Source organism: Plecotus auritus (genome assembly GCF_963455305.1).
Source record: "Plecotus auritus genome assembly, chromosome: 1".
Lineage (NCBI taxonomy): Eukaryota > Metazoa > Chordata > Mammalia > Chiroptera > Vespertilionidae > Plecotus > Plecotus auritus.
In genome coordinates this window covers 26,190,455-26,312,183 of record NC_137770.1, presented here as the reverse complement: position 1 = coordinate 26,312,183, position 121,729 = coordinate 26,190,455, and the positions used below count along the sequence as shown (strand labels likewise).

General features: G+C 43.3%; 3 protein-coding genes across 6 annotated transcripts; 2 read left to right on the top strand and 1 right to left on the bottom strand.

Moving 5' to 3' along the window:
* Positions 1-41,758: 41,758 nt before the first annotated feature.
* On the bottom strand, positions 41,759-89,087 carry AREL1 (apoptosis resistant E3 ubiquitin protein ligase 1). Of its 2 annotated transcripts, none has more exons than XM_080678040.1 (20): positions 88,953-89,087; positions 74,173-74,489; positions 65,637-65,697; positions 64,244-64,470; positions 63,100-63,337; positions 55,953-56,122; positions 55,515-55,695; positions 55,094-55,341; positions 53,533-53,610; positions 52,735-52,876; positions 52,502-52,623; positions 51,479-51,554; positions 50,850-50,959; positions 49,987-50,166; positions 49,689-49,814; positions 48,436-48,565; positions 48,291-48,349; positions 45,394-45,483; positions 44,464-44,639; positions 41,759-44,364 (listed from the first exon to the last, which is right to left on the bottom strand). In XM_080678040.1, exons 3-20 carry the CDS (start codon positions 65,650-65,652, stop codon positions 44,262-44,264), a joined length of 2,472 nt encoding a protein of 823 aa, XP_080534166.1. In that variant the 5' UTR covers positions 65,653-65,697; positions 74,173-74,489; positions 88,953-89,087; the 3' UTR covers positions 41,759-44,261. The 2 variants fall into 2 exon arrangements, with proteins under 2 accessions (XP_080534166.1, XP_080534167.1); XM_080678041.1 differs by having other exon boundaries at positions 64,274-64,470.
* LOC308258223 (single-stranded DNA-binding protein, mitochondrial-like) lies at positions 68,052-68,532 on the top strand (the record flags this gene model as incomplete). The annotated part of the gene is made up of 1 exon (XM_080688532.1): positions 68,052-68,532. The coding sequence occupies exon 1, from the start codon at positions 68,086-68,088 to the stop codon at positions 68,530-68,532; it is 447 nt and encodes a 148-aa protein (XP_080544658.1). The 5' UTR covers positions 68,052-68,085.
* On the top strand, positions 89,082-115,170 carry FCF1 (FCF1 rRNA-processing protein). 3 transcript variants are annotated; one of them, XM_080678053.1, is made up of 8 exons: positions 89,082-89,219; positions 89,517-89,584; positions 90,979-91,050; positions 91,651-91,799; positions 98,686-98,758; positions 107,324-107,411; positions 113,894-113,988; positions 114,874-115,170. In XM_080678053.1, exons 1-8 carry the CDS (start codon positions 89,217-89,219, stop codon positions 114,920-114,922), a joined length of 597 nt encoding a protein of 198 aa, XP_080534179.1. In that variant the 5' UTR covers positions 89,082-89,216; the 3' UTR covers positions 114,923-115,170. The 3 variants fall into 3 exon arrangements, with proteins under 3 accessions (XP_080534179.1, XP_080534180.1, XP_080534181.1); XM_080678054.1 differs by having other exon boundaries at positions 89,206-89,300; XM_080678055.1 differs by lacking the exon at positions 89,082-89,219 and having other exon boundaries at positions 89,444-89,584.
* The last annotated feature ends 6,559 nt before the right edge of the window (positions 115,171-121,729 follow it).

Genomic DNA, 121,729 nt, shown 5'->3' with positions numbered 1-121,729 from the left:
ATACATCGACACTCAACCACTGAGCCAAACCAGCCAGGCTCTATGTCAACACCTTTTTCAATCCCTTTCATTCATAGACTGAGGGATATGGCTTGATAGTTGTTGAACTTGTTCTGCTGTTACTAAAATGTGTAGGATTTCTCTTTGGAATGTGAGGATATTTAGTCCTTATTATTCTACCCTTGTGGCTTCAGCAAAAATTCAAGACCACAGGAAAAAGCCTGCTCAACAACTGAAAAAAATCATTATTGCCTGACTTCCCAAGCCACAATGGTAGCTCTAAAGGAATTTAGATATCTTGTCTCCTCAACTCAGCACTGTTTCCCCAGAACCTAGAACAGTGCTTGACTTTAATAAACAGCCAAGAAATATGGATTCAATGGATGGCTAACTGAATGAATGACAGAATAATCCCATGAAGTAAGGAGGGCTGGTATCATTAGACCCACTTTAAGAGGAAAAACTGAGTTCCTGGCAGTATTACTGGTCCAAGTTCATGTGCTTACTGCCTTGAGGTATGGCCTTATCTGCTTAAATTCTGTGTCTTGTGTTTTGGGATGAATGCCATCTTGATTTCCAGAATGCTCAGTTCTCTCCGGAAGACATTTCTCCTTCCCTATTAACCACCCAACTCTTTAGTTCCTGACTCCTTTCCTCCCCCCACTACCTGCCAGTTCCTTCAGGAGCTCTCCTCTTCATCCCTCAGTGCTCACCTCAGATCCCCATGAGCCTCCCAAGGCCAGAAACCTTGGCGTCATCTTCGTCCCTGAGTTATTTTTTCCTCCCGTGTGTCCAAGTCATTATTACTGCTCCGTCTCCTCCGTCTGCACTTCTGGAAGTCTGCCGCCCATTCAGCCTCTCACCGCTTGGCCCCAGCCAAAACCCTCAGGCAGACACACTTCCCACTCCGCTAGGCGCCCCTCCTACTCCTTGGTGAGTACAAATGGTCCTTGGAAATTCCCACCCTATTCTCCTAGGAGCCCACAACCTGGCTAATCTCCCCTAAAGACTGGCATCTCCTACTCCTCCCATCCCAGTGCCACCCTCCTGTCCTGTCTCCCACTTACTGCCCATCACTCCCTTCCCCTGTAACTATTGGGATCTGTTGATGCAACTCTTCAAAATCTCCAATCCCATACATGCTTGAGGTTTTTCTTCCTTTTTTTAAGCTGCCAAAATTTATAGTCTACTAGGGTTCAAGCACTGCATTAAGCATGCTACATAAATTTACCCGTTTAGCCAGATAAAGGAGGCATCGTGATTTCTGCCTATACAAAGGAGGAAACTGAGGCTAGAAATAGCTACTGTTTTACACAGCTGGTAAGTAGCCGACGCAGCAGTGCAAGCTTTTAAGATTGCACCATCTTGCCTCCCCCGTAGGCTTGTGACTCTGTAACCCTCCTCACATTGGAGTGGTATCTTCCCCAGCCGCCTCTGCCTAAGTACCTCCACCGCACATCCCTCCAATGCCCTCTTCCCTGCCTGCTCAAGTCCCTGGGGACGTGGAGTTATAAGAACTTTCTGTCCCCCTCTACCCGCCCTGCCCAGTAAAGGAAGAGGGGCTAAATGTTTCCAGCATGGCCCCTGGCTCACCATGTGTCACTTCCTTACCCCTGATCCCAGCTTCCCCCCAATGAGGCGCCAAATGCTGCTAACCCTACTCACCCATCTCTTGGGTCTGGGGAGGGAAATCACCTCTGGAAAGCCCTGCAGAGAGTCCCAAGGGCTTGATAAGAAGGTTCCAGTGGGGAAAGGGTTGCCAGGACATGTACACCACGAGTGAGGATGCTGGACACCCAGGGCAACCTAATTGCTTTCCCATGTCTTGCTGGAATAATGCTGGCAGCCAGAAAGCTACCAGAACCTGAACTAATTTGGTAAACAAGGACCAAAAGCAAGGACCACATTTCTGCTCCCTTTGCTGAGACCCAGACTCCCAACAGAATTCCAGGGATTTTTTCCTCCTTGGAAGTGACTGGACCTCCAGCCCTGAATTCCTCTCCCCAGGAGAGCTTGTTACCCTGCTCAGAACAAATAACACATTTCCTAGTTAATCAGTGGGCAGAACAGCTGAAAAGGAAGGTTGATTGGGCCCCAGCTTTCCAGATGGGAGCAGCTCAGGGGCTGGGATGCCCTTGTCCAGATACTGGGCAGCTGGGACCCCTGCCCTGTGCAGCCTCTCCTCCAGTTTGGAAGACACAGGCTGTGTGAAGAGGCCCCAGCTCCCTCCTGCACGAGGTTTTCAAGGCCCACAGAGGCTGCCAAGACCACTCCACCTCAGACACCGTGGCCTGGCATCGCCCCCACAACTCACAGCCACCCTGCCCTGGACCGCCTGGGCTGTCTCCTCCCATGAGCACGAATGTTTCTGTCTTCTGCAAACTGAGCTCAGTTCTCAGCTACGCTTGGCTTCTATTTTCTTATCTGAAGATAGAGATAATGATGCTCTTCTTGCCACACCACCTTCAGGGCAAAGTAGATAACCAGCCCCATCTACACTGTGATGGGAGGGGATCAATTACTGCTACTCCATTTGCCAGTGGATATTTCTCGAGTGCTTAAAATGTACCAGGCACTGTGCTTAGTGTTTTGTAGACATTTTCTCTTTTAGTCTTATGGAGGAAGTAGCCGATGAGGAAGTGATTGCTCACAATTGCAAAGCTAGTAAGTGGCTACACTCGGATTCCCCCCGGGTTTGTCTGGTTCCAGACACGAAGCCGATGCCAGGGTCTAGAGGAGCCTTTCTGTGGAAATGCAGCTCCAGCTGCCTTTCTCTGAAATAGAAGCATTCACAGCTGTTCGTGGTGTGGTCAGGGGTCCTGGTGGCCACATAGAACTGCTGTCACGAGTTGGCCCCCCTCGCACCTATTTACAACTAGCAGTCCACTTTGGGTCAAGGGCAGACCAAAGTCATCATGGTGCGTTTCCGTGAATCTGACTCCCACTCACCAAGGAGAAGGAAAGAAATCAAGTTTGCCCCACATCAAATCGTTTTCAGTTGCTGAGAAAGGCTCATCTTAACCCTCAGCCGTTCTCTTTGGATGAGAGAAGTGGCATGAACAAACATGTGGCCCTGTGTGGTGGGCATTGTAATCCCCATTTCACAAACGCAGAAGGGTGAAGGCTCTCACTCAAGGTCGTACAGCTAGGAGTCGAGCCAGTGTTCAACGAAAAAGTCCGACCAGCTCCAAGGTCCGTGCTGTTTTCACTACAGTGCACTGTACTCGCTCCAGGATGTCCTGCAGGGATGTGAAGTGGGCAGCCCTTCAAATAGCTGATTTTACTTGTTTCCCTTCATTTCCAGTCCCTGATACAGGGCTGGGCTGATCTGAAAGTTCTGTGCATTTAGCTCAAAGCTCAAACAACATTTTCTACTTACCTGCATGAATTCCTTCAGCCTCTGGCTGAAGTGGAATCTTCTAGAGCTCCTGGGGGCTGTAGCATTACTTCTCCCCAAGTAGAGACCTGAAGGCCTAAGCAGGAAGACAATGTGAGCCAGCAGGCCAGAGGCCTCCTTCTCTTAATTCCCCCCAGTAAGACCAGAGGTTCTCAACTGGGCTAGGGGCCGCATAAATGGGATGGGGTCACACACTGTATTATCCTTTCAGAATCTCCAGGGAGAAAGTCCTATGGGCTGAAGGGCTGTGCAGATCTACCCCGGATTCTGGGATGACAGGCAGGAATTTCAGGACAAGGGGAGCAGGAAGCAACTTCCCTTGGCTGTCATTGGGGTCTCCCAGCCTTTCCCCACCTTGGTTTCCAGCCAGGACACAGTGACAGCCCAATTAATAGAGGTTGTGGGGACAGCGATAGGGGCTGCTATGGGGTTGTTCCTAAATTAAGCTCTTCCACAGAGGCCTGTAAGCAACTTCCTGCTCTTCATTATCAAGGCAAAAAAAGAGGATGACACCTTCTGCCACCATCTCCTGACCTCCATTTTCCCTGGGATTAAACACTGAGATGAGGACACTCAATGAGGTTTGCCCTGCTGCCTCCCACTACTCTCTAGGACCCCAAACCCTTAGGAATAGGCCCAGGCCCTAAAACTGCCCACAACAGGACACAGACACCAGGCTGGTGGGGGCGGGGGTAGGTGCAGCCCGGTCCCAGCCGGTCTGCCATGACTCATTCCTTGTTTCCGTCCACTCTGGTCTGAGCGCCTTGGCCCAGGGGCCTCTGGGAGGCTGTAACACAGGCTGGCCCCTTGCCCATCAGGGCTCAGCAGACAAAAATTAAAGATCTCACTTCTCAGGAACTCACACAGACAGCAGAGGCATGCTCTGTGCTCTGCCTCACCAGACCAGACCTCAGGCCGGAGGAGGATGGAGGCCAAGGGAGGAAGGAAAGGCGTCTCCGCTCCTCCCCCTACCCTGTTCCCCCGACATCCAGTCATGAAGCCCTGCCCCCTACCCACTCCTCCTCGGGTCCTTGCCTGAAGATGGTACTGCTCCCAGCACCTCGTCAGTACCACTTCACTCCTCCCTGCCTCTGCCTGAAGACAGCCATGACGGAAATAGACTTGAAAGCAACTATCATGCATTTTCTGGCAGCATTTAGGACAGATCGTGGCAGGGACCACAGACCCTGGTTGTAGGCCACATGTGTCCCAGGGCCTCCCTCCCTGATCATGCCCCTTCCCCTCTCAGGACCTCAGTTTCCTCATCCATAGGGAGGATTTTACTAGATGAACTCACATTTGTGTCAACACTAAGATTCTGATTTGAGGAGCAGACAAGGCAAGGGGTGGGTATGGATCCAAAAACTGCAGGAGGGACCTCTTGAGAGATCAGCCAGCCCATTCCTTCAATTTATGGTGAAGGAAACTGAGGCCCAAAGGGCTTGTCCAAGGTCACATGATTGGTTATTGGCAGCACTTGAACCAGAATCTCCTGACTCCCAGGCCTCTCAACTCTTTCTCTTTCAACTCCCCCAGGAAGCTGGGAGCTATCTGACCCTCTTGGCCAGGGAAGCCACGAGTGGCTGTGCGTGTCAGCAGCAGAGCCTCAGAGCCTGGGAACATCTCTGATGGGGTAGGTGCAAGTGCCAAAGCCGCTGGTGGAGAGGGATGGGGTTGGGGGCCAGGGAGGGTGTATCAGAGATAAGCTGTCAGCATCTCCCTTCTTCCAGTTGGCAAGAAGAAATAGAGAAGTGTCCATGATGATTGAGGGGAAACAGTTCCATTTCTGATTAAGCCATTGTTCCATGAATTATTGATATCTGTTTGTCTATTTCTCTCTCTCTCTCTCTCTCTCTCTCTCTCTCTCTCTCTCTCTCTCCCTGTCTCAGACACGCACAGTCACACACACACACACACACACTGTTCATGTCTAACTGATGAAACCTGCCACCTACAGCCTTGGTCTCGAGATGTGTATTGATATTCTCAGGTGCACTACTTGGTGGGGCCTGGAATTCCTGAGATGCTTCTAAGCACCTGCCTACCTTCTAACGTTCAGCCTGCTTGGCTGGGAACATGATGCCCTTCATTCCACAAACATTTCTTGAGCACCTAGTATGTGCCAGGCACTGAGGATGGGCAGGATAGCCTCACTGCCTGTGTGACGGTAAGTGCTTCAATGGAAGGACTAACGCAGTCTTCCGGGCTCACTGAAGAACTGCCAACCATGGAGGGCGGAGTTTGGCTAGGGAGCATTTCTCAGAGAGTCCTGACTGGCACTTAAACATTGAAGGCTAAGGGAGAGTTCACTCTGTGTGTATGGTGGGAGGGTGGGGAGGAAGACAAGGGGTGGACGTGCCAAGGAGCAGCACTGCATATGCAAAGGCATCAGTGTAAGACAAAGTTGGGTCTATTGGGGGAATAACAAGCAGCCTACAGAGCTGGAGTTTACATAGGAGCTGGGGTTATGTAAAGGGATAAGGCTGGAAGTGAAGGTTGGGATCATTTTATGGGGGGGAGGGGCTTAGCTCTAGTCAGCTTATTTTCTCAGAAGGATGGACCTATTCCCTGCTATCCACATCATCAGTTGGACTTGGAGGGGACAGATTATTTACCCGGAATTCTAAAACTCATGTCCTCCGGTCAATAGCAAGGAGATATTGTGGGGAGGGGGTGGGTTGAGTGCCATCAACCCATCCAAAGCCACTGCAAATAAACACTAATCAATATAAAGCCAGTGAGCTGCCTTGCTTAAAAGCAATCCCCAAACCCTGCTTCCAACCAGTCTGTTCCTCCCCACATGGCTCCCTTTTTATAGAACTTATTAGAGACCTGATGTACAAAATTTGTGCAAGGGGCTCAGCCCTCGCAGCCCCGCCTGCCTCAGCTGGCCCTTGCAGCCCCGGCTTCGTCCGGAAGGTCGTCCGGATGGTTGTTCTGCTGTTCGGTCTAATTAGCATATTAGCTCTTTATTATATAGGATGGAGCTGCCGATGTGGCAGGTCTGGCCAAGTCTCTGGCCTCCTGCTGCCGTGACCTACCAACCTGACTGTCCCTTCTTTCCCAACCCTTCCCAGGTATCTCCACTGTCTGAATTCCCCACGTGTTCTGGACCAGGTTCCCCTGGAGACTCACCCCCCCCCCCGCCCCCAGTTTGGCTTCTGTCTCCAGTCTCGCTCAAACTTGGCCTCAGGTTCCTCTCCAATCCCACAAGCACATGTTGAAGTGTCATAATATGCATCTTCAAGCCCACCCACTCTGCTGCCTCCCTCAGAGCTTGGCCCATACATAGATAAGCCATATGTATTTGACATCAAACAGAGAGCCATCATTTATTGAGCACCTCTTTGTCAGGCCATCAGTGTTGCCAAGAAGAATAAGGATTAGTTGCTATCCTCAAGGAACTTCCAGTGTAGTAGGAAAGGCAGCAACACCTATCGTAGTAAGTGCTGTGATGGAGATAAGCCCAGGGTACAAGGTGAATACAAGGACAGAGCACTCCAGGATGGGAATATGAGACACCTAATCAAGGAAGATCCTAAAGAAGAGGCTATCTGAGTGGGGTCTGGAAGGTAGGGCCAGTCTCAGCCTGGAGAAGGTGGAAAAGATGGCGAGGAGGAGATACAGCAATGATTACTAGAGCCAAGTTTGCAAAAATTAAACCACACCAGGGTCTACCCCATTTCCCTTTTCACTGGAGTCTGGTAAAAGAAATTTTACCAGATATCTGAATGATAGTCATATGAAATTAAAATGATATTCAACATGGCCCAGCCAGCGTGGCTCAATGGTTGAGTGTCGACCTATGAACCAGGACACTGCAGTTCAATTTCAAATCAGGCCACATGCCCAGGTTGTGGGCTTGATCCCCATTAGGGTGCATGCAGGAGGCAGCCAATCTATGACTCTCATCATTGAGGTTTCTATCTCTCAAAGTGGATAGGCTGAGAAAATGTAGAATACACAGTAATACAGTTAGATATATGTATAGATGTTTAAACAACAATTCCCCGCATTGAAGACTTGGATGGAGGTCACTGAGACCTCCATCATGAGACAGGGCTGGGATCTGTATAAGACTTCTCACAACTTGGATGAAGTCAGAGCATTTTTATCAAATTTTTGCATGACATGGAACTGGAGAAATAAATGATAAATCTGGATGATAGAAGCAAGATATAAACTGATCTATATAAGTTGAGATTTAATAAAAATAAGTGAAAAAGTCTTGCATGTTGGTCCAAAAAAAAGCAATAATTAATAACTGAGGGATACTTGCTTTGATAGTAGTTCATGTGAAATGACCTTATGTGGATGGTAGGGGGGAGGTGAAGTGAGTTGAAAAAGTAGATCCTAGTTAACCACTAGTTTGAAATAAACTAACAATGTAAACTGCTAAAAGGTCTAGTGCCATCTTGGATAAAATCCACTGCTCAGAACTTGGAGGATAACAGTGTACTCCAAGTTGTTGAGATGCAATGGCAGTTTTGTGCTTGATTCTGCTACCATGTTATAAATGGCTTATTAGAATCTTTAAGCATGTTTATGAGAAGGTGATCTGATGGAGATAAATACAACCCAGGAGGAGCAATTGAGATACTGGAGAAGAGAAATCTTGGGTGAGGAGAGTCTGGCAATCTTCAACTATTTGCAGGATTATCAGGTAAGAGAGGGGTTCGGTTGTTCTGTGTTTTCATTAGTCATAACAGATTAACTGTAGTAACACGCACACAGTAAATTTATGTTTGCTCACACCAAGCAGAGCTCTGATCCACATGGTCATGCAGGGCCCAGGATCCTTTAGTCATTGAGCTCCAATATAGAGATTCTTCTGCCTTTGCATTCAGCCAGTAGATAAATAGAGAAGGGTAAATGTGGAGGAATGCACACGCTTCTTAAAGGCAATGTCTGAATAAGAAGGAGGCAAACATCACTCTGTCCACATTCCGTTGACCAGAACTTAGTCACATGACTATACCTTACACAACAAGGGAGCTGGAAATGTAATCTGTGTGCCCAAGAGAAAAAGGCTGTGTGTGTGTGTGGGCGGGGGGGGGGGGGGGGAGCGGGGGGGTGGGGCGGGGAGGGGGGGGCCTTTAGCATTCTGGACTTGGAAGAGACTGTCTTAGGAGTGAGAAGAGTTCAGGGTTTAATATATCCACCTAACAACTTGCACACAAATAATGTAGGCTTAGTAGCATTATTCATAAAAACCAAAGGTTAGTTATTGGCTAAATGCCCATTGACTGGTGAATGGATCAATAAAATCTGATATATCCATACAATGAAATACAATTAAGCAGTAAAAAGGAGTGAACTACCAATACATGCTACCACATGAATGAACCTCAACATTATACTAGTATACAGTGAAAGAAGCCAGTCACGACATCACACATTCATTTATACGAAATATAAAAAGGGCAAAGCTATAGAGATAGCAAATAGATTCAAGGGACAGGGGTAGGAGTGCGGTGGTTAACAGTAAATGAGCACAGGAAATCTTATTGGAGTAATAAAAATGTTCTAAAACTAATTTATGGTAATGATTACACACTTGGTAAATTTATTTAAAAATAAATGAATTGTGGCCCGAACCAGTTTGGCTCAGTGGATAGAGCATCGGCCTGCAGACTGAAGGGTCCTGGGTTCGATTCTGGTCAAGGGCACATGCCCAGGTTGCGGGCTGAATCCCCAGTGGGGGTGGAGGGGGGTGGGAGGCAGCCGATCAATGATTCTCTGTCATCATTAATGTTTCTCTCTCTCTCCCTCTCCCTTCCTCTCTGAAATAAATAAAAACATATTAAAAAATAAATAAATGAATTGTGCCTGGCCGGTATGGTTCAGTGGTTGAGTGTTGACCCATGAACCAGGAGATCATGGTTTGATTCCTGGTCAGGGCACATGCTCAGGTTGCTGGCTCAATCCCCAATAAGGGGTGTGCAGGAGAAAAACCATTTGATAGTTCTCTCTCATTAATGTTTCTATCTCTCCTTTTCCCTTCCTCTCTCTGAAATCAATAAAATCATATTAAAAAGTAAATTAATTATACATTTGAAAATGGCAAATTGTATGATATACAAAATATGACTCAATAACATTTTTTGTTAGGTGTTAGGGTGCCCCTCATTCAGGTGTCATAATGCCGGGGTTCTTTTCCCAGCCTTACAAAGGGTTCAGCATTCTGGAGAAAGGGGATTGCGTAGATGATTAAAGAGTCCGGAGATGAAAGATAATTTTGAAAGGCAATGGGGTCAGAGGATCTTCAGCTGAAGGAGCTAAAGACTCTCCTCCTTCACTCAGGACCCTGCTTTCATTAACACGATTTAGCCTAAGACAAGGTGGAGATAATACACTTCAAAGGGTAAGGTAACAGAAGAATTGTCAGTTTGGGGAATAGCCTACAGCTGTTCAGGTGTTTGGCCAACAGGAGGCAATAAAATGCCCTGAGCTGTCTGGCAGTTAACAATCCTTTTCAGGTTTGGGGGAAGTGCCATTTAGCCATTTCCAACAGGTAAACTACATATGTGGCTCACCCTTGTTGAGCCGCCCAAGTCCCATCAACCTTTTGATGGAATTCTTGTAATTATTACATGCTGGAATTGGTTCCCGGCATTAAGGTTTTAGTACTTTGAGGTTGGGGAAAGGAGAATAATCCTGCAAAGGGAATGAGAAAGGAATATCCAAGTGGAAGGAGGAAGTGGCACAGAATCCAAGGAGAAATTAGATTTAAGGAAGGAAAGTAGAGCCAACTCTAGTCAAAGTTACCGAGCTGTCACATGAGATGGAAAGCTGATGGTATTGTCTCTGCCACAGTAGAGTTCACAATTTTGTTCCAGAGCCTGGGTCAGGAACAAGAAAAAACATGGGAACACAGATTTCCACTTACAGTAAGTGCAACATTGGGGTTGTCCAACAGCAGGACAGATTCCATTTCTGAGTCATGAGCCCTCTGATAGTGGAAGTGTTCAAAGAGAAGCTGGATGGGCAGTGTAGAAAGGATTTCTACATGGGAGAAAGACCTCACCTCTAAGGAGTGTCTGAATCTATGAGCAGTTTGCACCAAGGTCATTACAAAGAATTGAGTAATCATGGAAGATCGAGGGAAGATAGGCAGAAGGACTAGAGCAGGGGTCCTCAAACTTTTTAAACAGGGGGCCAGTTCACTGTCCCTCAGACCACTGGAGGGCCGGACTATAGTTTAAAAAACAAAACTATGAACAAATTCCTATGCGCACTGCGGGCCTGGGACGAGTCAGCTGCTAAGCAGGACAGGCAGCGGCACCCGGCGGGCCGGATAAATGTCCTCTGCGGGCCGCATGTGGCCCGTGGGCTGTAGTTTGAGGACGCCTGGACTAGAGAGATGGCATGAGAGAACCAGTGCTCATTTTTAAATATGTGCATAAAAGCCAATCCTACGGCTGCCTTTGTGTCACTGCCTCACATTTGACTCACAACCCGCTAGAGGTAAGACATGAAAAGGAGAGGCTGCAAGATGAAGTTCATGGTAACCATGTGAAGGGTTCCTGAGATAAGTAGAGAAGATGAATCCACAATATAAGGAACACCCATATATCAACCTTCCCTCTTAAAAATATGCTATTATTTCAACTCTGGGTGGTGGGCACATGGTACAATATACAGATCTTATAACATAGAAACCCACACCTAAAACTATATTTTCATGTTGACCAATGTCACCCCAATAAATTTAATTTAAAAATATAAATATACTATTATTTCATCTTTGAAAAAAAGAACATATCTGCACATCTCCTGAGAGGCAAAGGGAGCTGGGGATCCATCATGTGAGTGGGTTCAAGAAGATTTTAACCAACTTTCTTAATTAGGGCTTTGTTTGTTTGATGCCCTGTCTTAGTCACCCACCAGGAATGGCAATCATGGTGTAGAAATATAAAATATTATCAAGAAGTTGGGAGAATCATATTTTCTAGGACTTGGAAAGCTGTGTGGAGCTTCTGGACAGCCCAAGTTGCCAATGGCCATGACTCTAGCTGCTGGCATTGCTCCAGCATGAGCTCTGATTCCATGGCAAAGGAGATGGAATCCTTAACAGACTCCAAAGTAGATTCCAAAAGCTATAGTGCTGCCTGGTCACAAAAAAACACTCCAGAAGCGATTCATTCGTTCAGCAAACATTTGTTGGGTGTCTTCTTTATACAGGGCCCCCTCAGAGCATGCAGTCATTCATTCTGAGGTAGGAGGGCAATTACCCCAAAGTTCCAAGGAATATGACAACCCACATGGGTAACAGAGCTAGGTACATGCTTCTGAACCTGCCTCATGAGGTCAAACTCAACAGTCTTTCTTTCTTTTCTCTGGACAAGAACCACAGCTGGCCCTGGCTGGTTTGGCTCAGTGGATAAATCATTGGCCTGTGGACTGAAGGGTCCCGGGTTCGATTCTGGTCAAGGGCACATGCCCGGGTTGTGGGCTTGATCCCCAGTTGAGGGTGTGCAGGAGGCAACCAATCAATGATTCTCTCTCATCATTGATGTTTCTATCTCTTTCTCCCTCTCCCTTCCTCTCTGAAATCAAAAATATATTAAAAAAAAGAAGAACCACAGCTGGAGGAGTGAGGAGGAAGAAGGGAGAGACAACAACAGTTTGTGCTTCTCCTTGTATTCCTATATAATAAAAGGTTAATATGCAAATCAACTGAACAGTGGAACGACCGGTTGCTATGATGTGCACTGACCACCAGGGGGCAGACGCTCAACACAGGAGCAGCCCCCTGGTGGCCAGTGCGCTCCCACAGTGCCGCTCCCACAATGCCGCTCAGCCAGAAGCCAGGCTGACAGCTGGCCAGCACAGCAGCAGTGGGGGAAAGCCTCTCCAGCCGCTACAGCAGAGCTAAGGATGTCAGTCGGACATCCTCCAAGGGCTCCCGGACTGCAAAAGGGACACCCCCCCGAGTGCATGAATGTCATGCACCAGGCCTCTAGTAAATGATAGTATTGATATCTGGATTGCTGCATGTCCAGCTACAACAGACATCCCATGTGACAAGTAACCAGAACAACCATTCCTAATACCTTATCTTGGAGTGCCAAGAATGAGAACCAAGGGAGCTGAATCCTCCTTCCAGCATGTGGGAGGAGTAAAGGAAGAGTGTAACTGTGTACAGTGCAAAGGTGGAGCCTCAGCAGAATCTCAGAGTCAAAGGGACCTCAGGGGGCATCTAACCTCCTACCCATCCACTCCCCCTCCAGGCCCCCAACAATCATCAACATGGCTCCCACAGATTCCATTAGATAGAGTGTTCCAGGTTTCCCCTTCTCTGGTCTCTCCCAGGGCTCAGCAAGCTCATATATGGCATGTCCTCCACTTCCACAGCACAAGTCAGCTGGGAGCAGTGGCTTTAAAACTTTGAAACCACAGCTCACAATAAAAAATACATCTTACAACACAATCCACTACCCAAGGGCATACATCTATAACTGGAACAACTTACCCTTACATGCAATGTGTTCTCATGTTTCCTATTACCTCTCTTCTAATTTTTTAAAATGCTGGTTGTGACTCACATATTAATTTCACAACCCATAAATGTATTTCAATGCTCACCTGGGCTAGAGGTACAGGCTCTGCCACTGGAGTTCTGAAGAGGCAGGTAACTCAAGAGGGCAAGTCATGAAAAAGCGACAAGGATGGTCAATGTATCTGCCCCTAGAAGAAAGGTCTTGAAACCCTTCAGCCCAGAGAAAAAGGAAGTAAAGAAATATCTCACCAGTTCTTCATATATGCTAAGATGTTTGCTTTGTTTGTTTAAGGTAGAAGACAGTGAGCATTTATTCCTTTTTTTTTTTTTTTTTGCAGTTATTCTTCACGCTTGCAATGTGAAGCATTGTTGACTAAGACTGCAGTGGAAATTATTTCAGTTCAACATGAGATTTGTAGGTGACTATTTGCAAGACGAAAGAACAGCAAGAAATTTTACACATTAAAAAGGTTCATGTGACATTTCCTTCTGTTAAAGGCAAAGAAGGGGAAAGGCAGTTATCTTTAAAAACTGGTTAAATTTTTTTGGATCTGGGATGGTTTTAATGTTTTTTCCAGAAGACAGGGGATATCTTGAGGAAGTCCTATCTAACCCTAGGGGTCGTTATCTCTTCAGATCACCCCAACAAAACCTGCCTATGGGTTTTCATGCTGGCTCAGTGCTGGCTGAGGAGCTTGGGCTAGATCCATGGGTTCCTCAAGTAGAATAGCCTCCCCATTTCCAGACCCTGGAAAGAGAGTCAAGCCAGAGAGAGAGAGAGGCAAAGAGGCAGAGAGAGAGGTGGGGGGGGGGGGGAGACTCACAGGGAAGGCAAGGGGATGAGGGCTGCTCACTCCATGCCAAGTGCTCTAGACTGGTTGGGGAACCCACGGTGCTGGGGCAGGCGTGTGGAGAAGGTTCCATCGAGCAGGGCCTTGAGCTCAGTGTTGGGCAGAAGACACGTTGTACCTGCACTAATAAGCTGGAAGCAAGAAGAAATGGCCCAGAATGAGAAGGCCAGCAATGGAAGGCCCTCCCCATGCCAACTGGACAGGAGAGGACCAAACAGGGTGGAAAGAGGGCCCATCCTGTGTCCACACCCTGGATTCACAAGCGGGAGGCTGGACCTTCCAGGAGAAGGGACTTGGGCACTGAGGGCAGATCAGCTGAGGCTAAAACGAAACCTCCTGGGGGAAAAGGGATTAGAAAGATGCCAAGGGACTGCAGAGGCACCCTGCCAACCCTGGGGAGGGAAAAGGTCCCAGGGGGTCGTCAGCTGTAATCCCAGGCCCTGAGGAGAGAATCTGAACAGAAGCAAAGGCTGGAAGTCTACTGAATTAAAACGGGGCAAACAGAATGGATGAGTCCTTCCAGCCCTGCAGGACGGCAGAAATGACTGCAAGGATTCACAAGCTGTAAACACCAAGAGAGACAGAGCTTGTCTGGGTCTGCAGGAACCTGGCTAGGCCTGCCAGGGGTGGGGCAGGGCCAACCCGGAGGCCTGAGCCTGGCCTTCTCTGCAGTGGACCGTCCTCAGGTCCTAGAGGAAGGGTTACTCTAAAAGCCCCACTAGAGCCAGGAGCTGGACACAGCCCCAGACAGCTCTTTCCCACAGGGATCCAGGATCCTGGCATTTCTGTTTGGACCCTGGGCATGGCGCTAGAAGTGTGGGGGAGCCAACTTTGCCTCCGGGCTCCACGGTGCAGCCAGAGCAGCTGACAAATATTTATGGAGCATTTACATTAACCTCTTATGTGCAGGTCCTAAGATCCCTCCCAGTGGCTACCATAGAAACCCTCACGCTCACTCTTTTTCTGGTACAGACACTTTCTACCAGAAGCAAAAGCCTGTGGGTCCAGTCTAACCTTCTTATTCACCCATGGCTGTAGGTTAGAACCTAGTCGGTGACCAGGGACAAGTCATCTCCCATTTTGGGGCCTCAGTTTACCCACCTGTATCATGAGGATACTAAACCTACTCTGTCTGCAGTGATTTTTCCTTGGTTACAGTCCTCTGCTCAGCCTGTGATTGCCATGCAAACAGCCTAAGTCAAAGGTGATCCAGCAGGCAGGGATGTCACCCTCTAGCCTATGACTAAGGTGGGCTTTGTCATTTTGTCTGCCTAGTGTCCCTCCTCTCTCTCTCTCTTTTTTAAAAAAAATATATTTTATTGATTGTTTACAGAGAGGAAAGACGAGGGATAGAGAGTTAAAAACATCGATCAGCTGCCTCCTGTACACCCCCTACTGGGGATGTGCCCACAACCAAGGTACATGCCCTTGACCTGAATCGAACCTGGGACCCTTCAGACCACAGGCCGATGCTCTATCCTCACTGAGCCAAACCGATTAGGGCCCTCCTCTCATTCTTGTAACAGCATCCCTTTTCCTTTAGGGAATTGTCCTTCCTTTTTCTAGATCATTCTGATGGAGCATCCAATTGCAATACCTGCCATGTGGCACATGACCCAAACTAGCCAATCAGATACTCTCCCATGATTTGAACCCCCACAAAGTTATGATAGAACCATCCAATGGCAACTCTCCAAAATGACATACTCCGAGGAGCTCCTGGAGCTGACAGCCCCGTTGCTGCCTAGGTTTCTGACCTTCTTGATACCTATCTATCTGTTCAGTTCTTATTTCTATTATGTTTGTCCCTAAAAATCTTTCTAGTAACCCCACTCTTTTTTCATGTACAAATTAGTCCAAGTCCTTGTTGTTGTTTGCAACCAAAGAACCCTAATTTATACACAACTGAGAGAGAGAAGCCAGGTGGATTGGAAGCGGGGCCCTTCCTCTCTGCAGCCCTCCCTCCTTTGTGGCCCTAGGGCAAATTGGCTCAGCTTTCCAATAGCACTCAGCTCATGCAGGAGACAATTTGGGGTAGAGTCTGTTCAACAAGACTGCAACCATCAAAACAAGCACATATTATCCCAGATACAAGAGGCTCCGGACCTTTCACACTGTAGGTGCTCAGTTGCACTGAGTCAAGATCTTACAGTTGAAAGCAAGTAACTCCAGTGGGGACAAAAGTTAACGAGTATCAGGGGAGGGCAGATATAAACAGCTACTGAACAGACCAGTGCTGGGACAAGGCAAATCCCAACGCATGCAAGTGATGAGTGCTGAAGAGAAGTGGTCAGGGCTCATTTCAGGGTGTTTGGGGAAAGCCCACTCTGTCCCCAAAGCCTTCCACCTCTTCATGAATACTTCTAATTCCTGAAACAAGAGGCCAAAGCACTCCGTTCACACTTAGATATAGGGCTGGAAATGCACCTATCTCGAGGAGAGCCCGGCAATGCTTTCATTCCCTCTCAAGTGTCAATGACGAGTGCAGACCTTCTCCTGACAGTAGATCTGCATAGGAGAAAGAGGGTTGGGAGCAGGAAGGTTTTTGGAGGCCCAGGAAGCCAGGGACCAGGGCAGCTCTGGGAGTCTGGGTGGCAGGAACCCATGGACTGGCTGGCTTTGGATGATTCAAGCCAACCACCTGCTGTGATCAGTAGCAACTCCACCTCAGAAACAAATTCCCCATGAGAGACTTTGGTGGCAGTCCTTGGGGTCCTGTGCCCATCCTTTGCGGGTGGAGGGGTGGGAGAAGCCCCAGGGCTGACAGCCCCCGCAAGAATGCCTGAAATAGGAGAGGCGGAGTTCCCCAACGGAAAATTGAGTTTCTGTTACTCAAGAAGAGAAAGGAGCACTGGTCATATGCATACAGCAGATGTTCACTACACATGGCATACAGTTTAGAGAGGAGGGACACCATGGGGGTGGGTCTGGGAATTTCCAGGACACTGCAGAATCTGCCCTGGGGGCCAAGGCTCTTGCTCCAGCCCTGGATTGCGTCTCCATTTTCCCCTATAAAAGCAAGCTCAGGGAAAGAAGGCTGTTTTTTCTGCTCTTGACAGCTCAATAGAATCGTCTTCTCAGCTTCCAGTCACGCTTGGCTCCTGCTAGAGTAATTACCACCCACCTGTTCTCCATGCAAGAATTCACAGCCAGTGGACACACATCTGGCCTGCAAAAGACATGCTTGGAAGACTCCCAGGCTGCTTGGAACAGGCTGGGGACAGCACGGGGTCAGCCACCAATTCAAAGGCTAGGAAACAGCTGGCCTGAGAGCCGTGGTCACTGGGGCCTGAGCGACTGCCCACCCCTCACCTCCCAGGCAGCTTGATGGAAATGGCACCGGTGTATCCTGAGTAGAACAAAACCCCTGGGACTCAAAACTGGTCCCTGCTCTCTTCCTCCAGCACATTGCTGTCCTCCGCACCCCTACCTGGGACGCCAGTGGTGGGGGAGGGGCCATTGTCCTGCTTTTCTTGGGATTCCTTTCTTTTTCTCCCCATTGCTGTCCACATCACTCCCTTCTGCAGCACCCTGGAGCTGCTCTGGTTGAGAAGGGACCCAACCAGACTTCCCCAATCCCTATTCACACACACACACATCCCTTGCCTTGTAGCCTCTGAGGCATCTGAGGAACCACAGGGCTTATTAGAACATAGCTTAAAAACCACTAATTAGGCCCCACTTGCCATTTTCAGATGAGAAGAGTGAGACTTGACAGCCATCCACCCCCAAGGCCCTCTCTATTAACTCTGGGCACCTAACCCAGCCTCCCTGGAGAGAAAACTGGCAGGGTGTGATCTGGAGGGTGCAGCCACAAGAGCCAGCCCTGTATCTGGCATGGGGAATGGGCCTCTAGGATAGGATTTTACCCCTTGACTGCCCTGTGCTCTCAGTCTCCCCCCACCCCTCCCACCAAGCTGGGAGAGTCCCCGACCCGACTTGGCCCCTCTCCATCACTCATCCTGAGGCAGAGGAAGGCCGCCTGCCAGGATAGCAGATCCCACACAAGCTCCAGCCTCAACATTCCTCTCCACCCCGGGGGTGAGGGTCAAGTGTGGGGTATTTTCCCAAGCCCTGGGGAATAGCTACAGCTACTGCCCCTGGCTAGAAGGGCAGCTACCAGGGAAGGCAGGCTGCAGTGGAGCCAGTCAGCTGGCTCTGGAAGCAGGGCTGCAAAGGGAAGGGGCCCAGAAAGGAGGGCCTGAAACAGATCAGCTTCAGCCCCGGGAAGGAGAAATAGAAGCTGGTGATGGGAAGAGGAGGCGCATGGCAAAAGTCAGAGCTGAGGCTGAGATTTTCCTGCCCCAACCCAGTTGGTCCTCATCCAACTCACCCCTCTGAGTTAGCTGGGGTCTGGCCTCTCTGGAGACCCTCACTGGCCTGTCTGGAGCTCCTGGGGCAGAAGCCAAAAGCAGCCACCAGCCTGGAGACAGCAGATGGGCCAAGAGCCCCCTTTGCAGTCCTGCAAGAGGACAAAGGCTAAGAAGGTTGGGCTGGTGGGAAGGTTCTGAGGAGGAAGGAGGGGGCACTTGCCTCTGGGCCAGATGAGGAGTAGCTGCTGAAAGAAAAGTCTCTTGGGTCCGGGAAGGTGGTTTCATCAGCCAAAGCTGGCTAAACTGTGCCACAACAGCCTCCTTCCTTCTCATTTCTCCCTCCTGCCACCCATCTGGCTCACTGCTCTGAGCATCAGGCAATGACGCAGGTGCCAGACACCTGAATTCAAGTTCTAGCCACTCCCCATTGCAGCTGTGTGACCTTCAGCAAAGATGGCAAGCTCTCTGAGACTCCGCATCTCCTTCTGTAAAAATGGGATGAGTCAGATCTACCTTGTAAGACTGTCTAAATGAATGAATGAGAAAATGAAGGTAAAGCTCTTGTTAGCTCTTAATTAGTCAGTTGTGGATACTTCCAATGGGACAGGGAGAGAGGCAGGGGGGATGGGGAAGTATTGGGGACCTTTGAATTTTCAAGATGGGGTGCTTGATGAGTGGGGAGCTTCCAAATTTTAAGCTCTATTTCCAAACTAGAGGCTGGGCTGGATAGTGGTTGGCGTGGATCAGATTCAGGGAAAGTTATTCTGTATTAAAAAGAGGAAAGAAGGAAGTCAGATCTCACGTCAGCCCAGAGCCCCAGGCAGACAGCGTCTCCATTGGAGGAAGGGCTGGTGTTTTGCTCTGTTGCCCTCTGGCAGCCACTTAGCTCCTGTTTTCTCCATTAAGCATAGCTGTAACCTGGCCCCCTTTACACAGCTGATACAAGGTCCAGAAACAACTAAGAGTCCCTAAATAGAGAGCATCAGCTGCTTTCAACATCATCTCCCGATTGGGTCAACGAGGTGGGGCCTAACTGCAGGGACTCAGGGCAGACGAAGAGCATCATGTCCGGCCTGGAAGCCAGGACCCAGGGTCCTCACTGTGTGCCCAGTAATGCTAACCACCATGACACCATAAAATAGAAAAGCTAATATTGGTTGAGCACACACTATTTGCCAGGCCTTCTGTTAACGTGATTAGATTGAGGTTATCCATTTTTGGTAAGAACACCACAGAAGTGATGCTGTATCCTTCTGATTTCATTATGACGGGGTACATGATGTGGGTATGTCTTCTTACTGGTGATGTTAACCTTGATCACATGGTTACACTTACGTCTGCCAGGTTTCTCCACTGTTTCTCTACTGCAAAATGCCTCCTACCCTTCCCTTTGGAATCAGTAAATATCTTAGTGTGGAGAGACCTTTTGAGATTATGCAAATAGCCTGATTCTCCTCCAACTTTCTCCCACTGCTGGATCTTGCCTATAACAATTATTACTGTTGTGCCGACCTAATGGTGATTTTGTATTTCTCTCCTTATCACTATATTTATTTATTGGAATTCTTTTGTAAAGAAGAGCTGTACTGTCTTTCCCCCTTTTTTAGCATTTTTTTTTTTTACTGCAGTTGGGACTCACGGCTATTTATTTTATTCTATGAGTTATAGCTCAACATTATAATTATTTGACTTTGTTGTTCAAATTTCTTCATCCATTGGGAGCTCCCACAGTTGGCTCCTGTGTCTTTTTGACATGCCCACCCTTTTCTGAGCACTTCCTTGTTTTCTGGTACCACGAGATATTCCAGTATCACCTTGTTCGGTCAATATTTTTATATGACTGAATGGCGGAATAAAAAAGATGGTGCTTAGCCCCTCTGTTGCTCCCCAACCAGCAAGGTTTATCCAACTCAACTGTCAGCTGTGAAGAGGAGCAGGAAATGTTCTGATGCCCCACAGAATTCTCATTTCCACTTCCCTATGAGAGTCAAGAAAAGACAAAAGAAATAGCACCTGTGGGATTTGTAGGCTGGGAAATTGATTTTCCCTGAGATTCCAAATCATGGACTTTCCACATCTACCAAGCAACATGTTGGAGGGTTTCAGAGTATAGATGCTGGAGCCAGGAGCCTGGGTCTGAACCATAGTTCTGTTACCTGCTGTGTAACCTCCCTGTGCCTCAGTTTCCCTATCAGTAAAATGCAGGTGATAATAGCAGCACCTGCCATGGAACTGAGTAATGACTAAATTAGTTTAAATGGCTTAGAACAGTTTGTGGTACTCGTAAACATTCAAGGGATGAGAACAACTCTGCTGCTGCCACCTATCATGGGATTCAGGTCTCAGCCAATCAATGCATTGCATTGCCCTAGCCACAGTGACTGGTTTAGGCAAGGACACACGACCCAGTCAGCACCATCGAGACCTTTGCTCTGGGGCTATTGGTAAGAACCTGTGAGCTAAGAGCTGAGACCGGAGAGGCCTGGCCTGAGAATAAGCCTCCACCACTGAGGATGGAGTCAAGAGTGGAGAGGAAGCATTGCTCAAATCCCTGAGTCAAGAATGGGCCTGAAGTTTGTCCAGTTATGGACTTTTTTCAGTTACACAAGCCAATAAGTTCCCTTTAACTACTCATTACTGAAAGAGTCTTGAGCTTACTTCAATCCCTCAGAAAGCTGACATCTGAGCAGGAAGCTGGACCCTGTTCTGAGCCCCTGCTCTTGCTCTGAGCACTTCTTAGTTTCCTTTCTTGTCCCCAAGTGTAAACCATCACACACAAGCATGTCACTACTCCATCCTACTTCCCACCTCTGGCCCACCCACCCCAGCTTCTTTCCCAAGGAGAACCCTGCCCAAGGACAATAATGAGCCGCTCCCCCATTCTCCAGAGCTGGGGCCTCTCCCTCCAGCTCACCGGGCTCCCACCTACCCCCAAACTCTAATGCCCAAGCCTCTCCTTCCCAGGCAAGTCTGGCTGAATGCCCAGCCCTCCGTCTTGCCTTTGTTGCCCTGCTTCCCCTCTCCAGCAGGACTGAGGGGCGCTCCCCAGTCCCTGATGGCCAGCAGAAGCAAGCTCTTAAGTCACACTCAGGCTCACACCCTAGAAGGCCCCCCTTTAATCCCCCAATTTCCTGTCCCTGGGGTCTTTCTGTAACTCCAGGCCCGGCGATTTCAGGGCTGACTCAGGATGTTCGAGTTCTCCTACCTCTAAAGTCCTGGTAGAAACCATATCCTAAGGGCAGACCAGGGGAACCCAAACTTCCACTCCCTTTGAGAAGATTCTCATCTCCTTTATCATATTCTAGGGAATCTACTGTCTAAACTACTTCATCATACACTGACTTATGCCATTCCTTGTGTTGTCCTTTAACCTCTAACTCTCGTGCCAACTTTCATTGAGTGTAAGACTTGCCTCTTTGACTAACTGGTGTCTTAGCTCCAGCTGCCATAACAAAATACCAGACTGGGTGGCTGTTTCTCACGTCTGGAGGCTGGGAAGTCCAATATCAAGGGGCCAGCAGATTCAGTGTCTGGTGAGAGCCCTCTTCCTGGTTTAGGGATGGCCACCTTCCTGCTGTGTCCTCACATGGCAGAGAGAGAGAATACTCTGGTTTCTTCCTCTCCTATAAGGACACTAATCCCATCATGGGACCTTGACCTTTATGACCTTACCTAAACCTAATAACCTCTCAAATCCCACCTCCAAATGCCATCACGCTGGGGACTGGGGCTCCAACATACGGATTTGTGGGGACAAAAACATTAAGTCCATAGCAACTGGACTGTAAGCCTAGCACAGTATTCAATAAGCACTGAATGAAGAAATCAGTGGTTGAATAAATTAATTATTGGATGAATGGTGACATGAATGAGTGAATGAATTAATGAATAAATGAATAGACTAATGGGGAGAGGCAGTAATAGGCCTGGGGTGGAGTGGCAGAAGGGTCAAAAAGTCCAAGGGGGAGAGAAGTGGGCACAGGGAGGGGAGGAGCAGAGAAAGGTAACAGTCGAGAGGATGGGCAGCTACATCTCAGGATGACAGGAGGGAGGCCCATGCCATCAGATCTCTCAGCCTTGTGTTTACAGAAAAAAAATAAAACTGGGGCTTGGGTCTGGGCTCTTTTACAGAGCCCATTTATTAGCTTTTAAAAACCTTTTATATATATATATTCCATTTGTCAAGGACATTGTGCAGCTTGCTTGGCCGTGGCCAGTCTTAATGGCCGAAGGCTCTGTGCTGGTGTATCCCACCCCAGATGCAGGAAGGACAAACTGGCCATGTCACCAGCACACGAGGTACAGCCTCAGGGGAAGGGCCTGGGAGGTCAGTGGACTTGGGGTGCCTCCCAAAATCCCTTAGGCAAGGACTCCAAGGCCTCTCCAGGTCAGAGCCAGGGGGCCACTATCTCCCCCCTTCTCCACCCTCTGCCACCACCTATCTGTCCCTGGTGCCTGTGGGGCCCCACACAACCCAAGAGAACCACAGATGTCTGCATGGATTTGCAGCTAGGAATGAAAAGCCACAGTTTGTTTTGAATGGACTGTGGATCTGGAATGACTGTGGATCTGGAGAGAAAGCCTGGGGATACAAATCCGCACGAGTGGGATCCAGATGGGAAGCAGATGTGGGCTGTTGGAAGTCCCTGCTCCAGCACCCAAGGCCCACCTTGGAGAACCCCTCCCTTTCCCTGCAGAAGGCTGAAGGGCAAGGCTGCGTTCAGACTCGTGGGAGCCTCAGTTCAGGGCCCGGTCTGCTCAGCTGTCTCTCCCCTTCTTTTTTCTTTCCTTCGCTTTTCTCTTTCTCTTGCATTCCTGTAGGATACGTCTGTTCTCCTGGCCTCTCCTCTGTCTCTCTCTGCTCTATCTCTCTGTCCCCCAGTGTCTCTCCGTTTCTCTCACTATATCCCTGACTTTATGGCAATGCCCATCTCGCTCTGTCTCTTGCTCCCAGACAGTCTCTGACTCCATGTCTGTCCTCGGTCTCTGGCTTGCACTCCCGCCCTCTTCCTGGCTGCTGCCCAAGGCCAGTGTCCTACCCTCCATGCTTGGATAAGTCTGCCAATCAGCTTGAGCTCCTGGGGTGAGGAACAGGAAGAACGGGCTGAGGGCAGACAGCAGCCCCGGTTCCATGAAGGAAGGCGATTTGAAGCCAGAGAGGCCCGGCCAGGCCAAGGCCAAGAATTTCTCACTTAGCCAAAGGGCTGGATATTTAGTCTGAGTTGGGGAGGCAGGTGGCGCCCAGCCTGGAGCTCCCGAGCCTGCAGGAGCAGCTCTGCCACAGCCCCTCCCCAGCGTGGGGTCCCCTTCAGTGTGACATCTCTCTCCCTGTGTGTCCTGGCCTGGGCCCTGCCCACTCTGGCACCAGGAAGAGGCAGCACAGTTGGGCACCACAGTCACTGTTTCTCCCAAGGACACAAGCCCAGGCCAAGGGCAGGCAGGGCAGGATGGCGTGTTTTGTATCCCCCACTGCTCTCCCAAGAACTGGGAGCAGACCATCCTTTTAACCCCTGCCGGGCCTCAGACAGTCTCCAAAGGCAAACGTGCTCTTTGGCTGTGTACAGCTTAAATACTTTATCTGGTTGATATGGACTCCACGTCCAGTGGTCTTATTTTCTTTTTAAATTTCTTTTTATTGATTTTAGAGAAGAAGGAAGAGGGAGAGAGAGAAGCATCGATGATGAGAGAGAATCATTGATTGGCTGACTCCTGCACACCCCCCACTGGGGATCGGCCCGAAACCTGAACATGTGCCCTGACAGGGAAACGAACTGTGACCTCCTGGTTCATAGGGCGATGCTCAACCGCTGAGCCATGCCTGCCGAGCCAGTGGTCTTATTTTCCTTTAGGGTCTGTCTACAACCCTATGAGCTCTAGGGTGGACCTCAGGGCCATCTGTGGCACATCCCAGAGGCCACTAGTAATCAGGCACATTAACTTTAATCTCATGTACAGACTGTGAATGCTACATGACTTTGGGGGGAACTGGAGGGACACATTGAAACACATCCCAAAATAGGCTGCTGTCATTCCCAGGAGACTGGAATCGTGTAGAGGGCAATTTCACAGATGCATCTGCGGATGTGAATGAGGATGCTGTCAGAATACAGCTGGGGTCTGTCTCCCCCGGCACTCTCCAAGTCTGCTCGGGGCTGCCTTCTCCTACCAGCATGCATTTGTTCTAGGATCCAGGGGCATCCTGTAGTCCCTGGCACTGGAGGGGGCATGACTACAGTGCCACAGCGTGAAGCGTGGTCCTCGGAAATGTGGCATTTAGTGTGGTGAATGAGCCCTTGGTTCTGGAATCATGCATTGAACATCTATTAAATGCCAACATTGTGCCAGAGAGTGGGTGTGAGTGGTGAGCAAACCAGACAGGATGCCTTGGCTCATGAAGAAAGCAAACAGGGTGGTGAGACCTGGGGTGATAGTCAGGGAGGACCTGGGAGGGCACGTTGCAGGTGGAGCAGATCACAGCAGTTGTCTCTGAAATTCAGTTGCTTCATCCATGAAGTGGGGGCAATAACAGGGCTGTTCTGAGGACTCAGTGAGATAATCAAGAAACAAGTAGTGATAACAATGAATAAGGACATGCAGCTAAGCAGTTAGCAGCAGCACACAGGGCATGGGTGTAGCAGATGCTGTCAGTTCTCTACCCACCTGTCTTCAGGTTCCTGTATCATTTCAGGACACTCCTGCCAGCACCTGTCCCCAGCTGTTGGAACCTGCTTTGTCACCTGCATCGAGGTCAGGGAAGTATATAGAGAGTTACTACCCCCAGTCTCCACAGACAGCCCTAACCAATAGCTCTGTGTATCGGGTACAAACACCTCCATGTCCCAAGCTCCCTGCACCCTGAGCCACTTTCCCGTGTGACCTCTTGCTTGACATTGCATCCTTGCTTGGACTCTTTCTCCGCCAAATCCCCTCCCCCGCTCCTGGGAAGATTCCTAAGAATCATCATATTCACATCATCTTTGTTGCAGGGCCTGTTTCTGGGAAATGCCAAGTAAACATGAGGAAGAGTCTCTTAAACTGTCTTCCTGCCTCTGGCCACGGCAGGTCCTCTCAAGTTCCTAAGGAATCAGTCACAGTAGCCTTCTACCGCTGAGGAAATCTGTGCTCCCTGTATTTGAACATGGCAGTGGCTATTACCATGGGAAGCTGGCAGGGTGGCCCCTGGCTTGTAGCTCTCAGCCCTCAATTCAGGAAACCAAGCCACTGGCTTCAGGGACCTTCACAGAGTGCCAAAAGATAGCATAAAATTCATATTTAATTGTTATCGCCATCTTCCTCTATTCTTGGGAACCCCAAATGGTTATCCTGAAATGAATAATTTATTGTTCCTCTTCCCACATCCCATCAGAGGAGAAATGGAGACCTACACAGGCCAGAGACACACAGTAGCTGGCAGGGGTGGGTCCAGATACTGGTCTGGATTATTTTTCTGGACTTTGTGAGGGAAAGAGAGAGAGAGAGAGAGATCGATGGTTGCCTTCGGTATGATCCCTCATTGGGGATCAAACCTGCAACCCAGGTATGTGCCCTGATTGGGAATTGAACCGGTAACCTTTGGTGCCTGGGACAACGCTCAGCCAACTGAGCCACTCTGGCTGGGCATTTTTGCTAGCTCTTTAAAATTCTGTGACTTGTGAGGGGTTTTCTTATTCCAAATAAATATTCTCCTTCATAGCTAATTTTGTATTCTTTTTCTTAAAGTGCGCTCCCCAGATTTTAAAAGCTTCAGCCAACAGAAAACCTCAATAATGCTTTGACCAACGGATGAGTGGAAGAATTTTTCGCAGATCGGCTTCTGGCTCTGTACATCTCAGCCTTTGCCTCTGCACACTTCTGGTGCCAGATGTGATGAGGCTCTGGCCCTGCACCTGTCACCAAGTCAGGTGGGTACCCACAGTGCGTAGTGGTAATATTCCAGAAAGCCATTTTTAACTAGATCAGCTAGCAATCTATATTACATGACATAATGTATTGACTGTGTTTCCCAACAATACCAAATGAATGTATTCCCAACTCAAATTCCCGTAGTCACCTCCAAATGTCACGGAAGAGAAATTGGGTGGAGACAGTGGACTGAACCAACTACATAAAAAATCTTACTTTAGCAAGTATTATAAAATATATGGCCTTGAACAAGGATATGATCTTGGAAGAGGCTCATGCAAGTCAGAGGCCCTAAGTGTAAGACTCATGAGCTTCTCAGAACATCTGCCTCTGGTGGCTGAACCCACCGTGAGGCTCAGACACCATGTGTTAAGGTCTGCGGGCTTCAGCCACACCTTAGGTGTGTGTGAGGGAGGAGGGTGGCTCACTACTGTTCTGGGCTCTCCCTTTCTTTGGTGCTTCTCAACTCCAAATCCACCAGTCAAGGCTCAGGAGGGACAGCAAGCAAGGCCTGTGGCCAGAGCTCAATGAGTTTGGCCCCAAGATTGGACTTCCTAGCAGGAGACATCAGTATTCATAAACCAAATTGCTCCGCTTCTTGAGTGTGTTCTTGATTTAATGTACCCTATTAATTTTTTTAATATATATTTTTTTAATATATTTTATTGATATTTCACAGAGAAGAAGGGAGAGGAATAGAGAGCTAGAAACATCGATGAGAGAGAAACATCGATCAGCTGCCTCCTGCACACCTCCCACTGGGGATGTGCCCGCAACCAAGGTACATGCCCTTGACCGGAATCGAACCCGGAACCCTTCAGTCCGCAGGCCGACGCTCTATCCACTGAGCCAAACCGGTTTCGGCTTTAATATATTTTTTATTGATTTCAGGGAGGAAGGGAGAAGGAGAGATAGAAACATCAATGATAAGAGACAATCATTGATTGGCTGCCTCCTGCATGTCCCCCACTGGGGATCGAGTCTGAAACCTGGCATGTGCCCTGACTGGGAATCGAACCGTGACCTCCTGGTTCATAGGTCAAAGTTCAACCACTGAGCTAGGCCAACCGGGCTTACCCTATTAATTTTTAAACCAAAATTTCTTCAGAAAAATTTCCAGGCTTGTCTTTGCTGAATAGAAAAAGGCAAAGGGATTTAGCTACACCTAGGCCAGGCCAGTTGTAGGGATCGGATCACTCCAAGGGGTAAGCATGATGGGGCCAGAGCTTCACCAGTGCCAGAGTCCACCCCCCCCCCCGCCCCCCCGAGTGAGCTGGTGGAAAGGGAAAGAAGATGGTAGCATCTGTAGGAGGCTCTGTGATTTACAAAACGTATTTCACACCCATTATCTCATTTGAGCTTCACAGCCCCCTCTGTGGGGCACATTGTATAGGTGTTAGAATCAATCTTTTCTAGCTGAAAGAGATTAAGCAATTTACCCAAGGGTTTTCAACTAAGAAGTGACAAGGTAGGGATTTGAACCCAGGTCCTCCAAATTCAAATCCACAACAAAGCCAAAGATAGCTACATATGGGTTTACCATTATTACCAATAATGATAATACCTACTTTTTTTTTTTTTTTTTTTTTTTAGTCTTAGTATGTGTCAGACTGTGCTTTCCATGAATTCTCTTATTTAATCCTCACATCCTCTGACATGAGCTGGTTTGAAGGACAGGGAGGTTGAGCAGACCGAGATGGGCAGCTGTCCTCGTGGTGTGCACAACATAAGAAAAGGCTCAAAGGCAGGACCAGTGCGCTCGATCAACCACACTGGCCACACCTGCACAGCTGCTGTCTAGTCAGGTAGGCCTCATGGGGTCCCTCACCAGCACACTCTTCTCGCCTAGTGGAAAGGGGCTACTCCCCCCTAAAGTGGGCTCTGGCATAGCGCTGGTAGCAGCAGCTGAGAGACCCCCAGACTGTCATTATCCATATGGTTGCTGCTCTGTAAGGCCTGCCAGTGTGAGTTGATGTGTCACTGGGCCTCCCAACTTTCCAGCCAAGTGATGGACTTGGCTCCCAACCCTCAGCTTTGAAGTTTAATGGGGCTCCTGGCAGCCAGGGCCTTAGCTAGCTCTGCCCTTTAGCTCCTCTTCCATTCCCCACCAGGGGCCTGGAGTCCAGGCAACTCCCTCAGTTGCCTCCCCCAGCTGATTTGGGTCAGGAGGTGGAGGGGGAGGTAGAAAGCATAGGCTCTGCCCTGACAATGCAGCAGAAGCACATAATAGTGGGACTGGATGGAGAAGTGCCTGCCAGACTGGCTTCCTGTGGTCCCAGAAGTCAGAGGTCCACACAGTCTTTCTGTGGTTGGAGGATGAACAGAACCAATGTTCTCTGGATTTGACTGCCCTGCCCTCAACCTCTCCCTCCTTTGAGCTTGTGTGCCATAAAGTGTCAGGGCCATAGTGACACCTAGACCCATCACTGGATGCGTAATCTTGGGCAAGTTACTTTTCTGTGCCTCCATTTCCTCATCTGTAAAATGGGAATAGTCATTGTCTTTATCTTGTAGATTGATTGAAGAGTAGATGAGTTCACACAGGCAGGGCTTAGAGTATGGCGTGGCATGGTGGTAGGTGTTGGCTATTATTATTACAAGAGTTCTGAGATTATTCTCTTGGGCTCCTCAATGTTTTCCCTTGGGAAACTCCTGTCTCTTAAAAATGGAATGATATTTCAGGGCAAGCGTTAGAGAAACTTTAAAATTCCTCCTGGTGAGACCTTTTTTTAAAAAAAATTATTGACTTGAGAGACAGAGGAAGATCAATTTGTTGTTCCATTTATTTTTTAAATATATTTTTATTATTTCAGAGAGGAAGGGAGAGGGAGAGATAGAAACATCATTGATGAGAATCATTGATCTGCTGCCTCCTGCACGCCCCCTACTGGGGACTGAGCCCGCAATTTGGGCATGTACCTTGACTGGGAATCGAAATGTGACCTCCAAGTTCATAGGTCGACACTCAACCACTGAGCCACTCTGGCCAGGCTGTTGTTCCACTTATGTATGCATTCATTGGTTGCCTCTTGCATGTGCCCTGACCAGGTATTGAACCCACAACCTTGGCATATTGGGACAGTGCTCTAACCAACTGAGCTACCCGGCCAGGGCCTAGTGAGACATTTGAGGCTGTGACTAAAGGTTAGTGCTGGCTTGTTTCTTCCCTCCTGCCACTGCTAGTCCCAGGTTAGTTTCACCACTCTGGCTCAGGGTCTGTTTCAGTTTAGACACAGCTGCTAGCTGGAGAAGAGGTGTTTAATACCTCATTAGCACCTCCCCACTGCTTGTTGTGGGCACTAATCACTTTAGTTTGCTCCTTCTGGAGTGACTCTGAGCTGCCTTTGAAAAGCAGACCACGTGATGGCCAGAAGACTTCCCCAGCTGGTCCCAATTCTCTCCCTAGGTTGAGCCCTGTACCCAGAAAGTGAAACAATTTACTGGTTAGATTTGGGGGATACATATGCACATTTTTAAAAAATAGATCAGACCCTTAATCCTTCTGTAGCACCTGAATAAAATCATCAAGCAGCTTTTCCCAGGGCCTTCCTACTCCTTTTCTTCCTCATCCCACACCTGCAGACCTGCCCCCTTGCCCTTGCCACCCACAGTTTGGTGCAGGAATCAGAGAGAAGGCAAGGACCCAAATCTGAAGCAGATGTTTGGGACGATGAGTGAGTTTGGGGTGGAGACAATAGGAAGGATGTGGACCCTGCTAGAACTGCTTGTTGCTCTGACCTACTGCCAAGGCTGAGAAAAATAGAGTGACTGTTCCTGGTTAAATACCCAGCGTTTACTCGTGCCAAACTTTCCTGGGCCTCAATCCTCAGAGTCCCTGGCTCTGTTTCCAGAGTTCTCCGTATCCTTGTGCCAACCGCTATTTTGGCCCTTTTTCCCCATCACACCAAGCCCCTAAGCTCAGCCTGACCCCCAAAAGTCAGGACTAAAGTTTTGCTTTGCTTATTATTCTTTCATAGTTGATCCACAATGACATTTTTTGGAGCCCAAATTCAAGATAAGGTCTGACAAAAGAGTTTTGTGCTGCTTCCGAGTGTGACAGTCTGTAAGACATAGCTTGGATGCCCAAACAATAGACTTTTCAAGGTGTAGAAGAATCGTAAGTCAGAATTGTTGAAACCAAACCATTGTGAAACAAGCAGATGTGTGGCTGCTGTACCCACACCCACATCCACATCCAGATTTTTCCAGAGCTGCACACACAAGCCTGCCAGGATCCAACATGTCTGGGGAGAGCAAGGGTCAGATCTATAGGAAAACACCCAAGTTCAATTCTGTTGCTTTGACTTTTTGAGGAGACACAGGTTGGCACCATCATGAACAAGGTGTCAGAGAAGAGACTGGTTAGTGTGGTTCAGTGGTTGAGCATCAACCTATGAACCAGGACGTTACAGTTCGATTCCTAGTCATGGCATATGCCCGTGTTGCAGGCTTGATCCCCAGTCAGGGGTGTGCAGGAGGCAGCCAGTCAATGATTCTCTCTCACCATGGATGTTTCTATCTTGCTCTCCCTCTCCCTTCCTCTCTGAAATCAATAAATCCTATCTAATAAAAGAGTAATATGCAAATTAACCATTACTCTGCTACATCCACAAGCCACGCCCACCAGCCACTCAGGAGTGAATATGCAAATAAACCCAACCAAGATGGCTACAGCCACAGAGAGCAGGAGGGAGGCTTGAGTTTCCCTGGCAATGGAGGAAGCCAAGCTTTCCCCCTGCCCTTGCCAGCCTAGGCCTCCACTCAAGGCTACAAAGTTTCAATGATAGAAGATACATAAAAGCAAAGAGAAATGGCGGCAGCCACGGAGCTGGAAAGAGCAGGAGGCTAGGGTTGCCCCCAGTGATGGAGGAAGCCAACCTTTCCGCACACCCTGGCCGGCCCAGGCCTCCCCTTAAGGCTACAAAGTTTCAATTATAGAAGATACATAAATCCCAACAGAAATGGCTGCTGCCATGGAGCAAGCAGAAGGCTTGGCTCCGCTCCAGGCTACAAAGTTTCAATTGTAGAAGATAAATAAACCCCAGATACCAGGGCCTCCGCTTGGGTCGCCAGGGGGTGTGGCCGGCCTGCAAACCACCACAGGCCCTCCCAAGGGAACCCCCACCCTGATCCAGGACACCCTTCAGGGCAAACCAGCTGGCCCCCACCTGTGCACCAGGCCTCTATCTATCCTATCTAATAAAAGAGTAATATGCAGATTGACCATCACTCCAACACACAAGATGGCTGCCCCCATGTGGTCAAAGATCCTGCCCGCATGTGGACACAAGATGGCCACCACAAGATGGCCAGCAAGGGAGGGCAGTTGGGAGGGACCAGTCCTTCAAGGGAGGGCAGTTGTGGGCGATCAGGCCAGCAGGGGAGGACAGTTGGGAGGGACCAGGCCTGCAAGGGAGGGCAGTTGGGGGCGATCAAGCCTGCAGGGGAGGGCAGTTAGGGGTGACCAAGCTGGCAGAGGAGGGAAGTTGGGGGCGACCAAGCCTGCAGGGAAAGGCAGTTGGGAGGGACCCAGGCCTACAGGGGAGAGCAGTTGGGGCGGGGGGCGGGGGGGGACCAGGCCTGCAGGGAAAGGCAGTTGGGAGGGACCCAGGCCTACAGGGGAGAGCAGTTGGGGCGGGGGGGGGGGGGGGGACCAGGCCTGCAGGGAAAGGCAGTTGGGAGGGACCCAGGCCTGCAGGGGAGAGCAGTTGGGGGGGGATCAGGCCTGCAGGGGAGGGCAGTTAGGGGTGACCAGACCTACAGGGGAGGGCAGTTGGGGGGGACCCAGGCCTGCAAGGGAGAGCAGTTGGGGGGACCAGGCCTGCAGGGGAGGGCAGTTAGGGGTGACCAGGCCTGCAGGGGAGGGCAGTTAGGGGTGACCAGGCCTGTAGGGGAGGGCAGTTAGGGGAAAACAGGCTGGCAGGGGAGTGGTTAGGGGGTGATCAGGATGGCAGGCAGAAGCGGTTAGGGGCAATCAGGAAGGCAGGCAGGCAAGCAGTTGGGAGCCAGCAGTCCTGGATTGTGAGAGGGATGCCCGTTTAGGCCCGATCCCGGTGGGCAGTCGGACATCCCTCGAGGGGTCCCAGATTGGAGAGGGTGCAGGCTGGGCTGAGGGACACCCCCCCCCCGTGCACGAATTTTGTGCACCGGGCCTCTAATATATATATATATATATATATATATATATTAAAATATATATTAAAATATATATATTAAACGGTGTCAGAGAAGAAATCCCTCTGGGAAAGGAAGCCTGAAGGTTTTCCTAAAGGCAATGGACTGACCCAAGGCCCATCCAGCTGTGACCCAGCTCAGAAGCTTGGGGAATCAATGTTAAGGTCAGCCCCAACCCCAGAGAGGAATAGACAGCACACCATGCAGAGATGACCAAGGACTCCAATTTCCTGGGTTTGATTAACATCAGCAGAAATTGGAGTGAAGCTCAGTGTTTCTACCCACACTGGTATCAAACAACCAATTTCATGGCTGTTCATGAAGTGAATTTCCCTCTTCATGCCTCTGGTTCATTGGAAATGACATTACTTTGTCTTTCCTCTGCCACCCCCTGGTCATCTGACCATAGTACAAACCCTTCTGATTGTTGTTAGTGTTGGAGATACTTCCCTCTCCCCATCCACTCAAGATTTTAATTTCATTCACTGAGCGGCAGGCCGCTGGCCAGTCCCCACTGCCAAAGTCAACACCTCAGGGCTGCTTTGTCTGGGAGAGTAGGTAAAAGGGAGAGTGGGTCCTAAGACCATGGAGTTTCCTTTCCCAGGACCTGCTCAGGTGATGGCATATTTATGGCACAATGAGGGGCTTGCTCCCTGGGTCTCTTGGTTTAAAATTCATCTTTGCAAGGGTTCTTGCGTCTCTGAAAATCAATAGGGAGAGTAATTTCCTTCCCTTTGTACATGTGTTAGGAGCTAGACAAATTTCACTTGCAGCTGTTACTCTGTACCATGGAAAGTCTCCAAATGCATAAACAGACCCCCCCACACACACACCCCAATTAAAAAGGAATGAGAAAAACTATGGGAGTGGATGGCGATGGGTTTGGTACTCAAGCCTTGGGGGAAGAAAACCCTGAGGAAAATCGTGTTTATATATCTGTCTCCCTCAACAAGACTGTGAGCTGCTTGGGGGCAGGGATCACATTCTATGGGGTGTGTGTCTCTAAGCTCCCTGCGCAATGCCTGATACACAGGAAATGTTTGCTGAAATGGGGAGATGCAGAGAACTGAAGAGAAAAGGGAAGCCACAAACCCAGTGATAGATAAGAAACATCAAATTTTCCTTCTGTGTGTGTGTGTGTGTGGTGGGGCTGGGAAAAGTACATTATAAGACATGAAATGACAAATTGGAATAGGATTAGACCTACTAGCACAAAATGATGACACACACGAAATTTCCTCTTACACAATAACACAACATCTTGTTTTCAACAAACATAAAAGCCATCAAAGGCTCTCCAGCTGGCTTGCGAGTATTTGATATCCCTGACTCTGCTAATGGGCAAGCAGAGGAATGTCTTGGCAACTCCTTTGAGTGGGAGTTCTGAGGAGAGAGGGAACATTGTTGGTCTGTAGAAAGAGGATGGGAAGATTCAGAAAGATTCCTTCATGTGCAAGTCCATAATGCAGATAAAGTGGGGTTTGTAGAAATGGTGACCTCATCCTAGAGAGGTATAGACCCCTCCCCCTGGAGAGGCTATGCTCATACTTCTGATAGATTCACAGTCTTGTTTGAGGTGTATGTGTCTCCCTTTGACTGTGGCAATCTTGAAAATGTTTGCTTCCTCAGTGAGATATCCACCAGGACCGTGGTCGGCAAACTGCGCTCGTGAGCTACATGCGGCTCTTTGGACCCTTGAGTGTGGCTCTTCCACAAAATACCATGGCCTGGGCGAGTCTATTTTGAAGAAGTGGCGTTAGAAGAAGTTTAAGTTTAAAAAATTTGGCTCTCAAAAGAAATTTCAATCGTTGTACTGTTGGTATTTGGCTCTGTTGACTAATGAGTTTGCCGACCACTGCACCAGGACTTTGGCCTTCACCAAATGGTGCTGTGTTTTGTATAAGGGGAGTTTAGAGACAAAAGATTTATTTAAATGAGAACTTTTCTACAAACTTAGTTAACCAGGGGTGAGTATCGGTATCATGTAGTGTGTCTGACCTCATTGTAATTATTTGATTTGCATACAATGTATGGGTTTTCCTCCAAAGAGCGGGTATTAAAATTGCAGGATTCAAAGTGCAGAGGGCCCAGCAGCATCCAGGATGCAAGAACTCGAGTCTCCCACCTGCTCCTCGTTGTCTCCTCCGCTCCCGCAGGAGGCGGCGGCAGGAGCGCACGGTGGTGTACAGTGCAGAACAGTGGCAGGAGCTGGAGAAATTCTTTAATAGCCACCTTTACCTGACCTCCAGGAATGCGAGGCTGCCAGGCCGCCAGGCTGCACCTTTAGGAGCACCAAGTGCAGGTATGGCTCAAGAACTGCCAGGCCAAAAATGGTAGGTTGCTGGGCTTGCCCAGGCGGCAAGGCCCGAGAGCTGGTTGTGCCCCAGGCCCTGGAGTCTGCACCCCTGCGCCTGCGCCTTGCACCTGCTCCTTGCACCTGCGCCTTCCTCTACAGTCCCTGTGTTCCCCAAGGGCCCTGTGCTCCCCGCCGACCCTGTGTTCTCCGAGGGCCCAGGTTTCTGCAGCCCCTCTCTGCTCTGCCCCTTCCCAGTCTTCCCAGCAGCAGAACCCAGCGTCTCCAGCCACAGCCAGGCCTGGTGAGAGTCTGCGCAGGGCGCCCAGAATATGGTCCAGGCTGCACCAGCCCCAGCTCTAGCTGAGGCCCCAGTCTGGCCTCAGGGCCCCTAAGCCTCGAATTTCTTGTCAGATCCTATTGTGACCCCTGATTTCCCAGAGCTGTGCTCACCCTAAGACACCTTGGAGGGACCCTCCTCCTCCACTGGGGTACCAAGAAGGTACCCATGATTAGAAGGCCTCTGGCCCCTGGATGTTACTGCCTCTATAAGGGATTGTGTCCCCACAAAGTCCTGTAGATCCTGCGGTGCCAGAGGGGAGTTAAGGTATCTTTGACGAGCATGGTGCGCCCACGCGAGTGCGGGAAGCGGTGGCCACGGGTTACTCTTCTGCAGTGTGAACGCACTTCCATTTATCCAACTTGGGGAGGTGGCATTGCTGTGTTCACTGTGAGGCCACCGCCCGTCCTGCGGCTCTAATGTTCCCGCCGCATCATTTAGGGTGCACGTGACATTTCTGCGGGTTCTCAGGTCTAGGAGCAGAATTGCTGCAGGCGGTGAATGTTCTGCCTCCTGCCTCCTGCCTCCTGCATGACCAGGGCCAGGAGTCTGCAACCAAGGTACGTGCCCTTGACTGAAATCGAACCCAGGACCTTTCAGTTCACAGGCAGACGTTCAATCCATTGAGCCAAACCAGCTAGGGCCTAACATGGCCTTTGTAGTTTGTGAACGCCTGTGTAGCCAGGTTCAGCTGGCAAACCAGAGAGTTTTCTGAATGAGGAAGGTTTTAGATCTTTGTAGACATTGAACATGATTCATCAGATTCAGCATCAGGAATCTGAACTAGTCTCATGGGCAACGATGGTCTCAGAAAAATCTAAAACTAATTGTGAAGTATAGCAATTACTATGGAGAAATTGACCTTGCTTAGCATCTTAAGAGGCCACATGGGCTCTTTTTCACCCTCTCCCCAGGCTGTTTGGAAAGGGAATAGATAAAACAGTTATCATAAAAGTCGGGACAATAGAGGGGTGGGATGAGACCTGCTCTGCAGTTCTGCATTGTTGTTTTTTTCATTTTAATAAATCTTTATTGTTCAGATTATTACAATTGTTCCTCTTCCCCCCCCCCCCCCCCGCATAGCTCCCCTCCACCCGGTTCTCACCCCACCCTCTGCCCTTACCCCCCCACACACACACACTTTCCTCATCCATAGGTGCACGATTTTTGTCCAGTCTCTTCCCGCACCTCCCCCCACCCCGTTCCCCCCAAAAAATTGTCAGTCCATTCCCTTTCTATGCCCCTGATTCTATTATATTCACCAGTTTATTCTGTTCATCAGATTTTTTATTCACTTGATTTTTAGATTCACTTGTTGATAGATATGTATTTGTTGTTCATAATTTTTATCTTTACCTTTTTCTTCTTCTTCCTCTTCTTAAAGAATACCTTTCAGCATTTCATATAATACTGGTTTGGCGGTGATGAACTCCTTTAGCTTTTTCTTATCTGTGAAGCTCTTTATCTGCCCTTCAATTCTGAATGATAGCTTTGCTGGGTAGAATAATCTTGGTTGTAGGTTCTTGCTATTCATCACTTTGAATATTTCTTGCCACTTCCGTCTGGCCTGCATAGTTTCTATTGAGAAATCAGCTGACAATCGTATGGGTGCTCCCTTGTAGGTAACTAACTTTTTCTCTTGCTGCTTTTAATATTCTCTCTTTGTCTTTTGTTCTTGGCATTTTAATTATGATGTGTCTTGGTGTGGTCCTCTTTGGATTCCTTTTGTTTTGGGTTCTCTGCACTTCCTGGACTTGTAAGTCTATTTCTTTCACCAGGTGGGGGAAGTTTTCTGTCATTATTTCTTCAAATAGGTTTTCAGTATCTTGCTCTCTCTCTTCTTCTGGCACCCCCATAATTCGGATGTTGGTACGCTTGAAGTTGTCCCAGAGGCTCCTTACACTATCTTCATATTTTTGGATTCTTTTTTCTTTTTGCTTTTCTGGTTGGGTGTTTTTTGCTTCTTTGTATTTTCAATCTTTGACCTAATTCTTGCAATCCTCTAGTCTGCTGTTGGATCTCTGTATATTATTTTTTATTTCAGTTAGTGTATGCTTAATTTCTAGTTGATCCTTTTTCATATCCTTGATGGTCTCACTAAATTTATCAGTGGTTTCTAGAAGATTCTTGAAAAACCTTATAATCATGGTTTTGAACTCTATATCCTATAGTTTGCTTTCCTCCATTTCTTTCGTTTGTGATCTGTGTCTTTGTCTCTGCATTTTCACTGCTTCCCTGAGTTGATAGAGTGGCTTTGTGTGCTAGGTGTCCTATAGGGCCCAGTGGCTCAGCCTCCCCAGTTACCTGAGGTGGACACTCTTGGTGCACCCCTTTGTGGGCTGTGTGCACAGTCTTGTAGTTAAGCCTTGATTGTTGTTGGTATCACTGGGAGGACTTGACCTCCAGGCCAATTGGCTGTGAGGATCAGCTGTGTCTACGCTGTGAGAACTTCTGTGCTGGAGACATTCTTATGAGACAAGACTTGCTTCAGTGAGGCTTTGGTGCTCACTGAGTCTGCCCCCTGAGTGTGTCCCTTATGGATCTGAGGAGTTGTAATCTGGATGGTCCTACTCTGACCCCTGGGTACACTGGCTCTTGGATCTCCAAGGAGGTGCTAATTTAGCCTCTGCCTGAGGCCACCCAGCAGGAGCTACGGAGAGATCTGGAGAATCCTCTTCTTTGTTTGGGTTTTGGAGGTGCCCAGATGAGGCCCAGCTGTGAAGCAATGCAAGCTGCTGCGGGGCCTTGGGCCTTCTTTTGTATGTCCTGGGTCTCACTGACTCAGCTGCCATTTGTTAGGTAAGTTTAGAATTCAAAGGACCAGGCCATTCATATGTAAAAGCCTCTGCACTCAGCTTGGATGGGGCGGAGTCTCAGGGTGGAGCAAACAGCAATGGCTTCCCTTCAGCCCTGCCCTAAGAGGCCCCTTGGTCTCAGTGTCCCAGGGTAATCGCTGCAAGCACCTCTGAGAGAAAGCCGCCCCCGAGTTTCGCCAACTGGAGTTCAGAGCAGTCGGGAGATTTGAGAAAGACAGCCGCGTACTCAGTTGCCAGCCCTCTCTGCACGCGAGCCTCAGTACCTCTGCCTTTGCTTCCACAGCTCCTCTGAGTCTCAGTGTGCTTTTCTCTTTCCTTCCAGTTGTAGAATTTCCACTCACCCAGCCTTCCTGTGGTTCTGGATGATGTCCGTTTTGTCTTTTAGTTGTAGTTTTGAAATTGTTGTACGAGGCAGCAGTTCAGGTGTTTACCTATGCTGCCATCTTGGTTTCTCTCCTACTTTATTTCCCCATTCCATATTCTTAACCACTGTGCAATATTGCCACATTAGTATATAAAAAAGTGCTCATAAGTATCAAAAGGTAAGCAGCTGGAGCTACACTTTCCTAATGAAAAAGCTCAACTTTTGGGCAGTTTTGAGGCAAGAATGAAGGCTTATGGTTTGCAAATACCAGTGAAGGCCTAGGGGGTCCCAGCTGAGTCATCTTCTGAGGCTCTTCCCTCCCATTTGGGGTCAAAATGTCCAGGCCCAGTCCTGGCCAGTGTGGCTCAGTTGGCTGGAGTGTTGTGGGTTTCATTCCCAATCAGGGCATATACCCTGGTTGCAGATTAAATCCCCAGTTGAGCACATGTAGGAGACACCGTTTGATGTTTCACTCTCATATCAATGTCTCTCTCTCTTTTTCCGTCTTCCTTTCTCTCTCTCTAAAATCAATAAAAGCATGTCCCTGAGAGGGGATTAAAAAAAAAAAGTCCAGTCACAGAAGACAGAAGACAGTATCTCTCTGAGTGATATACAAACAGCCTTTCAGGTCTTGGACCAACCACTCCATGTCGGGAGGCTGAGGTCTGAAGAGAAGGGGAAGCCCCAGGCTCGCCAGCAGATCAGCAGCAGACCTAACCTGGGACCTGCTTCGGCCTCCCACAGAGTCCTGAGGGCTCCTGACCTGCTGCCTCCTTTGAATGCAATGACCACATGGTCTAATTAGAACCTGACAAAGCTGGGGAGCATCCTCTGACTTTGGGCTGGCCATGGTCTAATGACTTGAAAAACAACATTCTAACTGAGGACATGCCACCTCCACTTTGCCACCTTCAGTGACCTTCATTCTGCTCTACTGAAGCAGGCACTGTTGAGAATTCTGCCTTTCCAAAACAAGGCCCAGAATGACAATGCATACACACAGGGGCCCTCAAGGAACTTCACATAAATCAGAGATGAATGAATACACTGAACTATAGAACTGGGGGAGGCTAGCAGGGTGGCCCTGAGCTGTACACCGACAGCCACTCTCTGGTCCTTCACAGAAAGTGAGAGGAAGAGTACAACTGCATTCAGACAGACTTGGAATGAAATCTTGGCTCTGTAATAGCAGGCAAATCAACCGAATTTCTAGACTGTTTTCTCCGTTGCAAAATGGAGGCAAAAGGGCTGTTTTTAGGAAGAAATAAAACAGAATGTTTGTAAAGCACCACAGAATAGGTAAGTGTATGAGAAATATGAGTCTCCCTCTTTGCCATGTCTATAGCAGTTTGAGAAAATTAGTTATCTGTACTCTTCTAGTTGTGGAAATAATGTTCCAGAACAGAAGGGAAAAGCTACAGGCACAAAGAAGTTGACCAAGAGTACTATCTAGCAAAAAAACAGAAACAACATAAATGGAGATGATGAATAAACACTGCACTGCCCAGCCAGTGTGGCTCAGTGGTTGAGGTGGCCAGTTTGATCCCCAGTTGGGGGCATGCAGGAAGCAGCCCATCGATGTTTCTCTCTCATCGATGTTTCCATCTCTTTCTTCCCCTCTCTCTAAAATCAGTAAAATACGTATTAAAAAAAATTGTACTGGCAGTTAAAAAATAACAACTGTTTATGTAAAACATGAAGCAAAACACACAAACCTCATGAGTAAACATATGCAAAGGAGTAATAACTATAATTATGACTAAGAGAAAATGCACCTGAACAAGGGCTGAAAAAACATGGTATATTGAAAAATATGACCTGTCAGGGCAGTGGGACTGAGTGAATTTTCCCTTTTTTAAAATTTAGAATTTCAATAATAGTGCTAGGACACTTGAGGTGTTAAAAAAAAAAAAAAAAAAAAGGTGAAAACTCAAGTACATGAAGGGGCTGAGTAAACAGCAAGTGGGCTATGTTGTGTCTGGGCTGTTTTCTGGGGCCTGCCTGCTCATGGTCAGAGCGGGGGTGTACCTTCTGTGTTCACCACGATGATTCCCTGCACTCCCTTCTGGCTCTGAAGTCGCTTCAGTGTCTCCTCCACCTCTGCCATCTCGGAACAATCGGATAGCTCCGCATTGTTTTATTTCTTGACCCGGATGGTGGTCACATGTGCGCTTCATTTATAATTACTTATTAAATTGTATGTGCTTGCATACCTTTTTTTTTGTATATATGTTACATCTCAAAATAAGTTTTCTATTTTTAAGTAAAAGTATTACATGATACCTGGAGCTGGTCTCTCATACTTCAGGATGTAAGTGAAGCCGAAGTAGAGGTAAGGAGCCCTCTGTTCCCCTCTACTGTAGCCCTAAGAGTGTGGCTGAGAGCTCAATGTGCAGTGGCTCAGAAGTACCGGCACATGAGAAGCTGAAACTAGTATCTGTTTTTTTAAAATATATTTTTACTGACTTCAGAGAGGAACAGAGAGGGAGAATCATTCATCAGCTGCTTCCTGCACACCCCACTTTGGGGATCAAGCCCACAACCCAGGCATGTGCCCCGATCAGGAATCTAACTGTGACCTCCTCGTTCATAGTTTGACGCTCAACCACTGAGCCATGCCGGCTGAGCAATACCTTGTATTTTTTTAAAAATATATTTTATTGATTTTTTAGAGAGAGGAAGGGAGAGGGATAGAGAGTTAGAAACATCAATCAGCTGCCTCCTGCACACCCCCTACTGGGTATGTGCCTGCAACCAATGTACATGCCCTTGACTGGAATCAAACCTGGGACCCTTCAGTCCACAGGCTGACACTCTATCCACTGAGCCAAACGGGTTTCGGCTGAGCAGTATCTTTTAATTCAAGAATAATCTTACTAGCCTCTTGAATCTTAGTAACAACCTCAGAATGAGATGAAATCACTCACTGAGTGTTCATAGTCACTTATTCAAAGCCACAAGAGCAGCAAGTATAAAAGATGTAGGGCAGTTAACCTAAAAATGAGAATTTTGTTTCGTTTTGTGACATGGCATATCACTCAGGAGCTTGATGAAATAGGGTAAAAGCATTGTAAAAGAGTTTTCCAGTGAAGATTCCAATTCATTGGGTCTGGGAGGGGGGGCAAAAATCTGAATTTTAAAAAGAATTTTAAAAAAATAGGATTTTGTTTTGATTTTCCAGATTAGGAATTACTGTACAAGGCACCATGATTACTTCTCTTAGAAAGCCAGGGTCCCTAATACTTTTCTTTCTAGACATAAATCAGGCCTGGTTTTCTCTCTGCCAAGTTTATCTTTGTTTGGAAAAGAATTGGTACCACCTGCCAAATTTGAGGAGCTGTGTTTTTGTTTGCCACACCCAGAGCACTTGTGGAAGGGTTAGGGGTGCAGGGAGGGGGTGGGGAATAAATGTGATTATATGCAAAATCAGGATACATCAAAGTGTTTCTAGTGTTACCTCTGGATGGCAGGTGATTTATTTCCCTTGTTTTTTTTTTTCCATTTCCAAATTGTCTACACTGTGCTTCTTATGTAGTAAAACTGTTAACAAATTAATGTTTAAAAGATTGATGAGAACAGACACCCTCTGCTCTTGCCAAGCTGCACAAGCACTTGTCCTGACCACTGGCTATCTGTGTGAATGACAGTGCCCCCCCCCCCCCCCCGGCACCATGGACAGCAGTCAGGGAAGGGTGAAAGGGCAAGAGGCCTGGGACAGGCGGGCCTCCCAGTGTACATCCTACCCTGAGCCGCCTGCTTCTGAAGGAATTCTTGGGAAAATGCAAAAAAATATTTCTACTCCTTAGTCCTTTTAAACATTTATTTATTTACTGTACAAAATATTTACACAGTCACTGCAACTGTCTGGCCCTTTTGCCTGGCCTGACAAATTTGCAGCAGGGCTTGGTCTCCGCTGAAGTTCTAGAGCCATGCCGATGTTCTCCTTGGTGTTCACTTTGTACCTGGTCTCCTTCAAAGACACTGAAGGCCAGGAGGTTAGCTGACCCCCAAAGTACCTGGGCCACAAGGGCATAAATAAAAGAACTGGCCAAAATAAGAAATGTGAATAGAAAATTGCCCGAGAAGTAACACACACTACTTCTCTCTGACACACTGTACCTTTCCCCACACTGGCTAGTACCAAAGCAGGATTAGAAGGGAAAAAAAAAGGTAAAAGAAAGGCCCAAAAGAGCAAAGATACATTTGAACAGTTAGGAGAGAGGACAAATTGGAAGAATAGAAAAACCACAACAGTACCAAAGGGTTTTGTTAAACAAAGGTCCTGGAGCTCAGGACCCCCACAGGGATGCAGCTGCCCCAGCTGGGCAGTGGTGGTGCCCAGGATGCTTTGAAAAGTGCTATGACCAGAGCTTAAAATGACAGGTCTAGCCAAGAAAATCAAATCGAGCTCCAGCGTCAGTCTGTGGAGAGCTGCTGGAGGGGTGAAAGCAGAATCCAGAAGAGGAATAACTGCCAAAGACAGCAGAACCAGCCCACGGGCCCCCCACTGGAAACCCTTCTCTGGGCCGAGGGGCAGCATCATGTTTCCCAGGGTGATGACAAAGCTTGCCTGTACATATCTCATGGGAAACACTGGGGCAAGCAGCAGCACCTTGTCCTGGTCCCTGAGGAGAGCAGTGACCATGTGGCATGCAGGACCTTGTGGTGTAGAGGCCCTGACACTGGATCCTGGACCCCAAGAATGAGTGAGGTCAGCACCCACACCAAGAAGGACAAATGACGACTGCGAAGGAGTGAGGTCAGGCATTAACAGCAGCAGCTCAGAAGGGCTTGTTCCTTGTGATCCCTGGGAGCAGGAGGGCTCAGACTTGCTTCCAGGAGGCCAAGGCAATGCCACAGTCCTGCCTCCTCTCTGGACTCTGTGTACTTGCTGGTTTTGGCGATAAAGATGGCTTGTAATAGTCTCAGACTTGAATGCCCCATTGGGAATGGTAGATTGCAGCAAAGCCTTCTTAAAAACAGACGTGTGGGACAGTTGATGAGGTTTTGCGTCTTGCAAATGTTTTCATTCAAATTGTAATGAAGAAGGATGTTGCCATCATCCAAGAGACAGCAGCAGGTTCTCCTCAATCATCACTCAATAGTGAACCTAATATATCTTCCTCCCTTCTTAGTTGCCCTTGGTGGTAACCGAGGGAGTGAAGAGAAGTAATTGGGGCAGCTAGGTGTTTAACTGCCCCAGTTACTTCCCTTCACTACCTCAGTTACCTGACCCAAAAGACCTGTGAAAACACTTGAATTGCTGGTCCCCTTCCCATGCCCCAGTGCTGCCAGAGAACACCAAGCAAAGAGAGAAGCAGGGATCACTGGCATGCTATTCTTACGATCCCAGTTCCTTGCTCCAAAATTTTCTTCAGTAGAAAGCAAAAGAATCCCAGCTCTTGGCAGACGGCATAACTTGGGAGACAGGTGACCAGGCCCAGCCATACCTCAGCATAAAGAACAAACTTAGGGACAAGCATCAGTAGTCTTCAAGCCAGCCATATGCCTAGACATGCCCCAACCTTAAAGGAGAAGCAGATTCAGCACTGGAGGCCACAGCCCAGCTATCTTTCACATGCTTAGGTCTGCTTTTCTCACTGGCTCAACCTCAAGAAAAAGCTTAGAATTCTTTAGAGATTAATGACCATTTCCAGAAATGCCTGCAGGGAAAGCTCCTTTTCCAGTTTGGAACCACACAGAAAGATCCATTTGTGTTCTCAGTCCCCACTAGAGGTAGTCCAGGGCCAACGCCTATGCCTGCCATCGTGCAGAGGGACAAAACCAGGTTGCGCATGTGGGCCTCTTCCTATCTGTGCTTCTCCTGGCTCCTGCTGAGAAGAGGCAATAACTCTGCCCACAAGAAGGACTCACAGACCTCAGGTCAAGTAATGGGGGCCACAGAGGGACCCCGAAGGAGCATAAGCAGAGGAGGATAGCAAGGCGAGGGCACCAGCTCCCCAATGAGAGCTGAGCCCTTTGTGTAATCTCCTTCAGCTAATGAGGCAGCTCCCGCTACTGAGATCTAAGAACCAAGTGGAATTACAGCAGCACGGTCCTCTTCTCGTGACTGAACGAGTAGCTCAGAATACATACCATGCCAAAGTGGCCTGGGGGGAGAGGATGGACAGGAAGGGGGAGAGGGAAGGACAAGGCCTGTAGGTGACCAAATACTCCAGACACTGGGGAGCATGCAGCAGCTTCTGGTTGATGGTTATGTGTTCTGTTAGCATCAGTGGTTATGATGTCTGTTGTGCGCACCCAGATGCTCCAGAAAGCACAGGAGCCAAGAGGATGGCAGGAGAGTGGTCAGAGCATGCCAAAGCCCTCACAGCCCTCGCTGATGGCCAGCTGCAGCATCCTGTGCACCTCTTCATACGAGTCATACGTAGGGAGGCACAGCTGGTTAAAACTGGAAGGGCAAGGGGAAAAGTGATTAACTCAAAACCACTGACAAAGGCTGGAAAAATAATCCCTCACAAAAGCATGCATTGGGCAGTCAGATACCTACCATGTGTGTGCAGTTGGCAGCGTGCTGTGGGTCGGAGCAGCAATAATCTGGAACGAGGGACAGAGGGCCGCAAAGCCTCCGGGTGGTAGCTGAGAGGAGCCTGTCGTGAACTGAAGCAGTCGAGCCAACTCCTCCTGGGTCAAACTGGAAACCACGGTCCAAAACCACCTCATGACCTGGCAGGGAGAGCACAAGGTTGGGGTCACACCAGTATGCAGCCCAGGGTTTAACCTCAGGGCAAGGAAGCAACAGGACACCCCAAAGTGGGAGTGTGGCCCAGTTACCACTCTGTCAGGACAGGGATAGGAATGGTTAGAGCTGACAAACTCTCTAGGAGTTTGCATTGTCACACAGTCAGGAGAGAAGTCTCCGAATGCTTGGTTCTATTTCTTTGACTTTCCAATGCACTGTTCCCGTGGTAATCAGCACGATAGCCAATAGAGACCAGGGGTCCCTTTTGCCTTTCCCACACATATATCATTTTTTCCCCAGTTGATATGTCTGCTTTTCTGACTTCTCAACTTTTTTTTTTTTCAACCCTCACCCAAGGATATGTTTAGAGCAGGGGTGGGGAATGTCCAGCCCTCAAAATCATTTGGTCTGGCCCTGCCAAGGCATTGGGGGTGAGTTAGTTAAATATTTTACCAAATAGAGCAGGCTAATTTTTAAGCTGATAATTCTGTATGGCCCATGAATGATGTTATAAATATTCAAATGGCCCTTGACAGAAAAAAAGGCTTCCCACCCCTGGTTTATCAGTGTGAGCCTCCTGTATGTGCCCTGACCAGGGATTGAACCCACAATCTTTAGGTGTACGGGACAACACTCCAGCCAACTGAGCCATCCGGCCAGAGCTTCAACTTTTGTGTTCTGAAACTTTTTCTTTACAACATGGCACAAATCCAACTAAAAGAAATCTGGCCCACTTACCTTTTCTCTGAAATGCCATGAGCCACCAACGACCATTGCGTGGGCTTTGAAATCAGCCACACTGATGTCCCCAGTCCCACACATCAGTAGCTGGAGAAGATAGTCAGGTGTTACTAGGACACTGAGAGGAACCAAGACCCAACATAAGGTTGGTTACCTATGTTAATATGCAAAAATGTGGAATAAAGAAAACACCAGGCCGTAACTGGTTTGGCTCAGTGGGTAGAGCGTCGGCCTGCGGACTGAAGGGTCCCGGGTTCGATTCCGGTCAAGGGCATGTACCTTGGTTGCGGGCACATCCCCAGTGGGAGGTGTGCAGGAGGCAGCTGATCGATGTTTCTCTCTCATCGATGTTTCTAACTCTCTATCCCTTTCTCTTCCTCTCTGTAAAAAAGCAATAAAATATATTTTAAAAAAAAAAGAAAAGAAAACACCAGGAAAAAGACAAAAGGTGAGGTCACAATGCCAAAATACTGCTTTAGGAAAATCAATTATAATAGGCCAAAGTTTCCTAACCAATGTGCTAACAATCACACAGCCTTTTTAAAAAAAAAGTATGTTCTTGTTTTTCAAACTGATTTGAGAGAGAGAGGAAGGCAGAGGGAGAGAGAAAAAAAAACAACACAGATGTGAGAGAGACACATTGAGTGGTTACCTCCAGCAAGCACCACAACCGGGGATTGAACCTGCAACTTGGGTATGTGCCCTGACCAGGAATCAAACTGGCGACCTTTCAGTGCACAGAACGATGCCCAATCAACTGAGCTACACCAGCCAGGGAAAATCACACAGCTTTTAAAAAAATATATTGATGCCTGTGGTCTTACCCTAGACCTTTTGAATCAGAATCTCTAGGAGTAGGTTACAAACTTGTGTATTTTGAAAAAATCCCCCAAGCATTTCTGATGCACACACCTAATTAAGAACTGCTGCTGTGGATTATTTTGAATGGAAACAAAGGACAAAAAGGGAACTAAGTTTACTGACAGTCTGATCTGGACGTAGCCTAGAAGCACCAGGGAGAAAAGCAGGCCCTTTCCCTTTGATGAAGACCCCCAGGCCCATTGATAAATCTGTCAGATGGCCTTTCCTTTTCCCCAGGATCCATCCTTTTGTGGATTGAACTTTTACTACCTTCCTTCCCTTCAGCCCAGCCCCTACTTGATCAGATAAATTAAAAAGCATGCCAAAAAATGAGAACATTAATGAGATCAGAGCCCTAAACATCTTATTCATGTCCTAATCTGGTTCAGAATCCTGCATGTTACTTCACAGACTGAGTACTCATCCAATGGCTATAAAGAATGATACATCCTAATCAAGAGATAAGAAAAGCTCAAATTAAGCCTTAGGAGCCTTGAGTCCTTCAAAAAGAACTTGTTAAGCTAATGAGTAACTAAGAGCAGCATGTGGAACTGTAAGAGACTGTGTCCTTCCTTCCTACTCACTTTTACAAATTGTTATAAATGCTTTGCATTAGGATGCAAACAAATATACCAGTAGCTATTCCTCAGCCCCCAAAATAACAGCATTAGGTTTCTATTAGAAACTTTAGGCTGAGAGATGGAGAGTTCATTTTGTTTAGATTTCATATTTAAAGTATAAAATGTGATGAAAATTGCACAAGACTTTGAGTCTTGTTCTCGAAAACAGTTCAGTTAATAAGAATAAAAATTGTAAAAAACCACCTAAACTTTGTTTTTTCATTTTTAAAGAACTTTCTCCATACAGGAAACAGTCTGCAAAAAACACACTCCTCATAAAAGCTATGTATGGAAAGTTGAAACTAATAATTTGCATTATATGTATCATCTGTGAGCAGCAGGTAAAAACAAACTGATTTTATGTTTTGTTCACACCTGATACAAACTTGTATTTTGCTACTTATAGAATGGCATTTACCATCATAGAGCCATATTTTGGTTATTACAGGATCTAAGATAAGAATATATTAACTAGCCAAAACCGGTTTGGCTCGGTGGATGGAGCGTCGGCCTGCGGACTGGAGGGTCCCGGGTTCGATTCCGGTCAAGGGCACGTAACTTGGTTGCGGGCACATCCCTGGTGGGAGGTGTGCAGGAGGCAGCTGATCGATGTTTCTCTCTCATCGATGTTTCTAACTCTCTATCCCTCTTCCTTCCTCTCTGTGAAGGATCAATAAAATATATATGAATAAAAAATCAAAAAAAAAAAAAAAAAGAATATATTAACTGTATAGCATTGTGGTCCCAAACGTTGAAATATGTCTTCTTCACTGGAACGTCCCATGAGGGCAGTGACTTTGTCTTACTCATGACATACAGGAGACACTCAATAAATAGTCCTTGAATAAATATGTCCTATTATTCCCTTAAGTCATCTTTAAACATCAAAGACTGTACATGATATTAATCCTTTAGTACTCAACCAATATCAATAATATTTGATAAATAGGTGAATATTAAGTATTCCTCTTCAAAAATAATTAGCTATTTACTGGTTTCTAATTTTCACTTTCTAACTTTTTATTTATTTTTTAATCCTCACCCGAGGATATTTTTCCATTGACTTTTAGAGGGAATGGGAGGGAGGGGGAGAGACAGAGAGAGAAAAATATCAATATGAGAGAGACACATTGATTGGTTGCCTCCAGCATGAGCCTGCAACCAAGGTATGTGCCCTTGACTGGAATTGAACCCAGGACCCTTCAGTCCATGGGCTGACACTATCCACTGAGCCAAACCAGCTAGGACACATTCTAACTTTTTAAAAGCTGAAGAATGGGTCAATGCAGGGGAAGAGTGATAAAAGTGAAATCAACCTTGCATAAAGGGCTTTCCACATCTCATAACAGAAGTTCCTGTGGGAAAATTAAAACATTGAGTCAAGAATGGGGGTTTGTGAATATAAGCACTTACCTCAAGCTCATTTTCATCAAAAATAGCCAAAAGGTTCTCAGGGACCAACTCATTCAGGCCTGAAACAAAGTAGCCCAGTTAAAACCATACCCACACCATGATACAGGTACTTTCATATCAAAGCTAAGAGCAAATACAATCTCACCTTTCAGGAAATGTTCCACCTCCTCTTTCACTTGACTGGCCAGCCGATATTGGGCCAGCAAATTTAAATAGAAGATTTTATTCGCATTAGTGACTGGGGTTTGAGCTCCACCTGTCATGAGTTCTACAACCTAAAATAAGATGCAAAAGACAGACAGGGAGAGGCTGCGGATGAGCATTTGTAAGATGACAGCTGCTTGGTATGTCCCACAAACACAGCATTAATGAAGTCCATCACAGTTGCAAGTTTCTGCTGTGCATTCAGCTTTTCAACACACTTGGTTTTGTACAGTTACTAAGCTTCAGGGTTCCTACCACTATTGCTGTATTCTACTAGTTATTTCTGAGGGGGGATTTGAGGGGGTCTTCTCTGACCTAGTCAAACAGCGGTGATGCAACAGAAAGAAGATACTATGGTCCCTTGTTAGCAACAGTTCAATGTCTCTATGATCTGAAATTAAACCATCACAACCTCTTCTCTTAAACCCGAGCCAATTGAGAACAAATAAAGCCAGATAAGTAGTGAAGAAATCTCTTTAGAAATTCTAAGAAGGGATCAGTTGTTCCCTTACATCCTTCCCTTATAGTCCCACAATAGTTACAAAGGGTATGTAATTATCAGTACAACGGTATCAATCAGTGGTCACAGTTTTTTAGTCATTGCTATTTGCTTTCAATTGTATGTTACTGCAACTTTAGCTTCATCATTATCATATGATTTTGTTTAGCACTACAATGAAAACAGAACCACATTTGCATCAGAAATACTTGGGGCTAATAATTTTGTAATAAAAGGTTTAAAAATATACAGGTAGTGTTAAAATAGGAGTCATCTATATCAACACCACTAAAGTTGAGATAAGTATGCCATCCCCTCCAAAGTTCCTTGTGCAGTGACACTGCATTATCACTAAGTTCTTTTTCTACTAGAAAGGAAATAGGCGGGATAGATGGGTTCATGTGTCTTTTACTCCACTAAAATGGGCCAGATCATAAAGTGTAGGATGCAAAGACCTAAACCTACCTTGCCCAATATGGCTGCCACTAGTCATAGGTGGTTATGTATATTTAAGTTCATGAAAATAAAATAAAATGAGAAATTCCGTTATTTGGTCACACTGGCCACATTTTGGGTGCTCAGCGGACAGCAGGAACAGAGAACATTCCCATTATTGCAGGAAGTTCTATTAGGCTGCACTGCTCTGGAAGAGGGTGGGAGTCATGGGGCCTGCAGGCTCTGGTCCTTTTTCTCACCTTATCCAATTGACCTGATTTGTTATATTTCTCTTCTGCAAAGACCAGCTCCATCTCACTCATGTCATTGTTGAGGATAAAACAAACTTTAGATTTGTAGAATTCTGGGTCATCCGTTTCAAAGTACTGAGGAGACAGAAAGACAGAATAGAACATGACTACTCTTACCCAGAAATGAAATTTACGACTGCTAGGAACCACTTACCCATTCAACCTTAAGAATAATTAGCTCAGAGTGAAGAGACTCCAGAGTTCATGGCCAGGGGCCTTAGTAGAAAAGACACATCTCAGACATTACCTTGTAATGCATACGTAGTCCTATGATTTGGGCCAAAAAAGAACGGGTGAAGCGAGCGCGGACCAACTGCTTGTAGGCTCCTCCTAGAGAGGACTCATAGAGACACTTGCCCACGAGCCGCCCCGCAAACTCATACATCTTCAAGCGTAGATGAGGGGGGCGATTAGGGTTGGGGTGCACCTGTCAAATAAAAAGATATTAAAAAGCTTTGGGCCACTTTTCTTATAGCCTAGTTCTGGAAAGACCCTCCCTCCTAACTCCATTCCAAGAGAGCAAGAATTTCAGTATTAAATCAAATACTCAGTAGTGGCTACCAAAAGCCCATCCAAATGGTATTGGCCTTTTGGTAGCCACTACTGAGTAATTGAAGTGACTGGAGGATAAAGGGCAAAGATGGACTTACATTAGGCTGAAGAATCTTACATTAAGTTTGTGGCTTCATCTGGCTGAGTATGGAAGCAATCAGTGCATGATGTGATGATGCCTTTTCCCTAAACCAGAACTTCCTTCAGCCAAAGTCCACTTCTCTCCTCCTGACACCTCTGCTTAGTCAAAGGTCTAGTACAGAATTTAACAGCTTCAGGCATGTTTTGAGAAAGTGGCTTAATTATTATTATAATTAGTAGAATGGCCATTGCATTAGAATGCTTTTTAGTAAAATATTCATCTGTCTGCATTTTCTCTTATCCTAGAGATGAAATAATGAAGGCAAAGCAGAGGGAGGTTAATTGATTAGTTCATATTGTAGCTAAGAACAGGGCACAAATTGTCAGATTCCCAGATTCATAATCTCAAACTCGTCAGTCTACTGTATTATAACAATCTACATTTTCCACCCACCCATGGGGAAGTCACAGACTCACTAATGCTTGGTTGTTGTCACTGAATCGGGTAAAGAGCTGATTGGTGGTATCAAATAGTGCTTTGCAGATTAGCTCAAACCATTCCCGGCGTGGCCCTCCCCAGTCCAGAGCTGAAAAATATAATGAAAATAAAAAGTAACTCTGCCTACTATCTCCTATCATGTCTGTTCATTAATTCATTATTTTATACTCTCCACACTCCCTCCATTCCACTACCTTACTGTTTCCCCTTCCAACCCACATAAACTGGACATTTTTTTGCAATCCCATCCTTCTATAGGATTAAAGGTCACTAAGCTAATACCCCCTAGTGTGGAAACACAGGAGATGAGATATCCCAGGAAATGGACATTTCTCTTAGTTCTACAAAGGTGAAAAGTTTGCCCTTCTAGTTCAAACTCACAGAGCTCTTCCCTCCAAGCCCTTGTATGTCCGTGCTCTACAAGATCCACCAAGTCATCCAGCCAGTAAACACCACCCTTTTTACCTTGACTAATGATTTTTTTTCCCTTGGAAAAAGAAACTGGGGTGTATTCAAGGGGGTTTTGTTTTTTGTGGAGAGGGGGTAAGAAATAGAATAGAAGTGAGAGTGGAGTTTAAAAAGATGAATATGAAATTTCAAAACTGACCTTCTTCGTCCTGGAAAACCACTTCAAAGTTCTTGCTCCAATCTGAGATGGAGAAATTCCGAGTGGCTTTCAGAGACTGAAAAGAAGTGAAAGGAGGGAAGTATCAGAACACTGGCTGGTATCTTGTGGGTGTTAACAAGAATAATGCTATTGTCTACTAGTTCTTGGAGGCAATCTATTATTCATAAACAAGCTTTAATAACACCATTTTATAATTAAAATACATGTATCTCCAGAAGAAATTTAAGGTTTTTAAAAATAATCTAATTTATCTTTACACCATTACTTTGTTGAAAAGTTGATGCTTGCTTTTCTTTTTACAATCCTCATTTTATTAATGAAAAAATGCTTAAAGAACTAAAAATGGCTCAGATTAGTAAGCTGTCAACAAGAGAGCCAAGGAGTCCTGGTTTCTGGTAAAATACAGTCTATTTGCTAGACGTCTTTATCCAAAGGCTAGGTTCAGACAGGGAGCCATACCACATGGAGAATGTGGCTGAGAAAAGAGGTTTCCAATCACACCTACCAGAGCCAAACATCACAAACACATTTTGGACTGGGACCAAGCCTTCTCATTCTTGGGGAATGTAAGAACTATGCCAGCGTCTGTGCAGTGGAGACAGACACACATCAGGTGTTCCTTTTCCATCAAACCAGAGTGACAACAAAAATCATTGCCTTGTAATCCAACAAGAGCTCTTCTATTCCAGGGATTCAATAACAAGAACTTTCTTCTGTAACAACTACTTATACCTGCCCTGCATAGGAGTTCCATAAGTTTATTCAGGAGCTAGTTCAGTAGATTCTAAAGCCAATGTGTCAACCAGTCTCTCTCCTTAATAACATACCTCCAACAAATCTGCCCCAAACTTAGTATAATCAAACAGAATAGTCTTTAACAGGTATGTTTAAAGAGAAGTTTGGGTTTCATGAAAAAGATAACCTGAAGAATATAACCAAATATCAAAGAGGCTCCTAGCTGAAAAACTTTGTAACTATTGACAGAGATGAAACTTTACTCACCGATTCCAACAAGGCATGTCTGCTGACCTTCAGGGTGACTTTGGAATGTGGTCTTTTCATATGTACCTGCCGAAGCTCTCGCTGGAAAAAGTTCACCTTGTCCTGAAAGGTCTCAGAGCCTCCTGAGGAGCCGCAAGATTCATCATGATTACAGCCTTATTACAAGACATGTGTGCAGGCCACTTCTACACCCTCAGGCACCCACAGTAGCTGCGGTCACTGCCCAACTTTACCTATGTTCTTATGGAGGGAACGGATGAAAGTGGCTGCGAGGATGTTCCTCTCCTTACAGCTGAGCTCCACAGGAGGCTGAATGCCATCATCTACCACCAGTGTAAGGAGCTTATGGACAGGGTCGGGGCCAAGGTATGAAAACTAGCAAAGCGGGAGAGAAAAAAAGGAGTTAATTTATAAAATGCTCAACTCCAGCAAAAACCACCCACAACCCTATGCTCTGTACCAACCAACAAAAACAAGTTAAGCCTGTTTCTCCAAATGAGTACCTACCAGGAGTACATTTCCTTGTTTTTCACCTCAGTGCTCTCAATTCAAATTTTATTTTAAATTATTTGAGTCCCAGAGACTGCCTTTAGTAAGGATCACAGGCAACACTACAAACCTTCTAACAAAGAATATAAGCAGGATGAAAATAGAAAGGATCTGTAAAATAGCAAATAACTACCTGAAGAGGTTGGGCAAACTGGGTGGAGGAAAGTGATTTGCCTTTAGATTCCAAAAGCTCAGAAAAGTTTAAAAAAAAATTTAATATATGAAAATACTGATTCTAAAAGAGCTTCAATATACTGGGAGATCAAGCTAGGGGCAAAGTTATTAATACCCTCTCCATTAATTTAGTCCTAAGGAAAAAGATAACTCTTGCATTATTCTGTCTTGCTTCTAAATTCCTGTAAGACATGTCTTACTATACTGTCTGTATTCTTCATGACATTTCATGAGATAACTGCTAACAGGCTGAGCTATTCCAGGGCTGAAGCCTGCTCAGCAAGAACCAGATGTAAGGACCCACTTACTTTGGTTCCTGGGCACACTCGGAAGGTATAAAGGCGCCAGGGAATGATCTTCAGGTAGAACTCCTTCACTGAGAATTGCTGGTGGGCCAAAAGACAAAAAACGAAGTGAATGATAAATAAAAAGGCTCTATTTGGATACTGTAACTCAAAATCAGAGTCCCCATCTATACTTCTCATGATAACCCTTTTCATCTATGGACAAAAAGGATAATTTAGGTCAGTATTGAAATCAAATAAATAATATCACCCTCCTAAAATAGGCAAATTAAAAATAATACTCTGACAGTGCAATTTCACATAAAGATATTTCATACTATTAACATTTAAGTCTTACTACCACTTATAAATATCTGAGCTCAGGTTTTCACTTTATGAGTAGAGAACATTATTTCACCTGGAAACAATAAAAATCTACTTCTGCTCAGCTCAGTGCTGCTCAGAGAGACTTTCTTTAAGTCAATGGACAGGGAACAGCAGTGGCCCGTATCTATTGCTTTATCCCTATTTAAATGGTACCAAGGATTTGCCAGGGAAAAGGCGGTGGGGGATAGAAAGGTGATTGGGGTGAAGTCTCATACAAAAAGGTTCATAAAAATTCCTTATTAAGAATAAAGAAGGATCTCTTAATGTCATTTACAAAAAGAAAAAAAACAATGCCAGAATTTTTTTTAAATTTAAAAAATCTGTTAACTGATGTGTAGTAGCTGATTTTTTTCTAAATTTAAAAAAATTCTTCATTAAAGAAAATTTCACATACATACTAAAGAAGAGAAAAAGAGTATAATGAACCCTTCACCAACTTCAACAATTATCAACTCATAACCAATCCTGTTTCATCTATACACCACTAGTCCCTCATTACCATTCCCCGGGGCCAAATTAAGGCTAGATTTTTAAGTGACAAATGGTACGTAACAAAGCTTTCTGAAGGAGAATAGTATTAGAACTCAGTTTTGATTATGAGATTAAAGGTATAATGGGAGGTTTCAAGAGTCTCATTTTTCTGAGGTTTGAATGAACAAGCAAAATACAAATATTAAAAAGAAAATCTCTAACACAAAGCACCTCTTAGCTCAGGGCCGTTGGGAAGTTCACCTCCTTGTCTCTGCCAAAAGTTCTCTGTTCTAATCCAGTAGCCTGATGGTGACATCCACTTATTGTGGTTTCACAGATCACAGAATGAAAGATCAAATTGTTTCGAAAAAGCACAAGGGTACAACAGTAATTTTTATACTAGTGAGGAGGAACTTTTAAAGTAACTTTCTTTAAAGCTCTAAGAGCCATGCCTTGAAAAATCTTCCCAGAATCACTCAAAGGGCAGAATGCCACAGGTTCCCTAAAATTCCAAGGCACATGAATCTCTAGACAGAGACTTAAATCTCGTCCAAACCAAACATCTGCAGCAGAAGAGGTGGCACACTCTCTGCTGCTTCACTTTAAGTAACCTCTCTTAGCATCCTAGAAACCCTACAAGTCAGTGATCTTGTGTGATTCTCAGACTATTACCAATTACATGCAGGCTGGGGCTGGGAGATTTAGAGGCAAGAATGGGAGTTCCAACCTTTGGTGACACATAGCAGTACACCTTCTTCGGTTTCTTCACCTTCTCAGGGGTGTGACACTCAGAAGGTGAATCTTCTTCTTCCTCCTCAGCAGCCATGGAAGGCCGGCGCTGGGAAGAGCTCATGTGCATGGGTGGGAGGTGCCATGGTGTGCTGGTACAGTTGGCAGCATTATAAAGATAAGCCTCAAAGTAAATGCTCACTCCTGAGGTGGACACATTGCGTTCAACAATATTCTTCTCATTCTCTGAAGTATAATAAGGGATAAAGTTTAGAGTAGGAGTCAGAGAAGAAAAATAAAATTAAACTTTTAGCCCACAGGACTCTGAGCTAAGTGTGGCTCAAATAGCAGATGCTTGTGAGGTCATCAAAAGAGCATAGACATGCAAAGAACAAATCATAGCTTTTCTTTCAACTCACCACTTAGGACAATAATGTCAAATTCGCCATTATGGATTGGCTGATTTTGGTACGAAATGCAGGCATGAAAGCAACCACGAGAATGCAGGGTGAGTCGCAAGAAGACCTGGCAGGTCTGTCTGTTGGATGTCACTGACTTCTCAAATGAGACACCGGTTTGCTCTTCTTCTTGGGGACCGAGCTAATCAAGGAAAACACAGCATCACTAAACATATATAATTTTCCGTATTTGCACATTAATTTACTCTTTACAAAGAACTATCCTATCTATGAGCTAATCTAAGGCGCGTAGTTACTAATGAGATAGGTATTATCAGATGAAGGAAGGAAGGACAGCACAGAAGTCAGGAAGAAGGAGAGAAGAGATGGAAGTGAATTAGAAAGGGCAAGAATGATAGAGAAAGGAACACAGACAGAAAGAAGGCGAAGGCTGCTTACCTCATGAATGGACAAACTGTAATTGTGCTCATCTCTCAAGGACGTGGAATTGTTGGTAGGGTTGTCATACTCATCTCGGGGCACTATTTGAAGGGTGTGTGGCTGCCCACAGGTCAACACAAGAGTAGAAAAATGGCACACAATTTTGGTCTTGGAAGGAACCACCATTCCTGGAATAAAGAAAATGGAATTTAACAGTTAGGTGCTTTTCAGGGCACAAAGAGAGCTGTGTCCCAGCCCAACTCCAAGGTATAAACAACACCACTAAGGTCCAGCCAGCGTGGCTCGTGGTTGAGCATCGATCTATGAACCAGGAGGTCACGGTTCAATTCCTGGTCAGGGCACATGCCTGGGTTGCAGGCTCGATCACCAATCAGTGTGGGGTGTGTAGGAGGCAGCTGATCAATGATTCTCTCTCACCACTGATGTTTCTATCTCTCTCTCCCTCTCCCTTCCTCTCTGAAGTCAATAAAAATATATTAAAAAACAAACAAACAAAAAAAACAACACCATTAAGAGGCGGAGAAAAAGATAGAAAACAAAGAGATTAATTCAAATAAACTTTAAGGACTCATTTTTACAAATTCCTAACTACTTCAAGCACTGAAGAAAATGAGAGAAGAACTTGGAGAAAACAGAACTGAGTTACGGACACAATGCCTAGAGCAGCTGTGGGCAAACTACGGCCCGCGGGCCGGATCCAGCTGTTCTATCCGGTTCGCTTGCTCTCCCCTCCGCTCCTTTACTTTGAATTTATATTAGTTCACACAAACACTCCATCCATGCTTTTGTTCCGGCCCTCCGGTCCAGTTTAAGAACCCATTGTGGCCCTCGAGTCAAAAAGTTTGCCCACCCCTGGCCTAGAGTCTATCAGAAATCTACAAGTGAGATAGGCCTTAAAACAAAGCGCTAAAAAATCGCAAAAAAAAAAAAAAAAAAAAACCCACACAAAAAAAAACTAAATACTTAGATGCAAATCGGATAAAACATATACAAGGCTTGTATATTAAAAACAATAAGATACTGAAGAAAGAAATAAAAAAGGTCTAAATAAATGGTGAGATGTACCATGCTTATGAATTGAAAGACTCAACACAGTAAAGATGTAAATCTCCCCAAATGATATAAAGGTTTAACATAGTTCTTATCAAAATCTCAGCAAGATTTTGTAGCTTTAGACAATATTATTCTAAAATATATATGGAAAGGCAAAGGACCTAGAATAGCTAAAATAATTATGCAATAGGAGAGTGAAGTGGTAAGAGTCAGTTTACTCAATTTCAAGACTCATTATATAGCTACAGTATCAAGACTGTGATATTGGTGGAGGGATAGACACATCCATCAATGGGACAGAACAAAGAACCCAGAAATATACGCCTACAAATACACCCAACTCATCCTTGACAAAGGTGCAAAAGCAATGTAACAGGGCAAAGATAGCCTTTTCAACAAATGGTGCTGGAGCAACTGAACAACTATATGCAAACAAACAAAACAAAAAAAAAACCTTGACCCAAGTCTCTTATATAAAAACTAGAGGCCCAGTGCACGAAATTCGTGCACTCGGGGAGGGTGGGGGTCCCTCAGCCCGGCCTACACCCTCTCGCAGTCCGGGAGCCCCACAATCAATCGCCCCACATAGGGAGGCCCCACCCACCCACCACAGCGGCATCAGCCAGGTAGCCTGGGCCTCCCTTTGCGGGGCCATCGATCACGGAGCCCCCCGATCAAACGCCCTGTAGAGGGTGGCCTGGGCCTCCCTCTTTGGAGCGATTGTGGAGCCCTCCCCCTGCCGACTGATCACCCTGCCGGCTGGTGGCCTGGGCCTCCCTCTGCGGGGTGATTGTGGGGCAATGGCAAGCCCCCCGACCAATAGCATTGCACCCGCTTTGGCTGGTCTGGCGCCAGTGTGTGTCGTAGCATGGTCGTCCGGATGGTTGTTCTGCTGTTCAGCCATTTTGTCGATTTGCATATTACACTTTTATTATTATAGATGAACTAAAAACAGGTCATAACCTTGAATATAAAGAGTAAAACTATGTAACTTTTAGGAAAAAAACAGGATAAAATCTTCAGGATCTAGGACTAGTCAAAGAGCTCTCAGACACTAAATATCTATCTACACTAATAAAAGAGAAACATGCAAATTAACCATCACTCCGCTATGTCAAGCCACACCTGCCAGCCAATCAGGAGCGTGTATGCAAATTAACCCAACCAAGGTGGCAGCCGGCCATGGAGCTGGAGCAGGCAGGATGCTTGTGTTGCTCCGGCAATGGAGGAAGCCAAGCTTCCCGCCTGCCCTGGCCGGCCCTGGTCTCCGCTCAAGGCTTCAAAGTTTCAATTATAGAAAATAAATAAATCCCAACAAAAATGGCGGCGGCCACAGAGCTGGAGCAAGCAGGAGGCTTGGGTTGCCCCCGGCGATGGAGGAAGCCAAGCTTCCCACCCTCCCTGGCCTCCCCTCAAGGAGGCACTGAAAAAAAAAAAAAAAGAAAAAAAGAAGGGGCTGGGACCTTGGGTCACCGGGGGGTGATCAGGCCAGGATGGGATGGCAGGGGCTGTTGGGGGTAAGCAGACCAGCAGGGGGGCCAGTTGGGGGTGAGCAGGCCATCAGTGGGGGTCAGTTGGAGGTAACCAGGACAGTGGGGGGGCAGTTTGGAGTGAGCAGGCCAGCAGGGGGGCAGTTGGGAGTGAGCAGGCCAGTGGGGAAGGAAAATGGGGGCAAGCAGGCCAGCAGGGGGGGCAGTTGGGGGCAAGCAGGCCAGCAGGGGGGGCAGTTGGGGGTGATCAGGCTGGCGGGGGGGGCATTTGGGGGCAAGCAGGCCAGCAGCGAGGGGCAGTTGGGAGCGAGCAGGCAGGGAGGCAGAGTGGTTGGGGCAATCAGGCAGGCAGACAGGCAGGTGAGCAGCTGGAGCCAGCAGTCTCAGATTGTGAGAGGGATGTCCGACTGCCGGTTTAGGCCTGATCCCTGTAAACTGGCAGTAGGACATCCTTCGAGGGGTCCCAGATTGGAGAGGGTGCAGGCCAGGCTGAGGAACATCCCCCCTCCCGTGCACGAATTTCATGCACTGGGCCACTAGTATATATATATATAAAAGGCTAAGTGTCGTCTGACCGGTAGCTATGACGAGCACTGACTATCAGGGGGCAGATGCTCAGTGCAGGAGCTGCCATGACACACATTGGCCATTTAAAAATAAATGGCACCACTGACCTGGCGCTGACAAACCAACACTTGGCTTCCCACAAGTGGGACACAGGCCCACCACCACCCCGGAGCAACACCCCACCAAATTTCAGCCAATGCTGCCAAGACCCCATGGCACAAAACACAGCCCACAGCCTAGCCCAGCCCAAAAACAGTCGCTGTGGGCACCGGGTAATGACATCATGTAGCAATGCCCGGCTTCCTCTTCCTAGCGACTAGTGTCCTTGGAGTTTCTTCAGCCCAGGAACCTGACTTGCTTTATAGCCAGGTGCAAACATTTTACAGTTTAACCAAATGTTAAACTGAAAAGAAGTAAGAAATGGTGGAACTTGAAAATGACTTCAAGGTTTTCTCAATGCGCAGAATATAGTCAAACACTGATACAGTTAAATATTTTATCCTTGGTTCTCCCTGAGTGATCTACAATAATAATCTTTGTGTTGATATTTACTGCTGTGTTGCTGACAATTACCTGAAATAGAAGTTGAGGTGCTTCACTGGGCTGGAAAAAGTTTAGCTAAATCAGAAAGCAGGTCTAATTAAGCAAGTTTATTCTATATATATATAAAAGGTTAAGTTGACTCGCGCATGCACGATTCACATAAAGCTCTTGCTGGCGCCAATCGCACGCGTGTGTTTCGATCTGTCATTGTCGATCATGAACTTGGTTGACACTTCTATCATAGAGAAAGGGCAAATAGCGATATTAAAATATTTCTTCTAATTAATTTCCTTTCAATGTGCATGAATTAGTGCACCGGGACACTAGTGATCTATAAAAGGAAACACTGATAAAATTTACTTCACCAAAATGAACAACTTTTGTACTGTGAATGACCCCATTATGGGGATAAAAAGAAAAGCTGAAGATTGAGAGAAAACACATTACCTAACAAAGGACTAGTATGTAGAATATATAAAGAACTCTCAACACTCAATAGTAAAAAAAAAAACACACCAAAAAATCCAATTAGGAAATGAGCAAAAGACATGAAAAGACATTTCACCCAAGAGGATACAGAGATGGCAAATAAGCACATGAAAAAAAGTTCAACATCATTAGTCATTAGGGAAGTGAAAATTAAAACCACTACACACTTACCAGAATGGCTAAAATGAAAACTAGTGACAATATCAAATGTTGCTGAGGATGTGAAGAAACTGGACTATTCACACATTTCTGGTAGGAATGTAAAATGCTATAGGCACTCTGGAAGAGTTTGGCAGTTCTTTAAAAATACTAAGCATGAAATTACCATATGACCCAGCAATTGCATTCCTAGGCATTTCTATCAATGAAATGAACTTATGTTCACACAAAAATCTGTACATTAATGTTCATACGTTTATTCACAATAGCCAAAAACTGGAGAAAACCTAAATGCCCTTTAACTGGTGAATAGTTAAACAAACTATGGTATCTTTACAACATGTAATTACTACTCAGCAATACAAACGAACCAAGTATTGATACATTCAACCTGGATGAATCTCCAAGGAATTCTGCTGAGTGAACAAAAGTATGTGCATGGATAGACCTAGAGAGCATTATGCTATGCGAATAAGCCAGTCAGAGAAAGATAGGTATCACATGATCTCACTCATATGTGAAATCTAATGAATAAAATAAACTGATGAACAAAATAGATAAAGAGACATAGAAGCATGGAACTGTCGAAACTCAGAGGGAAGGCAGGGGAGGGTGGGTAGGTGGGAAGAAATCAACCAAAGAACTTACATGCATATATTCATAACCCATGGTCACTGACAATAGGGTGGTGAAGGCCTGGGGTAGGGAGTGGGGGCGGGTAGAAGAGGTCAATGGGAGAAAAAGGGGGACATATGTAATACTTCCAACAATAATGATTTTTTAAAAAGTTATATATCCCATGTAGATAACATTCTTGAAATGAGAACATTTATAAAAATGGGGAACAGCTCAGGGACTACCAGGGGTTAAGAAAGAGGTGGGTGGGAGAGGAGGAATGGGTGTGGTTATGTAAAGGCAACATGAAGGATCCTTGTGGTGATGGAAATGTTCAGTGTATTGACAGTATCGATGTCAATAACCTGGCTGTGATATTGTACTGTGTTTGTTTTAAAGAGTTGTACTTCCCTTTTTTAAAATATATATATTTTAATTGATTTTAGAGAGAGGGAGAGGGAAACATCGATCTACTAGGGATCAAACCCATAACTTGGGCATGTGCCCTGGCTGGGAATCAAACAGGCAACACTTTGGCGCACAGGACAACACTCAACCAACTGAGCCACACCAGCCCAGGGCTATACTATATTTTTAAGATGTTGCCATTGAAGGAAACTGGGTCAAGGGTATACCAGATCTCTCTATTATTTCTTACAGCTGCATAAGAACCTATAATTATTTCAAAAGAAAGAGTTTAATAAAAGGACTGGTACACCCTTATAAGGATATGAAATGTTCTCCATTGGTGGCAAGTAGGTAGTTTGATAATAATTCACGTGGAAAGGAGTCTGTGAGAGAGACACTGAAACAAAGAATGAGATATATGGAGAGAGAGATGGCTTGGGAACCACCTTGTCAGCCTTCCTCTGTTTTAAGAGAAAGAAAATTGATGACTAGTCAAGCAAAGATACACAAATTTTCTTAAGACCCTTCTTGTTATGGTTTGACCCCAAAAGTTTCCATGGTCCTATCACTGCTGTAGATATCAAAATGACACCCTCAAAAGGAAGCCATGGCAGGACACATAGGACAGACAAGATCTCGACACACTAAAGAGACATGTTGCAGAAGCAGGAGTCAGAGATTATACTTTTAGGCTTCAAAGTCAGTGAGCATTTATTATCTGACATAAAGGACATGAAGGGGGTGAAACAGTAGAGATACAAGCCTGAACTCTTAGATACCAGAAGCTTGAGGAAAAACTCTTCAATGAAAAGTAAAACACACAATGGCAGCAAGAGTAGGATTAAGTCAAGGTGGTTTTACTTGAAAAGTTTTCAAAAATCAGAAGAATTTACCGTTTGTCTATTCACCCTTACTCCTTAAGAACTTAACCTGGATGATGACCCAGCAATTCTACTCTTCTTTTTTTTTTTTTTTTTTTAATAAAGATATATTTTTATTGAATTTTACAGAGAGGAAGGGAGAGGGATAGAGAGTTAGAAACATCAATGAGAGAGAAACATCGATCAGTTGCCTCCTGCACACCTCCTACTGGGGATGTGCCCACAACCAAGGTACATGCCCTTGACCGGAATCGAACCTGGGACCTTTCAGTTGCAGGCCGACGCTCTATCCACTGAGCCAAACCGGTTTCGGCAATTCCACTCTTAAAGAAATGAAAATGTGTGTCCACACAAAAATGTACACAAATGTCACGGCGGCATTATGCATAGCAGCCAAAAGTAATGACCCCCAAATGTCTATCAACTGATGAATAAACTGCAGCATTCTTCACAATGGACTATTACTTGGAAATAAAAATAAATAAGTACTAATCCATGCTAAAACATGCATGCATAAATCTTAAAAGCATTATGCTAAGTGAAACTGGCCAGTCACAAAAAGTCCACGTATGTTATGATTACACTGATCTAAATGTAAACAGTAAAGTAGTAGCTACAGTAAGCAAATCCAGAAGCAGCAGATTAGTGGTGGCCTACATCTGGGGCATTTGGGGAAAATGGGGAGTGACTACAAACAGGTACAGGATCATGGGGTGATGAAAATGCTCGAAAATTGAATGTGGTGATAGTTGTACAACTCTATGAATTTTAAAAAACATTAAATTGTATATTTTAAATGGATGAATTTATAGCATGTGAATTAAATCTCAATAAAGGTATTATTCAAAAAAAGGTGTAATTACAAAGAAAAAGGAAAAGGGGGAAAAAAGAGGGAGGGAAGGAGAGAAAGGAAGAAAGGGGGCGGGGAGAATAATGTACCAGGCTGAAAAATCTTGTAGTAGGGACTGTAGGCCACATTTAATCCACCAAGCTTCACTGAGATTTCATAACGCCCAGCCCTGCGAACAGTGAAGGCCACCTTGACCACATTGGAACTGGGCTCCTGGAGAACTTCCTGGGTCACTGGAATTTCCACTGCTAGCTCAACATGAGAGATGTGAACTCTTAGTCCCACAGGCCGATGTGCAGGGAAAGGCTGCCCGTTCTTATAGAATAACTGCAGTGGGAAGAAGAGGGGCACCCATTAGTGAATAGCGGGAGAAAATCGTTAACCATCTAACTCAAAAAACTGTAGGGAGCAAGGAGGTAGCTGGTAAAACCCAGTACCCACCCCCTCCTATAGTCCTGCAGACACAGGGAAAAAGAAATTCTCTTAACACTTCAAAGAAAACCATTAAATCATGAACAAATTCTTAACTTGTTTCGAGGACAGGGGTAAGATATACCATTAAATCAATTTCAGCTTGACATTTCCACAAATGCTGCCTCTTCTTACCAGCCCTTCTTATTATGTTATCACTGCTACTCCAATGTAAAGGTAAGTCAGTGGGTACCACTGGCACTGAGTGAACTAAAACACCAGGCAAGGCTAGGGGGTTTCTGGCTACAAAACCAAGCATGGTACTATAGTAAAGTCATCACAGGGGGGCAGTCCACTATTTCTAGGGCCACAGAGTAAATAATTTTGGCTTTATTGGTCATACACAGTTATTCAATTGTGGCTAACTACTCATAGGCAATACAGGAAGATGAATGGGTGTAGCTGTATTCCAATAAAACTGTATTTAGAGAAATAGGAGGTGTGCCTGATTTAAGCCTTGGGCCATAGTTTACCAACCTCTAAATCTACAACAACACCAACTCTATTTAGTAATATTTTTCTTATTTTGAAGAAGTAACATTAAGTTTATACTTTTTCAAAGCTAAGCACCCATTAAACCAAAGTGCTAGAGAAATTCGTGACTCTTCAGATACTAACAATTCCCAAGTGCCGGGGAGAGACTGAAAAAACAAAGAAAAATGTTAACATTCTAGGCCAGCACCACTAACAGACTGAACTGGGCTCTGAAAAGTAAGTGACTCAGAAACCCCAATGGGTATGGAGACAGAAACATTCCCTTACATGCACTCGGAAGGCCATGCTGTGGCCCACCTCATAGGGGTCCTTCCAATCCCAGGAGACTTTGCAAGACCGGGGATCCAAGTAATTTCCCCGCACGTAGTCATAAATAGTCCGGTCCCCTCGGCGCTCACGGTCCTCATTCTGGAGGAAGCTGACTACACGTGCGGCGAGCTCGAAGAGGAACTTAATTGTGAAGAAGAATGCAACCACAGATACTGTGATTCCACCTATGTGAAAGGGAGAACACATAGACACCTGCCAGTTACACATTACAGCTTCTCATTATGGAACAGGATAGCCATCTCTCAAAAATTAAAGGAAGTCAGGAAGAGATAGTAAGACTTCCAAAGAAACACTATACTGGGTGTACCTCTGTGGGTGAAGAGAGGGATTTATATACCAGGACTCAGACACAACTGTCCTCGGGCCAAATCTCACCCACTGCCTGTTTTTTTAAATAAAGTTTTATTGGAATGAAGCCCCACCCATTCATTTACATATTGTCTAGGCCTGCTTTTGTCCTAAACTAAAAGAGTTTGGTAGTTGTGACAGACACTATATAGGCTGAGAAGCTAAAAATATTTACTTTTAGCCCTGACCGGTTTGGCTCAGTGGATAGAGCGTCAGCCTGCGGACTGAAGGGTCCCGGGTTCGATTCCGGTCAAGGGCATGTACCTTGGTTGCGGGCACATCCCCAGTGGGAGGTGTGCAGGGGGCAGCTGATCAGTGTTTCTCTCTCATCGATGTTTCTAAGTCTCTATTCCTCTCTGTAAAAAATCAATAAAATATATTTTTTAAAAAGAATGAAAGTAGTTATTCTTAAAAAAAATAAATAAAAATATTTACTTTTAGCCCTTTATAGAAAAAGTTTGTCAACCCTTGTTCTATACCATGGACCACATATCATGCCTGCCCCACCACCTTCCTAGGTGCTGGGCTCTCACAAAAGTAGTAAAAAGAATGTGCATTATATTCCTGCCATTTGGAAACATTCCCCTCCCTTGTTCACTTGGCAAAAGTCATCCTCAACCCCCTCTAGAATTTGGAGTTCCCTCTTTTGGGCTCCCTCAAACACCTTACATTCACCTATAATAACTTTTCTCTCTCTGGACCATCTATCTCCTCATTCATGGTAAGAACTTTTTATATGCAGATTTTTGCCTTTTCCGACTTTGACTCGGCAGGAAACAGTGTCTGGCACTGACTATAATTAGGCAATAAATATTTCCCAAATGAATGAATTCCACTGCCAACTCTGTGAAGGTACTTTCCGGCATGACTGGAAATATGTCCAAGTCTATTTTTAAGGGGAAAGAGGATAGACAGGGGGGCAAAAAGGATGTAAGCATCCCCAACAAAAAGATAATAAAAAGAGCTATTTTTCATAACATACCAATAACGTAAAACATCAGGTCCCTTCAATGCCAACAGAGAGCCGAGGATCACAGCTGCAGCTGCAAAAGAAAACTTGTTCAGTTTTTTCTCCAAATCTTTCTTACAGCCATTTCAGCTTGACAGGTGCCCTATGACATATTTCAGACAAAGAGACTGCATCATTCTCCCTAAAGACTTCTAATCTACCGACCACCCTAGGAATACCACAAACAGCCATTTGCTTTATTGCTAATTACAAAATGCAATAACATGGCTTTCATCTTCTCAGATCCAAAGCCCCAAGATAGTTTCCCTCCACAAAGCAAATTGGTGCTAATTAACACAAGCAAAGAGGATAATGGAGTCACTTTTCCCTTATGTTTGCCTTCTGGAAGTAATTCACCTAAGTAGAAATAGTTATATAAAAATGTGGATTTTTTAAAAGCAAGTATTATTATCATCATGTTGGCATTACATAATTAAAATGAACTCTGGGTCATTCCAATAACAAGCAGTGGGCATGAAAGAAAAGTCATTTTTGCTGTTACCAATCAGATAAACTAATGGGCCCTGTGGAAGATGAGCTCAGCAGGAAGGCCAAGGAAAGGAACAAAAGGAGGAGACTGTACTTATCATCTTAATTCAGTGGTCGGCAAACTCATTAGTCAACAGAGCCAAATATCAACAGTACAATGATTGAAACTTCTTTTGAGAGCCAAATTTTTTAAACTTAAACTTCTTCTAACACCACTTCTTCAAAATAGACTCGCCCAGGCCATAGTATTTTGTGGAAGAGCCACACTCAAGGGGCCAAAGAGCCGCATGTGGCTCGCGAGCCGCAGTTTGCCAACCACTGTCCTAAGTGATGCTGCCAAGGTCATTAACAATTCAAACAAGAGCTAGAGTTTAAGGGTAAACTTTCACTGTTATTAAACTTGTTTCCAGAATAAGACTTCAATTGTCATTACTCATTTGAACCACCCAAGGTACTGCCAAGAAAAATGCAATATACATTGATGTTCATATCTTATCACTGAGTTTTGACCTAGTATGTATAAATTATATATGCTCTCTATTCTACAATGCACTGAATTCACTCTGTCTTTTAGGGTCAATATATATTAAGGTTGTCAATATTAACTCAACCCAGAACCTTATATCAGCACTAGAATGTTACTTAGAGATAAGACAGCTGAAAGTTTATAGGCTCAGATTTGGGAGGGATCAAAGCAAGTTTTGTGTTTTTTTTTTAAAGAGGGTACACTTTATGTCTGATTGTGTGAAAAACTTTTAAGAGGGAGACAAAAATGGCAGCAGTTCCTTTGATAACAAATACCCAATGGAATCCACAGAGAATAGGTAATTTGAGGAATAACTGTGTCAAGTTTCATAGAAATCTCTAAAGTCCTTCCAGAAAAGAAATCACAAAGATAACATTAGCATTGCCAATACACATGGATTAAGCTGCTCCCAAAAGGGTCTATTATAAAGAGACAATATACAGACACAAAATTTTGGGGTCACAATTATTGAGTCTCCTCTATGCTGAAAAGTTGCTATCATCTCTCAAAAAAAGCAACGGTCTGCACCTTACAAAATGTGTTATATGACTTGGTAGAGCCAAATGGCAGTTTAACTGTTTTAGGTACTCCCTCAGTTAGATGGCATCCAATCTGATCCTAAATGTGAAACTTCTAGTCCTCAGAGAATAACACTAAGCAGAAAATGAAGTTTATGTGGCTTGTGCTACAGGACTTTTAAGTTTCTTGCTTCTTGTTTTGGGTGTGTTTTTTTTGTTGTTGTTGTTGTTGTTAATCCTCACCCGAGGATATTTTTCCATTGATTTTTTTAGGGAGAGAGAGAGAGAGAGAGGGAAAGACAGAGAGAAACGTTGATGTGAGAGAAACACATCGATTGGTTGCCTCCTGCACAAACCCTGACCAGGGTCTAGGCTGGGGAGAAGCCTGCAACTGAGACATGAGCCCTTGACCAGAATTGAACCTGGGACCCTTTAGTCCGCAGGCTCTATCTACTGAGCCAAATCGGCTAAGGCAAGTTTCTTGCTTCTTGATGGAATAAGAGCAATGCCAAATTTATGGCATACATCATAAAGGCTAGGAAAAGTCCTACATACTATCTCTGACAACTATAACCTTTTCTGAAATAGGCAGCCTGGAGACCAGTTCCAGGGCTTAATTGTGTAATCTCTCTAAGATTCACTGCTGTATAAAGAGTTGAGATTTAATAATTTCTATGGCATCATCTCCTTTACTGCGATAGGACTTCAATATAACTCCCATAGCCATCAAGACTCTAAAATCAAACAGTATAAAAAAGAGTATAGTACACTCCTTCCTCTCACGAGCCTTGCGTCAGGGCCACATCGGGAAGTGTTCTCTGGGCTCGGAGCTGTGCGGCTGGAGCGTCTGGAAAGGACTAAAGATTAGATTGTAGGAAAAGCAGAAGCAATGTTTCGAAGACCTGTATTGCAGGTGTTTCATAAATTTGTAAGACATGAGTCTGAAGTAGTAAGCAGCTTGGTTCTGGAAAGATCTTTGAATCGTGTGCAGTTACTGGGGCGAGTTGGTCAGGATCCTGTCATGAGACAGGTGGAAGGGGAAAACCCAGTCACAATATTTTCTCTAGCAACAAATGAGATGTGGAAATCAGAAGACAATGAAGCATACCCAATGGGTGACATCAGTCAAAAGACAACATGGCACAGAATTTCAGTATTCCAACCAGGCCTCAGAGATGTGGCATATCAGTATGTGAAAAGGGGGTCTCGAATTTATGTGGAAGGGAAAGTAGACTATGGTGAATATATGCATAAAAATAATGTGAGACGACAAGCAACAACAATCATAGCTGATAACATTATATTTCTGAGTGACCAGACAAAAGAGAAGGCATAGAGTGGACCATTCTTCTTTGGACAGTGTTTGGTATAGTCTCATTTCCAAATCATGTATAGTCTTTATAGTTTCTAAGGACAAAAATTAAAATATTCTTTTATATAAAATAAAATAAAATAAAAAAGAGTATAGTACAGAGGACAAGGGCATGGATTCTAGAACTAGACTACCTGAGTTCAAATCCATTGTCTGCCACTGACAATGTGACCCAAGACAAGTAATCTCTCTATAGAGTGCCAGTTTCCTTATCCATCAAAGATAGTATCTGTGTGGCCTTGGCCAGTTTGGCTCAGTGGATAGAGCGTCGGCCTGAGGACCAAAGGGTTCTGGGTTCGACTCCAGTCAGGATCATGTACCTCGGCTGCAGGCTCCTCCCAGGCCCAAGCCCTGGTCGGGGAATGTACAGGAGGCAACTAATCGATGTGTTTCTTTCACATCAATGTTTCTGTCTTTCCTCTCTCTTCCACTCTCTCTGAAAATCAATGGAAAAATATCCTTGGGTAAGGATTAAAAAAAAAAGAGTTTAAAAAAAAAAAAGATAATACTTCATAGGAGTGTTGTGAGGATTAAATAAGTTAACACATGTAAGCAGCCTATAATAGTGCCTGACACACAGTGAGTTCTCAGTTTTAATTATTATTATAATTATTAATAATAGCAGTATCACTGCTCCTTTGCTTCAGAGCCAATAGGAAACTAGGGGACCCTCTCTACTCACCCACACTTTCTTCAATGGGAAATGCATGAGAAATACAAAAGACATGACTTCTCTTACTGTACTTAAAAACTCTGCCTACACGGGAGTTCTTTATACTATTCCTATTTTATGTCTGAAATTTCTTATAATAAAAAGTTAAAATTCATCCTAAAATGCCCTGCTGTGGCTCAGTTGGTTGGGAATCATCCACTGCACCGAAAGGTTGCCAGTTCGATTCCTGGTCAGGGCATATGCCTGGGTTGCAGGCTTGATCCCTTTCTCTTAAAAAAGAAATCATCCTAAAATAATCCATCCAACAAATACAGTATAGAACAGCCACAGTCTCAGGCCTCATGAAGCTGGCAGTAATGAAGTTAACCTTGTTTCGTCCTTATCCATTTTTGCCCCGTTTACTTTATTTCTCAACAAAATCATCACCACTGATCTAGATTACCTAGACCTTTTCCAATAGGTCAATTCTACATTTCCATTCCAATTCCCTTTATTGTTTAAAACTCAGCATACCAATTATTACTTTTCCCAAACAACTCTCTTTGAAACCTTCTTGTGAACAGGGAGTTAGCTCTGCCATTGATCTGACCTTTACAAAATATCCTACTTCTCTACAATTGCTCTCAAAAAACTCCCCAACGTTTACCCATCTGCCAATTTTACCTATGGCCACATTCTGAACTTGCCTTCCTTGTGCATTTTCTCTTTTCTGTTTCTTTCTGAATATGCTGTCACAAAGCCTCCCTACCTTTGTCTCTGAGTACAAGGTATCCTTTTAGAGTGACTCCTCAAATCACTTTTATTCCAGATTTACCGCTTCTATAGGCATTTTCTGTGCTCTTACTGACCCTGTCATGCCCTCTCTCTGCCCCATCTCTGCTCCCACTGCACCCTATAATATTGTCCTTGGCCCCATCACCCATAACATCTTCTTACTCATCCTATGATCTATCCAAATCAGATATTTTACACTTTTACATATAAGCTCTGAAATGTCCCATCTCCATGCCGTTGCAAAAGTCATTTCCTCTGCCTAGACCAGTGGTCGGCAAACTCATTAGTCAACAGAGCCAAATATCAACAGTACAACGATTGAAATTTCTTTTGAGAACCAAATTTTTTTAACTTAAACTTCTTCTAACGCCACTTCTTCAAAATAGACTCGCTCAGGCCATGGTATTTTGTGGAAGAGCCACACTCAAGGGGCCAAAGAGCCGCATTTGGCTCGTGAGCCACAGTTTGCCAACCACTGACTTAGAACAACAGACTATTTAGCTGCCCCTGGCTCTGACATGAGTGGTGTGTGGACATTCCTATCTTCTAGGAATCTTAATCTTCTTAGATGATTGCAAAGACACCAAGGACATCAGCAACAGTGAGCCCTGGCATAGAGAAAGGTCATGTAATGAGCGTTGTGGGCAGTTTGAACTTCAAACCACACAGTTCTTAATGAGGTTGCTTAGACCTTTTAAAACTAATATGTAAAGTTGTTCATTATTCATTGTGTCCCACAGATAAATTGCCAAATATATGTATACTAGGGGCCCAGTGCACAAATTCATGCAACTTGAAAAGAACAGTGGGCTGCGAGGCTGCAGTGGGCACAGGGATGGGTCTTGGCCCATCCTCCATGCCCCCACCCAGCCCTTCCTGCCACAGCCCCTAGTCCCCTGTCTGCCAGCAGCCCCGCTCCCGCCGCCGCCACTCCCACACGCTTACAGCACCGGCCCCACTCACACCCACTGACAGCACTAAGCAATTGGGGCTGGTGCCAGCAGCAAGTGCGAGCAGTGGCTGCTGCCCCAGTCGCCCTTCAGGAGTAGGGAGAGGTGGAGAAGCCCTGAGTGGCAATCGGGGCCAGTAACCACCCCTCGCACCCACTGATTGGGGCTGGCGCAGGCTCCAGCAGCGGGTGCAAGTGGGGCTGGCACCAGCAGCAGGTGTGAGTGCCCGGTGGGACCGCGGCACATGGGAGCAAAGAATTTTCAGTAACCACCAGAGGCTCATCCTGATGACAGCAACTGGCACCCCACCTTGGTCTGGTGCCCCTGCTCACCTGCTCCACCATCCCACCATAGCTGATGCCCACCATGTTCTGTGTTCTGCCACCTGCTGCCGACGCCTGCCATGTTCTGCATGCACCCCCTGGTGGTCAGCACACGTCATAGCGACTGGTTGTTCGGTTATTCTGCCATTCAGTCTATTTGCATATTAGGGTTTTATATATATAGATTATCAATTCCTCTTAAAATTTCATTGACTTATGAGTTTTAAGTGACAAAGTATTCAATCATCACTAAAACAAAGAAAAGTCCTTCAAAATGGCATTCATCCATCCAGATCTCCCAAAGAAAAATGCCAGATGCACTTGTTCAGACAACTATGTTTATAAATGGATCATATTTGTATGTAACAGATAATAAGACAGTTACTTTAGCTCATCTAATCACACATTGATAGGCTTCTTTTAAAGAGTTTTCAGGTATAAAAGTAAACTGCTTTCTCACAATTTTGATCCTTTTCAATATTCCTTCTTTTCAGCAAAACCACTATTACACTGTAATCACCAGTGTCCTCACCTCTACATCTAGAAGATGGTCATTTGTGTAGTGTGGTTGAGGTGTGGCCAACAGGCATGTGGCTTCATTTTCTCCCTGCTGAAGCCAGGGCTCACACCATAAAACAGGCATTAAACAATGTAAAGGCATCCTTTGCTAGCTTATCTTGAAAGTAAATACTTGGCAGTGGGGTATATTTATTAAAAACACACTAATATAGAATGTTATTCATGTCAAACATTGTTCTAATCATTTTGTAAATATTATTTTATGTTTCTAATAAACCATCTGAGACCCAGAGAGGCTAAATAACCCACCCAAACTCACACAGCTGGGGAGCCTGGCTCCGAGCCTCTGCCCTTCACCACCATGCTCTATGGCAGTGGTCGGCAAACTCATTAGTCAACAGAGCCAAATATCAACAGTACAATGATTGAAATTTCTTTTGAGAGCCAAATTTTTTAAACTTAAACTTCTTCTAACGCCACTTCTTCAAAATAGACTCGCCCAGGCCATGGTATTTTGTGGAAGAGCCACACTCAAGGGGCCAAAGAGCCGCATTTGGCTCACGAGCCACAGTTTGCCGACCACTGGCCTAGACTATCCTCTCCCCTCAGCCTCTATCCATGAAAAACCTCCTAATCTAAGGCCTAGGGAAAACCCTATCTCCCCTCCCTGAAATCTTCCAATCTCTAATTTAAAGGCTCCTTATCTCCTCTGAATTCCCCCACTATTTTTTTTTTTTATTTACCTTACACCACTTATGTTCTCTTTTAGTCCCTTGTTTGTTTTATTTTCCATTTCAGAGTGGTAAGTAACATGAGGCAAAGATTAGTGATAAAAATTCTCTACAGCATCCAACATGACTGCATATAGTAATTGCAATAAATGTGAATTATAATATCTGCTGAATGGATAGAATCAAATGTCTGTTCTCTTCTTTGTCCAGAATGTCTAATGATCAGGAATTTTCCAGATGGGACCTTCATTTTAGATATAGTTTTTAAAACTTCTCTAATTAGCAAGATATTCACTTGAGCCAGAGGTTATAAGCTCTTCAGTTCTACAAGTATGTATCAAATACCCATGCTTAGAGTCATGGGTTCTCATGCATGGCACAGTATCCATGCAGTTTTATGATCCTATCTTCCTCATCTTGAGCTTTCATGTTTCTATAACAGTTTCCACAGCACCCTCCACTTTCTTCTGCTCATACTTCTCCTTCATAAAATTATTTTGGAACTCTTCCTGAGTCTAATTCAAGTACAAAGAAGCAGTATGTTAAGCCTCGATCATAAAATTTCATGCAATTAGCTATATGAATACTTTGTTCTCAAATTCATTTCTTTAGTGTTCTTGCCTTTATACAATCAACAAACTGTGATACCCTAAGCTAGCAGAATAATAGTAGCATATGATAAATTACATACTACCATTAGCTATTACATAGTACTATGTACATGTATAACAGTAGTATGTAATAACTAATAACTTACAACCCCCTTACTGATCTACTTATCATAGGCCAAACACTGCACTAAGTGTTTTACACATTAGCTTAAGTAATTGTCACTATAACAACTTGGTAAAATAAGCATTATTATTCTCATTTTACAGATTTAAAAAAAAAAGCTGACTTAGAAAAGTTAACTTGCTGAACATCTCCCAGCTGGTTAAGTGACAGAGCTAAGACTTGAGCCCATGTTTAACTCTGAATCCCAATGTTCTTAACCTCATACAACACTAAATTATAAGAAAGAATGGAGTCATAAGCACAGTGAGGTATTTAGGAAAAGATTTAAGAAAACACATACAAAAAAACAAGTATGAAAAACATCACCCAGTCTTGCTATGAGAATTTCATGGCCAGGCTAAAATTAGAGAGATAAATGCTTATGGCCCCCTTTTAAATCTTTTGAAATAAAAATAAACCATGACAGAGGAAAATGGAATGCAGTACCAATTATCTAGTGCAGAAATATCACTTGCTTACTAAAAGATCCCAGGCAAGTTGCTTAATACTACAGCACTTTGGCTTACATTACCTACAAAAGGAGGGGAAGGGGGAAATACTTGAAAATATCTGTCTCAAGGGAATGTGAGAAAGCTGACCGATATACATATTCTAAAACTCTTTGGGGTTTATTTTAGTATAACAATTTATAATTACACCAAATAAATTTTAGTCCTAACATTGAAGATCAATTGTGAACAGTCATTTCCCAGAAATGGAGAATTGATTTCTTTATACTCAAAGATGTCCTGCTGGGAATTGCAACTGTGCACGTCCATAGCTTTTCCTTGCTGAAGAGGAACTGGGCCCATGTTCTGTATCCCAGTAACAACTGAATCTTAACTAGACTATTGCCTTACCTTTAAGCGAGGGCCCATGTTCTAAGAACCAAGTGGAGCACTTCTATTCACCAAAGCAGGTAACTTGGCCCTTTCACCTTGTCTTCAACTTCCACAAGAGAGAAAATAGCCGCAAGGCCAACAAAAAGTGTCTGTCCATCAGACCTTCATTGAGGGTGCGTCAAAGAAGCAGACAATCAATGTTTCTGGAACGAACTGGGTGACTTCCAGAGTGGAGAAATATAACCCTCAAATATATCATTCCTGGGCTTCTCTCTAGTGCAAGGCTCAATCAACTGCCAAAGGATGCATCTCATCTGCTGTATCAGGATCCCATCCTACAAAGAAAAAAGGGTTGGTGGAACAGGTTTTTATTTCTGAAAAAGAATGCCCAGAAAACAAAAAAAGAGAGGTAGAACAGACAGTGGAAACCCTGGGACACTAAAAATAGCCAAGGGCAGGTAAACCCTGAAAAAGTTTTCCCAATTAAAACTCCACAAGAAAAATCAAATCTCATTGCCTTAATTGTGTCACTCCCAGAAGGAAGCTCCACCATTTCAGTTGTTTCCAACCCTTCAGCAGAGTGAGCCTCACACAACCACATGCACAGTTTCAGTTTGATGGGGCTGGAGTACAAGGTCTGGCCACAAGGTGAAGAGAAATGAGAACATGGGATAGGTGGGGACAGGTTACAGAGGCCTCCCCATGTATTTCCAAGACATGGTTAAACAATGCTGATCTTATCTTTCAAATAGTAAAATCTGTGAACTTTCAAGATAAAGTCACTGAGTAATAAAGTTCAGTAAAGTAAGTCTGTCATTCAAAGATATTCATGAACTAATGTGGCAGAAAGGAGGTATGGCAAGGCATACACAAACAGCCACCATAAAACAAATGAGAAGAGCCTACTAATCACTAAGTGGAAAGTCTCTTTCTACATGGCAGGAACTGCTCTGCTCTCAATGCTTCATATGTATTAACTCACAACCCCAAGACAGAGATATAATTATCCCTAATTTAACAGATGAGGAAACTGAGGCACTTTCTCAAAATTATGCACAAATGTATAGTTGAGTTGAGTCAAACCCAGCCAACCTGCACCCAGAATGCATGCTCTTAAGAACTACTCTACTGCCTCTCTACCATGGGAAACTAAGAAAGAAAACACAAAATGTTAATAAGAGCACAAGAACCGAATGAGGGAAGGCCATCAGATCAAACAAGTTGGCAAACTTTTATAATTAAAGATAAATAAGTATACATATTTATTTTAAAATATGGAGATAGACTTGCCAAGTACATGAGCCAAAACCTGGGACAACTAGCAACTGGAACCAGCTTAAAGGATCTGCAAACAAGAGATGAGTTATATAAACTATAAGAGATCCATTAGAATGCTATATAAGCATTTTTTAAAATGACACTTATAAAAAATAACAACACAAGGAATCACTCACAAATAAAATGTTAAATGAAAAAGCAAGCAAAAAATTATTTACATAGAATGAGCCCATTTTTTAAAATATTATATTACATAAAAAAGACTGGAAGGAATACAAAAATGTTAACAGTGGTCATCTCTTGATGCATGGAATTATAAATAATTTTTATTTTCTACCTCTACATTTAGCATTCTCCAAATTCTTTTATGAGGCAAGAACATATAAAAAGTTTCTAATTCTGGAGAATAAGTACTTGTTTTTCTAAAAAAGGGAAAGAACAGGCAAGTTGTCCCTTTTTCCAATAAGGAAACAGTTAAAAAATTAGCTCAAGATAACAGAATGTACTAAACTTTTATTTCTGTTCATTGTGATATTAATGGGCCTCCAATCCTGTAATCAGCTATTTGATTATTAAATCAAATAATTCCTAGTTCTATCGTCTTTACTGTGCCCCACCATGAACTATCATGTTTACCACCCCCACTCCCCAATCCCTGCCCCCAATGCTTCAATGTTTCTAATGAGCTTCTTTCTCAAAAACTTCAAGTTGAGTCTTGGTTAGAGGGTTGGCCTGTGGACTGAAGGGTCCTGGGTTTGATTTCAGGTCAAGGGCATCGGTTACAAGTTCCCTAGTCCCAGTAGAGACATGTGCGGGAGGCAACCAATCGATGTCTCTCTCTGACAACAGTGTTCCTCTCTCTTTCCCCACCCCCACCCCCACTCCCACCCGTTTCCACTATATTAATCAATGGGAAAAATATCCTCGGGTGAGAATTTAAAAAAAAAAAGAAGACTCAACTCAAGCACGACCTTGTTTCCTGGTGCAACTCCCAAGCCCCTCTAAGAGCTCCTCCACATCAAGCAGAACTAACCACTTCCTTCTTTGTGATACTTCTATGCTGAAGATACCTCTATTATAGTATTTACTAGAGGCCTGGTGCATGAAAATTCATGCACTGGAGTGGGTTCCCCTCAGCCCAGCCTGCCCCCTCTCACAGTCCAGGAGCCCTCGGGTGGGAGGCAATCCAGCGATCAGGGGAAGGTGACGCCCCATCACATCTCTACTGCCAGCAGCGCAAGCCTCGGCTGGCCCTGATTACCTGAACCTCGGGCGGCCCTGGGCAGCTGGGCAGCCGCCATCCAAGGCTTGCCTGCGCCTCGGGCCAGCCCTGGGTGGCTGGGGGGCTGAGAGGACTGGGGGACTCCGGAGGCAGGCGCGTGAAGTGGCTGGACCCACCTGGGAGAGGGCCCAGCCGTGCCATGCGCCTGCTGCCCCAGCAGGGCTGAGGGGACTGGGCACTGCCATCTTGTGGCTGTAGGCACTGCCATCTTTGAAGGTGGGGCAGTCAATTAACATATTCCCTCCTTATTGGCTGTGGGTGCTGCCATCTTTGCGAAGGCATGAGGGTCAATTAGCATATTCCCTCTTTATTAGATAGGATTAGCCTATATTATAATTATTGGTTTATACAGTAGTCTCTCCTAATGGATTGTGGGCTTTCTGAGGTAACACCCTGGGTCTTACTCATCTTTTGCCTGTGATGTTCAGAGTTCTGTCTCAGAGCTTGTACTTTTGCAAGTTTCACAGGTGAGTCCTATGCATGTTAAAATTTGAGAAGCATGGTTAGACTCTAGAGTAGTCCGCCTGAGAAGAGACCCAGTATTCTGCATCTCTAACAGGCTCATAGGTAATGCTGATGCTGCTGGTCTGCAGATCAAGCTTTGAGGAGCAAGGGGTCTAGTGCAGGAATTGGCAAACTACAGCCTCCAGGCCAAATCCAGACAACTGCCTGTTTAAAAAAAAAAAAAAAAGTTTGTATAAAAAGAATGAACACAGCCAAGTTCATTCGTTTACATATGGTCTATGACTGCTTTTGCACTACAACAGCAGAGTACTTGCAGCAGAGATGTATGGCCTACAAAGTTTTCCTATCTGACCCTTTACAAAAAAAGTTTACCAATCTCTGATGTAGCGGTCTTGTTAAAGCTATATAATTGCCTTGTATACAAGAACTCATTTTTATAAACCAAAAAAAGCATGAAACCATTTTCTTCCAGTTCATCTATGCCCTCTTAGGAAAAGAGCAGTATTTTGCAAATATTTCTTCTGGCTAATTTCAACTGTTATTTAAAAGTTTTATGCCTCTCACACCCCAAGTAGGAATTTTATACAATCATTTCCCAAAGTATGTGTTTCATACAAAGTTTATGCTTGCATTTCACCAAGGCTGTAATTTCTTAAAACCAGTACCTCAGGAACCAAATACTATATACGGCTTTCTAAAATTATTACAACACATATCACCAACTCAGTCTCTACTTTTAAAGTGCTATTCTTAAAAACTGGGGGGAAAAATTATGTGAAAGTCCACCTAGGTTCTGGTGAAGATGCAGTGGCAGCACATTGGAGTTCCAAGTATCACCCACAGAGTTCCACAAAACAAGACAGGGCAAAAGTAAGACACTGCCTTGGCAAGATGTAGTCTCCAGCATTCTCTACACAGAAGCACCAACCATGAGTACAGGGAAATCAACTTAAAAAGCAAATCATTCAATTAGCAAAAGGCCTATAGGTTAGTGGTCTAACTAAGAAGATTCCAAGAAATAAAGTGAGCCATCAGATATTTTATATAATTAGTTTACATTTTCCCTTGCTTAATTTTATCCTTGGACTATTCTCCACCCCAAAATCCCACCATAAAAGATTGCCCTCCCCCTATTAAGTTTATACTCTTGAGATATTTATATAGTTGTGTATTCCTGCTATCTTGGTTCAGCCAAGTTGTACAGTTTTCATTTATATTCTTTCCTCATCAGTCAGCCCCTCCAGTCTCTTAATCATTCCTGTGGGTCTTCTGTGAACTCTCTCCAGCTAGTCCCCAGTGAACTGGTAATGAGGTGCCTCCAACTGACTGCAGCCTTCCAGGAACAGCCGAGTTAGTCAGAACAGGATGAGCTCACCCTCCTCAGTTCCATGACATAATACTCCTGAGGAGACAATCCCCAAATCGAAGAAAACTAGAATGTGCCATATTAGTCTATGACCCCATTCCATACTTCCCAGATTTGGGCATCGGAGCACTCCAGAATGTACTAGAAGCTAGAAGATAAAGGAAACATGTTCCTGCAGCATCTAGTTACTTGAAAATAAGGTGGGTGAAAAGAAAATACTTTCATGTTAAAAAAAAAATCACAGGTAATAAAATAGAATTCAAAATATGCACGAATTTCTAAAGATACAACAGGGATATGTTAAAAATATTCATAGACATTTTGTACTTGAGGCAGAAAGGCTGCTTGGGGCTCTGCTTCTAGCCTCCAAGGGGTTCCACACCCACTATCTTCTACCACTAGAAGAATTATATTTGAGCTGAAAAGTTTGAAAAGCACTATACCTCCGACTCAACTTCTGGTCTATTACCACCCATCCCATATACTCACATCTGTTTTTTTCTGCTATGCTTCCCCAATGACTACCAACATCTTCAGGTTCTTCTGTATTGTTCATTTATTTTATATTTCTTGAGCATTTGCTATATGCCAGACTGTGTGCTAAAAGCTCAAGTCATGCCCTAACCGGTTTGGCTCAGTGGATAGAGCATCAGTCTGTGGACTGAAGGGTCCCAGGTTCGATTCCGGTCAAGGGCATGTACATTGGTTGAAGGCACATCCCCGATGGGGGGTGTGCAGGAGGCAGCTGATAGGTGTTTCTCTCTCATCGATGTTTCTAACTCTATCCCTCTCCCTTCCTCTCTGTAAAAAAATCAATAAAATATATTTTAAAAAAATAAATAAAAAATAAAAGCTCAAGTCACAAGGATAAATAAGACAAGGTGGGGGATGGGCAATATAATGTGGCAAGTACCACAAAAGAATAAACAATGTATAATGGGCAAAGGGAGAGAGGTAACTTTGCCTGAGCAAATAGAGAAGTCTTCAGAGGAGAGACAATACAGTTGTTACTTAATGAGTAAGCACTTGCAAGGCAGAAAAAAAGGAAAAGACTAGCATCCTAGGCAGAAAAAAACAACATAAACAAAAGTACTGAGTCAAGAAAGGGAGTGATGTAAAGCTCAGCATTATGAATGCACTGTGTTTAGAAAGACCACCTGGAGCCAAACTAGAGTGACTGATTCTAAATATATACAGCATAGTGGTCAGGACTACGAATCTTTCTACTGAGTGACAAGCTACTTAACTGCTCTTAAGTTACCTCAGATATAAAATGGAGATCCACTGAGAAGAGGAAGGAATTCAGCTGCTCTTGGGAGCAAGACCTGGATATAAGGGAAAGGAAGACTGGATGAAACTGGAAACTAAATTCGGGTGTCTTGGCACTACAGGAGTGCCTCAAGAGATATGGCTCTATCTGCAAACCAAGCTGCTGGGTTGCCAGGATATGATGGTGGTTTGTGCAGGAGCCCAACCCACAATAAATGAGAAAGATGGCATTGAGTGTACCTGAGGGTCTAACTGGCTTAGTCTTTAATGTGTGGCATTTTTTCCCCTTGATATAATGGTTTTCAGATCCATATATGTTGTTACATGTATCCGTGGTTCATTCCTGTTTGTTGTTGTGTAGTAATCCACTATATGGACATGTAACAATTTGTTTATCCATGAATCAGCTGAAGGCCATTTGGGTTTCATCAAGGTTGGGCTATTATGGATAAAGCCCCTATGAATATTCAAGTACAAGTCTTTGTGTGAACACACGTTTTCATTTCTCTTATGTAAATAACAAAGAGTGGGATTGCTGGGTGATGTGGTAAGTACATACTATTTAACTTATAAGAAACTGCCTAGCTATTTCCCAGGATAGCACCACCTTTTATTTCCACCAGCAATGTATGAGCTCAAGTTACTAACATCTGCCAATATTGTCAATCTTTTTTTCTTTTTTAAAAAATATATTTTTATTGATTTCAGAGAGAAAGGGAGAGGGAGAGAGAGATAGAAACATCAATGATGAGAGAATCACCGATCGGCTGCCTCCTGCATGTCCCCGGCACTGGGGATGGAGCCTGCAACCTGGGCATATGCCTTGACCAGGAATCGAACTATGGCCTCCTGATTCATAGGTCAATGCTCAATCACTGAACCACACCGGCCAGGCAGTACTGTCAATCTTTTAAATTTTACCTATTCTAGTAAGTGTGAAGTGGTATACCATTGTGGTTTTTAACTTGCATTTATTTTTATTGACTTCAGAAAAGAAGGGAAAGGGAGAGAGTTATAGAAACATCAATGAGAATGATTGATAGGCTACTTCCTGAATGCCACACAATGGGAATTGAGCCTGCAACCCAGGCATATGTCCTGACCAGGAATGGAACCATGCTCTCCTGGTTCATAGGCCAATGCTCAACCACTGAGCCATGCTGGCCAATGAGGACTAACAATATTGAGTGTCTTTTCATATCTTTTTTGGCTATATGAGAGCCTTCTCTGGTATTTAAATCTTCTGCCATTTTTTAAAAATTGAGCTGTTTATCTTCTTACTACTAGAGGCCCGGTGCACGAAATGCGTGCACTGGGTGCGGGGGGGGGGGGGGGGGGCCGGGGAGGGGTGTCCCTCAGCCCAGCCTGCACCCTCTCCAATCTGGGACTCCTCAGGGGCTGTCCGACTAGGGATCTGGCCTAAACCAGCAGTCGGACATCCCTCTCAAAATCCGCAACTACTGGCTCCCAACCACTTGCCTGCCTGCCAACCTGATCACCCTCTAACCACTCCCCTGCCAGCCTGATCGACGCCTGGCCCAATTGTCCCCAACTGCCAGCCGATTGCCCCCAACTGACCTCGCCTGCCAGCCCGGTCGCCCCCAACTGCCCTCCCTTGCAGGCCTGGTCATCCCCAACTGCCCTCCCCTGCCAGCCTGGTTGCCCCGAACTGCCCTCCCCTGCAGGCCTGGTCCCCCTCAACTGCCCTCCCCTGCAGGCCCAGTTACCCCTAACTGCCCTCCCCTGCCAGCCTGGTTGCCCTAACTGCCCTTCCTTGCAGGCCTGGTCATCCCCAACTGCCCTCCCCTGCCAGCCTGGTTGCCCCTAACTGCCCTCCCCTGCAGGCTTGGTCCCCCCCCAACTGCCCTCCCCTGCAGGCCCAGTCACCCCTAACTGCCCTCCTCTGCCAGCCTAGTTGCCCTAACTGCCCTCCCCTGCAGGCCTGGTCCCCCCCAACTTCCTTCCCTCCCTCCCCTGCAGGCCCAGTTGCCCCCAACTGCCCTCCCCTGCAGGCCTGATCGCCTCCACTGCCCTCCCCTGATGGCCTGGTTGTCCCTAACTGCCCTCCCCTGCTGACCTGATCACCCACAACTGCCCTCCCCTGCTGGCCATCTTGTGACCACATGGGGGCAGCTATCTTGTGCAAGGGCGTGACAGTCAATTTGCAATTACCTCTTTATTATATAGGATTGAGTTGTAAGACTTCTTTATATATTCTGAATACAAGTCCTTTATTAGATATTAGAGACCTGGTGCACAAAATTTGTGCATGGGGAAGGGGGGTGTCCCTCAGCCTGGCCTGCACCCTCTCACAATCTGGGACCGCTGGCTCCTAACTGCTCGCCTGCCTGTCTGCCTGATCGCCCCTAACCACTCTGCCTGCCTGATCGCACCTAACCATTCACCTGCCTGCCTGATCATCCCTAACTGCCCCTGCCTCGGCCCCCATCACTGAGACTTCATCCAGAAGGACATCCAGAATGTCATCCAGAAGGTCGTTTGCTTGTCTGGCCTAATTAGCATGTTACATTTTTATTATTATAGATATGTTGGGCAAATATTTCCTGTGGCTTTTTTTTTTCATTTTTTTAACAGTGTTTTTAAAAGGAGTAAAAGTTTTTAATTTACTGACATTCCACTTATCAATTTTTTTCTTTTTAGTTTGTGTTTTTTGTGTCCTATTTTTAAAAAAATCTTTGCTTAAATCAAGCAAAGATTTTCTTCTGTTTTCTCCTAGAAGTTTTACCTAAAAGTTTTGCAGAAGAAAATCTCTTCTCAAAAATTTTAACAAGAGTTTTAAAACTGCTGCATTCCATTTATCTCATAATTAGTTACTCAGGTTTATTATCCCTTTGTTTCTTTCAACTTCCACCTTACCAAGCACTATTTAAATGTATTTCAGACTTTGGAAAGATTTTTATCTTTTAACAGATTTCTCCCCTCTTCACCCTGATAAATGGCATTTCTAAATTTAGCCAAGGTTTTATAGTCCCTCAGTTCTTTTCAAAACGACATAAAACCTCTGGTCCTCTGCTGCTGCCTCTTAAAACAACAACAAAATTCCAAAACCTGCAGCATGCACCTTCAAGGTAAGCCAGGGACAATGAACTATCCTCCTAGTTTTAAAGAGAAGCTTTTGTAAGTGTGTTCTCACCATATTGAGTCACTCTAACCTGGTAGGAGGCTGGAGGAGTTATCACTCACTGGTTAAAAGGAAATTTAGGCCGAAACCGGTTTTGCTCAGTGGATAGAGCGTCGGCCTGTGGACTGAAGGGTCCCGGGTTCGATTCCGGTCAAGGGCATGTACCTTGGTTGCGAGCACATCCCCAGTGGGAGGTGTGCAGGAGGCAGCTGATCGATGTTTCTCTCTCATCGATGTTTCTAGCTCTCTATCCCTCTCCCTTCCTCTCTGTAAAATATCAATAAAATATATTTAAAAAAAAAAAAAGGAAATTTAGGCTTTAAAGGTTAAGTTCACCAAGACAATAGTAGTACATTTTTAGACTGAAAATGTGCACTTCAGACTCAAAATGAAACTAATAGTATACATGAAAGCATAGTTTAGATTCAACTGCACCCCTGGAATAGAGTTTGCCATCTCAATATTTCAGAGGCCCTAGCTGGTTTGGCTGAGTGGATGGAGCGTCAGCCTGCGGACTGAAGGGTCCCGGTTTCTGTTCCGGTCAAGGGCACATGCCCAAGTTGCGGGCTCCATCCACAGTAGGGGGCATGCAGGAGGCAGCAGATCAATGATTCTCTCTCATCATTGATGTTTCTATCTCTCTCCCTGTCTCCCTTCCTCTCTGAAGTCAATAAAAAAAATATATATATATATATATATATATATATATATATATTAACATTTCAGAGAAAGTAGAAAAAGGGATTCTAAGCTAATGTGAGTAAAACGGGGAGAAGTGACAATTTAATCATTACTCATTTTGTAACTATGTGAAATATCTGGAAAAAAACAAAATAGAAAACTGGCTCACTTATGCCCCCATCGCAGTCCTTAGTCTAAATCAAGAAAATAGCAGTTTCTATTTACAACTCCCTCTTATCCTGATGTTTTTGTCTACTCACCAAACTGACTGTACTGTGTCTGATCCACAGAATTAGGATAGGCCCCTGTGTTCCCACACCACGGTAGCTTTTATGCTTAAGTGACCTTGGGCCACTGAGTCTTGGCTATAACACGAAAATTTTTAAACCAATTCTCTGAATCTGACAAGTCGTCTCCCTCAATAAGTCTAGGAAGTTATTTCATTAACTGTGCATGAAGTGGCAGGCAAATGGCCAGATCTACAAGCCCAGAGTGGTGGAACTGGAATTGTCACACATATACTTAAAAGCTAACAAAACCTCTACCACCATCCATTACTTTCAATTCTATTCTTTTTTTTTAATTTGAATTTTTAAAATATTTTTGTTGATTTCAGAGAGGAAGGGAGAGGGAGAGAGAGAGAGAGAGAGATAGAAACATCAATGATGAGAGAATCATTGATTGGCTGCTCCTTCCTGCACACCTCCTACTGGGGATCAAGCCTGCAACCCAGGCATGTGCCCTTGACCATATCGAACCCGGGACCCTTCAGTCCGCAGGCCGACGCTCTAGCCACTGAGTCAGACCAGCTAGGGCTCTACTCTTATTTTTAAGGAAAACAAATTATTTATATAATCAGAAGGGGGGAAAAAAGAGCATTCTTTAGTTAAGACTCCAGGAAGACAAAAACTCACCACAGAAATGGCAACCTAAGAAGGCTTGATTTAAAGAAGAAACTCAAGCCTGACTGGTGTGGCTCAGCAGTTAACCTATGAACCCAGAGTTCACTGTTCGATTCCCAGTCAAGGCACATGTCCGGGTTGTGGGCTCGATTTCTGGGGGGAAGGGGGAGTATGCAGGAGGCAGGCGATCAGTTATTCTCTCTCATCACTGGTGTTTCTATCTCTCCCTCTCTGAAATCAATAAAAATATATTTTTAAAAAATTAGAAGGAAAGAAAAAGAAGAAACTCAACACTTAAGGTATTCAAGACAAAACTTCTGTCGGCCTAATAATCAATGTTATCAAACAAGGATTTGTTAATTTCTTCAAATGTGTATTAAGAACCACATGCCAAGCAATATGTTGACCATGAGGGTTCCAAAATGAGTAGGACAGTCCCTGACCTCCTAAAAACATACAGGTCAGTAAAGAAGACAGACAAGGAAATAACGTGATAGGTCCAGGCAGTAAAACCTATGAGGTAAGCACACTGACACTGTGTTAGGGAAGCCCAGGAAGGGCCCTTCAATCAGGATCAGCTCTTAGTTTCTCAGATAACTTCACACTACCCTCCTGGGAGCAAAGCCAACTCTTCCGCGGACTTAATAGGGCTTTGGGAATGAAGGGGTGCAAAACACTTAATAGGGCTTTGGGAATGAAGGGGGGGGGGAGACATCAACTTGAAAGAGACACATAAATTGGTTGCCTCCCACATGCGCCCCTACCAGGCCTGAGGAACCTGCGACCCTTCGGTCCTAGGCTGATGCTCTAAACACTGATTCAAATCAGCCAGGGCACCATCCATAATTTTATAAAGAAATCTGTTATCAACTTAAATTAGTAAGTTAGACCAATTAGCGAAGGGGATGAAATCCAAGCCCAATAATGAGTTTAAATTGTGGAATGAATGCCTTGAGCAATTTTTCTCTTCAAGACTGCAGAAAAATAAAAAACAACCTTCTTGACTGCTGAGGAGGGCTAAACTCATTTATTTTTCACAAGAATGCAATAAAAAGTAATTACTTTCTGCTCCCACTCAACACAAAGCAACACCATCTCCCCCCTCCCATCACCACCTAAACATCCTATATTTGAGCACTTTAATCTTACACCATAAAATCTCAGATTGTGGCCCAGCCGGGTGTGGTTCACCGGTTGAGCATCGACCCAGGAACCAACAGGTCACTGGTTCGATTCCCGGTCAGGCCATATGCCCGGGTTACAGGCTCAATCCCCAGTGTGAGGCGTGCAGGAGGCAGCCAATCAATGATTTTCTCTCATCATTGATGTTTCTATCTCTCTCTCCCTCTCCCTTCCTCCTTGAAATCAATAAAAATATATTTTAAAAAAGAAAGAAAGAGAGCAACTGGACTTAAAATAAAATTTTTTTTAAAAAAAATAGAATCTCAGATTGTGCCCGACTGGTGTGGCTCAGTGGTTGAGCATCTACCTATGAACTAGGAGGTCAGGGTTTGATTCCCAGTCAGGGCACATGTCTGGGTTTGGGGCTCAATCCCCAGTGGGGATTGTGCAGGAGGCAGCCAATCAATGATTCTCATCATTGATGTTTAAATATTTTTTTAAAAAGAATCTCAGATTGCAATAAAGTTACAATGCAACAAAAACATATTTCTCTAAGTATGTTCTCATCCCCCATGGTGTTTCTACAGTAATTTAGCTCCCTAGTAAGTATTAACAATCAAAGAAATCAGAAAATTCTCAGAATAGATACGATAAGCTACTTGGTTTTTTTTTTAATTTGTTATTGTTCATGGATTCCAAAGTTCTGAGTACATAATACCAGGAAAGTGTTTCTAGTTTTTCAATGCCCAAATTTAAATGCAAATTACTATTTAATTATATGCAATTTTCCCTCTAAACCTATGTATACTAATCAGTCTCCAGATGTTTTTAAAAAACAAACAACTAATCATGTTTACTAAAAAAGTGTATTGCCTAACAACCAAAAAGTTCTAACGTATCCAAAAAGTGGTCACTGTCAGCTCTACCCATGAATGACAGTTTGACTGACAGACAAGCTGTTCTGAAAAGATTAGGAACTTCCAGTGACAGCAGGAGGAACATACGGTATCTGTAGATACTTTAATAATAAAACTATTTCAACATAAAAAATTCAGAGCCTACAGCCGAAACCGGTTTGGCTCAGTGGATAGAGCGTTGGCCTGTGGACTGAAGGGTCCCGGGTTCGATTCCGGTCAGGGGCATGTACCTTGGTTGCGGGCACATCCCCAGTGGGAGGTGTGCAGGAGGCAGCTGATTGATGTTTCTCTCTCATCGATGTTTCTAGCTCTCTATCCCTCTCCCTTCCTCTCTGTAAAAATATCAATAAAATATATTTAAAAAAAAATTCAGAGCCTACAAAGTCATATATGTGAACTGCAAGCTAAGTGCATGCATGTTTAAAAAGAAAGAAGTAAATAAACAAATAAAAATAATAAATAAATAAATAGAAGCAGGACAAAAACTGTCTATACTCAAATCAACATGAGAAATCATCCTTTCTTTGAGCTTTTTAAGAATTGAAAACTTAATAAGGTTCTTTAGGTTATCAACACATTTCCAAAATAGAGCAAAACATATACACACCCTTTGAATAATTATAAAGGCAGTATCTATTAAAATACACTTCTTTTTCAGCTATCAGCTGTTACAGTTGGTATACATTTGGGGGGGGAGGGGCATCCTGTATATTAAAATACAATTGACATAAAATTCTAATACCAGCACACAGTATGTTGGAAGACATAATCACAATAATAGGATTTACTTGTGATGGACGCACAGTTCTAGGGACTTCACATTTTAACACATTTAGTGTTAATAACGCCCCTGTAAGATAGGCAGTATTATGATTATCTCCATTTATACAAATGAAGAAACTGAGGCACAGAGAGATGAACACACCCGATGTCATATAGCTGGTAAGAAGCAGAGAATGGATCTTAGCCACATCAGTCAGACTCCAAAGTTCATGTTAACCAATACACTATAGTAAGGGTTATGCAAGAGTCGGCTATTTTTTTTCCTAAAATATATTTTTATTGGTTTCAGAGAGGAAGGGAGAGGGAGAGAGAGATAGAAACATCTATGAGAGAGAATCATTATCAGCTGCCTCCTGCACGCCCCATACTGGAGATCAAGCCCACAATCCCGGCATGTGCCCTTGACCGGAATGGAACCCGGGACCCTTCAGTCCGCAGGCGGATGCTCTATCCACTGAGCAAAACCGGCTAGGGCTCGGCTTTTTTTTAACCTGAAAACCTTTTTTAATCTCAAACACTAGGATAGCTTTGCAATAAGAAAAGTACAGGCTTTGGATTCAAACAGACTCAAATTAACTCCCCCCCCCCCCGAATAAAGTCTGAACATCAGCTTCCTTATATGTAAAATGACGATACTTAAGTTATAGTGGAGGTCAAAGAACATAACTAAAGTGCCAAGTACAGTATACAAGATAGAAGTAAGCTCACTAGCCGAAACCGGTTTGGCTCAGTGGATAGAGCGTCAGCCTGCGGACTGAAGGGTCCCAGGTTCGATTCCGGTCAAGGGCATGTACCGTGGTTGCGGCCACATCCCCAGTAGGAGGTGTGCAGGAGGCAGCTGATCGATGTTTCTAACTCTCTATCTCTCTCCCTTCCTCTCTGTAAAAAATCAATAAAATATATTTAAAAAAAAAAAAAAAAAAAAAAAGAAGTAAGCTCACTGACACCTAGAAGATCCACGGTTGGACTTCGCAATCCATGAGTCTCATAAATTGTAGGACAAATACTGTATGTGTACCCATTTTTTAAGAATCGTCCCTGGCTTTCCATAAACTTTCAAGGGAGTACGTGATCTCCAAAAGGTTACAAGCCACCAGAGTACATAGCAGGTACTAAAAACATGAGATATCTTTCCCTTCTTGTCTTCTAAAACGTCCCTTTTTCCACCAAGAATGATACACCAAGGCTTCACAAGAAATCTCAATTATTCCCCACCATTTCCCTGGCCTGGTAACTCGTTTTCTAAAGGACCCTCAAACGCTGCTTCATCCCGCCTTTCTCCTAGAGAAACCAAAGGTATTCACTCGGGAAGACTCTTTTGACACTCGTCCACTAGCTGCAGAAAGCACCACGCGGGCAAAAGAACCAAGAAGGAACCAGAGCTTCCGAGTTGCACCATAGAGACCTGACGCCCAGAGCTGCGGGAGGAGGAGAATGCGTTTCCCAAAACTACTGGACAACCCAGAATTCCGCCCCCTAGTACCCTCTGCCCCCACCCCACACACCCAGTCCTCCCTCTCTCTGAAACTCCGGTGCAGGCAGGTCCTCTGGCTCTGCCTCGCGCGGGCGTGGCGGAGGAGAGAGACGTTACCAGAGCTGGAGGGCGCAGGGCGACGACGTCCCAGCTCCGCTGCCCCAACGGGCGGCGCCAACCCCGGCAGAAGACCGGCCCTCAACTCCCCCCACAAGCGATCCAAGTACAGATCTCCACCCGGGGTGGGAACCGGCTCCGGGCTTTTCCGTTTTCCAAAGCGGCTTCCGCTTCCGGGCTATCCTTCGCCGGAAGCAGTATATGGAGGACGTAAAAGTGTCGCGCCGCTGGTGATTCCGGAAGAAGCAAGAGTGCGGCGTGAACATGGTGAGAGAGGATTGAGGAGGGATATTGTCAGACCACGTTTGAGCGGAGATTCAGGGAGTCATCCCCTGGCCAATGTTCATGGTCCTGCTTATTTTCATTCTAATTATAGCTCTTAAACTGCTCGAAGCGGTGCCTGTTATGCTCTAGAGAGTAGGGAGTGGGCCGGGTTGGGGCAGAGAGGATCAGAGGAACTGGTTTTTTTGAGGGAAGAAGGGAAGGGAATGGGAAAAAGAAAAGCAAGAACTCAAGAACATGGGATGTATTTCCGACTCTTAATTCTAAAACTTCTGTTTCAAGGGGAAGCAAAAGAAAACAAGGAAGTATGCGACCATGAAGCGAATGCTTAGTCTCAGAGATCAGAGGCTGTGAGTGTCTGGAATCAACTGGGTTCATAGACTGCCCAAAGATATAGAAGTCACGAGGGGATAAGTAGTTAAAACTTTTGTTGTTACTTTGTATTCACTTTTAATATCATTGTGTCTTAGATATATATAGCATGAGATAGGCAAGTGTATAACAGCCACATAGCTGCTGCAGGAGTACCCTGGTGAATGGGACTGGAATTAAACATCTAAGCGTTCACTTTGTGCCACCATTTTATATATTTTATCTACCGTATCACATTTAAGCCTCCTAATATTTCTGTGAAGTGGGTAAGATTATGTTCTTGTCATTAGACTACTGCATTCCATAGGAAAAAAATATAATTGTTGAAGGAAGGTGAGGTCAGAGATCATGTTTGTCTTGTGTCTCCAGCACCTGACACTCAAATATTTTTTAAAGAAAGAATGGGAAACACCTAGATGTCTGTTATAAATTTCATAAGAATTCAGATGACTGTGGAGGAGAGAGTGGAATGATGTTCCCTATTATAAGGAGGGTGTAAAAAGCTTCACTGCTTCAGTGATGAATGGACAAAGTTACTAAATAAGGACTGGTATTCATTGTGTTTAAGAGCCTCAATACAAAGGAATGGTCATTAGAGCCTTCAGAGTTATTAAATTGTATTTTCTGCCTTTAGTATGTATTTGTTATATCATTTTTAGGAAATATCACATTAATAATATTTTATTTCTAGTTAAAGGTTAAATTTTGTATATATATGGTTGCATTTTAGCCCTTTATAAAAGGAAGGGGGGTTCCTCCCCCGTTCCTACTGTTGAAGCATCTGAAGATAAAAATCAGCCTTTATACCCACTGCTTGAAAGTGGATTTTGATCTTTGATAAAAAGCTTCTGAGGAAGAAATGATAGTATAACCCACATTTATTTATCCATTAAAAAGTTTTATGGGTTTTTGGCTAGAGATTGTTAAATTTAATTATGTCTAATGAATTATGTTAACTTCCCACACAGTTATTTGTGCTCAAAAAATATATATTTATATTAATGTAAAAAATGTATGCTTAGCCTAAGCCAATTTGGCTCAGTGGATAGAGCGTCAGCCTGCAGACCGAAGGGTCCCAGATTCAAATCTGGTCAAGGCCACATGCCTGGGTTGCAGGCTCCATCTAACATGCAGGAGGCAGCCAATCAATGATTCCGTCTCATCATTGATGTTTCTATCTCTCTCTTCCTCTCCCTTCCTCTCTGAAATCAATAAAAAAAGTATCTATTAAATGTATGCTTAAACTAATGTAAAGAAGTCACAAAGTAAGCTTTTCTCTGAAGACAAAAAAAAAAACAACCTTTAAATTTTGAATGAGATTGTAACTGCTATTGTTTTTTCTTCCCTGCATTTAATTTACTTTTTTCCCTAGTAAAGAAAAGGATAGATTAAAACCTAAAAAGAAAGAAAAGAAAGATCCCAGTGCACTCAAAGAAAGAGAAGTGTGAGTAATCAACATTTTCAAGTTTTCCTTTCAAACATTCTAAAACCATAGACCCCTTAGAAATCCAGGATTTCCCAAACTGATTTGCTCAGTCATTTCTAAGTCTAGTACAACTATGCATATGAAAGTGATATTGATGAGCATATACCAACTCCAGTGGTTCAAATGTTTTTTTATTTCATGGAGCAGTAAAATTTTCTCTGAAATCCTGGGGATTAAATCTAATATCATTTGTTTTCTTTGCCAAGAATCTTTCAAAAGAAATAATGGTCATTGTTTAACACATTGGCATTTCTTAAAAGAGAGAATGTATCATCAAAAAAATAGAATATTTTCAGAATAAAGGTTATTTTTATTTTCAGAATAAAGGTTATTCCTTTTAAATAAATACATTTAATTTTATGAAACCTCATCACATTTTGCTTATTTTCTTCATTTTTCCCTAGTGTGGTGATGGATAAACCATCACAGGATTTATCTCCAAGAACAAAGAAAAAAGAGCTTAATGTCTAGCAAACTGTTCCAAGTAGAGACATATTTTTGTTCATACCAAAGTATCAATGTAGATATTACTTTGTGTTTTGTTTCTTTCTCTTTCAGCCCCCAGCACCCCTCCTGCTTATTCTTTCAATATAACACACAGCTAGGCCCACCTTACCACATCCTGGTTGATACCAACTTTATCAACTTTTCCATTAAGGCCAAACTGGACTTAGTGCAGTCAATGATGGATTGTCTCTATGCCAAGTGTGAGTATCATACTTTCAAATTTCTGTGACATTTATACAGAATAATCATATTTATCCAAATGCATGAAAAGAGGGGAATGGGGTTCTAGTTAACTTAATTGCTGGGCATTTAATGTGCTCACCATAGTAATGACCATTTTTAATAAATTGAAGTATAATGCAAACTTGACTGGGAATAATTAAATTCTCACAATTCAGAAAACACTGTGCCTAGATACTTATTATGGACAATAACTTTGAAAATAGTAGGGGAATTTTCTGTTTCCTAATTCTGGATTTTAAAATTCTGGATAAATGAGCAGTCCTGGCCAGTGTGGCTCAGTTGATTGAAGCATCATCCTGTACACCAAAAGGTGGCAGGTTCAATTCCTGGTCAGGGCACATACCCAGGTTTCGGGTTTGATCCCCGGTCAGAGCACATATGGGGGTAGCCAGTGGATGTTTCTCTCTCACATCATTTTCTTTCTCTCTCTCTTTCTCTCTCTCTCTCTCTCTCTCTCTCTCTTCCCCTCCTCCCTTTCTCCCTCCCTCCCTCCCTCCTTCCCTTGCTCTCTCTAAAATCAATAATAAATAAATTAATTAAAATTCTGGATAAATGAAAATTTATTATATTTCTCAGTATATATATTCTTATTCTTTTACATTGAGGAGGAAGCATTCTTCATTCCATTCCAGTATAGAAAAGCTAAATAAGACATTTTGTCATTTATAATCACAGAACCAGAAGTGATGATGGTCACTGCTTCCTAGTTTGGTATTTATTTGTACCACAAAGGATCTGGGGTAGTTTATTTACACTTAGGTATACAGTTTACCATTCATAAATGTCCCTTGTGTATTTAGATGTCCCCTCCTTCAAATGATCTTGCCTCACTACCATGAATAAGAAAAAGAAAATTTAGGCCATGTAAAAGGGAATAACTTCCTAATAGTGAGATCTGTTGCATTTTGTGGTGAGTTTATATTCATATTTTCCAGTCACCTGGTTAAAGGTACAAGTGAAAAGTAAACTTACGCTTTTCCATAAAGAATGAATTATTGGAATCAAAGGAAAAAAATTGCACTTCTTTAATATTAAATACCACTTACACTGTTCTAAACTCTACTTACTAATTTTTCTTCACTTGCCTTTATACCTAAAGGAAGGCCTTTATATTCTTCTTGCCTTGAAGATGTCCCTTTGACCTTTCCATAGCTCCTGGCATATTCCATTTCCATCTGATACTCCAACAAGAAAGAACAGTTAGCTTCCCATCAGCTTTCTTTTATGCCCATCAGTCCTCTTTCCTATTTCCATTTCTTTATAGTGATTTTTCTGGACCTACTTCTGTGCTCCAGATGCAAGCCCTTGCTTGCTTCACTGCTACATGGCCCTGAAATTGATCCTCTTAAGGCTATATTGCCCTCTGATTCCATGATGATCTGATCTTACTGACTTCATACCTCTGTTTTACAGCTGCTTTTTCTTCTGCATATTATATTTTATTTTAACATTACTTTGCTTTCAAAAGTATTAATGTATTTGAAGAAATATATAGCATTAAAAAAAAGCAAGTTTCCTATAATGCCTTACCTCAGAGAGGGTTGGTTTTAAAAATTCATATACAATCTCTATAGGGTGAAGGTTAGTTTTTTTTTCTTTTATAAATGAAAATGAAAAATAAATAAATAAAAATAAAAATAAATGAAAATGGATCTTACATTACTTACTATGTATGTTTGTCCTTTTTTTTAACTGCTTTGAGATATAAGTCACATACCATATAATATACCCATCTATACTAATAAAAGCGTAATATGCTAATTAGACCAGGTCACCTTCTGATGTCCAGCTTCCTTCCAGACAAAGCCACGGTGGCAGGAGCCGAGGCAGAGGTGGTTAGGGGTGATCAGGCTGGCAGGGGAGGGCAGTTAGAGAGTGATCAGGGAACCGGCCCAGGTTTTGGGCTGTATCCCAGTAGAGGGCGTGTGGTAGGTGACCAATCACTGTTCTGCTCTTAATCAAAGTTTCTCTCTCCCTCTCTCTTCCTATCTCTCTGAAAATCAATTTTTTAAAACCAACATTTTTATTTCTAAAAAACAAAAAGAACCATAAAACTGGATCCTTAACCAACATCCCTAAACTCTTTCCTTTTCCACCATTCCTAGGCAACCACAATTTGCTTTCTGTCTCTGTAGATTTGGCTATTCTGGACATTTCATTAAAATTTCATAAAATATTTGGTCCTCTTTTATTTAGCATAACATTTTCAAGAGTCACCTATGTTAAAGCATGTACATCATTTCTTTGTATTTCCAAGTAATATTCTATTATATGGATAGATCACACTTATCCATTTCTCCTTGCTTTTTATATTGAAAAAATATATCATGAGTGTCAGTACTTCTAGTTTTTACCCTGCTATAAACAAGGCTGTAGTGAATATCTTTGTGAATATGTCTGTGTTAAAGTAAAGTATTACCTTTTTTTATTTTTTTTTATTGTTTAAAATATTACATATATTAGTACATATATTTCCTTTTTTTTTCCCCATTGACCTTCCCCCAGCCTTTCCTAACCCCTGTCACATGTCCTCATCCCACCCCCCCAGTGTCATGTGTACATTGGTGTGCTTATATGCATGCATACAAGTCCTTTGGTTGATCTATTTCCCTCCCTCCCCAACACTCCCCAGCCTTCCCGCTGTAATTTGACAGTGTGTTCGGTGCTTTACTGCCTCTGTATCTATCTTTTTATTCATCAGGTTATAATGTTCTTTATTTTCCATAAATGAGTGAGATCATGTGGTATTTTTCTTTCATTGCCTGGCTTATTTAACTTAACATAATGCTCTCCAGGTCCATCGATGCTGCTGCAAATGTTAAGAATTCCTTCTTTTTTATAGCAGCGCAGTATTCCATTGTGTAGATGTACCGTGGTTTTCTAATCCACTCATCTGCTGATGGGCATTTAGGCTGTTTGCAAATCTTAGCTATGGTGAATTGTGCTGCTATGAACATAGGGGTGCATATATCCTTTCTGATTGGTGTTTCTAGTTTCTTGGGATATAATCCTAGAAGTGGGATCACTGGGTCAAATGGGAGCTCCATTTTCAGTTTTTTGAGGAAACTCCATACTATTCCCACAGTGGCTGCACCAGTCTGCATTCCCACCAGCAGTGCACGAGGGTTCCTTTTTCTCCACATCCTCACCAGCACTTGTCGTTTGTTGATTTGTTGATGGTTGCCATTCTGACAGGTGTGAGATGATACCGCATTGTCGTTTTGATTTGCATCTCTCGGATAAATAGTGACTTTGAGCATGTTTTCATATGTCTCTTGGACTTCCTTCTGTCTTCTTTAGAAAAGATTCTATTTAGGTCCGTTGTCCATTTTTTTAATTGGATCCTTTATCTTCCTTTTATTAAGTTGTTTAAGTTCCCTGTAGATGTTGGAGATTAAACCTTTATCAGTGATAACATTTGCAAATATGTTCTCCCATACAGTGGCCTTTCTTGTTGTTTTGTTGGTGGTTTCTTTTGCTGTGAAAAAGCTTTTTATTTTGATGTAGTCCCATTTGTTTATTTTCTCTTTAGCTTCCATTGCCCTAGGAGCGGTATCAGTGAAGAAATTGCTTCGGCATATGTCTGAGATTTCTCTGCCTGTGGATTCCTCTAGTATTTTTATGGTTTCCTGTCTTATGTTTAAGTCCTGTATCCATTTTGAGTTAATTTTTGTGTATGGTGTAAGTTGGTGGTCTAGTTTCATTTTTTTTGCATGTATCTGCCCAATTTTCCCAACACCATTTATTGAAGAGACTGTCTTGACTCCACTGTATGTTCATGCCTCCTTTGTCAAATATTAATTGAGCATAGTGGTTTGGGTCGATATCTGGATTCTCTATTCCATTCCATTGGTCTGTATGTCTGTTCTTGTTCCAGTACCAGGCTGTTTTGAGAACAGTGGCTTTGTAGTACAGCTTGAAATCTGGTATTGTGATCCCACCTACTTTGTTCTTCTTTCTCAGGATTGCTGTGGCTATTCGGGGTCTTTTTTTATTCCACATGAATTTTTGGAGAGTTCTTTCTAGGTCTGTGAAATATGCCGTTGGTATTTTAATGGGGAGTGCATTGAATCTATAGATTGCTTTGGGTAGTATGGACATTTTAATGATGTTGATTCTACCAATCCATGAACATGGTATGTTCTTCCATCTGTTTATGTCTTCCTCTATCTCTTTTTTCAGTGTCCTGTAGTTTTCCGCGTATAGGTCTTTTACCTCCTTAGTTAAGTTTATTCCTAGGTATCTTAATTTTTTTGGTGCGATGGTAAATGAGATTGCTTTTTTAGTCTCTCTTTCGGTAAGTTCACTATTGGTGTATAGAAATGCCATAGATTTCTTGGCGTTACTTTTGTATACTGCTACATTGCTGAGTTCATTTATTAAGTCTATTAGTTTTTTGATGGAGTCTTTCGGGTTTTTTATTTACAACATCATGTCATCTGCAAATAAGGACAGCTTTACTTCTTCTTTTCCAATTTGGATGCCTTTTATTTCTTCTTCTTGTCCAATTGCAATGGCTAATACTTCCAGTACTATGTCAAACAGGAGTGGTGAGAGTGGGCATCCCTGTCTTGTTCCTGTTCTTAGGGGAAATGGTTTTAGTTTTTGCCCATTGAGTGTGATGTTAGCTGTGGGTTTATCATATATGGCTTTTATGATGTTGAGGTATGACCCTTCTATTCCCACCTTGTTGAGACTTTTTATCATGAAAGGGTGTTGGATTTTGTCAAATGGTTTTTCTGCATCAATTGATATGACTATGTGATTTTTATCTCTCAGTTTGTTTATGTGATGTATCATGTTTATTGATTTGCGAATATTGTACCATCCTTGCATTCCTGGGATAAATCATACTTGGTCATGGTGTATGATCTTTCTGATATACTGCTGGATCCGATTTGCTAGAATTTTGTTGATGATTTTGGCATCTATGTTCATGAGGGATATTGTCCTGTAATTCTCTTTCATTGTGTTGTCTTTATCTGGTTTTGGTATTAGGGTGATGCTGGCTTCATAGAAGGAGCTTGGAAGTGTTCCTTCCTCTTGAAATTTTTGGAATAGTCTGAAGAGGATTGGTTTTAGTTCTTCCTTGAATGTTTGGTAAAACTCCCCTGTGAAGCCGTCTGGTCCCGGGCTTTTGTTTGCTAGAAGCTTTTTGATGACTGCTTCAATTTCTTCCATAGTTATTGGCCTATTGAGATGTTTAGATTCTTCCTGATTGCGTTTTGGAAGGTTATATTTTTCTAGGAATATGTCCATTTCCTCCAGGTTGTCCAGTTTGTTGGAATAGAGTTGTTCATAGTATTTTTTAACAATCCTTTGTATTTCGGTGGGGTCTGTTGTTATTTCACCTCCTTCATTTCTGATTTTGTTTATTTTGGTCCTCTCTCTTTGCTTCTTAGTGAGCCTGGCTAGAGGTTCATCAATCTTGTTTATCCTTTCAAAGAACCAGCTCTTGGTTTTGTTGATCTTTTGTATTCTTTTTTTGGTCTCAATGTCATTTATCTCTGCTCTGATCTTTATTATTTCCTTCCTTCTGCTTACACTGGCTTCTCTTGTTGCTCTCTTTCTAACTCTTTGAGTTGTAGGCTTAGGTAATTTATTACCATTGTTTCTTATTTTTTGCAGTAGGCTTGTAGAGCCATGAACTTCCCTCTCAAGACTGCTTTTGCTGTGTCCCATAGATTTTGGATTGTTGTGTTTTCATTGTTGCCATGATGTTTTTTATTTCTTCTTTGATCTCTCTGATAACCCAGTCATTGTTTAATAGCATGCTGTTTAGTCTCCATTTGTTTGATTTTATTGTAGTTGATTTCCAATTTTATGCCACTGTGATCTGAGAAGATGCTTGATATAATTTCTATCTTCTTGAATTTGAAGATACTTTGCCAATGACCCAACATATGGTCTATCTTTGAAAATGACCCATGTGCACTTGAGAAGAATGTATATTCTGTGGCTTTGGGGTGAAATGTTCTGAAGATGTCAATTAATTCCATCTGGTTCAGGGAGTTATTTCGGATTGGTGTTTCTTTGCTGATTTTTTGTTTAGAGGATTTGTCCAATGGTGATAGTGGGGTATTAAAGTCTCCAACTATGATTGTATTGCTGTCAATCTCGCCCTTGATATCCTCCAGGAGTTTTTTTATGTATTTGGGTGCTCCTGTATTGAGTGCGTATATGTTTACCAGAGTTATTTCTTCTTGTTGGATTGCTCCCCTTAGTATTATGAAGTGGCCTTCTTTATCTCTTGTTATGTCCTTCACTTTGAGATCTAATTTGTCAGATATAAGTATTGCTACCCCAGCTCTTTTTTTTTTCATTTCCATTCACCTGAAAAACCTTTTTCCATCCCTGCACCCTCAGTCTGTGTGTGTCTTTTTTTCTGAGGTGGGTTTCTTGTAGACAGCAGATATATGGGTTGTGTTTTCTTATCCAATCCGTTACCCAATGTCTTTTGGTTAGTGCATTTAATCCATTTACATTTAAAGTTATTATTGATAGGTGCTTATTTGTATTTCTTTTTTTTTTTTTTATTGGTTTTTAGAGAAAAGGAGAGGGAGAGGGAGAAGGAGAGAGAAAGCTGTGTTGTTCCACTTATTTATGTTTCCATTGGTTGATTCTTGTATAAGCCCTGACCAGGAATCGAATCCACAACCCGGACATGTGCCCTGACGGGGAACTGAACCGTGATCTCCTGGTTTGTAGGTCAATGCTCAACCACTTAGCCACATCAGCCGAGCTTGTGGGTCTTCCTAAGATTCTTGGCAGGATATAATTCAGAGATAGTAAAATCAGTTTATTCACAAGTTCTTTTATTAATATGTGTTTTTTTTCTGGCAGGTATCCCTTGTATAACTGACTGTGTTATGGCAGAAATTGAGAAATTGGGGCAGAAGTATCGAGTGGCTCTAAGGTAGGAAGAAGCTGGTTGGTCTAGATTTGTTCTAGATTGGTATACTGAATATTCTTTTGACCTTCATCTGTTTGCTGTCCAAAGATTTCTTGGCTGAGTAGATTAAATAAAAAATATAAAATTAGTTAACTATGGTTAAGAACACAGACATTTGAAGGCTAGAGACATTTTAAGCTGAAGCCTTTTTTAAAAATTACATTTATTGGGAAACATTGGTTAATAACATTATATATATATAGGTTTCAGGTGTACAGCTATATAATACAACATCTGTATATCCCATTTTGTGCTCATCATCCAAAGTCTAGTCTCCTTTTGTTGCCACCATATATTTGACCCCTTTTACTCTTTTTTTAAAAATATATTTTATTGATTTTTTACAGAGAGGAAGGGAGAGGGATAGAGAGTTAGAAACAGCAGTGAGAGAGAAACATCGATCAGCTGCCTCCTGTACATCTCCTACTGGGGATGTGCCTGCAATCAAGGTACATGCCCTTGACAGGAATTGAACCTGGGACCCTTCAGTCCACAGGCCAACGCTCTATCCACTGAGCCAAACCATTTAGCGCTGACCCCTTTTATTCTCTTCACCATCTTCCTCCTGCCCCCTTCTCCTCTGGTAACCACCATACTGTTGTTTGTGACTGTTTTGTTTATTCAGTGGTTGCTTTTTGTTTTATATTCCATATGAGTGAAATCATGTGGTTCTTGTCCTTTGCTGTCTTATTTTGCTTAACATGATACTCTCAAGGTCCATTCATGTCACAGATGGCAATATTTCACCTTTTTCCATTGTATATGTATGCACGGTATCTTTATCCAACCATCAGTCAAAAGACGCTTAGGTTGTTTCTATGTCTTGGTTATTGTGAACTGAGTTACTTAGTCATATTGGTCTTGTGGGCCTCCTTTTAAGTTCCTCTACATTTTCAATTAGAAAGTGTCTTCCTGTTAGTTTATCTAGACAGCTCCTTCGGAATCTCAGTTAGAGAATTCACATTCTAAGTTTTGAGTCTACTCTAGAAAGTACCCTTGAATTTAGAGTAGCAGTTCCCAAAGTATGTTCATGGAACCCTAGGAGTCTCAGAGATCTTTGCAGGGAGTTTGCAAAACCATTTTCATAATAATATAAAAACATTGCCTTTGTCACTGTGCCGACATGTATACTGATGGTGGAAATGCTGGTTTGGTGCCTTAGTACAAACCAAAGCAATGGACCAAATAATGCTATTTGTATTTTTTGTTTGTTTTTAACTCACTGGCAATTTTTTTAAAAGCCCTGGCTGGTGTGGCTCCATTGGTTGGGCTTCAACCCATACCTATAAACAGAAAGGTTGCTGATTTGATTCCTGGTCAGGGTACATGCCCAGGTTTCTGGCTCAATCCCAGGTAGGGTGTGTGCAGGAGGCAGCTGATCAATGTTCCACTCTCACATCAGTGTTTTTCTCTCTCCCTCTCCTTTCCTCTTAAAAAAAAAACAAACAATAAATTTTTAAATAGCCAGAGTCATTTAAGAATGTTCTTAATGAATCAGTAGAATTTGTTAACTTTATTAATTCTCCACTCTGGAGTTCATATCAGTGTTCCTTGTGATAGTGTGAAGTGCACATAAAGCACTTCTGCTGATGCCAAAAGATGAAGGTTAGCTCATTGGAAAGCATTTGTGTGCTTGTTTGAGTTGTGGGCTGAACAAGCTGCTTTTTCATGGAATATAATTTTGTTGTTGTTGTTGTTAATCCTCACCTGAGGATATTTTTTCTATTGCTCTACAAAGCGAGTAAAAGGGAGGGAGGGAGGGAGTAGATGAGGGCAGGGAGAGAGAGAGAGAGAAACATTGATGTAAGAGAGACACATCGACTGGTTGCCTCCCACACAAGCGAACCAGCAACCTAGGTGTGAGCCCTTGACTGGGAATTGAACCCATGAGTCTTGATGCACAGGCTGATGCTCTAACCACTTAACACACCAGCCTGGGCTGGAATGTAATTTTATGTGAAGAACTGACAGACTGATTTTTCACACTTTGCTGTCTAGCAGATATCTTCTCAAAAATGCAATAAATCTGTCACTTTAAAGAAAACAACTTACTGTGTTAGTTACCAGTGATAAAACTCAAGATTACAAGTGAAAATTAGAATTTTGAAAAATCGTGAGCTAAATCACATTCCCAATACTAAAGACCCTTCTGTTTGAGACCAGTGATTATATTAATGAGTATGATTTTTTTATATAATTCTCTATAAAGTTAAAAGTATTACATGTCCACCATTTTTCCCCATTGACCCCTTCCCTCCTGCCCCTGCCCCCACCCCCACCCCAGGCTTTCAGCACCCTATTGTCTGTGTCCATGGGTTATGCATATATGCATAAAAAGTCTTTGGTTGATTACCTCCCACTCATCCACCCTCCCCCACCTTCCTCTGAGATTCCACACTCTGTTCCATGCTTCCATGTCTCTGGTTCCACTCTGTTCATCCGTTTATTTTGTTACTTAGATTCCGTCATGTGATACTTGTCTTTCTCTGACTGACTTACTTCACTTAGCATGATATTCTCCAGGTCCCTCCATGCTGTCTCAAAGGGTAAGAGATTCTTCTTTTTTACTGCTGCATAGTATTCCATGGTATAAATGTACCACAGCTTTTTTATCCATTCATCTACTGATGGGCACTTGGGCTATTTCCAGATCTTAGCTATTGTTAATTGTGCTGCTATGAACATAGGGGTGCGTACATTCTTTCTGATTGGTGTTTCTTAGAATATATTCCTAGAAGTGGGATCACTGGGTCAAATGGCAGTTCCATATTTAATTTTTTGAGGAAATTCCATATTGTTTTCCATAATGATTGCACCAGTCTGCATTCCCACCAACAGTGTACTAGGGTTCCCTTTTCTCCACCTCCTCACCAGCACTTGTCATTTGTTGATTTGTTGATGGTAGCCATTCTGACAGGTGTGAGGTGATACCTCATTGTCATTTTAATTTGCATCTCTCTGATGACCAGTGACTTTGAGCATTTTTCCATATGTCTCTTGGCCATCTGTATGTCCTCTTTGGAGAAGTGTCTATTTAGGTCCTTTGCCCATTTTTTAAATTGGATTGTTTGTCTTTTGTTAAGTTGTATGAGTTCCTTATATATTTTGGATATTAACCCTTTATCAGATGTATCATGGCCAAAAATGTTCTCCCATACAGTGGGCTCTCTTTGTTTTGTTGATGGTTTCTTTTGCTTTGTAGAAGCTTTTTATTTTGATGTAGTCCCATTTGTTTATTTTCTCCTTAGATTCCTTTGCCTTAGGAGATGTATCTGTAAACACATTGCTACGAGAGATGTCTGAGATTTTGCTGCCTGTGGTTTCTTCTAGAATTTTTATGGTTTCACTGCTTACATTTAAGTCTTTCAACCATTTTGAATTTATTCTTGTGTATGGTGTAAGTTGGTGATCTAGTTTCTTTCTTTTTTTTCTTTTTTTTTTTTTTTGCATATATCTTTCCAATTTTCCCAGCACTGTTTATTGAAAAGACTCCCTTGGCTCCAGTGTATGCTCTTGCCTCCTTTGTCAAATATTAATTGAGCATAATGGCTTGGGTCAATTTCTGATCTGTTCCGTTGATCTATATGCCTGTTCCTGTGCCAGTACCTAGCTGTTTTGATTACGGTAGCTTTGTAGTATAACTTGAAATCTGGTATTGTGATTTCTCCAACTTTGTTTTTCTTTCTCAAAATTTCTGCAGCTATTCAGGGTCTTTTTTGATTCTGTATAAATTTTTGGAGAGTTTGTTCTAGCTCTGTGAAATATGCCTTTGGTATTTCAATAGGGATTGCATTGAATCTGTAGATTGCCTTGGGTATTATGGACATTTTAATGATGTTGATTTTACCAATCCATGAACATAGTTTATTCTTCTACTTGTTTATATCTTCTTCTATCTCTTTTTTCAACATCCTATAGTTTTCCGAGTACAGGTCTTTTGCCACCTTGGTTAAGTTTATCCCTAAGTATCTTAATTTTTTTGTTGCAATGGTATATGGGATTGTTTGTTTAGTTTCTCTTTCTAGAATTCATTATCGGTGTATAAAAAAGCCATCGATTTTTGGGTATTGATTTTGTATCCTACTACATTGCCAAATTCATTTATTAAATCTAGTCGTTTTTTGATGGAGTCTTTTGGGTATTTTGTGTACAATATCATGTCATCTGCGAATAATGAGAGTTTTACTTCCTCCTTTCCAATTTGGATGCCTATGGCTAGCAATTCCAGTACTATGTTGAATGAGTGAAAGTGCACATCCCTGTCTTATTCCTGTTCTTAGGAGAAATGCTTTTAGTTTTTGCCCATTGAGTATACTGTTGGCTGTCAGCATGTCATATATGGCCTTTATCATGTTGAGATATGCTCCCTCTATTCCCAACTTTGCAGAGAGTTTTTATCAAAAATGGGTGTTTGATTTTGTTGAATGTTTTTTCTGCATCTGGATCATTATCTGACTTCTTTCACAAAAATCAATTTCAGGTAGATTAAGTGTCTAAACTTTACAGAAAATATAGAGAATATCTTAATGATTTTGGAGTGGGCAAGGATTTCTTAAGTCCAAACCAGAATGGAAAACTAATCAATTTGACTATATTGAAGTCAGTTACTTCTCTATAACAAGACACCAAAATGTGAAAAGACAAGCCACAGATATTAGTAACATATATAATTGACAAAGGGCTTATTCTTAAAACATAAAAAACTACAAACCTATAAGATAAAGATAAAATCCTTAAATTCACAATGAAATATCATTTCATACTCAGTAGATTAGCAAGAATTAAAGTATGCTTGACAATGTGAAGAATAGTTGCGAATGTGGAGCAATGGTAATTCTCATACTCAATTGCTATGGATATAAATTGGATAGTCACTTTGGAGAGCAATTTGGTGATATCTGACAAAACCGAGGCTGTCCATATCCTTACAACACTGTGTCTTTCAACCTGGGAAATCACAAATCTATAGGTTGTAAAGTCTATTTAATGGGTCACAACTAGTACTTTTTTAAATGAAGTATATAGAATAAACTATAAAATACCAGCATGCATTGCATGTAGCAAAGATTGAGTATTATATCACAGAACTTTTTTCACTTTTATATTGAGTGCTAGGTAAAATGTATTTCATACTGTGGGTCTGGTAAAAAAAAAAGGGGGGGCTGTCTTTGAGAAGCTCGAAGCTCATTTACATGTATTGGAGACAAGTATTGGAATTTCCTTATATGTATAGTAGCAAAAAATTGCAAGCAGCTAAAAGATCCATTAAGATAATGAATAAATTGTGGAATGTTCATGAATAAAATACTACACAGTAGTGAAAATGAATGAAGTAGAGTTGCATGTCAATATGGATAAGTCTCAAAACAATGTAAAAAAAAAAAAAAGCAAGCACATATGTAGAACATATTGTTTATCTGAAGTTTAAAAACATGCAAACTAGGCCCTGGCCAGGGAGCTCAGTTGGTTAGTGTTGTTCTGAACGCCAAGGATGTAACTTAAATCCCGGATCAAGGCACATACAAAAATCAACCAATGAATGCATAAATAAGTGAAACAAGAATTTGATGTTTTTTTCTATCTATCTATCTATCTCAGTCTTTATTTCTATCTCTCTTTTCCTCTCTCTCTCTCTCTATCTCTCTCTCAAATCAATCAATAAAATTTCTTTAAAAACATGCAAGCTTGTTTACAGGTACATAAATATGTAATTTTATATACACAGTAAAACTTATGTGAGACTGATAAATACCAAGTTTAAGATAATAGTTACTTGTCATGAGGTAAAAAGATCTTTTAGGATTGGAGAGAGGGCTTTATTTATTTTAATTTGTAATGTTTCATTTCTTTAACAAGATGGTGAATACAGTTCATCATTCTTTATACTTTTTTAAAAAATATATTTTATTGATTTTTTGCAGAGAGGAAGGGAGAGGGAGAGAGTTAGAAACATCGATGAGAGAGAAACATCAATCAGCTGCCTCCTGCACACCCCCTACTTGAAATATTTCAAATAAAAATGAGAAACACCCCCTACTTGAAATATTTCAAATAAAAATGAGAAAAGAGGCAATTATTTAAAAAGTAATTTAAAATAAACAGTGGGAGGGGAGAACATTGAAGCACCAAATGGAGGCACCAAGTTTGGCTGTGAAGAGAAGCAGAGAAATGGGATGTTAACTAGAGGGGCTGGTACTAGTAAAAAGAAGGATTTTTTTTCTTTTTTAAAATGAATACGGTACTAGAGCATGTTGGTATATTTCTGGGAAAGAACAATGGGAAGGAGGAGATCAGTGATTTCAGCAGTAAAGGGATAACAAATAAGAGCAAAGGCTAGACTATTGCCTACCTCGTTTCTCAGCGGCCATTCTTCCTTTCTTCTAGTGGGTCCTCTTCTGCACAGCCCACTTAGTCTTTCTAAGACAAAGCTTTGCTTGTGTTACTCTGTCCTGGAGAAAACTTTCATGACTCCCCATCACTTGTGTCATGGATCTCACACTCCTCAGCCTGGCATTGGAGACTCCTCCCAGTTTGTCCTCAACTTGCCTTTCCAGTCCTATCTCACTTTCCTCTGCACGAACACTCTTCTCCTCTTCCCTGAACACACCCAAACCATTGCACAGATGTTTTGGCTCCCTGTTTGGAATGTGCCTGCCTTAACTTTGCTTGGAACATTCTTTCATCTTCATTTTGTTTTTATCTCCATGTAATTTTTTCTTAAATATACCCAACCCACATTGACTTAGCTCTGAACTCTGCAATGTGGAGTATTTTTGTTGCACTTGGTACCTGTGTGCTGCCTTGTATTTTTACTCATCATAATTGTGTAATAGAAAGAGTATGGCTCTGGGGATCACAGACTTGGGTTTTTCTATTTCACATTTGTATAAAAATATGTGGTTGATTTTCTAATAGCAAACAATATAAACAAATACATATGGGGTGGGGCAAAAATAGGTTTACAGTTGTGAGTACACAGAACAGTTTATTCTTATATTATTTTTCATTGATTATTATATTATTTTCCATATGAATAACTGTAAACCTTTTGCCACACCCTGTATAATAAAAAGTAAAATTCCCCTCCCATATTCACACTTTGTCCATTCTCCTCCCCTGGAATTGACAACTGAGAAAGATTGGTATATAGTCAATATGTATTTTCCAGGCAAATAAAAAATCTAGAGAAAAGAGATTTGCATTTTCTTAATTGAATGATAAATAGTTCAATGGCCTGTTTTGTTTATTAAACAGGTTATTATAGGTCCTTCCACATTGATACATACAACTGTACCTCATTTTTTAAAAAACAAGATAGGGGTATCAAAATGTATTTAACTTGATGGATATTCAGATTATCTCAAGGTTTTGTTTTTTTAATATGCTTTTATTGATTTCAGAGGAAGGGAGAGGGAGAGTTAGAAACATCAATGATGAGAGACAATCATTGATTGGCTGCCTTTTGCACACCCCCTAATGGGGATTAAGACCAAAATCCAGGCATGTGCCCTGACCGAGAATCAACCATGACCTCCTGATTCATGGGTCAGTGCTCAACCACTGAGCCACACCGACCGGGTGATTATCTCCAGGTTTTTTTTGGTTTTGTTTTTGTTTTTTATCTCCAATTTTAAATTCTGTTTATAAACTATGCTGTGGTGGCTATCCTTGTGCCTACATTCTTGTACAATGTCTAAGACAGTTTCCTAAAATTGAAATTGGTTGGGTTAAAATTGATTTGGTTTTGAATCCTGGTTTTCCCAGCTTGGTTACTTTAAACAAATTAATTCATCTCAATCTGCTACCTCATCTGTAAAAAGGGAATATAATAATTCAGAGTTTTATAAAGATTATATGACCTAAGATACACCAGCTGTCAGTCAGGAAATTTTAATTTCCTTTTTTCTATAAGTTTTCTTTCCAATTAAAAAGTAAGCTTCAGCCGAAACCGATTTGGCTCAGTGGATAGAGCGTCGGCCTGCGGACTCAAGGGTCCCGGGTTCGATTCTGGTCAAGGGCATGTACCTTGGTTGCGGGCACATCCCCAGTGGGGGGTGTGCAGGAGGCAGCTGATCGATGTTTCTCTCTCATCGATGTTTCTAGCTCTCTATCCCTCTCCCTTCCTCTCTGTAAAATATCAATAAAATATATTTAAAAAAAAAAAAAAGTAAGCTTCAGCCCTAGCTAGTTGGCTCAGTGGATAGAGCATCGGCCTGCAGACTGAAGGGTCCCAGGTTCGATTCCAGTCAAGGGCACATGCCTGGGTTGTGGGCACCATCCCCAGTAGGGGGCATGCTGGAGGCAGCCAATCAGTGATCCTCTCTCAGCATTGATATTTCTATCTCTTTCTCTCTCTTGCTTCCTCTCTGAAATCAATAAAAATATTTTTTAAAAAAGGTAAGCTTCATGAGTAGAGGGATGCCTTAAGATCTATACATAGGTCATGTTACTCTTATTACACTGAGTGAGACCCAGAAAGTTATCCAGTTGCCAGAATGTTTTCCTTAATCCACTTTTATAATCTTTTAGGATCGCCAAGGATCCAAGATTTGAACGATTACCATGCACACACAAAGGAACCTATGCAGATGACTGCTTAGTACAGAGAGTAACTCAGGTATTGTCAGTTTTTAAATGCTTACTTAGTGTGCTTAAAAAAAAGAGAGAGAGAGAGAGGGAGACCACGCCATCTTGAGAAACAGAACTGCTTGAGACTAGGATCCTGGCCTCAGCACCACCCAGTCCGTCTCAGACACAAACCAGGACCCTGAAGCCACTGGGGACAGAGAATTGCGACCACAGCTTCAGACCAACAGACAACAAGAATCCAGACTTCCCGGCCGCAGATTTTTTTTTTTAATATTATTTTTATTGTTTAAATTATTACATATATTAGTACATATATCTCCTTTTTTTTTCCCCATTGACCTTCCCCCAGCCTCCCCTACCCCCTGTCGCATGCCCTCATCCCACCCCCCCAGTGTCTTGTGTACATTGGTGTGCTTATATGCATGCATACAAGTCCTTTGGTTGATCTATTTCCCTCCCTCCCCAACACTCCCCAGCCTTCCCGCTGTAATTTGACAGTGTGTTCGGTGCTTTACTGCCTCTGTATCTTTTTATTCATCAGGTTATAATGTTCTTTATTTTCCATAAATGAGTGAGATCATGTGGTAATTTTTTTTCATTGCCTGGCTTATTTAACTTAACATAATGCTCTCCAGGTCCATCCATGCTGCTGCAAATGGTAAGAATTCCTTCTTTTTTATAGCAGCGCAGTATTCCATTGTGTAGATGTACCATAGTTTTCTAATCCACTCATCTGCTGATGGGCATTTAGGCTGTTTGCAAATCTTAGCTATGGTGAATTGTGCTGCTATGAACATAGGGGTGCATATATCCTTTCTGATTGGTGTTTCTAGTTTCTTGGGATATATTCCTAGAAGTGGGATCACTGGGTCAAATGGGAGCTCCATTTGTAGTTTTTTGAGGAAACTCCATACTGTTCTCCACAGTGGCTGCACCAGTCTGCATTCCCACCAGCAGTGCACGAGGGTTCCTTTTTCTCCACATCCTCGCCAGCACTTGTCGTTTGTTGATTTGTTGATGGTTGCCATTCTGACAGGTGTGAGATGATACCGCATTGTTGTTTTGATTTTCATCTCTCAGATAATTAGTGACTTTGAACATATTTTCATATGTCTCTTGGCCTTCTGTCTTCTTTCGAAAAGATTCTGTTTAGGTCCATTGCCCATTTTTTTATTGGATCATTTATCTTCCTTTTATTAAGTTGTTTAAGTTCCCTGTAGATGTTGGAGATTAAACCTTTATCAGTGATAACATTTACAAATATGTTCTCCCAAACAGCGGGCTTTCTTGTTGTTTTGTTGGAGGTTTCTTTTGCTGTGCAAAAGCTTTTTATTTTGATGTAGTCCCATTTGTTTATTTTCTCTTTAGCTCCCATTGCCCTAGGAGCGGTATCAGTGAAGAAATTGCTTCGGCATATGTCTGAGATTTCTCTGCCTGTGGATTCCTCTAGTATTTTTATGGTTTCCTGTCTTATGTTTAAGTCCTGTATCCATTTTGAGTTAATTTTTGTGTATGGTGTAAGTTGGTGGTCTAGTTTCATTTTTTTGTGTCCAATTTTCCCAGCACCATTTATTGAAGAGACTGTCTTGACTCCATTGTATGTTCATGCCTCCTTTGTCAAATATTAATTGAGCACAGTGGTTTGGGTCGATATCTGGATTCTCTATTCTATTCCATTGGTCTGTATGTCTGTTCTTGTTCCAGTACCAGGCTGTTTTGAGAACAGTGGCTTTGTAGTACAGCTTGAAATCTGGTATTGTGATCCCACCTACTTTGTTCTTCTTTCTCAGGATTGCTGTGGCAATTCGGAGTCTTTTTGTATTCTAGATGAATTTTTGGAGAGTTCTTTCTAGGTCTGTGAAATATGCCGTTGGTATTTTAATGGGGAGTGCATTGAATCTATAGATTGCTTTGGGTAGTATGGACATTTTAATGATGTTGATTCTACCAATCCATGAACACGGTATGTTCTTCCATCTGTTTACGTCTTCCTCTATCTCTTTTTTCAGTGTCCTGTAGTTTTTTTCAGTGCCAAGAAATCTATGGTATTTCTTTTTTTTTTTTTTTTTAATATATTTTATTGTGATTTTTTTACAGAGAAGAAGGGAGAGGGATAGAGAGTTAGAAACATTGATGAGAGAGAAATATCAATCAGCTGCCTCCTGCACGCCCCCTACTGGGGATGTGCCCGCAACCAAGGTACATGCCCTTGACCAGAATCGAACCTGGGACCCTTGAGTCCGCAGGCCGATGCTCTATCCACTGAGCCAAACCGGTCAGGGCTATGGTATTTCTTTATACCAATAGTGAACTTAGAGAAAGAGAGACTAAAAAAGCAATCCCACTTACCATCGCACCAAAAAAATTAAGATACCTAGGAATAAACTTAACTAAGGAGGTAAAAGACCTGTACGCGGAAAACTACAGGACACTGAAAAAAGAGATAGAGGAAGACGTAAACAGATGGAAGAACATACCGTGTTCATGGATTGGTAGAATCAACATCATTAAAATGTCCATACTACCCAAAGCAATCTACAGATTCAATGCACTCCCCATTAAAATACCAACAGCATATTTCACAGACCTAGAAAGAACTCTCCAAAAATTCATGTGGAATAAAAAAAAACAACAAATAGCTGTAGCAATCCTGAGAAAGAAGAACAAGTAGGTGGGATCTCAATACCAGATATCAAGCTGTATTACAAAGCCACTGTTCTTAAAACAGCCTGGTACTGGCACAAGAACAGACATAGATCAATGGAATAGAATAGAGAACCCAGAAATCGACCCAAACCACTATGCCCAATTAATATTTGACAAAGAAGGCATGAACATAAAATAAAGTCAAGACAGTCTCTTCAACAAATGGTGTTGGGAAAATTGGACATGCAAAAAAATGAAACTAGACCACCAACTTACACCATACACAAAAATAAACTCAAAATGGATAAAGGACTTAAATATAAGACGGGAAACCATAAAAATACTAGAGGAATCCACAGGCAGAGAAATCTCAGACATATGCCGAAGGAACTTCTTCACCGATACTGCTCCTAGGGGAATGGAAACTAAAGAGAAAATAAACAAATGAGACTACATCAAAATAAAAAGCTTTTTCACAGTAAAAGAAACCACCAACAAAACAACAAGAAAGTCCACTGTATGGGAGAACATATTTGTAAATGTTATCACTGATAAAGGTTTAATCTCCAAAATCTACAAGGAACTCATACAACTTAACAAAAGGAAGATAAACAATCCAATCAAAAAATGGGCAAAGGACCTAAATAGACACTTTTCGAAGGAGGACAGAAGGAAGGCCAAGAGACATGAAAACATGCTCAAAGTCACTAATTATCTGAGAGATGCAAATCAAAACAACAATGCGGTATCATCTCACACCTGTCAGAATGGCTATCATCAACAAATCAACAAATGACAAGTGCTGGCGAGGATGTGGAGAAAAAGGAACCCTCGTGCACTGCTGGTGGGAATGCAGACTGGTGCAGCCACTGTGGGAACAGTATGGAGTTTCCTCAAAAAACTACAAATGGAGCTCCCATTTGACCCAGTGATCCCACTTCTAGGAATATATCCCAAGAAACTAGAAACACCAATCAGAAAGGATATATGCACCCCTTTGTTCATAGCAGCACAATTTACCATAGCTAAGATTTGGAAACAGCCTAAGTGCCCATCAGCAGATGAGTGGATTAAAAAACGGTGGTACATCTACACAATGGAATACTACACTGCAGTAAAAAGTTCTTACCATTTGCAACAGCATGGATGGAACTGGAGAGCATTATGCTAAGTAAAGTAAGCCAGTCAGAGTAAGATAAATACCACATGATCTCACTCATTTGTGGAATATAATGAACAACATCAACTGATGAACAGGGACAGATCCAGAAATAGAGAAACATCAATCAGACTGCTAAACCTCAGAGGGAAGATAGGCGAGGGTGGGGGAAAGGAGGAGAGATCAACCAAAGGACTTGTATGCATGAATATAAGCCTAACCAATGGACAGGAACACCAGGGGGGTGGAGGGCATGAGTGGAGGTGGGTGGTGGGGGGTTAATGGAGGGATGAGGACACATATGTAATACCTTAATCAATAAAGAAATTTTTTTTAAAAAGTATAAAGAACAACAACAAAAAAGAGAGAAAAGGCATACTATTGTCTCCTGAATGTTCATGGTCAGAAAAGTAGCCGGGAATATAAATGGTAATGTAATATACATATATATATCTATATATATACATATATACTAGTAGCCCTGCACACAAATCCGTGCACAAGTTGCCGCGTGCCTCAGCTGGCCGCCCTGCCCACCGCCGCTCGTAGCTCTCTGCTGCTCGTAGCTTGCTGCCTCACCCTCCTGTAGCTCTCTTCTCGTCATTACATGTCACAGCGTAACAACCATTTGCATATTACCTCTATTATATAGGGTGTATATATATATATATATATATATATATATAGAGAGAGAGAGAGAGAGAGAGAGAGAGAGAGAGAGAGAGAGATTTAGAATCCCTTCGTAGTAATCGTAGGTGCCCTTAATTACTTGAGGAAGGAGATTAGAAATGTATACCATAACATAATGGAAAGATCATGTGTTTCAAATATTAGCACCTGCATTTATTAGGTGTTTGATTTGGGACACTTACTGATTCTTTATTCCATAAATCTTTGCTGTAAAATGACTCAAGTGAGTAAGTGTAGATAATACAGTTGACCTTTGAACAGCGCAAGGGTTAGGGGCTCTGACCCCCTGTGCAGTTGAAAATCTGTGTTATTGTCTAACTTTTGACTCCCAAAAACTTAAGTTGTCCCTTGGTATCTATGGGGGATTGGATTCCAGGACCCCCCGTAGATACCAAAATCTATAATGCTCAAGTCTTTTATATAAAACTAGTGCCCCAGTGCACGGAGTCGTGCACATTGAAAGGAAATTAATTAGAAGGTGGCCTGTGGGGCGGGACTGGGCAAGATGGGTCAGACATGCCCTGGAACCAACCTCCCGTGGTCCCTCCCCAGCCGGCCGCACCTGGGGCAGCACCGTGGCTCGTTGGGCATCTGCGCAGTGAGCGGGGTCCCTCTGGCAGGTGGGGTCCCTCAGCCTGGCCTGCAGGGATCGGCCGAAACCGGCTCTCTGAAATCCCTGGAGGGGTCCCAAATTGAGAGAGGGCGGTTCTCGGGTGACTCATCCTGGAATCAGGCTCCCTCCTCGCTGGTTCCGTGGTGCGTCACCCGAGAACTGCTGCTGCAAATCACCACAGCTCAGCAGCTCCTGCATTGAGCATCTGCCCCCTGGTTGTCAGTGCGTGTCAGACCTCCTGAATGGTCAGACGGTCACTTAGCCTTTTAGATGATAGATAGATAGATAGATAGATAGATAGATAGATAGATAGATAGATGGTGCAGATCAATGTATACAGTCTGCCCTTCACATCTGCGGACTCCCAACTGCAGAACAAAAACAATACAGGTATTTATGAAAAAATCCTCATATAAGTGGACCCAAGCAGTTGAAACCCATGCTTTTCAAGGGTCAGCTTATACCAGATTTCACCTCTCTGTGAATCTAAAATAAGGTTCCATTCCACTTACTCCCCTTGAAGGAATTTTGTTCCTCTCTACCATGCCCAACCCAGAAGCATTTCTCAGTTGCATCTAAATCTCGCAGGGTGCTATCTCACAAGGACCCGAGAATCAGTTGGTTTTTTATTTCTCAGCAGGCACCACAAGAACTTCTGCTACTGTTTGCCCTTATAAGAGCCTCTCTAGGCTGATGGTAATCATCTTCATTGGATGACCACATTGTCAGACCTTTAGCAATTCCATTCATGGGCGTGTCCAGCATTTCCCTTAATTTCCCACAGCACAGCTGACATCAGGCTACAACTCTTTATGAAACTCAATGGGAGGTTTGGGTATGATGAAAGTAAAGTACAACGTAAATTACCTCCCAGAAGGCAGCAGAGTACAACATAAATTACCTCCCAGATGGCAACTACATATTGCTTTCAGAGTTGCTAGGCTTAGACTTGTCCTGGAGATCCTAGTCTGGCTTCAGGAAGAAGAGGGTAGCCTACCTCCACCACTAGAAGGCCTCAGAGTAGGCCTTACTATTCTGGGAAAGGCAGAAGCTGTGCCCTCTAATCTAAGGCACTTACTCTGCCTTTGCATAGAGTCCCAAAATCAAGGAATATTCTACCCCAGGTGTAAAAGTCATTTCCACATATAACCCAAAAAAATGGATTGCAGCTTTTAGCTTTTCTGTCTTCTACCCCTCAAGATTCTCAGAGTTATATTCAGCCCTGGGCAACTTATTAATATATTTTTAAACATGACATCCTTAATCATAGTATCTACTCAACAAATTGTTGTAACCTTTGCTATGTACTGTGAAAATGAATTAATTCTTCAGACTCGACAGTGGTTGTGCCATTATAGTATCACTAAGTAGACTCAATAACCTCTATGTGTGTCTCTTATAGCACAAGTGTTATATTGTGGCCACAGTTGACCGGGACCTTAAGAGAAGAATCAGGAAGATCCCTGGAGTTCCCATCATGTACATTTCTAACCATAGGTGAGAACTTCCTCTTGGGGAAGTGATTAAAAGCATATAGTTGATATCAATTAAAAATGAGGTCAGATTATAGAAGCATTTAAAAGAAATTGTTGTATCAAAAACTTACTGGTACATAGTTGTATTTGAAAACGTGAGACAAAAGAATAAGAACAAGGGCAAAAGATAAGGTAGGATTTAGAAATGAGGCAGACATTCACATTGTTACAATACGATTAACAGAAGAAATAGAGTGACATGTTGCTTTAAATGCAAAGCAGTAATTTAAATCAAGGTAATTTTTTTGGCCAGAAATTTTTATTTTAAAAGTCTAGTGCAGTGGTTGGCAAACTGAGGCTCACGAGCCACAGCCTGTAATTATTAGAATCGAGAATCTAGGTCAGTGGTCGGCAAACTCATTAGTCAACAGAGTGGCAAACCGCAGCTCGCGAGCCGTATGTGGCTCGCAAGCCGCAGTTTGCCAACCACTGGCCTAGTGCATGTGATTAGCACCCCTCTGGGAAACTAAATGCCTTTTTTTTTTTTTTTTTTAAGCTGCTCTTTATCCTTCTTGGATGTTCCCATGTCAGTCCTCAGACTGCTACTGCCCAGCCTCTCAGCCTGGGGAGAGCACAATATAGAGGGAATAATATGGGCTAGGGAGTTGCGCTTACCTGGACTCAGTGCCCAGCTTCCCCCATTGGTAACTTTCTGACTTTGAAGAATAAAGAAAACACAGTCAGCATTTTGCTTCAAATCACTCACTACGATATCCCTTTAAAATGTTCCAACTGACAAAAAGGATTCACAGTGAGGGGGTGAGAGTATTGCAGTAAGTAAAGAATGGGTTTTTAGGTGGCTACTGGACCCACCTTTCTTACCAGTGTTAATTTTTTTCCTGATTAGGTACAACATTGAGCGGATGCCAGATGATTATGGAGCCCCTCGGTTCTAATACTTAAAAGACAAAGTTTCTCTGCTTTCCTTCAAACAACTTTCTCTGTTGCAGGTTTATTAAACATGCTACAACATGCGTTATTGCTCCACTCACACATTTGCTGTTATGAGCTGAGAACAGTTAAATACACTCACTTTTTGGTGGTGTTTTGAAAATGATACTGATGTTGTTTTGAAAATGATATTTTGTGTCATTTAAAATTTTGTTACATCTTTTTATAAATCAAATGACTGCTCACAACTTTGATGGTTGTTGTTTTATATTATTTACTCTACAATACTTATTAAGGTTATACTTCAGTACTTAATAAGATATGGTCCTACACCCAAGACACTCTTATTATGTTGTGAAAGGGAAACATGTAGATGAACAACTACAGTAAAATAATGATGCTAGGATAAAAGTATGATGACTAGACACAAAAGAAGAAAGAATGATTTCTTTCTACTTGGTTGGGAAAGGGTGGGAGGAAAGGCTAGAGGTAGTAATGTTTGAGTTAATCTTTAAAAATAAATAGGTGCTTGCCTAATGAGGTAAAGTAAATTAGGTGCAGGAAACATAAACAAAAGCATGGAGACAGATATTACATGGAATGAATGTGTTTCACCTGTTCAGACAGCTGCCAGGAGATTATAACTAGAACGTAGGGGGAAGTTATCTGTACCCACATCTGGGACTCTAGAGGTACGAGGTGGGAGGGAGGGCGGGCCTTATGTGACTTGCTGAAGAGTTTGGACTTGATCTTAAGGTCAGTAGGGAGTTATTAAAAATTTAAATTGGGTAAATACATAACATGATCAGAATAGATACTTTATTTTTTTAAATATATTTTTATTGATTTTAGAGAGAGAAGGGAGAGAGAGAGAGAGAGAAACATCCATGTGAGAGAGAAAGCGATTGGTTTCCTCCAGTACTCACCCCGATCAGGGATCGAATCCGCAATCTGGGCATGTGCCCTGACTAGAATCCAACCAGTGACGTTTCGGTTCAAGGGACGATGCTCAACCAACTGAGCCACACCGGCCAGGGCAAAATAGGTATTTTAAATCACAAGGTAGTGTAGGAACAGACAAATAGATCACTGAAACAATAAAAAGTCCATAAACCCCTATATATTTATGACAATTTGGTATATTGTAAAGTTTGTACTTCAAGTCTAGAAAAAGGAAATTGTATTAGAAGGCCAAATAGTGTGGAGTCATTCTACTAGGGTTAGAATCCTGATTTTATCAGTTAATATCTATATTAGTTGGGCAATCTATATAAACATTTGGTGCCTTTCTTGCAACCTCTTAAACTGTTTTGAGTCCTGGCCAGTGTGGCTCAGTTGATAGAGTGTCGTCTCATACATTGAGAGATCAGAGGGTCAATTCTGGGTCACGGCACCTGCCCAGGTTGCCAGCTCGATCCCCAATAGGGGACATGCGGGAGGCAACTAATGAACGTTTCTCATCCATGTTTTCCTATCCCTTTCTCTCTCTCTAAAATCAATAAGAACATTTTTTTAATGTTTTGTGGGGGGAAATATTTTGTTTAATCCACAAAACAACCCAAATAAGATGGGATTAGATTGTACAGTACCTGGCACAAATAAGAATTATTCTATAAATGTTAGTAATTATTATTACAATGGCAAGTTGGCTATCCATTTGAAAAACACTTTAGATTCCTACTTTATATTCTTCATGAGAATACATTTCAAGTGGATCAAAGATCTAAACTTTATTGATAAGTGTGAATATATTAAAATTATAGATTTCTATGCAAAGCAATTCCCCCAAATATTAAGACAAGTGACTGGCCAGAAGATTTTCATATATATAACAAGTGAGGAAACGGGTAGTCATGGAGTGCTTACAAGAGTACAAATAGGTATAATCATTTTAGACAGCAGTTTGGCAGGATTGATTAAAATAAAAATTGCAGATATCCTGTGAGCCTAATTCTATTTTTTTTGTTTTGTTATTTAAGTATCACACAGGTGATTTCCCATAAAATACATGATCAGTGTGTTATAAATGTGTAGAGAAATATCCACAAATGTACAAGGAATTATATAGAAGGATGTTTAATGTACCACTTTATATCAGAGAAAAACTGAAAAGAATATAAATGTTCATAAAAGGGTCCTACCTATGTTATGTCTATACTATGAAATGTCATGAGCATTTAAAAGAATGGGGTAGGTTTAAAAATGGGCAAAGGACTTAAGTAGATAGTTCTCCGAAGAAAATATGCAAGGCCAACAAGCACATAAAAAGATGCTCAACATCACTAGTCATTAGGGAAATGCAAATCAAAACCACAATGAATGCCACCTCACACCTATTTAAGATGGCTACTATTAAGAACAAATATGCCCTGGCTGGTTTGGCTCAGTGGATAGAGCATCAGTCTGTGGACTGAAGGGTCCCAGGTTCGAGTCCAGTCAAGGGCACATGCCTGGGGTTGTGGGCTTGATCCCTAGTAGGAGGTGTGCAGGAGGCAGCCAATCAATGATTCTCATCATTGATGTTTCTATCTCTCTTTCTCCCTTTCTCTCTGAAACCAAAATATATATCACAATACCAGATATCAAGCTATATTACAAAGCCACGGTTCTCAAAACTGCCTGGTATTGGCACAAGAACAGACATATAGACCAATGGAACAGAACAGAGAACCCAGAAATAGACCCAAGCCAGTATGTTCAATTAATATTTGACAAAGGAGGCAAGAGCCCACAATGGAGTCAAGTATCTCTTCAATAAATGGTGCTGGGAAATTTGGTCAGATACATGCAAAAAAATGAAACTAGATCACCAACTTACACCATACACAAACTCAAAATGGTTAAAGGACTTAAATGTAAGATGGGAAACCATAAAAATCTTAGAAGACTCCATAGGCAGCAAAATATCAGACATATGTCGTAGCAGTATCTATTGATACAGCTCCTAGAGCAGCCGTGGGCAAACTATGGCCCACGGGCCGGATCCGGCCCGTTCGGCTGTTCTATCCGGCCCGCAGAGCCGAAAGAGCGGAGGGTTCTCTTGCTCTCCCCTCCGCTCCTTTACTTTGAATTTATATTAGTTCACACAAACACTCCATCCATGCTTTTGTTCCGGCCCTCCGGTCCAGTTTAAGAACCCATTGTGGCCCTCGAGTCAAAAAGTTTGCCCACCCCTGTCCTAGAGTAATGGAAACTAAGGAGAAAATAAACAAATGGGACTACATCAAAATAAAAAGCTTCTGCACAGCAAAAGAAACCAACAAAACAAGAAAGCCCACTGCATGGGAGAACATATTTGCCAATGCTATCCTATATAATAAAAGGCTAATATGCAAATTGAGCAACCAGTGGAACAATCAGTTGCTATAACACGCACTGACCACCAGGGGGCAGAAGCTCAACTCAGGAGCTGCCCCCTGGTGGTCAGTGCGCTCCCAGGGGGAGCACCGCTCAGCCAGAAGCTGGGCTCCCGGCTGGCAAGCACATTAGCAGTGGTGGGAGCCTCGCCCGCCTCTGGGGTAGTGCTAAGGACCCCTTGGGGGTGCCAGCCTGCAAGAGGCCGCAGGCTGGGCTGAGGGACCCCACCCCCAATGCACGAATGTCGTGCACCGGGCCTCTAGTTTCAGATAAGGGTTTAATCTGCAAAATTTACAGGGAACTCATACAACTTAACAAAAGGAAAATAAACAATCCAATCAAAAGATGGGCAAAGGACCTAAGTAGACACTTTTTGAAAGAGGACATACAGGAGGCCGAGAGACATATGAAAACATGCTCAGCCGAAACCGGTTTGGCTCGGTGGATAGAGCATCGGCCTGCGGACTGAAGGGTCCCGGGTTCGATTCCGGTCAAGGCCACATACCTTGGTTGTGGGCACATCCCCAGTGGGAGGTGTGCGGGAGGCAGCTGATCGATGTTTCTCTCTCATCGATGTTTCTAACTCTCTATCCCTCTCCCTTCCTCTCTGTAAAAAATCAATAAAATATATTTAAAAAAAAAAAAACATGCTCAAATTCACTAATCATCCGAGAGAAGCAAATCAAAACAACAATGTGGTACCATCTCATACCTGTCAGAATGGCTATCTTCAACAAATCAACAAACGACTTGTATGCATGCATATTAGCATGACCAATGGACACACACTGGGGTGGTGGGGGCGGTGGGGGCGTTAATCAGGGGAAAAAGGAGACATGTAATACTTTAAACAATAAACAAATAAATAAAAGAATAAATAATGTGTTGACAAGGATGTTGGAACTTTTTTTTTAAGGCAAGTTACTTTATTTAAAATGTGAATTTTGCCCTAGCTGGTTTGGCTCAGTGGATAGAGCGTCGGCCTGCGGACTGAAGGGTCCCAGGTTCGATTCCCAGTCAGGGCGCATGCCCAGGTTGCGGGCTCAGTCCCCGGTGGGGGGCATGCAGGAGGCAGCCAGTCAGTGATTCTCTTTCATCATTGATGTTTCTATCTCTCTTCCTCTCTCTTCCTCTCTGAAAGCAATAAAAATATATTTAAAAAAGAAAGAAAGAAAGAAAGAAAGAAAGAAAGAAAGAAAGAAAGAAAGAAAGAAAGGAAAAGAAAATGTGAATTTTGCTTTACTTAATAATTTGGAACATTTTTATGACTTTAGTTGAGAATGATTCTTTTCTTTTTTAGATTTTTTAACTAAAATAAATTTTTAAATTATTTTTTATTTTCAGTTATATAACTTAATAAATGAACACCCCAATAAATCTCACACCCATCCAGCACCATGCCTAGTTATTAGAATATGTGAAGAATTCTTGACACAATGCACAATGGCATTATTTCCAAGGCCATTTATGGACTGTTGTTCTGTATGTTGATTGTTGTGATGGTTACTCAAATATATTGATTTGTCCAAATGCATTGAAGTGTACACAAAATGGGTGCATTTTAAAAAATACATTTTTATTGATTTTATTTTTTTAATTTAATAAATCTTTATTGTTCAGATTATTACAATTGTTTCTCCTTTTTCCCCTCATAGCTCCCCTCCATCCGGTTCCCACCCCACCCTTAGCCCTTACCTCCCCCCACACTGTCCTCATCCATAGGTGTACGATTTTTGTCCAGTCTCTTCCTGCACCCCCCATACCCCTTTCCCCCTGAGAATTATCAGTCCACTCCCTTTCTATGCCCCTGATTCTATTATATTCACCAGTTTATTCTGTTCCTCAGATTTTTAATTCACTTGATTTTTAGGTTCACTTGTTGATAGATATGTATTTGTTGTTCATAATTCGTTTTTATTGATTTTAGAGAGAGGAAGAGAGAGAAACATTGATGTGAGAGAGAAACATCAATCAGTTTCTTCCCATATGCATCCCAACCTGGGATGGAATCCACAACCTGGGTATGTGCCCTGACCTGGAATAGAACCAGCAACCTTCCATGCATATGCATAGGACAATGTTCAACCAACTGTGCTACAATGGCCAAGGCAAAATGGGTGCATTTTATTGTATGTAAATTATACCTCAGTGAATTAAAAGATAGAAAAGGCATGCAAGAGCCCTGACCTATGTGGCTCGGTTGGTTGAGCGTTTCCCATGCACCAAGAGGTTGCCGGTTCAATCCCCAGTGGTCAGGGCACATGCACAGTTGCTCACTCAATCCCCAGTCAGGGCACATGCAGGAAGCAACAGATTGATGTTTCTCTTCCTCTCTAATAGCAATAAAGACATTCTCAGGTTAGGATTAAAAGAGGGGGGGGGTAAAATACTTAGGAGTTGTACATTGAAAATTGCTAAAAGACAATACAAAGAAATGAAAGGACATCCTGATAGAACAATAAATGTTGCAGAGATTTAAAAACAAAAGACATCCTGTGTTTGTAGATTGAAAAAATCAATATTGCCCTGATGGGTTTGGCTCAGTGGATAGAGCGTCGACCTGTGGACTCAAGGGTCCAGGGTTTGGTTCCCATTGGGGGTATGTGCCTTGGTTGCGGGCATATCCCCGGTGGGGGGCGTGCAGGAGGCAGCTGATTGATGTTTCTCTCTCATCGATGTTTCTGGCTCTCTCTCCCTCTCTCTCTCTGTAAAAAAATCAATAAAATATATTTTAAAAAATGTTTTAAAAAAAGAAAAAATCAATATTGTTAAAATGTCCATGCTACCCAAAACTATCTACAGATTCTTTGTAATTTCTATCAAAATCCCAATGACATTTTTTGGAAGAAATAGAAAAAACATGCTAGAATGTATGTGGAATCTCGAGATACCAAATAGCCAAAACAATCTTGAAATAGAACGAAGTTGAAGGTCTCACACATCCTGATTTCCAGACACTACTATAAAGAAATAGTAATCAAGACAGAGATATAGACCAATAGATCAGAATAGAGAGCCCAGAAATAAACTCTTGCATATATTGTCAAGTGATTGTCAACAAGGGTGCCAAGACTACACAATAGGCTAAGGACAGACTCTTCAGCAAATGGAATTGGGAAAAATTGGATGTCCACATTAAAAGAATGAAGTTTGAGTCACCTTATACCATACACAAAAATTAACTCAAGATAGATTTAAGACCTAAAACCATAAAACTAGAAGAAAACATAGGAGGGAATCTTCAGGACATTGGGTTTGACAATGATTTCTTGACTATGACACCAAAAACAGTCAACAAACACAAAAATAGTCAAATGTGACTGCATCAAATTTAAAAGCTGTGCGCCAAAAGGAAACAACAGCAACCAATGGAATGGGAGAAAATATTTGAAAGTCACATGTCTGATAAACGCAGGAACCCCACTGCCCACTGGGTACTACGGGAAGGGCTGTCT

What these genes read in the sequence shown, in the direction of transcription:
- FCF1 (XM_080678054.1), top strand. An exon ending in AAGTATCGAGTGGCTCTAAG is followed by an intron (nt 98,759 to 107,323) that starts GTAGGAAGAAGC and finishes ATAATCTTTTAG; the next exon opens with GATCGCCAAGGATCCAAGAT. An exon ending in ATGTACATTTCTAACCATAG is followed by an intron (nt 113,989 to 114,873) that starts GTGAGAACTTCC and finishes TTTCCTGATTAG; the next exon opens with GTACAACATTGAGCGGATGC.
- AREL1 (XM_080678040.1), bottom strand. An exon ending in TTGATGAAAATGAGCTTGAG is followed by an intron (nt 45,484 to 48,290) that starts GTAAGTGCTTAT and finishes TATCTTCTCCAG; the next exon opens with CTACTGATGTGTGGGACTGG. An exon ending in CATGGCATTTCAGAGAAAAG is followed by an intron (nt 44,640 to 45,393) that starts GTAAGTGGGCCA and finishes TCTCCCTGCCAG; the next exon opens with GTCATGAGGTGGTTTTGGAC.